Source organism: Rhagoletis pomonella, unplaced genomic scaffold, assembly GCF_013731165.1.
Source record: "Rhagoletis pomonella isolate Grant_MI unplaced genomic scaffold, Rhpom_1.0 Rhpom_scaffold_00002, whole genome shotgun sequence".
In the NCBI taxonomy this organism is placed as follows: Eukaryota; Metazoa; Arthropoda; class Insecta; order Diptera; family Tephritidae; genus Rhagoletis; species Rhagoletis pomonella.
In genome coordinates, this window is record NW_023458556.1 from 77,479,830 (window position 1) to 77,624,008 (window position 144,179).

Consider the following 144,179-nt stretch of genomic DNA (forward strand, 5'->3'; position numbering starts at 1 on the left):
TACAAAAATTCAGTTTTGTTACAACTTTGACGACATTTTCGCTTCTTACATATAGATGTTTTCAAAAGTTGCAAAATTTCTATAAAATAGTTGATCGATTTTAACAATATTACAATCAAAAGAAAGGTAATCGATTTACCTTTCGTTTAATATATATTAACAGTTGCAAATCATTTGTACTGGTTCACAAAAATTCAGATTTGTTACAACTTTGCAAAATTTGACGACTTTTTCATTTCTTGAATATAGATGTTTTCAAAAGTTGCAAAATTTCTATAAAATAGTTGATCGATTTTAACAATATTACAATCAAAAGAAAGGTAATCGATTTACCTTTCTTTTAATATATATTAACAGTTGCCAATCATTTGTACTGGTTCACAAAAACTCAATTTTTTTTACAACTTTGCAAAATTTTACCACTTTTTCATTTCTTACATATAGGTGTTTTCAAAAGTTGCAAAATTTCTATAAAAACGTTAAGCGATTTAAAAAAAATTATAATCAAAAGAAAGGTAATCGATTTACCTTGCTTTTGATATATATTAAAAGTTGCAAATCATTTACACCGGTTCACAACAATTAGTTTTGTTACAACTTTGCAAAATTTCACTTTTCCACTGCTTACTTATAGATGTTTGCCAAAGGTGCAAAATCTTTATAAAAACGTAAAGCGATTTCAGTGATTTTATAATCAAACAAAAGGTAATCGATTTACCTTTCTTTTTATATATATTAACAATTGCAAATCATTTACACCGCTTCACAACAATTAGTTTTGTTACTACTTTGCAAAATTTCACTTTTTCACTGCTTACTTATAGATGTTTGCGAAAGGTGCAAAATTTTTATAAAAGTGTAAAGCGATTTCAGCGATATTATAATCAAAAGAAAGGTAATCGATTTACCCTTCGTTTGATGTATAGTAACAGTTTTAAATCATTTACAAACTCAGTTTTCTGATGGTGCTCCTGGCGATGAAGCTGCTGGCGTTGAAGGTGCTGATGGTGAATGCCAAATCTGTAAACAAAAAAATATCAATTAAACTTTATAAACATATATAAAATCTCAATATATACGTTTAGATTGTAGCGAAGTCGCTGCTCAAGTAGCACAAAAGTCAAAAACACACAAAAATATTTTGTGTATTTTTTGCATCGGCGTGATATACATTTTCAATATAAACAAGTAAGAAAGTCTAAGTTCGGGCGGAGCCGAACATTAAATACCCGGCGCAAGTATTAAATATATGTTTTCCACCTTTCCGAAAGCTACCGCTACATGATAAGCCGGGGTGTATACATTTTAAGTAAATTAGCGTCCTTAAATTTCGAAATATTGAAATTTCAAGCATATCTGAAATTTACCGTTATATGAAAAGCGGCCTCAATTTTAGTCCGATTTCAACAATTTGCAAAGGTTTGCTTTTATGTGGCAAGCACAATAACCATACTGAGCTTGGTACAAATTGCTAGAACGGTTAGCGAGATACATATATGTGATCACAAGTGGGCGGTGCTACGCCCACTTTCCAAAATTTTGTCATAAACGTATTTCTTGGTAAAGAATTGTTGCAATCATCAATTTTGAATAAATTAGCTTCAATATTTACTGATTTATCGAAGATTTTGTATTTCTCGAAATTACCGTTATATGGGATGTGGGCGTGGTTATTGTCCGATTTTAGAAATTTTCGGCCAGTTGGTATGCTGTACCAGGACCAACAACTGTGCCAAGTTTGGAAGAAATTGGTGTAGCGGTTACCAAGATATACACATGTAACCATAAGTGGGCGTGGCTACGCCCATTTGCCAAAATTTTGTAATATTCTTATTTTTCGTCTAAAACTCATTGCAAATATCAATTTTGAGTGAATTATCTTCAGTAGTTACTAAAATATCGCAGTTTTCGTTTTTCTGAAAATTACCGTTATATGGGAGGTAGGCGTGGTTATTGTCCGATTTTTAAAATTTTCGGCCATTTGGTATGCTGTGCAAAGGCCAACAACTGTGCCAAGTTTAGAAGAAATTGGTGCAGCGGTTACCAAGATATACACATGTAACCATAAGTGGGCGTGGCTACGCCCATTTTCCAAAAATTTATAATATTCATGTTTTCCGTCTGAAACTCATTGTAAGTATCAATTTTGAGTGAATTATCTTCAGTAGCTACTAAAATATCGCAGTTTTCGTATTTCTTAAAATTACCGTTATATGGGAGGTAGGCGTGGTTATTATCCGATTTCGCCCATTTTCAATACCATCCGTCCCACGCCCAAAAGAAGTTCACGTACCAAGTTTCGTTAAGATATCTCAATTTTTACTCGAGTTATCGTGTGCACAGACGGACGGACGGACGGACGGACGGACAGACAGTCACCGCTTAATCGATTTCTCTTTTCATTCTGATCATTTATGTATACATTTGTCTATATCTATCTCGATTCGTTTTGCCTGTTACAAACAACCGTTATGTGAACAAAGTTATAATACCCTTGTGCACAAGTGCGCTCGGGTATAAAAATATGCCATTTCTAAGCGCAGGTTTTGAACAGTTTATTTCGATTCTGTGTAAAGGTTATACCGCTTTTTCGTGCATTATTTACACCTACCGTAATTTTTTTTTACTGATTTTCGGCATATATATTATGCCAGTGGTATACAAGTTTTCTTGTTCCTAGAACATAATTGGCTCAAATCATACACCATAATGGTAAAGAATTTACATCATATTCTAGCATAAATATATTTTCATGAGTGGGAAGAGTACAAAAGGATTCGAGGAATAAAATTTACTACTAATCAAATTTAAAATTAACTCAGTCATAAAATTTACACCGAAGCTCTTTTTTAATCTGCACGACTTGGAATTGGAATTGGCAAGAAAATCGCGAATGTATATGAATGTGAGTTCCTAATATAAAAACGAGGTACATTCTGTCGAATGAATTTCGGTACTACCCCTCTAAAACTCGAGCGCCTCAAAATTTATAAGGATTTAAAGATTTTTAAATAAATCTGGAAAAACTTATATTTTGAAAGCAATGATTTTTTCGCCATTATTAAATTTTTAAGAGATGCGCTGTTTAAAAAAGGGTCGAAAATATAAATAAAGTGGCATATTTGAGCCAATGTACATAATGAAATTGTTAAATTAGTTAAATAATAGTCATACAGCTTTAATATGGCGTCCAGCTCAGTTTCAGTATTAGGCTAAGTTTACAACCTAACGTATTAGCGTAGCGAGAATAAATAAAAATCGCTTCTAACCAACATTTACACAGTCTATCGTGTTTCTCGCTGTGCAAGCAAATAAAAGTTATGCGGTTTGTTAAAAAAAAGAAGATTTTTCTCATACTTAAAGCCCAAATAAATAAAAAATATGCATATGTACATATTTATATAATAAACTAAACATCTCTTCTACAGCTATTATATACAATACAATATGCTTAAAAATATATTACGGGAAATCCCTACATAGCAATGTATCACACGTTTTGTTGCTTTCCCAACAACAAAATATGTGCTAGATTGCTACGTAGCAACTTCAACTCTAAAATGCTACTCATCGTAAACTCCCCTATTATAAAAAATTAGTCGTGTATAATTTTGCTACAATTTAAACACTAGCTAATATTGTTGAACAGTCGAAGAGTGCGGACGTGTTTTTAAGTTCGCTCCGTAGTCATTAAATATTGTGCTAATTTAATAAAACAAAAAAAAACAAAAAATAATAATAATAATAAATAAATAAAATAAACAAACAAACCAAATGAAAACAGAAAGCGATGAGTCAAGCTGAAATCCGAGCTCAGAAGCAACGCGAGCAAAATGAGCGCCGGCTTTCAGTTCAACGCAAGAACGCATATTTCTCTATTCGGTCCCAGAGTGACAGCGAAAGCGCAAAGCCCAATCCATCGACCACCCTCAAACCCCCTCAAGATTCAGGTCAGCGGACTTGTCCTCCAAACTTACCATTGACGACTCCGATGCCTTGGAGTGAAGAGTGCGCTTCACCTGTGCCGTATCACATTTCACGCCCAACGCTTACATCAAATTCGGTAAGCGATCACATATCCCCAAATATAGCGGCAACAACAACTAGTACAGTGACATGTTTTACTACCTCTATCGCGCCAACAACAACAACAACAACAACAAACACACCGGTACCTGCCGACTGCACAGCGGTGTCAACAGCCCGGCCTATTCTTGCTGCACAAGCACAAATTAACTTGAGTGCAAGCACTGGCAACAAAGGTAAAGTGCAAGAAAGGTTGAAAAACGAAACAACTAAAAATGCGGCCATACAGACTGGAATGGACCGCTATGTTACAATAAAAAGAAAACTTAGTCCGCAAAATTCAACGGGCAGTAAGACAAAAATAAACCGCCTTACCTCAACTCAGCAAGTCAGTACGAATAGATTTGCACTGCTAAGTGACAATGCCGATGATGTGAATAGCCAAATTTCTGAAGGTGCTGCAAAAGCTACTAATGCCAAACCTCCGCCCATTTTTATAAGAGAAGAGAATCCAAGCGCTCTTGTAAAAAAATTCACACAGCTAATCGGTAGTAATAAGTTTCATATTATCCCACTATCTAAGGGAAATATTCGCGAAACTAAAGTACAAATTTATTCCGAACAGGATTTTCGAACAGTGTCCAAATACCTGAATGGCACAAACACAAAATTTTATACATACCAACTTAAAAGTGCAAAAGGTCTACAAATTGTAATTAAAGGTATCGAACCAAGCGTTGAAGCTGTGGAAGTTTTGGAAGCACTTAAAGAACAAGGTTTCAATCCAAAAGCTGCTGTGAATATTTTTAATAGGAACAAAATCCCTACCTATGTTTAAAGTTGAGCTCGAGCCTGAAAACAAACCTCTGGGCAAAAACGATGTGCATCCAATTTATAAATTACAATATCTGCTGCATCGTAGGATAACTGTGGAAGAACCGCATAAGAGAAATGGCCCTGTACAATGCACCAACTGCCAGGAGTATGGTCATACTAGGTCTTACTGCACGCTTCGCTCAGTGTGCGTAGCTTGTGGAGAGCTACATGTCTCTGCCACTTGCACATCAAACAAAGAAGACCCGCGTGCAAAAAAATGTGGTAACTGCGGTGGAAATCACACAGCAAACTACAGAGGCTGTCCAGTCTATAAGGAGTTAAAAAACCGGATCAACCAACGCGTGGCTTCCATACGTACTCATAATGTACCGAATGCCTTTGTACCCTCCCAAACGAATCCTGACGTCTTCTTCGCCAAAAGAGCAACGTCGCCAACAGTTCTATCAAACACCGTCAATGGCGTCTCGTTTGCAAGTGCCTTAAAATCAGGCTTAGAAAACCGTGCCCCTACAAAAACTGCACCTCAAGTTGCGCCGCAAGAACAGCATCCCCATGCACAATATGGTAAACAATCCAATATCGAAGCTATGATAGCGTCGATGCAACAAAGCATGATGAATTTCATGACTTTCATGCAAAACATAATGCAAGAACTCATGCGAAATCAAAATACGCTGCTCAACCTGCTTGCTACTCAGCAAACAAGATAATGACCTTACTTAAAATAGCCCTCTGGAATGCAAATGGCATTCCTCGCCACAAACTAGAGCTGTCAAAATTTCTTAAGGACAAGGAAATTGACATAATGCTCCTTGCTGAAACACACCTAACTAATAGATATAATTTTGACATTTCGGGATATACCTTTTATTGCACGAATCATCCAGATGGAAAGGCGCATGGCGGAACTCGTATTTTAGTCAGAAACCGGATTAAACACCATCATTTGACTGGAATTGCCGAGAATTATCTGCAAGCAACATCAATATGCGTACAAACAAAGCAAGGTGATATTACGCTGTCCGCGGTTTATTGTCCCCCACGTTTCACGATAACAGAAAAACAGTTTATGGATTTCTTCAGTTCGCTGGGAGATCGCTTCCTTGCTGCAGGTGATTATAATGCGAAGCACCCTCACTGGGGCTCACGCTTGTCCAACCCTAAAGGCAAGCAATTATATAACGCGCTTATATGTAGAAGAAACAAACTCGATTACGGTTCTCCTGGGAAGCCTACATATTGGCCGGCAGACCCGCAAAAGTTGCCAGATTTGATTGACTTTGCGGTGACAAGGAAAATTCCTCGCGGCCTTATTAGTACAGAATCAGTTGCAGATCTCTCATCAGACCACTCACCTGTACTTTTCACCTTGTGGCATCAGCCGCAAGAAAAGGAGTCACCCTATATGCTCTCGACAAGGGCTACAAATTGGTTAAAGTATAAAAAATATATCAGTGCGCATATAGACCTCGATCCAAATTTAGATACGCCGACCGATATTGAAAACTCCATATCCGCTCTTGAATCTACACTTAGAGCAGCCGCTAGCATTTCCACACCCCAGAAAGGTTATGTGCAAAATAAAAAATATAATTTAACCAATAGGAAAATTGAAATGCTTGTCTTGGAAAAACGACGCCTACGACGGATATGGCAGACTCATAGATCACCAGCATCAAAACAACTGCTCAAGGCGGCCACACATGCACTGACGAGAGCCCTCAATAACGAGGAACAGTACGCACAGTACCGGTACATCCAAAAGCTCTCACCGACTAGCACAAAGCACTCGTTATGGAAAGCACACCACAAGCTAAATGCGCCAATAGAGACTGAAACGCCAGTACGGGACCACAATGGCAAATGGGCTCGGAGTGACGCAGAAAAAAGCAAACACCTTTGCTTCTCATCTAAAAAATGTTTTTAGGCCAAACCCCGTAACTAATAATTTTCAACTTCCACCCGTACCCAATGTGTCAAAATTGGAGCCGCTGAAATTTGTACCTGAAGAAATTTCAAAAGTAATTAAGGATCAACTGCAACCAAATAAGGCCCCAGGGCACGACTTAATAACCCCAAAAATGATTATTGAGCTACCAAATTGTGCTGTACTTTGCATCTGTATGCTATTTAACGCAATCACTAAACATTGTCATTTCCCTCACCAATGGAAAAAGTCGACTATTGTGATGATACCAAAGCCCGGAAAGGACAAAACGCAGCCATCTTCATATAGGCCCATCAGCCTGCTACCGTGTATGTCGAAATTATTCGAAAAACTTCTTATGCTGCGCATCTCCCCACATCTGCAAGCCCGCAATATAATACCACTTCACCAATTTGGCTTCAGGGAAAAACATGGAACAATCGAGCAGGTAAATCGCATAACAACCGAAATCCGAACAGCGTTTGAAAAGAGGGAATATTGCGCTGCAATATTTCTTGACGTCGCCCAGGCATTTGACCGCGTCTGGCTAGATGGTCTTATGTATAAAATACAAATGCTACTCTCACAAAGCACACACAAACTGCTTAAGTCATACCTTTATAATCGAAAGTTTGCAGTTCGATGTAACACCACCATTTCTGAAGCCCATGCAATCGAAGCTGGAGTGCCACAAGGCAGTGTCCTTGGCCCGATGTTGTATGTCTTATACACCGCGGATATTCCTACAAACGACCGCCTGATAATGTCCACTTTTGCCGATGACACTGCCATAATCAGTCGCTCCAAGTGTCCTCTACAAGCAACTGTGCTCCTAGGCAATCATATGGAAGCTGTTGCCAATTGGCTCGCAAACTGGCGAATAAAGGTTAACGAGCAAAAATGTAAGCAAGTTACATTTAGACTGAATAAGAGTAACTGTCCGCCCTTGACTTTAAACAACGTACAAATACCACAAAGCAATCATGTCACTTACCTAGGGGTCCACCTGGACAGGCGACTTACTTGGCGAAACCACATAGTGGCTAAAAGGACTCACCTCAAGCTGAAGGCTAATTCTCTCCACTGGCTTATTAACTCTCGCTCACCCCTGAGTCTGGAGTATAAAGTGCTTATTTATAATACAGTTTTAAAACCGATATGGACCTATGGATGTGAGTTATGGGGAACCGCGAGCAGCAGCAACATCGAAATCCTTCGTCGTGCGCAATCTAAAATCCTTCGAACAATCACCGGAGCACCTTGGTATATGCGAAATGAGAACATTCACCGCGACTTGAGAATACCAGAAGTATGAACCGAAATAGAACAACGGAAGACGAAATATGTATCGAAGCTTTTAGCGCACCCAAATCATTTATCAAGATCTTTATTGCGTGTCAACAGGACCTCAAGACTGCGTAGGAATGACTTAACAGCCCAGTCGTAATCTTTTCTTAGGGCCAGTTAAGAAAATACTCATCCCAACTAGGGGATGTAAATTAAGTGAATAGATTAAGATTCGAAAACTTTTTGTTAGGCTCTTAGGCAGGGCAGATTCAATAAATAAAAAAATTAAAAAAAAAAAAAAAAAAACTTTTTAATCGCCAGTGATTATGCTGGCGAAGAAGTTTCTTTGGATTGAGCGATTTCCATTGCATTGCGTAACGCTATTACTCTAGGTTGTGAACTTAGCCTTACTTTTATAATAATTTGAAAATATGGTCGTCGTGGAAAACTTAAACTGATTCTTGAGTTTGGTACAAAAATATTTACCAAGCCAAGAACGGTGTATTTATTTTGCTAGACACAATTCAATTTGAGAATTTGGTATAAAAAATGTTTCTTGTCAAATGAACACAGTTGACAGAAGTCTAAAGGGCCATTTACATAAGACTTTCCTCGCTTTGCTTGACAGTTCAAACATTGATAACAAAGCGTGAAACGCAGAAGGTATGCTACAATAAACGCTTTGACAGCTTTTGCGTTCTCCTTGGCCTTCATATTTTTTATCTGTAAAATAGATAACAATATAATAATATGCATTAATAATAGCAATAAAAATTCCTATTTACGCTATTTTTGTCATTAAATGCAAATGCAAGCGCACGAGAAAAGATACATGTAGACAACTGATTGCCAAAGCGGGCAAAAGTTGAGAGTTGCCCAAGATTTTGTTTCGTTTTGCTTTGCCTTGCTTCAAACGTGTTTTATGTGAGCATACTCATACATATGCCTACATCGATCTTATATGTCAAAGCAAAGAATTATCAAGCAAAGCGAAGAAAGTTGTATGTGAATCAGCCTTAAGCGCCTACCACACGTCCAAACGCGAACGTATACATTTCCACATGTTTTGTTAACGTTCGCGTACGAAAAGAAGAAACAAATCAGCGTTCGCCTATGTCATGTAGAAAAAATTCTCGCTGTTGTTCGTGCTCGTATGTACTATGCAACTTATAGCTGCATTTGTGAAGGCACGATGTTGAATCATTAGTACCCAAATAAACTTTAAGCGTGTAGGGGTGCCTTATTGATGCATATTTCCAGTGTCGCCAACTTTTGATTTTCAGAAACACCAAAAACTTTGAAAAAAGCGTTTTTTTTAATCAAAAGACGATTTTTTCGTACAGTTTGTATTTAACAAAAGCAAAAAATTAACAATATTTACAAGAATACATACATAAATCAATACACAAAACGTTTTCGCTCATAACGATTGAATAAGTTATACACATGTTATGATGACTCGTGCTTACGACGTAATACCGAAGTACTATTAAAACCAGTATATCTCGAGAAAGAAAAATCGAATCGCAACAAACGAAAATAATGCCCTAAGTAGAAATGAGCAAAAAATTTGATCTTTTCATTATATAACCTGAAATATCGCAAAAAACCGTGTTTTTGGCAATCTGGGGGTAGGGTATCTAAAAATTCTAGTACTAGAGCAATTGTACTTCCAGATTTGGATTCAGCACCAAGAAATGATGTGTTTTACTCAGGTGGTAAAAAAATCAAAATTTGTATGAACAATTAGAAAAGACAAAAATAAATACCTAACTTACCTGCGTACTAGCATATTCAACGCGAATAGAATTCAACAAGGTGGGTTTGCAACTTCAGCTTTTTATCAATCATGGTTGTATTTTAGTGCATTTAAATTTGTATATTCTTGTAAATTCCGCATCTTCAGCTTATAATATTTCAAATTATTTCAAGCTGTAACTATCTCGGAGTAATATTAGTTCAAAAAAAGCACTAAAAAAGGCACTAGGCACTAAGAAATTTTTTTTTGCGTTTTAATTTTCAAAAAGCACTAAATCTAGTGCTTAAAGCACCAAGTTGGCAACTATGCATATTTCACCACTGGTGTATTAAACATACCAACCAGTGTTGGCACTGAACAATATTTTTAGGATAAAAAAATCCTACCAAATCATTTTCCAAACTACCAATTTTTTTTAATCGTCTGATATTGATATTGACTTTATGTAAAAGTATGAATCTTTGAGATTAATTCAATTTATATCAATTATTTTATGTCTAAAATGTAAAAAAATACAATCGATATAAACATTTTATATTTGGTAACAAAAAAAATGTATTACTGTGCTCGCGTAATTTTATATATATTTATTTGTTTTCATTTAACCATGATGCAATAAAATTACGAAATGTCAGCAACATAATCTTAATATTTCGGTACGAGTTTTAGGCCATTTTAGCACGCTTTCAGTACGCTTTTCTACTTTCACATCACCGCCATTCGACAAAATTTATTTAAAATTTTTACAAATGTTCTAATAAACGAATACTTGCAAAACATCTTTAAAATTTGGAATCGGGAATCCAAATCGATGAGAAATCAATTTCGAACGAAACCAGAACAGCCCTGAATTTTTTTGCCGAAGCAAAATGAAACCACCAATTTTTCAAAACGGCAACACTGATAGCAGCTCTACTTGTGGTATGTATAATCATGAACCAAAAATACAAGATCACGTAAGAACGCGACGTTGTATTTGTAACTGGTTTTCAGAAAAAAGTTTGCGAAAGCGGGTTCGTCAGCTGAGCGTTTGTTTACATCACAAGCACCACTATTTTACACTTTTATTTAAGTAAAGAAGAGTTAATTCAACATGACAACACATTTTCAAGCATTTTATTGCATCATTTTACCTAAATTGTGCGCTTAAAGTGGCTGACAATAATTTTGGCTAATTTTGGTATTCGTTGTTTTCTTTGCTTTGTTTACTTTTCGCTCGTTTTCCAGTGAAACAAGATGGCGTAGAACCCGCTAACAAAAATTGTCTTTTTTCACTCTCTTGTTCTTACGTGATCTTGTGTCTTTCGTTCATGTATGTATAATAAGCTCACAGGCAGTGTATTAGACCCATGAACCAAAGAGACAAGATCACGACAGCAGAAGAGTGGCCCGTTATAATCGCACTTATAAAAAAAGTAGGGCGATTTTGACATAAGCCGTTTGTTTACATTTGTTCGTTGTTTACAATTTGATGGTGGCTTTTTACTGCAATTTTCTTAATTTTCGCTTGTGACAACGTGTGCACACATAAGGTAAATAATAATTTAACACAACGACATGATTTATATAAGAATTTGCATAATAAAAATGATTATTCATGGGTTCAACAATTACGCGGTTTTTTTTTGTTCTCTTCGTTGTTTACTTCTTCCAACAAAGATGGCGTCGAGATTTCAACAGCTAGAAAATAACTTTTTTCTTTCTTTCGGGAAGGCGTGATCTTGTGTCTTTCGTTCATGTATTAGACCCCTTTTAGACACGTCAAGTCTTGCTTTCAAATCTGCTCGGTTCGTTTGCGAAAGAGGTGAGAAGAGAGAGGAAAAGTACATTCGTCTCACCTCCTTCGCCTACGACCGAGCAGACTCGAAATTAAGACTTGACGTGTCTGAAAGGGGTCTTATGTACACACACACCAGCTTTGTTTCTTTACTTTTCTAGATCATTATCAGGGAGAAGAATGGGAAGAATTACAGAATTACGCTCACAGCGAGTGAAATATAGAAAAAGTTAAGAAACGAAAACTAGCAAGTAAACACCTGACCGATGCTTTTGACAACTGAACATATGTATTTGCTGCGAATTTTTAATCACATTTTATGTTTAAAAATTGTTCACAAATACTCACGTTTTGCCACACTTTATCAAATTTAATAAATCGCTCATTTTTATTAAAAAATACCAAAATATGTAAAAGAAGCTAATCAAAGTAGCTGTACCTAACCTCTCTTATGTTGGGGCAACAGCTGAATTTTTCACCGCATAACGTGAAAATTATTTGTTTCTTGTAACTTGTTTTTTGTAATTTTTTACTTATATACGGCTAACACTACCTTGTGTAAATGCGCCTATCTGTAAAGAAACAAAGCTACTGCGTGGTGTATTCAATATTCATTTTTTGGTGAATTCTTTGGACCACTGTCAATTGCTCTCAGAATTTGTGATGTGCTGAGTCGCTACTTTTAAGTATTGATCGATACTCGGTACCGATTTAAAAAGTATCAAATACTTTCGATACTCGGTACCGAAATGTTGGAATTTCTAATAAAAGCGCACAACGGCCAAAAATATGAGTTATATGTACACATACATATAGTGTCAGCTATTAAAAATAAATAATATTGCCACCAGAACTATTGCAGTTGCGAAGACGATAAGTAAAAGAAGGCGAGAGTGTGTTTTGCGACATCAGTATCAGAATCTGAATTTTTCGCCGTGGAGGACATTACATCGAAATTACGTGTTTGTTGTAATTCATACTAATGACAGTATCAAGGCGAATTTATACAAGGTGGTGTTACTGGTGAATTTAGATTACAACAACGACAACCACATGTATTTTGTATTGAGGGTGTTACGTCAAATCTCAATTCGCTCCAAAGTTTACATGTATTTTGTTTTTGCTTTTGATGGGTGTGCTGTCAAATCAGTAAAAGCAAAAACAAAATATTTCATCTCTTGGGAAAGCACCGTCTTATTTGTACATTTTGGGTTTTTAGGCGATGTCTTATAAAATATCAATAATTTTTTTCCCTTAAAAGTAGCCTATGTCGAGATAGGTCCTTTTTCCTTTAAAGCAACATTTCATTGGATTCCCAAACAATATTTTAACGTTTAACTAGCCAAAGATGTAGTTCAAGATGACCCTATAATAGAATCTTATACTACGTTTATGCGTAGGCTAATTCACCAATTCATTTCATGAATTTGGGTTAAAATTGACTGCATAAATACCATTTCATGAATTCAATTATACACGAAAGTTAACCATGAATTCGGCATCATTTCATGAAATAGTGAAGTGCAAGTCCCGCAACGCCAGGTTCCACAAACAGCTGTTTACTAGGGTTATGATGTCTTAGGATTAAATAGCATGAGTGGCATAAACAAGATTTACAACACTGGAAAAGTTACGTGGAATTGTTCAAATATATAATAAATTCAAATAGATTACAATTAAAATATATTAAAACCAATTTAAATATAATATGATTAATTTTCTGGTACCAACAGGTTTTTCAAATTCAAAATGAGGCCAAAAAAGCCACAACCCTACTGTGCAGTTTCTCGCTGGTGCGTTGCCACTTTTTCGAAGATCTTTATTTCATGAATTCGTGAACTATGCATAAACGGGACCACTTTTGAAATCCTGAAATGAAGAATTCATGAATTCTGTCGAATAAACGTAGTATTAATAAAAATATAAAACAATTTCAAAGGAAACTGATTATTTTTTAATTCAAAGTCAAACCATCTCTAAATGTACATTTATCCATACAAAATTCGTCACCTAAATGCAACTCCATTTTGCATTAAGAATCTAAATGCTAAAAGCAACCCTGTGATATTTCAAAATTTCCACGATTCGAACATGGTTTAATGAGAAAAAGTGGCAACATTGCTTTTTCGCGTATACAGTGGCTAGCTGCGTTTCAGTGAGCGTCGATCGAGATTTCATTTATTATTTTACATTATTTGGAAAAGTTACGCAAATTCAACAACGATGTGATGCTGACAGAAATCTGGATCAATTTGTGATCAACTCTGTTTGTTTTGTTTCCTAATTAAGTGAGGAAACTTGAATTGAGAGCACCGACAAAAGAATATATGCATAAACAAATGTTCGGTTATGGTTAAAACAATTCAAGTTTTTGTATTGAATTTTTGGTTTGAAATTTATTTTTTCCTTCTCAGTAGGGTTTTTTGCACATTATCCTCTGCGTGAGAATTGATCGTAATAGATATGGATCTTAATAAGCGACTGGAACACGGCTGTTTGTCAAAAGCATACAATTTCGAACTCGCGTAAATGTACATTTGCTAAATGCGATAGCATGAACGCTCTTCGAAAACATATGTTCGAAAGTGCTAAATGTTGCATTTTAAATGCAGCAAAAACGCATTATTCGCTTATTCAGATCCGTATCTATTACGATCAATTCTCACGCAGAAGATAATGTGCAAAAACCCTACTGAAAAGGAAAAAAAAAATTTTAAGCCAAAACTTCAATACAAAAATTTGAATTGTTTTAACCATGACCGACCATTTGTTTATGCATATATTCATTTGTCGGTGCTGTCAATTAAAATTTCCTCACTTAATTGGGAAGCAAAACAAACAGAATTGATCACAAATTGATCCAGATTTCTATCAGCATCACATTGATATTGAATTTTCTTAACTTTATCCAAATAATGTAAAATAATAAATGAAATCTCGATCGGGATCACTGAAACGCAGCTAGCCACTGTATACTCGAAAATGCAATGTTGCCACTTTTTCCCATTAAACCATGTTCGAATCGTGGAAATTTTGGAAGATCACAGGGTTGCTTTTAGCATTTAGATTCTTAATGCAAAAATGGAGTTGCATTTAGTTGCATTTAGGTGACGAATTTTGTATGGATAAATGTACATTTAGAGTAGCATTTAGAGCTAAATGCGCTAAATGTGCTTTTACGCGTAAACAAAAACAGCCCATTAAGCTACTTTAATTGAACGGCACAGATATAATGACGAAAGTTTAGTGTGTCGAATCGGTATCGGTACCGAAAAGGAAGTATTGGCTACCGAAATTTTTGTTCAAGTATTGCGTACCGACAATTCAGCACATCACTACTCAGAATGTCGCCTGAATAATTTTAATGACATTTGTTAACGTGGAGCTATTTGTGAACCAAATGAAAAAAGTGGTGCATTTTAGGTGCTGGTGTAGTTTTCGTACTAATCTCAATGAATAAATAGTACCAAAACGTTAAAGGTAGAATTTTGATTTGAAAGAAATACTGGTGGAATAACAAATACACCAAAATTTTCTTATTTTATTCAATCGAATCAGATTTGTACCAAAATCCATAAATTTACACCAATTTATACACCAGTGTGCTACTTGAGTGGTGTTTTGCAATCTAAAAGAAAAATTACATAATAATCAAATAAAACTGTTAAATATGTAATCTTACCTTCAAAATTTTCGCAATGTGACATTTCTTCACAGTATGTATACTGCCATCAAAACTTCGATGTTTCTAACTAGCTCGCTCTAACGCATAGAATTCTTATTAGAGTACGAATTCTTATCGGGTACGCAGTTCTAACAAAGGGAAATTTTATTGACAGTTGAAACAAAAAATTTGTAACTGTGTAGGTGAGATGACTAAAAAGTTGTGAATGTGTTTGTAAATCGTTTGATTTTCAGGGGATAGTGGTGAGCCGTGGCTGGCAGGGCAAGATTGCGCCGTCTTGGCCGTTGACATTTGTGTACCACAAGTAAACAAAGAAAAGAGCGAAGAGAAGAACGAGTTGAAACTGCCAAAACAGTTCACTTTACAGCGAAAAACGTGTTTTAATTTAGCTAAATGCGAAAATATTGCTTTTTCACCTAATCTATTAGCGAATAGTGAACGTTCTAGTGCACTCCATTGCTTTGCAATCACAGTATAAACAGTAGCCAACCTTTTTGGGGTTGTTGTTGTAGTAATCGTTGTTGTTGTAGCTATATACACCCTTGAGGAAGGCACAGGGTTGTGTACTGCTATTTAATGGCCTTCCTCAGAATTTTTCTTAGATTTCAGGGTTGTGTGCTGTATTATTATTAGATAAATAAATCTAAGCATTTGAAAAATATTGATCTTGTTAAAAGAAAATTATAAATGGTGCAGTAATTAAACAAATTAATAAGATGAATCCAAAATGTGAATGCTAAAATTATGTACAGCAATATAAAATAAACATAATAAACTGCTTTACTGCGCCCTATATATACACACAAAATGGAGCGATTCGTCGCAGCGCTACACTTGCATCTACGCATCTTGCATCTTGACGGCTTTCGCATTTAACACACGGCACTTCATTTTATTAGTTTTTGCACAGTCTTCAACTCAAAAACCACACACAAATTGCAAATTAACACAATTTAAACTGATTTTTCACTTATAATTCAAATTTCTCTTTGCCGCTGATTTGTAAAAAAAGGTTTATTTACTAGTTACCACAACTGTCAAAATCGGCAAAATCAAAGTAGCGGTACCACTGACGGCGCCATGATTCAATAATTAAAGGTTTGCTCACTAGTGACAATTAGAGGTGGCGGATATTTGCGTACCTGCGACTTTGTCACGGTTTTTCAAAAGTCACGGGTAGCTGCTGTGACAACTTCCAAAAAGTCACCGTGACAGACTGTGACAAAGGAACAGTCGCAATGATGTTTTTATATAGGATTGCGCCTTCTACAGTAACAGTAAAAAGGCGTTCGCGCGAGGCGATTTTGCGTTCAACTTTTGCTTTCAACTCACGAACTTGCACGAAAAAAAAGTTGAATGGCTAAATGTTGGTTGGCGACCAACTTTGTTGAAAGGCCGTTCAACCAAAAGTAGAATGCAAAGATGAACAATGCAAACGCCTTTTTATGGCGAATATTTTGATATTTTTTTATATTTTGATATTATTGCAACCCTGCATGAGTTGAACGCAAAAGTTGCCTGAAAAATCGCCCCGTGCGAAAGCCCTATAACAGTCACAGTCGCTGCTAGGAACTGTGACTGTTACTATGTTTATACTCACGTATTATTTGCAAATAACAATTTGCAAAATGGTAAACTTTGCCGTATAAACGCTGAGTTAGTTTTTTATCACGCTAACAAGTATTGATTAATGGTACTATTTGCAAATAAGCGCAAGACGCCGCCATTTTTAGGTTTATTTTCTTTTTCAATGGTCATCTTCTTGCCTTTTTATAATCAAGACGTTGCCATTTTTAACTTTATTTTCTTTTTCGATGGTCATATTATTGCCTTTTTATAATCAGGCAATATTAAATAAGAATTTTTCACAGTGAGCCAGGTATTTGCAAATTATTTTTATTTGCAAATAGCTTACGTATAAACGTGGTATGTGATAAAGTAGAAGTCGCAATTACATATCGAGGAACTGCGACTAATGATATTAACCTTAAAGAAATTTCCTTATAATGGCAGGTTATCTCAGACTAAAATCTTTTGTTTGATATTAGAACTACACACCATTAAAAATAAAAAAATTATAGTTTAAAAAACTAAAACCTCCCTATTATAATTGCCATTCGTACTATCATCAGGTATGTAACTTGAGAATAGAAAACGCTGCATCTTTTAGGAGCATCAATATTACATAGTTACATCCCGAGCTATTAAAGGAAGTTAAAAACGAGTGTGAATGATCAAAACAAATGACAAAAATAGTCAGTGATGCCAAATAAATGAATCATGCCCTTAGTTCTTAGGTTTATTTTCTTTTTCGATGGTCATCTTATTGCCTTTTTATAATCAAGACGTTGCCATTTTTAACTTTATTTTCCTTTTCGATGGTCATATTATTGCCTTTTTATAATCAGGCAATATTAAAAAAGAATTTTTCACCATCGAATAAACAGGGAGTTAGGTATTTGCAAATTATTTTTATTTGCAAATAGCTTACGTATAAACATAGTATGTGACTGCAAAGTCACGGTCACAAATAACGTTGTTCCTCAAAAGTCACAAGATCGCCCATCTCAACTGACAATAGAGTTTGACACTCCCTTAACTCCCTTAAGCCTGATATACAGTTCAATGCGAGCGTGAGCGTGAGCTTTTTATTTTGACCAATATCTTAGTTATTACTCAACTTTTTGCTATAGTTGAGACATGAAAAGATAGAGAATTAAAATATATTTCAGATTTATAGATTAAAAACTAATTTAAAATGCATAATATGCCTTTTTTTTTAGCTCACACTCAGCTGTGTGCATACGCAAAGCATTCGCATGTGAACGGCAAGTTTTGACAGATGTGTGTGAGCGTCCTTAAGAATACAAATGGAATTCTTTGCCTTTGCGAACGTTCACGCTCACGCTCGCATTGAACTGTATATCAAGCATTACAAAAGCTTTGCACACACACACGAACCCACATACAGTGCCTTGCTAAGGGAGCCGATTTAGTCAAGAGGGAGCGAGAAAACTGTCCCACGCCACCTTTGTTCGCTACACCGTGTAATGTAATGTATTGCTATTGTCATGACAGTATTGTCCGGTGTAAACCCTAAGTAATACGATGGATTGGCGGCGAAAACGAAACGAGAAAAGAGAGTGTCAAACGAAAACGTGAAAAAAAGTGAAATATGTGGCTATACACAGTTGCAATTTCTTTAATATCCACACGGTTGCACGAGGCAATTACGCAATGTTTCAAACCCCTGATACAAAATGAGAGATTGTTATCACAATTTGTAATTTATAAATACAATTTTATCCACAATAGGAATGTTCTAATCAAAATGGTTTGCATATTGAATTCCGAGAGAAAATTCCCCCGAGAAATTAAAATTCCACCAAAATCGGGGCATTCTCTCCGGTTGGCATCACTGACAATAACCCAAAATAGGCATGTAAATTACGGTGAAACATCGATGTTTCGAAAAATTACATCGATGGCAGTTCCATGTATCGAATGAAAACATCGATGTTTTTACAGATTTTTCTAATTTTTATTCAACCTGTGTGCTGATTCAAAAAGTTGAACTAACGGTAAAGATTACTGTTACTTATTGTTAACATATTGATATAGGTGGTTTACAAAACAAATATAAAGTAAAAATTCAATCACATATCACCTGAAATGCAAAAAGGCGTAACAAACCTCGTCGCTGAAATTCAAAAAGTAATAACTAATACAAAATTCAAAATTCAGTTTTTGATTGATGGATTTCATCGAATTACAACTCCCACATCTTTTAATGAAAAAAATAAAGAAATTTAGTCACGACTTTTTCCATTTCAGTTACGATATTGTTACGTCTTTTCGCATTTCAGGTGACGATATACTTACATTTTTCTTTTCACAAATATTAAAAGAAAAGTTAAATAAAATTTCACTGAGCCCGCTACCAGTTTATCAAAAATCCTCCAGCACAAGCTTCGTTCGTTTATTACTCTAAAATATTAACATGAATTAGAATCACAGGCGTAATACATGTAACTTAACACATATATACACTACATACTGTGGCAAATCAAGCGGCAACGCGAAGCGAACGACGATAAATAGGCAGAATGTTCGAGGAATGACGTAGAATGTTCCACAAAGAGAAACGTCAAGTTGGATGAATACTGCGAACAGCGAGAGAAAGAGAATGAGCGATGAACTTCAGAACATCCTAGAGTTGCCATGAGCGCGAGCGCAGGTATATAAGAGCCACGACACAGCGGAGTTGGAGAGTTACAAGTCAGCAATCTACAAGTAAAGTGAGTTGCAAATAAGGAAGCTATAAGTTTAATTGTGGTAACAAGTTTTGTAAAGCGTTGTAATTGCTTTAACGAGTATTGTAAAGTGATTTTACTGTATTAGCGAGTATTGTAAAGTGTTTGTTGTACAATAAAGTTAATTGTACTACAATTTGGTCATCGTGAGCATTTATTTAACAATCCAACGATACGAGCCGGATGATATTTGGGAAATCCCAAAAGGTTTCAAGGATAATCGTAACAATTGGTGTTAGAAGTGGGATTGTTAAACAAATCCCGAAGGATAAACTACTGAAAATGGCGAAAATTCAAGACTTAGGGCCGGTTACTCAATGTCTGGTTAACACTAATCTCCGGTTAAACATAGTTATCATCGTTACCGACTCCCTGTTGTATGCATGGAGTCAAAGACGTCGATAACGATGTTTAACCGTAGATTAGTGTTAACCAGACATTGAGTAACCGGTCCTTAAAGATTGAGGAGCTGAAACAGGAGTTAAACAAGCGTGATTTGGCCACCTCCGGAAGAAAAGTGGAATTGTTATCCCGGTTGCGAGAGGCTATGGAAGCTGAAGGCATCGACGTGGACAAATACGACTTCCAGGATAAACCCGACGATGCATCCGCAAAGGACGAACAGAAGGATGAGGCTGCTTGTTCGTCGAAGGATGTGCAGCAGATATCCGGGAAGGTTGAAGAACAGCAAAAGGCTCTTAGTTCATCAACAGCTATGGATATGAACAGGTTATTGGCTGCCACGTCACAGATTTCATCACAGCTGTCATCTCAGATGCAAACGCAGTTGTCAGATATTTCGTCGCAGCTACAGGCACAGAAGACACACGTATCACAGTTGCTGGAAGTGCAGGATGCAAAGATTACACAACTGCAGGAGAATTTGGCTAGAGATAACGAACAAATCAAGGATAGACAGGATAAAGTCGAGGCTAAGGTAGAAGAGTTGGAAGGTCGTCTCCGAGATTTGCAGATGAATCGTCCAGCTACTTCGACAAGTGCTCCCAAGGTAAAGACTCCATCCTTTTACGGCACGATTCCTTTCCAAGTATTTAAGCTCCAGTTCGAGAAGACAGCTACAGCAAATCGTTGGAGCATGGAGGATAAATCCGCTGCTCTGTTCGTGGCATTAAAAGGACCTGCAGCGGAAATCTTGCAGACTATTCCTGACTGTGAAAGGAACAATTACGATGCATTGATGGGGGGGCCGTGGAAAGACGCTATGGTAGCGAGCACAGGCGACAGATCTACCAGATGGAGCTGGAGAATCGCTGCCAAAATCCCAATGAGACTCTACAGGAATTCGCTTCAGAGATCGAGAGGTTGGCTCACTTAGCTATTGGAGACGCATCTGGTGAACACCTTGAAAGGGTAAAGATCTACAGGTTCATCAACGGAATGCGGGGCGTGAATACCAAGCGAGAGACGTACGCGAATCCAAACCCAACATTTGCTGAAACCGTCTCGTATGCTCAGTCACGTGAAACGGCGGCGCTCCTAAGTAGACCAGCCTACAAAGCCCATCGAGTAGAAGTGGAGACACCTGACGTGATGAACGAAATCTTGAAGACACTCAAGTCGATGGCAGGGAAAAAGGATGGTGCTGGAAAATGCTTTAGTTGCGGTAAACCAGGCCACTTCGCACGCGAATGTAAGATGGGTTCCAACAAGTCTAACAGTTCAGCAGTACGTAAACGCAGGGCTGAGGAAGATGAGCCCATCTCCGATCAATCGTTAAACTAAAACGAGCCAGCAGCAATGGGCGCGCGCTGGCTCCCACAATTGAATGCCCCATAATCTCCGTCTCGCAAATCGGCAGAAAAGCGAGCAACGTTACTGTTGGTGGATATGTGGACGGACATGAGCGAGTACTAACTGTGGATACGGGCGCATCACATTCCATCATTCGATGTGATTTGGTCACTAAAGAGGTAAGGCCAATACCTGGAGCAAGGTTGAGGACAGCAACTGGTGAGGACATTATAGTCGTCCGGCTAACGACAATAACACCAGGGGAAGAGTGGAAGGAAGAACAGTTTCGAAAGTGTCAGCAGGAAGATTCAGATCTGGAGCTTTTGATGCATGGACTGGAGGTAGACAGAAGGCCAACTAAGGAACAAATGGCGGCAGAAAGCCCCATCGCAAAGGCGTACTGGGCACAATGGAACAGCTTAAAATTAATATCTGGCTATTTGCATAGGGCCTGGGAAAGCGAAGATGGCCAGTGCTCCCGCAACCTAATAGTAGTTCCAAGGGTAAGAATTCCGGATGTACTCAAGGAATTCCACAATGGTCCTAGTGGGACCTTGGGAATCCCGAAAACCCTGGAGAAGATCAAGCAGAGGTTCTATTGGGTTGGTTGTCGGCAATCGGTCGCAGAGTGGATTGCTAACTGCGCAGAGTGTATTACAGCTAAAGGGCCGAAATCCAGAAGTCATGGCCAGTTGAAGCAGTATAACTCAGGTGCACCATTCGAGCGGATTGCCATGGATGTAGCCCGTCCATTTCCTATGAGTGCACAGGGAAACAAATACGTCCTTGTGGTTACAGACTACTTTAGCAAATGGCCGGAGGTATACCCGATTCCAAACCAGGATGCTAAAACAGTAGCGGAGGTATTCACCTACAATTGGGTTGCGAGATACGGTGTACCTATAGAGCTGCACTCTGACCAGGGAAGAAATTTTGAATATGCGGTATTCCAAGAGATGTGCCAGATACTGGGTATCTGGAAAACTCGAACAACGGCTCTTCATCCCCAATCAGATAACATGGTGGAGCGGTTCACCCGAACCCTGGAAGAGCATTTGCGGAAGGTCGTGGACAAGAATCAGAAAGATTGGGATGTCCGCATACCCTTGTTCCTGATGGGATACCGGTCAGCAGTGCATGAAACAACGGGTAAAACTCCTGAAAGGGTAATCTTCGGCAGTGAGCTCCGTTTGCCTAGTGACCTGAAGTTTGGAGTAACTGGCGATGCAAGCAGAATTGGGAAAGAGACGTCCAACATCCTGGAAGAGGAGCTGAGGGAGATGCATGCTCTTGTGAGGCAGCGAACTCAAATTATGAGTTACTACGTATATACGTAAATAAAAAGAATTTGCAAATACCTAACTCACTGTTTATTCGATAGCGAAAAATTCTTTTTTAATATTACCTGATTATAAAAAGGCAATAATATGACAATCGAAAAAAAAAAAAAAAGTTAAAAATGGCAACGTCTTGATTATAAAAAGGCAATAAGATGACCATCGAAAAAGAAAATAAATCTTAGAATGTACCACTAATCAATACCTATTTGCGTGATTTAGCTATTTGCAAATAAAAAATTAACTCAGCGTTTATACGGCAAATTTTACCATTTTGCAAATTGTTATTTGCAAATAATACGTGCGTATAAACGTAGTAAGTGACAAGATGCATGCCAGGTATGGTAAGGCAATGAACTCCGAGGGTTTCCAAGAGGGAGACTTAGTGTTGCTGTACAATCCACAAAGGAAGAAAGGTTTGTCCCCAAAACTACAATGCAACTGGGAAGGTCCGTATAAGGCCGTCAAACGGCTGAATGACGTAGTGTATCGAATCCAGACCGTTGGGAGACCAAGAAACAAGATGAAGGTGGTCCACTTGGAAAGGCTTGCGCGTTTGGAACCGCAAGTGTGTCTGATCGGGACGATCAGACTTAGGTGGAGGGCAGTGTGGCGAATACTGCGGCAACGCGAAGCGAACAACGAGAAATAGGCAGAATGTTCGAGGAATGACGTAGAATGTTCCACAAAGAGAAACGTCAAGATGGATGAACACTGCGAACAGCGAGAGAAAGAGAATGAGCGATGAACTTCAGAACGTTCTAGAGTTGCCATGAGTGCGAGCGCAGGTATATAAGAGCCACGACACAGCGGAGTTGGAGAGTTACAAGTCAGCAAGCTACAAGTAAAGTGAGTTGCAAATAAGCAAGCTATAAGTTTAATTGTGGTAACAAGTTTTGTAATTGCTTTAACGAGTATTTTAAAGTGTTTTTACTGTATTAGCGAGTATTGTAAAGTGTTTGTTTTACAATAGAGTTAATTGCACTACAATTTGGTCATCGTGAGCATTTATTTAACAATCCAGCGATACGAGCCGGAAGATATTTGGGAAATCCCTAAAACTATGTTCACATTACCAACATAAAATACTTAGTTTCGTTTAATATACCTCACTAAATTAAGTGCGTTCATACACGCGATTCTTTATTTGTCTTGACAGCTTTGTAGCAACCCTGTGTTATTTGTTTATTTAACCAAAAGAGATCGCGAATGTGAGTAATTGCGTATATTTTTATATTCTGAGTTGTTTGTGGTAATTTTTTAGATTTTAGATGAGTGATCAAAAGAGAAAGCTTCTGGAAATATTTTACAAACTACCACGCGCGATTATTAAAAACAAAAACGTCCAAACACAATGACATATCAGTTATGGGACAATACCTTTTTCGATTATTATCGATAAAATTAGACCCGACACTTATTTGTTCGTGATTTGGTTCTTGGTTTAAGATAAACTACGTACTTTCAACTTAATTTACTGAGAGACTTTACAAGGCGAAATTACTTAGTTTGTACTTAATTTATGCGTAAATTAAGATTGACCTCTAAATTACGCCAATGGGAACATAGTTTAAAGGCTGATTCACATACAAATTTCTTCGCTTTGCTTCATAGTTCTTTGCTTTGACATATAAGATCGATGTAGGCATATGCATGAGTATGCTCACATAAAAAAAACCTTTGAAGCAAAGCAAAGCAAAACGAAGCAAAATCTTGGGCAACTCTCAACTTTTGAATGCTTTTGCAATCAGCTGTCTACATCTATCTTTTCTCGTGCGCTTGCATTTGCATTTAATGACAAAAATAGGGTAAATAGGAATTTTTATTGCTATTATTAATGCATATTATTATATTGCTATCTATTTACAGATAAAAAAAAAATATGGAGAAAAAGGAGAACGCAAAAGCTGTCAAAGCGTTTATTGTAGCATACCTTCTGCGTTTCACGCTTTGTTGTCAAAGTTTGAACTGTCAAGCAAAGCGAGGAAAGTTGTATGTGAATGGGCCTTAAAGGTTCCAAGGATAATCGAAACACCCGATTTACATGATTCAAGTACTTGAAAGCAATTCTTGCTCATTCTCTTTTGTGTTTTCTATTTGCTTTTACACGTTTCAATTCTGTTGAATTAAAGTTTTTGGTTCTTTAAATGGGAAGCAAGGAAAATGCCAAAAGCAAAGCAAGAAAGTTGAAACAACTTGACGGTACAGACGCATGTGTACTCGTCCCTTTTCTTCTCACCCCCTCTCTTCCACATGCGAGCAGAATTGAATTCAATACTTGAACTGTGTAAAAGCAGTCTAATACTTATAAACCAATTAAAGTATTTCTTACTTCAATACGTATACATATATGAACATCTATTAAATGTAATATGGAAATTTATTAAACAAACATACTTGGGCATGATTCCACGAAATTACTTATTAATCGCTATTAAACGCTGGCACAAAATTTTAAAGCGCGCATAAAATGAAATGGTGAAAAATTAGTCAAGAAACATCTTCGATGTTTTTCAAAACATCGATGGTTTGATTTAATATCGGATTCGTAAAAACTCGACGAACATCGATGTTTGAAGCCACGACCATCGATGTTGCTCGATACATCGATGTTTTTTTAAATCCCCAACCCAAAATCATTTTACAAATAACTGAACCGTACCCATAATCATGATAAAAACATAGCAATTTCTCTCAATTTGTCGGCCATGATTTTTTTTTGAAGTTTGCCAACATTTTAAAATCATATAAAAGCGAAAATAAAAAATTTAAAATGGTTCGAAATTGTTGTTGCTTGAGATTGAAAATGAAAATGTGTGTGTGAGTTTGTGAGTAAATTTAAAAATTAAATTGTTTGGAAACGTCAAGAATTTTAAAAGTGACTCTCAGCGGTTCTACCTTACTATATTTTTATCATGCCCATGATAAGAAGCATACTATTTTGTGCACAATTTTTATGTTTTTTGCTTGAAATCGATTCTGTGAATGCTAAAAAATGAATTTAGGGTAATTCTCTAGTTTAGGGTAACAACTGTATTAACAATCCTGGGCGGAAGGTTAATATTATAAACAATTTAAAAGTTATTAACAAAAAACTTTTGTTAAATCTCGTTGTTTTGTATGGGCAATTACCCCGACAAAAAAATCACTAAATCACCTCTTCTGACTTTTTAAACACTATTAAAATATATAGTTTAACTTAATTATTAAACAAACACATAGGCGCATATTCATAGCCATATTTAGGGCCGGTTACTCAATGTCTGGTTAACACTGATCTGCGGTTAAACATCTTTAACGACGTCTTCGACTCCATGCATACAACAGGGCGTCGGTAACGTCGATAACTATGTTTAACCGGAGATTAGTGTTAACCAGACATTGAGTAACCGGCCCTTAGTACTCAACTAAGTCGAAACTATTCTAAGGGCCGGTTACTCAATGTCTGGTTAAAACTAATCTGCGGTTAAATATCGTTATCAACGTCTTCGGCTCCATACATATAACTTTGTGTCGGTAACGTCGATAACGATGTTTAACCTGTAGTTAGTGTCAACCAGACATTGAGTAACCGGCCCTAAGTCACAACAAAAGCTATTCATAGTCGCCTTAGTTTCGACTTTTCTGGCTAAGTACCAACTTAAAATTTAGTTTCGGCTGCAGCTGCAACTAAAGAGCGAAATACACAACACAAGCGGCTTGACAAACCAAGCGAAATATCCCTTTGTTTCAATCCATTTGTGTTGTCTATGGGGGTGTTTGAAGGTTTGACAAACCGCTTGAGGGAAATTTGAGCAAAAATCAAAATTTTTTGATTTTCAGGCCGCCATGTTGACGTTTGATCAAACCGCTTGCGATGTGGATGGTAAAATCGCCTCATTTGTTGCTGAATTTTCACCAAGTGAGGACGTAAGGGAGAAAAATGGAAGAAAACCAACATTTTTAACATTGTGAACCGGAGGAGAACTAAAATTCTGTGCTTGAATGACTCATGTTTGCATGGTGTATGGCGAAATGGGAAAAGTAGGTTTGACAAGCCGCTTATGTGGTGTATTTCGCTCTTAAGTCGCAACTAGGAAGAAGTATTTTATCAAATTAAGGGAAAACAGACGAAATATGTAAAAATTAAGTTGGTAGAGGGTGATTTTGATAATATTGAATAATCTCCAATTAAAATTTACAAAGATCGATCCATTTTATTCGGAAGAAGAAATTAAATACGTATTACAATTCGAATAAAGCTAAATCACCAATTTATAATTGGAATAATTTAGATAAATTCTCAAATAATAAGTCAGTTTCACGCTAGTTCTTTTAAAGTAAATTTGTGCATAACATTTAGATATCTACTATTTGTATGTTTCACACCATGCTTTCGATAAGCATCGACTTCACATCATTGCGGTTGTTCTGGCTATTTCACACAATTAACAAGAAAATGATACCTTATTCTTTTGCATAATCATGCAATGAAAATAAAAATTACATAAACGGATGATCAAACTTGACATTATTTAATAAAAATGTAATTTTTCCAAAATATCGTAAAGAAAAATCGATACATTTTCACACTCGTTTTTCTATATCGTAAACTAGGTCCCCTTTCAGACACGTCAAGTCTTGCTTTCAAGTCTGCTCGTTCGTAGGCGAAGGAGGTGAGAAGAGAGGGGAAGAGTACAGATACCTCCGTACCGTCAATTCGTTTCAAGTTTTCTTGTCTCTTTTGATCTTTTCGTTGCTTCCCATTTAAAGAACCAAGGACTTGAATTCAATTAAAGTTGACGCGTGTGGAAGCAAATAGAAAACACAAAAGAGAATGCGAAAAAAATTGCTTTCAAGACTTGACGTGTCTGAAAGGGGACTAAGTCGAAACTACTTAGTAGAAGTCTGAAATGCGACTAGGTTTGTTCCACACGAGCCCGCGGGTACCCACGGGTGCCCAAAGCTGCCCAGAAAGCGTTCCTCACGCTAGAAAAATGAGTAATAGAGAGCGAATACGTTCCACTTTTGGATCGTAAATATCTTCTTCTTTGTGCACGAAACAGCCCGGACTTTTTTTCCGGGCACAAATGTGCAAAAGGGCAATTTGAAATAACTGCTGTTGTTGTTTAAATCGGAAAGCAAATTTTATAAAAACAAAAGTGGAAAAAATCACAGAATTTTCAGAAAATGTAGTTATTCGGCAATTTTATTAGCCATATAAGATAAATACACGTAAAATCATTGTTTAGAGCTGATATGTTGATTCCGGGCACGAAATGTGGTTTTTTGCGTTCCTCACGCTCTGGGCACTTTTGGCACGTGTTGGCACATTTTTGACACTTGTGAGAGAGTAACTTATTTTTATTCTCTAATTACCGGAGCAGCCCGGAAAGCGTGGGGAACGAAGCTAATATGAATAGAGGTAAATTTTAAGTTGGTACTTAAATTTAAGTTGCAACTTTGTTAGTTTCGACTTAGTTGCTGGACTATGAATACGCGCCATAGTTTTATCAACCTTAGATTATTTTGTTACTAAAAAGAAGTTGACTATCTTTCTGCCATACCTAAACAAAAGCGTTGGGCGGAACGGTTTCTGACGCCTAGCGTTAGCGCCGAAGTGCCATACCTAAACAAAAGCGTCAACGCTACATCAAATGCAGAAATAACACCAACAATAAGCATAGGTTTGTTTGTGTGTAACACAAAAATGACAGTTTCGCCGTTTTCTGCAGCCAACTTTAATACCTAACGCCCTGTCAAAATCGGAATTTCCAACCGCTCAGCGTTGACGCCGCGTTGTTTCGGTATGCTTCATACAAATTGTATGGGCATGAAAATTTTTTGACAGCCAGACAACGCTGACGCTTTTGTTTAGGTATGGCAGTTTGCGAACTGAAACGCGAGATTCCAAAATAGCTATAGTGCTGCCACTGTATTAGTATTTCGTAATAATTCATTTTTCCGTTTGTTTACTCTGTTTTATTAGTGAAATATATGAAATAGTAGTGAATAAATGATATTGTTTTAATAAAACAATAACGGGAGACGTTTTGGTAGTGGTAAAAAAGTGAGAAGAGGTGATTTAGTGAATTTTTCTCGGGGTAATTGCCCATACAAAACAACAAAATTTAACAAAAGTTTTTTGTTAATAACTTTTAAATGGTTAATAATATTAACCTTCCGCCACCCGGATTGTTAATACGGGGACCGAAACGCGTTGATTGATACCCCTCCCGACATTTCCGGACCTTTTTTAGCAGTTGTTACCCTAAACTAGAGAATTATCGAATTTAGTTTCCTACATATTTGCTTACATTAAAACATTTAAAAAATTACATTCAAATAAACAACACAAATTATCAAAAACGTTACTTTTACCTCACCGTTTTTATTCCGATAACAAAACCGACAAGCTCGGATTGTGCGACACCAAGACCGATGTGTATTAGTTGCGTTCCTTATCTCCCAGAAATAGTCAGAAAAAGTCCGAAGTAGTCAGATTTAGTACAAAAAGCGTTCCTTAACTCGAAAATGACGGCAAAAAAGAGAGAGCAACACTCATTCTCTTCAGTGCGAAGTAGTCAGATTTAGTCAGAAGAATTTTTGCTGGCCAAATCTTGAAAAGTGTCAAACTCAACAGAATTTAAATTAACGGAAATTAAAGAATACACAAAAAGTGAGAATAATCTAAAAAGTAGAAAAGCGAATTGAAAGTGGAAGGAGGCAAAAAATAGTTGATATAGTATGTGTTTATTGTGCTTGTGCTTGTGTGAATGTGTTTTGTACATACATTTCTATTCTTATTTGACGTAAGTTTTGTTGTTGCCATTCTTTGGACTAAAAATGTGGTTTTTGCGTTCCTTTACTTTTTCCTGTTATTCTCTTTTAGTGAGCGCATTTTGCTTAGCTCTTGCATTTTGCCACTTTTCAGATTTTAGTCCGAAAATATAAGGAATGGACCTATTTTCGAACATAAAAATCGATAATATCGGATTGCGCGACACCTAGTGAGAAAACTTGTCGGATTTAAATCCATCGGAACATCGGATTCTACGACATACGTTGTGTTTGTTTATAAATTATCCAGTAACTTGCCAGCAACTCTCCAGTAACTTTATTTCTAAGAATTCGCTCTCATAGAAAAAATTTTCAAAAGAGTACGCGAACGCTTTTCCAGTAATAATTTGCAAGTTTCATGAACAGCTGATAAATTGGTTGTTTATTCGCAGCAAATTCCTAATAAAACAATATATTTTATATGTAAATAGGTTTATTTTGTGAATTTCAACAATAAAAACCCACAAACAGTTTCCTTATTTGTTTAAATTTCATCCAGCAACATGCGATCAGCTGTTTTTCGTACTGGCAAATTCTTACAAGTAAAAATTTATCCAGTAAAAACTTGCAACTTCAACTGTCATTTTTCGTTCTCTCAATTTCCCCTACTTTGCTAGTTTTTGCGTACGAAAACGCCAAAACATGCAAATTCGTAAAAAATTTTTCTGGATTTTACTGGAAATGAGTAAAAAACGCAACTATGCTGCGAAGGCCCTATGTGCAAGCGCCAATCTATTATTATTATTGTTGTTATGAGACCCTGTGCTTACCCTTATTTGTAAGTTTAGATATTTTTCTTTAAAATGAGCTTTAAATTTTTACCGAAAGCAATGCGTCTACCGGGGTTGGTAGAGATTGGTAAAAAAATTAAAAAAAAAATTAAATATTTTATGATAACTTAGGGTTTACCCCGGACAATACTGTCATGACATTAGCAATACCTGAACACTTTTTCACTAATACATGCATACTTCTTCAGTTGTCTCAATCACTGTCTTGATTATTTTAAACACATTGGCCCGTAGTCATAGTCAAAATAAAGTCGACTTTAAAGTTAGTTGCAGCTTTTTGACATAATTTTCAATGGGATATCTGTCAAAAAAGCTGCAACTAACTGTAAAGTCGACTTTATTTTGACTATGACTACGGGCCAGTAAATCGGACAATGATTTGACGTATGCGGACAAAAACTTTGACGTCTTGTGCAAGAAAGAAGAGAAATTCATAACAAAAGAACTATAATAATTAAAGAGACGCTGGTGTGTATGTAATTTTGTCTCTTTTTTTTATTTTTTAGCTTAAATAGCTCGCGCGAAATGAGTATTTCTGCAACTTATAATTCAACGTTCACGTTCGACAGTTTGCTGAAAATGAATTGTCTTAACTATTATCAGGACGCCTACGCCACGGAGACAATTATCAGCGTTTTTGACAACTAATATGTATATCTTTATTGTCTTGACAGCGTTGTCCAATGTAAATGCGCCGTAAAGCTGAAATTAGTCAAGATCGTAAACCTACCGGTACGTAAACCCCGTGTCAGCTGACACGATCTGTCTTACCAAAGCGCCATGTAAATGAAAACTCAACACCGCAGAATTTTTCTGTAGTTGTATCCCGTAGCTCAGAAATCTGCGGAATTTAGATTTTTCCGTGTCAGCTGATTTCTCCTTATTTAGATGGTTGCCACTTCGTCAGTTTTGCAGATGGTAAAAAAGTTATAAGTTCCTATTCAAAATATTGTTACGATTATCCTCGAAACCTTGAGGGATTACCCAAATATACTCGGGCTCGTATCGCTGGATTGTTAAATAAATGCTAACGATGACCGAATTGTAGTACAATTAACTTTATTGTACAACAAACAATTTACAATACTTGCTAATACAGTAAAAACACTTTACAATACTTGTTAAAGCAATAACAACGCTTTACTACTTGTTAACACAATTAAACTTATAGCTTGCTTATTCGCAACTCGATTCTCCGCTAACTTTACTTGTAGCTTGCTGACTTGTAACTAACTCACCTCGTGGTGGCGGCGCCGTTATATACCTGCGCCGGCACTTATGGCAACTCTAGAACATTCTGAAGTTTATCGCTCATTCTCTTTCTCTCGCTGTTCGCAGTGTTCATCCAACTTGACGTTTCTCTTTGTGGAACATTCTACGTCATTCTTCGAACATTCTGCCTATTTCTCGTTGTTCGCTTTGTGTTGCCGCAGTATTCGCCACAATATGTTTAAAATATTTGAAATTTACTATTGAATTAGGTTTTTGTTGAAAACTAAGTAGTTCATATTTATCTACAATCTATTATAGCACGAAAAATTGTAGTTGAAAGGGTAAGTTTATGAAAAGGCATTGATGAGTGGCAACACTGTAGTAAGCAACACTGAGGGCTCCAGTAATCGACAAAATTCTGCGTATACTGACTGCGCTTAAGTATACGTTCTGCGTTCTCGACTAATTTCAGCTTTACTGGTAGGTGCATGATCCAACTACAGAAGATCTGACAAGATGAAGCAAAAGAAAAAAGTAATTTCCTCAAAAAATTTATTTGCTCAAAAAATTTATTGAAAATGGCTTAAAAATCACTGAAATAAACCACTGACAAAATACATAGTAAGTACACATAAAGAAATAAGCAAAACAGAAATAGCAAACTTCAAAATTACGAACATCACACACTTTTTTCTCAATTGCTATTACAAATGGCTGCTTCTCAACCGGTCAGATCTGTTCTAATTGGTTCATGGGTGCCACGTCCTTTTCCCAGATATATTTTTAGATATTTATGAGCTATTTTGGAACAAATTCCGTCATCCCTTGTCAAGTTTGGTTTGGAGACAAACCGGTTTCGGCGTTATGCCGGCTTTAGTGTCTACGTAGATTTAGATACGTTATTTGGTTTTTGTATTATTAAGAATTGGGTATTTACTTTAAGATGCAAACTAAATTCTTTAAATATCTTAATGGTGCATTTACATGGTATGGAGCCATATGAACTGTTGATATACTTAAATAGAGAGACTACATGTTCTAATGAGGAATTCAATGATATCGATTGGGATGAATATAATACATTTTTCATATGAAAAGTTATGGGGAGATACTGTAAACATACTGTTGTGATACTGTTAAGCATATGAAATTATAGCAAGTTGAATTTTCATACATCTTCCCATAAAAAGTTTAACAGATGCAGAGATACGAAGGAGGGTTTTTCCCATTTTGATGCCTTTTTAATATAAAAACCCACCGAAAAGGAGGAAAGCGGCAACTCCGCCATTCACATACATGTCAAAAGTATGAATTTTAAAAATTAAAAACAATAAACAAAGAAATTCTTTGTACTAGAACTTTTTGAATAGAAGCAACTCACGTATAGTGGACAATCAAAATATAAAGCACTATGATAACAAACTTAAAAACAAGACATTAATAATAATAATAATAGATTGGCGCTTACACATATGTTAGTGTTTGGCCGAGCTTCTCCTCCGATTTGTGGCGTGCGCCTTGATGTTGTAACACAAAGCGGAGGGACCTACAGTTTTACGCCGACTCCGAACGGCGATTGTATTTTTATGAGAAGCGGTTTTTCATGGCAGAAATACACTCGGAGGTTTGCCATTGCCTGCCGAGGGACGACCGCTGTTAAGAAAAAACCTTTTTCTATATTTTTTGCGATGTTGCTTTGACCAGGGCTTGAACCCAAGCGTTGCGGAGTGGAAGCGCGCACTGCTTACCACTACACCACAGCGGCCGACATTACAGAACATTTTAATGAGCTTTATATCACGTTTAAGTAAAAATAAGCCTATATTTTCCAAGCTGGCAAAGAAATGAAAATGTGTATTTTTGTTTTCTACACAAAGACTTGCCAAATATACATATGAGTCAAAATTATAGAAGGCATTTATACTTCTCCCTTTCATTTTTTCATACAGTTTATGCTTCTTTCTGACTTTTACAAAATGCAGGGATACCGCACTTATTTCGGTACAATATGATCGTAATGTATTTTCAATTCGAAATCAAAGAAAAACATCCCATGAAAATGTTTGCGATTTTAGAACAATTAGCGTATATTTGTACTACTGCAAAGAATGGAGTGTCATATCTTAAAAGGTTCAGAGAAATAACGAAGCAAACAAACATTTTATGGTCTTATATTTCTTTCACACCGCATTGCTATTTTTTCTAACTTTGCCTTTTGTTTAGCGCTGTAACCGCTTAAGTTATATCTTTTAATTTATACATGTGAATTATTTTCAATGAGCATTTTTTCATTTGCTCCTGAATTTTGGGTACATTTTCGTATAGTACCTCTCATTCTTTTTTATATTACATATAAACACTCCGATGTTCGGGATAGTATTTTGAATATACCAGCAATATATGTAAAAGTAGTGGCGGCTGTTGTAGAGCATTATGGTGCATTTACATGGTATGAATCTGTTCATAAGCCGTATGAATTTTCCTATAAAAGAAGCACCAACTCTATGAAGAAATGAATGAAAGCGATATATATTTAACAATTTTGACTTGTATACTAGACAATATTTTTTTTGTAAACAACAAATAAAAGAATTTTATTTTGTGCTAGCTTCGAAACTAGAAGCTTATTTTTTTGTTAAATGTGCTTTAAAAAGGACCTACTGCCAATAAAGCCTTGTGGATTGCTATTTTTCCATATTTGTAATGCTTCCATTTAAACATCTTTGTGTAAAAACAGTTTTTTGTTCAGAATTGCTTGTTTACGAAACGTTTGGCATAAGTTGAAATCATAGGGATGCCGTTTTCTTCCGTTTCTCAGTGGATTTTATACTTGAATGGGCACCAAAATATGTATGCAATACTTCTACATATCTTCGTTTAAAGCACAAAACCGCGCATAATAGGGCATTCGCACGAGGCGATTTTACAGGCAACAAAAGTTGAATACGTAGTTGAATGAGAAGTTGAAAGTGAAAAAGTTGCCATCCCTATTCAGACGAGGCGATTTTGGATTCAACACGAATCGTTATTTACATTATTGAAAATGAATTTAAATCGCAAAGTTTTATTAATTGGCGTAAATTTGGTAAGCCAAGCGTTGGTAGAAGTGCTTTTAGCGAAGCTGAAAGGTAAAATAAGAGTAAAAAAGTAAAAAAGAAAAAAAGTATGTATACAGAACAGTGTTGGCATTTTTGGTACAATTGTACTTGTTTGATACAATTTCATTTACAATATACTTTCCTACTACGCAGTACTTTTTAGTAAAATATTGTAATGAATACTAAAAATATATAGCTCTGAAAATTCACAGTTCGCCTGTTCGTATTTACCTTTGTAAGTTTTGAAAAATGGTTTAAACGAACCAGTATAACATAGCCTAGGCAAATTTTTAAAGAAACTTCGATACTAAGTTTTATTAAAACAAAATGTCAAAGTCAGCTTCATATAGAAACAAAGTCTTCGTTAGTTATAAGAAGAGATTTTCTTAAATATAATACCTTTACGGCACTCACATATTGACAAGGTTTTACTATTTATTTTATTATTCTTTAATTTTAATTATCTGTTTATAAACTATAATGTATTCTTTAAGAAAAACTGTATAAACCCAAGATTAAATCTTTGCGAAACATCCAAAAACCAACATACTGTCGTAAAAATTTCGAGCTTTATTAATATTCTTTAGTTTTTAGCCCATTCAATTTTAGTATAATAAAGTGCAAGTTTAAAGTAGCTGGGACTTACCGTTGAACTTGGCAATTTTGTTTTGTCGACGATGTCAGCCATTTTCTTCCATACGAAGTGTGTTCGACGATTTGTTTATATGGAGGAAATTAGCAACACCTTCATCAAAGAAATCTTAAAAAACTTAGTTATATTAAAATTTAATGGGCTAAAAAACCACACACTTAAAATAAATCTAGGAAATCGAATTAAATAGATCGAAATTTTTACGAAAGTGTGTTGGTTTTTTTAATGTTGCACAAAGTTTGAACCTTGGATTTGTACGGCTTTTCTTAAAATATAAAGCGTATTTTTACAAATAATAATTAAAATTGAATAATATTAAGATAAATGGTCAAATCTTCTCGTAAAGGTTTGATAAGCACTTGAAATTCTATTAAAATGTCAAATTTTAGTACTGAATCCAAAGAAAATGTCTCTTTTATCCATTAATAATAACTTAAATATGCTTTTTGTTAAGATGTATACCTGAAAATGTGTGCATACATATTTTGCGTCAAATGCAATACATGTGCACGTGGAATCAATTTGTAAAAGTGTAAAATACGTAAACGTATGTACATAAACAATAAAACTTTCTCATGAATACCATAAAATCATTGGTCTTGAAGGGAATGTACTAAGAAAATATATGAGCGAATTAAAAAGTGTATACAATTTATAGCCGAAAAGTACATTTTTTGTATAGATTTCGTACTGAAGGAACAATTTTATATCCCAACACTGATACAGAATGTAAACAAACACAGGGTTGCAAGGAAAAAAAGTTGAACGAGCTCAAAGTTGGCTGGCGACCAACTTTGTTGAAAGCGATTAGTTGAAAGGCCGTTCGGACGAGGCGATTTTTGCTTTCAACTAAAAGTTGCCTGAAAAATCGCCTCGTGCGAATGCCCTATAAACGACGAATATGTATATCGCTTGAACAATATGTAAGTGTTTGGCCTAGCTTCTCCTCCGATATGCGGCGTGCGTGATTTTGTCACACAAAGTTAAGCTGAAATTAGTCAAGAACGTAAACCTACCGGTACGTAAACCCGAGTCAGCTGACACGATCTGTCTTACCAAAGCGCCATGTAAATGAAAACTCAACACCGCAGAATTTTTCTGTAGTTGTAGCCCGTAGCGCAGAAATCTGCGGAATTTAGATTTTTCCGTGTCAGCTGATTTCTCCTTCTTTAGATGGTTGCCAGTTCGTCAGTTTTACAGATGGTAAAAAAGATATAAGTTCCTACTCCAAATATGTTTAAAATATTTGAAATTTACTATTGAATAAGTTTTTTGTTGAAAACTAAGTAGTTTATATTTAGCTAAAATCTATTATAGCACGAAAAATTGTAGTTGAAAGGGTAAGTTTATGAAAAGGCATTGATGAGTGGCAACAGTGTAGTAAGCAACACTGAGGGCTCCAGTAATCGACAAAATTCTGCGTATACAGACTGCGTTTAAGTATACGTTCTGCGTTCTCGACTAATTTCAGCTTAAAGGACAGTTTTACGCCGACTCCGAACGGCAATTGTATTTTAATGAGAAGTTGTTTCCATGACAGAATACACTCGGAGGTTTACTATTACCAGCAGAGGGGCAACCACTATTAGAAAAACTGGGCTTGAACTCAGGCTCTGCGTAATGCTCTACAGCAGCCGGCACTACTTTTACATATATTGCTGGTATATTCAAAATACTATCCCGAACTTAGGAGTGTATATATGTAATATAAAAAAGAATGAGAGGTACTATTAGAAAATGTACCCAAAATTCTGGAGCAAATGAAAAAATGCTCATTGAAAATAGCTCACATGTATAAATTAAAAGATATAACTTAATAGGTTACAGCGCTAAACAAAAGGAAAAGTTAGAAAAAATAACAATGCGGTTTGAAGGAAACATGAAGCCATAAAATGCTTGTTTGTTTCGTTAATACTCTGAACTTTGTAAGATATGGCACTGTATTATTTGCAGTAGTTTGCAAATATTCACTAATGGTTCTAAAATCGCAAACATTTTCGTGGGATGTTTTTGTTTGATTTCGAATTGAAAATATATTACGATCATATTGTACCGAAATAAGTGCGGTATCCCTGCATTTTTGTAAAAGCCAGAAAGAAGCATAAACTGTATGAAAAAATGAAAGGGAGAAGTATACATGCCTTCTATAATTTTGACTTATATGTATATTTGGCAAATCTTTGTGTAAACAACAAAAAAATACAATTTTCATTTCTTTGCCAGCTTGGAAAATATAGGCTTATTTTTACTTAAACGTGATATAAAGCTCATTAAAATGTTCTGTAATGTCTTGTTGTAAGTTTGTTATCATAGTTCTTCGTATTTTTATTGTCCACTAAACGTGAGTGGCTTCAATTTAAAAAGTTCTAGTACAAAGAATTTCTTTGTTTTGAATTTGTTTGTTTATTGTTTTTAATTTTTAAAATTCATACTTTTGACATGTATGTGAATGGCGGAGTTGCCGCTTTCCTCCTTTTCGGTGGGTTTTAATATTAAAAAGGCATCAAAATGGGAAAAACCCCCCCTTGGTATCTCTGCATCTGTTAAACTTTTTATGGGAAGATGTATGAAAATTCAACTTGCTATAATTTCATATGCTTAACAGTATCACAACAGTATGTTTACAGTATCTCCCCATAACTTTTCATATGAAAAAATTTATTATATGCATACCACTCCATATCATTGAATTCCTCATTAGAACATGTAGTCCCTCTATTTTAGCGTATCAACAGTTCATATGGCTTCATACCATGTAAATGCGCCATTACGCAGCGCCTGAGCTCAAGCCCAGTTTCCCACCAACATCAAAATATAAATAACAAAAAAGTTTTTTCTAATAGCGGTTGCCCCTCTGTTGGTAATAGTAAACCTCCGAGTATATTGTCATGGAAACGACTTCTCATAAAAATACAATTGCCGTTCGGAGTCGGCGTAAAACTGTCCTTTACTTTGTGTGACAAAATTACGCACGCCACATATCGTGGGAGAAGCTAGGCCAAACACTAACATATTGGCCCGTAGTCATAGTCAAAATAAAGTCGACTTTAAAGTTAGTTGCAGCTTTTTTGACAGATATCCCATTGAAAATTATGTCAAAAAGCTGCAACTAACTTTAAAGTCGACTTTATTTTGACTATGACTACGGGCCATTGTGTAAGCGCCAATATGTATATCGTCGTTTAAAGTACAAAAGCGCGTATCGTGGTTCTGCAAAACCTCGTAACTGACATTTGTGCCAAAAAAGATATTTGGTCACCGCAAGCTCCTGGCATCAAGCCCTCATAAACGAAAGACACAAGATCACGTAAGAACAAGAGAGTGAAAAAAGTCGATTTTTTTAGCGGGTTCTACGCCATCTTGTTTCACTGGAAAACGAGCGAAAAGTAAACAAAGCAAAGAAAACAACGAAAACCAAAATTAGCCAAAATTATTGTCAGCCACTTTAAACGCACAATTTAGGTAAAATGATGCAACAAAATGCTTTAAAATGTGTTGTCATGTTGAATTAACTCTTCTTTACTTGAATAAAAGTGTAAAATAGTGGTGCTTGTGATGTAAACAAACGCCCAGCTGACGAACCCGCTTTCGCAAACTTTTTTCTCAAAACCAGTTACAAATACAAAGTCGCGTTCTTACGTGATCTTGTATTTTTGGTTCATGTCAAGCCCTTAGCCATTTACAAAGAACGTAAAATACGTTTTGTGATTGGATGAAAAGAGAAAGCACGCTCCTGATGTTCACCCTCGCTACAATTATAACGTGTTGTCTCCTCTTATAGATTTACGCTCTTTGCCATTTATAATAAAATATCGATACTTAGACATAAGGAGAAGAGATAATTAAGTTTAAAAGAGAGAACCGTTTTTAATTAGGACATGTTTTACACTCTCCTATAAAATTTAGGCAACCTCACATACGAGGTTTTGAATTTTTTTGATGCGCGGTTTTGTACTTTAAACGACGATATGTAGAAGTATTGCATACATATTTTGGTGCCTTCTCAAATATAAAATCCATTGAGAAACGAAAGAAAACGGCATCCCTATGATTTCAACTTATGCCAAATGTTTCGTAAACAAGCAATTCTGAACAAAAAACTGTTTTTCCACAAAGATGTTTAAATGGAAGCATTACAAATAAGGAAAAATTGCAATCCACAAGGCTTTATTGGCAGTAGGTCCTTTTTAAAGCACATTTAACAAAAAAATAAGCTATTAGTTTCGAAGTTAGCACAAAATGAAATTTTTTTGTTTGTTGTTTACAAAAAAATACTTGCCAAGTATATAAATCAAAATTGTTACATATATATCGCTTTCATTCATTTCTTCATAGAGTTGGTGCTTCTTTTATAGGAAAATTCATACGGCTTATGAACAGATTCATACCATGTAAATGCACCATAATTTGTTCAAAAGTCAATAGGCCGCAAGGTGCGTCGTTTGCGGCAAAGCATTCAACGCGTGCACGTTAAACAGCCAGTTTTAGCGTGTATATTGTACTTAATGTGAGGACAAAATTGAATTGAATTTTTTATAAAAATTTGATATCAATATATTTGCTTAAGTATTTAATTGAGCCAATTATAGTTAGGAGTATCCAAAAATTTCTAATTAATAAAATAAAAATTAGCAAATTGTGCTGGCAATACCACAAAATTACTCGCCATTTTGTTTTGCGTTTTTCACCACTTGGGTGCATAAAAAATTTTAAGAAGGCGAGACAAGTTTGCTGCAAATTTCAAATTGGATTGAAAATTGCTCATAATATTGAAGAGAGTGAAATAAAAAGTTTTATGATTAAAAGAGTTATGTTTTAAGACATGATTTGTGATTGATCTTAAAGGCAAGGTAGGCTTATTTGCTAGACGGCCTAATTAACAGCAGAACATGGGTCGTCTTCGTATCCAGTGTGGTAGAAAAGGCGTTGATTTATTTTTTCAACTATTGTCGACGGACTACAACCAATATCTTTAAATTGAGTACGACCATGGTTTTTGTTAAAGAATGTATTTTTTTAATGAAAAGGAAGGGACACTTTTTTAGAAGTTGTGTATAAATGGTAAATGAATATGTATGTGTTACATAAAATTTAATTGAAGTTCTTTGAGCGATAAGAAATCACAAGTAAGGTATGCGATGAGTGACGAATGTGTGTATGTAAATGTAGGGCTGGTATAAAGTAGTAAGATGATATACTATTGTGTTAGGGTATATTATATCAATTGAGATAGAATAATTGTAGAAGTGTTTTATTTTTAATAATAAATTTCTTGGCTTATCTATTGCCATTTAGCTGCTAGTCTCAAAGTCGAAAAAACCTTGGTCTTGGATAATAGGCTGCGTGTAATCTCTTGCCTGTTTTTGTACAATGGGTGTTTCTTTAAAAGTCATGAATGGTTTTTTTCTAATAGGTATTTGAAGGCCACAGTTGTTTATATAGAATCGCTAAGTTTCATAATTTTTTGCGTAAGAAAAATTCAATGCAACGTCAATAAGAAAAAAAAAAAAAATATGTCGCCCCCTAAAGAAAACAAGAAGAAGAACAGGAAACAGCGATAAATGTTCAAAGCAAATACATTAGTCTTTTTTACTGAAATTTATAGAATAGCACAGTCGTAGACCATAACAAAAAAATTAGCATATATAATCAAAATTATGGTAGTTTATATACATATTTACATCAATTTACTTGAAGGATCCTGACGGTGCAGTGAAGCTATCAATACCAATAGAGTCAGCTTACGTCAGCACCTTCACGGGAGAAAATAACATGAATAACGATGCCACCTGCACGCCCTGGAAGTCTTAAAGATCCGGAAATAGCCGATCTTTTTAACAAACATGACCCTGAAAAAATATTTGAAGATCTGCGTGAGATTGGTCATGGATCATTTGGCGCTGTTTATTATGCGCGATGCAATCTTACCAAAGAAATCGTGGCCATCAAAAAGATGTCCTATTTGGGCAAACAGAGCCTTGAAAAATGGCAGGATATTCTTAAAGAAATCAGGTGAAGTGTTTCACTATGAGAGCAATCAGTTGATTGACTTACATATAATTTTAGATTTCTACGTCAATTGAATCATTCCAACACCATCGAGTATAAGGGCTGCTATTTACGTGAATCCACAGCGTGGCTAGTGATGGAATATTGTGTCGGTTCGGCTTCTGATATTATCGAAGTGCATAAGAAGCCGTTACATGAGAACGAAATAGCTGCGATTTGTGATGGCGTTTTGAACGGTCTAAGTTACTTACATAGCTTAGGGCGCATACATAGGGATATAAAGGCAGGGAATATCCTTCTCACGGATAATGGTATTGTCAAATTGGCTGATTTTGGCAGTGCTGCCATTAAGTGTCCAGCTAACAGTTTTGTCGGCACGCCGTACTGGATGGCGCCAGAGGTAATTCTGGCTATGGATGAAGGCCAGTATGACGGTAAGGTAGATGTGTGGTCATTGGGTATAACTTGCATTGAACTCGCTGAAAGAAAACCTCCATATTTTAATATGAATGCAATGTCTGCGCTTTATCACATTGCACAAAACGATTCTCCAACATTATCGGTAAGCCAGATTATTTTTCATAAAAGAGATATTAACAAAGATTATTTAACTTTCAGAAAAACGAATGGTCGGACACGTTTTGCAATTTTGTTGAGTTGTGTCTTAAAAAAATGCCAGCCGAGCGTCCGTCGTCTTCGAAACTTCTTAAGCATGCATTTTTGACGCAGCCACGTTCAGATATAGTTTTGTTGGAATTGATTGCACGGACAAAAGCGGCTGTGCGGGAATTGGATAATTTGAACTACCGTAAAATGAAGAAAATCCTTATGGTAGACACCTGCGAGACTGAGAGCGCCATCGGGGATACAGACGATACACAAGACGAACATGCCGGTGGCGATAGCAGCAAGAGTAATAGCATTACTTCCGAACACTCTATACAATCAGTGGGTGTGTCTGCGGCCAGTAGTCAAGTAGTACAGCTATCCCAACCTTACACACTGGTACAAAGGTGCACAACTAATTATTTATATTTTATAGAGCTCTTCGTCAAATTCTATTCCCACCGCCCAAAATCATATAATGACTCAACAGCAGCATATTGCTGTAAACTATCAACAACAAGCGGTTGCAGCAGCGGCTGCGAGTGGTGCGGCTGCTCGAAATTCATCACGTCAGCGTAATCTGCCACCATTACCTAACATAATGCACAATATGAATAATAATGTTACACCTACGAATTCGACTTCGGTCGTCCCAGCACCTATAATGCCTGCTTCGGTTACAGTTCATTCAGGAGGGGGATCCCCTGCTGCAACAGCGAATATGGGCACTGGCATGTTATCTCAGGCTATCGGTGTTGGTGTTGGTAGTGCTGGTGGCGCTGGAGATCGTATGCCACGCTATTTGTCATCACCCGCCGCTGCTGCAGCAGTATATGCCGCATCGTCCCAGCAAGCCATCTCAAATGTCGTAAATGAGCACGGACCGAATAATTTTGCAACTATTCGCACTACCAGCATTGTAACAAAGCAACAAAAAGAACACATGCAGGTAAATAATTCACGTTAATTTATGTATATCTGTATGATAAATTTGTGGCCAAGGAACGTTTGATATTAGGGCTGGGGCTATCTGTATATTCCAATGTCGAATATCCGTTTGTAATTCGGTTAATATCCCTTAATTTGGTTATACGGATATTCTGTTCCAGCGAATTGTAAAATAAATAAATAGTTTAGTTTAATTTAGTTTATTATTAGCCAATGAATACAAAAAAATTCGTATAGGCTAAGTGGATAACCCGTACCCGAACCCGTAATAAAAACAAGTGTGAAAATAACTACTTTAAAAAAGATTTAGGGAGTTAATGAAGTTTTTTTAACTGAAAAATCATTATCAACATGCTGAGAAATTCTGTTGAACTAAATCAGGGCCCTAGTAATTGAAGCATTTCGTGCATGCAGAGCCTTAAAAATGCCAATGTGGAAAAATTCGGGACACCGAAGTGGTCTGGCAGGTATGTTAAAGGAAATCCTCTCAAGGAGTTCGGGGCAGTCTACAACACCATAAACGATATCATGACGGAAGGACAGACAAGATTGTTCTCCTACTCTGCAGGGGTTTTAGATGTATCAGTAGACATCTCGATTCATGGGTGGGAATAAGCTACGAAGCGTAAAGCGTAAAAATACCTTCTATATACGTTCGATCCTTGTAATGTGGATCCTTGTAAAGGACGTGTATTCAAGCCTAGAACGAACAAATGCCCTATTTCAATGTATAGGGATCGGTGAATTCAGAGCTATGACGCCGAACGAAAGCATAATTAATGTGACTAGTGAATGTGACAAGGTCTTTTATTTCATGCACATGTTGGAGTGGTGATAAAGAGATGTGGTAGGAAGTCTCAATTACATGACTACATTTAGCAAAGGTAACATGAAGACATTTATTTATATTCAGCGAGAGTCGATTTATGTTACACCATCTGCTGACGCTATCAAAGTCGATCTGCATCAATTGAGAGTCACGAGGGTTACTAATAGAAGCATAGATCTTAAGATCACCAGCATAGAGTAGAAATTCAAGGAAGAGAAATATGTATTAATATCGTTGGTAAACAAGACAGACCCAGGATTCTACACTGTAGGACTCCTGAGCTTGCGACAAAAGGTAGGGACCTGACATTGTCAACGGCAACAATGCAGCGGCGATTCCGTAAATAAGAAGCAATACAAGTCAGGAAAACTGACTGAAACCCAATAGAAGCTAGCTTTTTTAATAGGGTAACGTGGGAAACCCTATCGAAGGCCTTAGCGGAGTCAGTATAAACAGTGTCAACCTGAACTCCAGATTGAAAAGCAGCTATACAAACGTCTGAAAATACTGCCAAATTGGATACAGTTGAGCGACAAGGAATGAAGCCATGCTGCTCTGTACATACTCAATTCTTAACGGCAGGTAAAAGTTTTCCTTGGATAATGCATTCAATTTAGAGATGGGTCTATTATTACTGACGTTGCTTTTATTAACGCTCTTGAAGAACGGAGTGATGAAATCTAATTTCCAATCGTTTTTAAAGACACCCGAAAATAAGAATTTTTTTTAAATTTTCAATAAAGTATAGATGTCTAAAGATTGTTGAATGTTGAAAGAAACATTCTCATCTACATATGTCCGAATCATTAACGTAATTTGATTGACAAAATTACGCAAACAAATTAGCAGCAGCTGTGGGTGTATTAACCGCTTTAACGCGTAGAAATAGTGTTGAGGGAATATTAGAACATTTTTTTTTTGTCCAAACATACGAATTTCTTAAAAAAATTGTAAAGGCTGAAGTAAACGTTATTATTGAGTTTTTTTTTGAACTTGCGAAGATACCTGTACTTTTCATGTCGGAGTTTCATCAGGTTTGCGTTGTGCCAGGGCACTTTATATTGCTTCTTTGTTAAGATTGGAGCAATACTTTTACAAATGCCGACATCACAGTGGTAAAACAAGCTATCCCAGTTGGTGTTCAAAAAAAGATTGTCCAATTTGGAGAAATGGCATAATTTAAAGTTGAAGGACAAATTAAAACTAGCGTCGCAAACTTTAGCATATTGATAAAATTCAAGTTTAACAACTAGGGGAACATGAAGAGTATGAGGCTTGGATATAGGAAAGTTACATTCATACACGGATAAATTTACAGTTTTACTTAGGAAACTTAAATCTAAAACCCGAGATCAGCACATTAATACGCCAACAATTGTTATTTAATTGTTACTTTTCAAAATATCCGGATATTTATATACTATCAGGATATCAACACACTATTGGCATTACTGTATAATTCGGATTTTGTTTAGGTATGCGAATATCCAGAATAAGCGGATAGTCAAAGTATCCTGAAAAAACTCCCAGACATACTTGGTATAAATTTTAAAGTTTTTTTTTTCCTAAAGTACACCATCTAGGGGAAAATTCAGTTTTATCAAATTATATTTTCACAATTCCAGTATGTAATATGTTCATAAAGTAATACATTTCTATGATTTATGAATACAAAGACTGGAACACTCTTTAGTGCATGATACTAGGATTGTTTGTACCCTAGATCATAAATTTAGGATTACGAACTTTTGTGATCGGAATCTTAAATAATTATTGCTTATATGAAGATGCATTTTGCAAATCTGAAATGGTTATCTTATTATCCTTGCTCGCTAAAATAGTGGATATTTCTCGCAAAGCAAGCATTAGTCGTCCCCTTCGAAACAGTGCGTTAGTTGAGTTTGACGAAAACAGTTAATAGACTAGTCGATTTAGGTGGGTCTTAGTAGTAGCGCTACAAAAATTTGAACCCAGCGAAGTTTAAGCGGCTATAAATGGAGTATTTTAAGTCATGTTATCATAAAAATTTTTTTTTTAACTTTGATTTTTCAGATGTGTATGTACATACGTATATTTATAAGGTTTTAGCTTTTCGATGTCAATTCTTTAAAGAATTTCAAAGAAAATTTGAATATCGTGGCTCATCTACTTCATTATAACATGCATAATGTTTATATTCCAATTTAATTTTTCTATACTGGCAACTAATTCAAAATTACTCTCGATAGGAACCGTACAAATACACCCTGTGCCCATCAAAATGCGCTGAAAGAGGCAATTGTATAATCTCTTAATTAATTGAGACGAAAAACGAAGAAAAGCGATATGTATTTAAAACATCTGATGGCCGAAGTAAAACAAAAAATCTCACGCACTCCATTTGAGAAACGACACTGCCTATTATCTAAATAATTTCGTTATTTTGATATGTGATACTTAACTACTCATGACTGTCCTATTTACTGGGCTTCATTGTGGCTGCTTCTGGGTTTTCAAAATTTTTAAATCGAAGTTATAAAGGATCTAGTTGTGCTACACATTTGGATTTTGGGTGTGAAGTAATATCTTATTAATTCCTTTGACCGTTCAGGATAAGCTTCTGCCAACTTGCTAAAGAAAACATCAATTGAAGGGGTTAGAATCAAAAGGATCTAAGTAGTTCTGAAATTTTTTTGAGATAATTAAGTTTAAAGTTGATTACTTATTGTAAATTCTGGGTAAATGCATTTGAAATGATTCCTGCCTAAATGAATGCAGGTTAATTAACTAATTTAAATGAATGTTACTCTTTGTCACCACATAAACACTATTAGGGTACTCACAGTTCTATATTATCTACTGTGTTAATTTTGCCACCTGGTAACTTTAAAACATTTTACCATGTGGTAACTTTGTTTGTTGTTGGTTCCCATACTAATTGGAGATAACACTTTTGGGCAAAATTACTAGACTTTGTCTCATGTTTATGTTCTGTGTTAAACTGGCATTTATCGCTGCTTGTACATACATACATGAATTTCGCTTTGGGCGCAGCGCTGCTTGTACATAAGTTTCTCTTTGCGCCTGCCTGGAGCTGGCAAAGGTTATTTTTTTTTTTTTTTTTTTGCGCTGTGCTAGCTGAGTATAAAAAAGAGAAGAGAGAATAGAGAGAAATATGTATGTGGTTTGTTGATGCTCTCTAAACACAAACGCGTGAAAGGCAAACGGTCTAGCAATGCGTGGTATTGTTGATCAACTTAATACTTTATTTAAACATAAGGGTTGCTCACAGTTCGAGTGTGTTATCTTGTTAAAGTTGCCACCTTTTAACTTTAGAAGTAAACTGTGAGTACCCTATATATTAACCTATACAAATATGGGTATAACTTATATTTTCAAAAAAATGGCAATTACAGCCGAAGGTTTCTGAACTTCATTAAATTAACTCTAACGGGCACTTAACTAATGATCGTTAAATCAGTTAATTAATAGGGGTATTCTCTGAGTCTTGCAAAGCCCTTGCACGGTGCACGGATTGCACGGTTTGCAAAGCTGTCCCATACGAAAACCGGTTTTAACCGTGCAATCCGGGCAATCTGTGCACCATGCAAGGGCTTTGCAAGACTCAGAGAATACCCCTAATGTTTCCACTCAGAGTTAAAAATTATGAAATGAAAAAATTTAACTATGGCCCCAGTTGCGGCCCCTTTTTTGTGGCATCACTCACTTGTTGTTGTTGTTGTAGCGGCACTACTAAGCCCCGCCTGTTTCGGGTCAACTTTTAATCATTATCGTCAAGCTCAACTAACGGTAGGCCCAGGAAACGAGCTGTTTCGATGGGGTCGGACCAAAGGGAGAGGGGTGTTAGTTGAGTCGGATTGAGCTGGCATGTGAAGAGGTGGTTGGTGTCGTGGGGGGAGTCTCCACATGCCGGGCACTCATTTGGGATGTTTGGGTCGAGTCTGGACAGGTAGCTGTTTAGGCGGCTACAATATCCAGACCGTAACTGAGCCAGGGTAACGCGGGTCTCTCTAGGTAACTGAAGCTCCGTCTCTTCCACAGGTGGTGATTGGGCTCCGATAACGACATTCCTAGGCCGGGAGTCGAGGTAGGTGGAGACAGACTCCCTATGAATGTCGTTGATCGCTCGTCTGTACGTCATTGGGTCCAGTGGTTGGTCTGTGTGGGTCTGGACTGCGTCCTTGTACATGAATAGGTGCCCCGTGACGTGCCTGGGCGGAGGCTCCTCCTCCAGCAGTGGTCTGTTGGGGTGTTCACTTCTGTGACACCCCACAAGAAACTGCTTACAGAGCATCTTGTTGTGTTCCCTTACGGGGAGCACTTGGGCCTCACTGTGTAGGTGATGCTCAGGCGTCATCAGAAGGCACCCAGTCGCTGTCCGGAGTGCGGCGTTCTGACAAGTCTGTAGCTTCATCCACTGCGTCCAACTAGTCCCCGGCGACCAAACTGGCGCAGCATAATTTAGAACCGGCCGGCCAATTGCCTTGTATGTTGCCAGCAACGTTTCTTTGTCTTTGCCCCAAGTGCTGCCGGCGAGCGACTTGAGGACCTTGTTGCGGCTCTGTACTTTGTTGACAACTGCGGTTGTGTGCGCGGAGAAAGAGAGCAGGCTATCAAAGGTAACCCCTAAAATTTTCGGGTTGTTCACCGTCGGTATGGGTGTGCCGTCGACGTGAATGCCTAATTCAAGCCTGACCTCCTTCGTCCAGGTGGTGAAGAGGGTCGCCGTTGATTTCGTTGGGGAGAGGGTTAGGCTCCTTGCAGTGAAGAAGCGAGAAAGGCTGGAGAGATAGCCGTTTACTTTTGAGCAGAGGTCATCAATTCCATTCCCAGACCACAAAATCGAACAATCATCAGCGTACGAGATCAGGGAAACTCCTTCAGGTGGCTGGGGGAGTTTCGAGATGTAGAAGTTAAAAAGTAACGGGGAGAGAACACCACCTTGTGGAACCCCTTGTTTTATTCTTCTTGGTTTCGAGGTTTGATCTCTGAAGATTACTGATGATTGTCGACCACTCATATAATTCGCCGACCATCGCTTCAGTCCTTGTGGGAGAGAGGAGGCCTCAATGTCTTCTAGCAGCGTGGAATGGCAGACGGTGTCAAACGCCTTTGACAAGTCCAGCGCTACTAGGACAGTTCTCTCACAGGGGCGGTTTCGATTTAGGCCACGAGTTATCTGGGTGTTTATGGCGTTAAGTGCTGTTGTTGTGCTGTGCACTTTACGGAAGCCGTGCTGATGTTTCGCTGGGGTTAGGTGGCGGGTGAAGTATGGGAGCAGCAGGGCCTCAAGTGTCTTCGCGACCGGGGAAAGGAGCGTTATCGGGCGATAAGAGTCTCCTCTGTTGGCGGGCTTCCCCGGTTTCAGCAGTGGGACCACTCTCCCTGATTTCCACACATCAGGAATGATGAGAGTGGTCATAGACAAATTGGGGACCTCCGTGAGGTATGCTACCCCCACAGGCCCCAAATGTTTCAACATCAGCATACAGATTCCGTCGGGTCCAATGGCTTTGGAGGCTTTCGCCTTCCCGATGGCCCCCTTCACTTCACCGCTGGTGAAAACAAGTGGTGCATTGTTTTTGGGCAGTTTGTGCAGCCTCCTGGTCACTCGACGTTTGGCCTTGTCTACCGAAGGATGCAGTGTGAATTGCCGACTGAAATAGTTCGCGCATTTCTTCGGGTCCGATGAGGCGTGACCTTCGAATGAGATTTCCACTCTGTCATCACGCTTCGTCGGGTTGGACAAGGACCTCACGGTTGACCAGAGCTTACTCACACCAGATGTGAAGTTACAGGCCTTCAAGTGCTCTTCCCACTTTGTCCGCTTGTGTTGATTTACCAGTTGCCGAATCTCCAAATTAAGTTCCCTCAAGCGAGGGTCCCCGGGGTCGACCTGGCGTAGGTGGTCACGCTCATTTGCTAGTACAGCTGCTTCAGCCGGGAAATTTGGGCGGACTTCCGCGATACGTCCGGACGGTATGATGCGAGCTGCTGCGGCTGTGACTACCCTGCGGAACTGGCGTTCGCCAGCATGTACGTCTGTGGGTGTGGGGATGGCGGGAAGCTGCTCTCGGTAACTTCCGCGAAGCCGTTCAAATCAGCTTTGTTGAAGTTGGTGTAGGTTCGGTGATCCGCGGGAGCAAAGTCGGTGGGCTTATTGATCGAGATGATTATGGGCAGATGGTCTGATGCTAACGTTAGCATAGGTCGCCATGATATGCTATTTATCAGACCAGCGCTAGCAATTGTTAGGTCTGGCGAGCTGCTGCAGCTGCCCACAATCCTGGTGGGGGCGTCGTCGTTCATGGTGCAGAATGTCGAATCGTCTATCTGCTCAGCCAAACTGTTTCCCCTCCGATCATTGGCCAGGCTTGAGTGCCAAAGATCGTGGTGCGCATTGAAGTCACCTACTACCAATCGGTTTTCGCCTCTGAGTAGCGCACCTATGTCAGGGAGATATCCTGCCGGGCAGCAGGTGACAGGGGGTATGTACACGTTAAATATTTCGAGCTCGACATCGCCTGACCGGACAGCTATGCCCTGACATTCTAGGGTAGTGTCCCTTGGGTCGATGTCTTCTTCGATTAGCCGATACTGCACTGTGTGGTGTAGAATGAACGCTAGTCCTCCACCATTGTCTCGCTCGCGATCTTTTCGGAGCACATTGTAGGCGGCGCAACCCAACAGAGTTGAGTTGCTGTGCAACTTCGTTTCTTGGACCGCAGCTATCAATATGCCGTGCCGACCCATGAAGACTGCTATCTCCTCAATCTTGCTCTGGAGTCCGTTGCAGTTGAGTTGGAGTACGATCATATGCCTTGGGAGGCTGGTCGCGATACGGGGGGTGAGGGAAGTGTGGGGCCTACCTTGGGCCTCTTGCGCCTGACGCAGTTGCTGTTGCAGCCTGATGGTAGGTGGCTGCGATATGGGCGTTGTTGTCTGCGCCGGCGGTGCACTACAGCAAGGGGCGCTGTAGTTTGTAGTCCACTCGCGAGTGGTGCGTAGACCAGAACATAGCCGGAAGTGGCACCAGCCAAGGCATGTGTTGCATTTGACTGATGTCACATTCCGGTATATTCTGTTCTGGCACACGGAGCAGATGGTGTGGGCAACCAGTAGCTGCTGGTTGGCTCGCGCTCGCGAGTGGGACCGGTCGGTAGGTTGTGTGGGTGGGGTGTGTTGGGAGGTTTGCTGTTGCTCAGGGGAGCTTCTAGGGGCCGTGCAGGCTCTTCGAGTGCTGGGTCGCACCCGTGCATTACGCGAGTGGGTAGCCGTGGAGGCTGATTGTGCCATTTGGCTTGAGCAACAGGGAGCCACAAAGTTTGTGGTCCACTCCCGGTGAGACCTAACGCCAGAGCAGGTTCTCAGGTCCACCCGTTGCAGGAGTTGCACCTAACCGAAGTGGAGTTCGGGTGGAGTCGATTCTGGCAAACACAGCAGAGGTAAATTTCAGGTCCGGGGTTGGGCTCTACGCCCGTCCGGAGAAGAAGGATGCGAAGCAATCCGGCTGCATGGTATTGCTCCATGGACGAATAATGATTGGTGGGTATCGCCGATCTAGACGGGGTTAGATCGCCGAAACAACAGCCTTTGGTCGGGTAAAACCCGAGTCATTCCGGTACGTAGAACCGGCTGTCGTGGGAATGTGGCATCACTCACTCTTTTCGTTCAGTTTGAAATCAATAAAATAAAATAAGTATTTATATCATTTGGGCCGCACTGCCTCAACAATCACAACGGCTGAGTGAACAGAGCACTGACGTGCAATTCGAGAGATCCGAGTTCGATCCTCGGCAACGGTTTTTTTTTTCTTTTTCTATTAAATTTTTTCTTTTCATGTTTACGTTTTATTGCTTAAAAAATAAATATTTTTGTATTTAATTTAATTTTTAGAAACTACTAAAAGACAAACAAAACCAAACAGGTTTCGCAGTCACATTCAGAAAGAAGCTGCGTGGAGTACCTGTCTGTCGAAATGTCTAGCCCCTCGTCCAAAATCCTATTGTCTTGTGTGTATAATCCCTATAAGTATTTCGGCCTATGTGACTTTTTTAATTTTCTGTCCACTGTTTCTGTAGATTATGACCATATAATTCTTTGTGGTGATTTTAATATGAACCTGTTACGTCCTATTGTTATGTTATGTTTAATAGATGACATCTCCTGTGTTGGGTTGTCTATGGTTAATTTGTCGGTGCCCACAAGATATGGTAGCAATTGCTGTCCCAGCTTATTAGATTACTTTGCTGTATCTGATCCTTCTATTGTTTTGAAATTTGACCAAATATCTTTTATATCTGATCATGACTTGATATTTTGTTCTTTTGACGTTAAGCTTGATCACCATGACAACAATACCTATGTATTTAACATCTTTGACTACCGTTCCTTAGATGTCAACAACCTTTTCAGTAGCCTCTTGCAGATCAATTGGTCCGATTGCTGGGGTCTCAGCACGGTCAATGAGAAGCTCCGTTTCCTGAACGAAAATATATTAAATTCGCTCCTCACTCATGTCCCTACCCGAACCTGTGACAGGTCTTCCTGCCGTTGGTTTAATGGTGCCGTCCGATCAGCGATTAAAAAACGCAATAAATATTATAACATATGAAAAAGGAACCCGACAGATGAGAGCTGGAGTGCTTTCAAAACAATAAGGAATGAAGCTACCTCGGTTATAAGACGTGAAAAGAAAAATTCTTTATGAATAAGCTGGATCCCTCACTGCCTAATAATGTTTTGTGGCGAAATCTGAGAACACTCCGCGTCCATGCCAGTGAGAAATCAGAATGCTCGTTGAGTCCTGAAACGCTTAGCGTTGCCTTTGCTTCTCCGCCTTCATCTTGTCCCCTTAAGACCAATTCTGTAGCCTCCTGTCCGGTCTCTTTTGCTGGCGAAAAGTTTGAGTTCATTGCTGTGAGCGAGATTGATGTGGTGAAATCTGTTTTTAACATCAGGTCCAACGCAATCGGCGAGGATGGCATTCCGATTAGATTTGTGAAGGTAATATAACCGATTATTTTGCCAACCTTGACACACATAATAAACCATAGTCTCACCACGTCCTGTTGTCCCGATGCCTGGAAGATTGCTACTGTGCTTCCTGTAGCCAAAAATAAATCCGCATCCAGCCCTAGTGATTTCCGACCCATCAGCATACTACCAGCCTTGTCTAAAGTTTTCGAATCTTTGTTATCTGAACAAATCTCTTCCCACATCGGTAAATTCAACCTTATATCCCCATTTCAATCCGGATTCAGACCCCATCACAGCTACTCTACTGCAATGGTAAAGATACTTGATGACATTAGAATACTGTTCGACAAGAACCACTTAACTCTACTATGCTTGCTGGACTTCTCTAAAGCCTTTGATTCAGTTAGCCATGAACTACTGTGCTTTAAATTAAAAAACTACTTTGGGTTTGGAGAGTCAGCAGTAAAACTGATGCGTAGCTATCTGAAAGAGAGGTCTCAGCGTGTCAAGGTTGGATCTCAAATATCTGAACAAAGGCCTTTTTTTCACGGGTGTCCCACAAGGCTCAATCTTAGGACCACTACTATTTAGTTTGTTCGTTAATGATATATTTCGGACTTCTATGCACGCCAACATTCATGCCTATGCGGACGATGTCCAGCTCTATATGTCAGGTCCTCTGGAGGACTCAGCTAATTTGTGCGCAAGCTTCAACAGAGAACTGATGTCTATAAGGTCCTGGGCACAGTTAAATGGTCTTCGTCTTAATTGTGACAAGTGTTTTGTTACCTATTTGTAAGAAACGTCTTAACATTGGTGGCAAACCAATTAAATTTGTGTCAAAAGTAACTAACCTTGGGTTTATTATCAACACTGGCCTTACCTGCATTGACCATGTGAATACAACTGTAGGCAAAGTCTATAATACTTTAAGAAATTTACGAATGTCTGCTCCATTTACACCGATAGAAATCAGACGTAAACTCGCAATCCAACTTATAATGCCAATTATCTGTTATTCTGAGGTAGTATACAGCAGGTTAGATTCCCAATCAGCTCACAAAATAGATGTAGTATTTAACCAGATCACGCGCTATGTGTTTGGGCTAGTAAAATATGAGCATATTTCCGCTTGGAGAACGCGCCTACTTGGCTGCGAAATTTCTGAATATCTTAAAGCTAGAAATTGTGTATTCCTTTTTCGTCTCATGACAGATAAGGCACCCAAATATCTATATGAAAAATTAACGTTCCCCAAATCCACTCGAGTAAAGGACTTGACTGTTCCTACCTACAATTATCTCAGCTCTGCACGGCTATTCTTTGTCAATGCTATCCGCATCTGGAACTCTATTCCATCCCATATTCGTAGTAGTTTAAACAAAAGCAACTCTAAAAATGTTCTGTATGAGTATTTCCGTTAGCTTCACTTCAGTCCCTGTGATGTGCTCTCTATGTACTTGTTTAATTAAGTCTTATTTTCAGTATATGTCCTGGAATTGTAGAACTCACTTAAAAATACTACTCTGTTAATTATATTATGTTACTTTTATTTAGTCTTAAGTAATTTTTGCTGCTTTAGTTATATGTATGTACTGTTATGAATTTTTGTTGCGCTATAAAAGATCATTCTTTTGATCTTATTATGCTAATGATTTTATTAATAAATGAAATGAAAACTCAAAAAAAAAAAAAAAAAAACACTAACTGGCCAATTCTGGCATCTGTCTTTCAACCCTCTACAGTCTTTCGAAAGACAAGTCTATATTCCGGCAACTATCTTTAAAGCTTTTTTCTGTATTTCGAATGACTAATTAAAAGATTTGCAAACGAGGAGGAAAGCGTTATTCTATTTGTCGTTTAGTAATAGGATAAAAACTAAACGAAATCAAAAAATATTTTTTAAACAACAAAAACTAAAAATTTGAGAAAACTAAGTAAAATAAGAAAAAAGATTAATCAATAAAGTTTCTAAACATTAAATAAAATAAAAAATATTTATTTTTAAGCAATAAAACGTAAAAATGAAAAGAAAAAATTTAATAAAAAGAAAAAAAAATCCGTTGCCGAGGATCGAACTCGGATCTCTCGAATGGCACAAAAGTGCTCTGTTCACTGGGCCATTGCCACTCTCACAGCAACGTTATCGAAATTGAAATTTATTGGAAACAAACAAAAAATTTCACAATCATTCGTTAAAAAGTTAAGTAAAGGTTTTTATTTACTTTACTTTAATCTTCATTAAATGCCGTTAACGAATCATTAACTGACTCTGAGAGGTAATCCTTTCAAATCTTTACTGAGGAACACCGTAAGTAATCATTAAATGACTCTGAGTGCGGCTGTTAGATCCTTATGATACTAACCCCTTCAATTGTAATTATTTCTAGTGTCATAAAACTCATTTAGTAGGTTTATTGCCATCCAAACTTAATTTTTCAATGTGCTTTTTATTTATTATATTTTGTTATATGTATGTATGTGGGTTTTTACGTTATCCGAAAACAAATTATTCTTTTTCATTCAAAAAATCCTAACTGTGTTTTTGGCTCTCAGAAAGATCCCCAAGCCATTGTTCAAATAAAATCTTAAAACGATCGATGTATCGACCCCTGATTGCGATTTTATCGTGAGCGAAAAAAAGGTAAAATTTACAGGAGAGGTTTTTTTAATTCTCCCTTAAACAGTGTAAAAATTTATACGGATTTAAATTGACAACAACATTATTGAATTCTAGCTTTCTAATAGGACTATTCATTATTTGCATACCCTATTCAGTGATCGCACTTTACCACATTGTGGTAGATCTGCCACTTTTTTGAGCATCTACCACATCTACCACAGGAGGTCTGATATCTACCACATATTCGCGTTTTTGAGTACCTAGTTTTATTTTTGCTCGACATAATTTTCTTAACACTAAACACTATATGGTAACAAGACTGATATGTAATACAAGATTCCGCATTCCCGGCGGCGATGAAATATCGCAAGTAAAAGTAAACAAAGCCGAATGGGAGGATAAAATAAACTGTAAAATAGTAAGTTTTCTCAATAATAAGTTTTTCGACAGGAGACGTGGTTACGTTAAATTTTAAAATATATGATTTATAAAAAAAATGAAGCGAAAATATAGCGAAAATTAAAAAAAACTGCGATTTTTGTGAAAGTATTAGCTAATATCAGTGCAGCTAAAGTTTCTGAGGCGTTGTTTACATTTACTTGAGAATTGTCAAAATCGGCAAATCACAAGTAGCGGTTTCTGTAACGTGCCACATTTATTCGCTACATCGTGATGTGATAGAATGAAACGCTGACAGCCCTCCGCAATGTTTCAAAAAAATGTATGTTCGAAAAATACTTTTATATGGAAGGAACCATGATAAAAACATTAGAAGGTAAAACCATTCTCTCAATTCGTCGGCCATGATTTTTTTCTGACGTTTGCAAACATTTTAAAATCATATAAAATTGAAAATAAACAAATGAAATTGTTCACAATTGTTGTTGTTTGAGATTAAAAATGAGAATGTGTGTGTGAGCTTGAGTTCGAATTTTAAAATTATTACCTTGTAATGTTTTTATCATGGAAGGAACCGCTTTACACCGTCAAGGAAAAAATTGCCAAAGCTCAATGTAATTTTTAACAGCTTCAATCTATCACTTCGTTATACTAAAATTAATTTTTTTTAGAGTCTAATTAAAAAGTTTGCAATGTAGGTGAAACCTTACAGAATTTCTCTAATTTTTGTACAAAGTTTGACCCAAAACCTGAGATCTACCACATTTTTTTTTAAATCTACCACATTTTTTTCCAGATTCTACCACACAGAATTTTTTTAAGTCCGATCACTGACCCTATTGTCTACAGGCAAAATGGTGCTTACGATATTTTTCCTGAACAGTCTGAGAGCTAAGTTATCAAAGAATTGCCGCTTGCGATAGTTTTAAGCATGATAAAAACATAACAAGGTAAAACCATTGAGAGGCAGTCTGACGTTTGCCAACAATATAATTTTAAAATCAAAACTCAAACTCACACATACATTCTCATTTTCAATCTCAAACAACAACAATTGTGAACAATTTAATTTTTTTATTTTCAATTTTATATGATTTTAAAATGTTGGCAAACGTCAGAACAAAATCATGGCCGACGAATTGAGAGAATGAATTTACCTTGTAATGTTTTTATCATGGTTTTAAGGATTGGTTGAAAAAAAATTAATTTTAACCCAATTAAATATAAACACTGCCAATCAGCAGAATAAGCTCAACATATTTTCAACTTTAACTGTTCATCTACTAGATTGCCCACAAGTTTTCTTCGTGGATACAGTGTTAAAGCTCAAGCAATTCTCTAAAAAACATCTAAACCGATACTATTTGCAATACAATAAAGTTACACACAGTGTCGCTTACGATAAAATTATAGGATCTCAAAAGTGTAAACAAAGCAAACGATAAAATTCATTTTGCTTTATTTCCGTAACGGTGAATATTCAAAGTTAGTGATTTTGTAAGACGTTGTAACTCGTATTTGTAACCTATTTGCAGCAAAAAAATTCTTTTCGATAATTGGTCGCTTACGATAAAATCGCAATTAGGGGTCGATATGTAGGTTCATTATTTTTTTTTTTACCGAAGATGTTGGCTTCGGACAAGTTTAAGAATAGTCTGTTCTGATGATAAGTATTATTATGTATTTGTTTTTGTGCGACTTAAATGGACTATGTACGGAATGTACAGTATTGTTCATATCATTCGCAACAAAACCCAAATTAAAATTTCTGCCACTGATGTTTATTTATTTTTAATAATTTTATTTAAAATATAGTTCAAGCATTATAAATAAAATTTAAAACTTTGTACAAAATTCATTCAAATTACACAAATTTCAAACAATCATAATCAAAATTTTCAAAATTTTAATCCGAATTTTTAGAAAATTTTCGTTTATGCAGTTTTATAGCCCACAAGATTTTAAATTGATAAAGTTTCAGTTTTCAGTTTTCAGTTTCAGTTGACTAAATAGCGGGGCAGACGTGTCAATATTTCCAACTTTTCCACGCAATTGGCTGTCAAATGTAGACATTTTATTCCCGCGTATAACAGCTGGAAAAACTTTTTTTGTCACTTTTCGGAAATCAGTTTCAGAAATAAAAGATGCAAGCTATGACTGCGAATGAAAGAGCAAAAATCGATTTAGAAAATATATTTAAGCTTGCTTACCAGTAGATAATTTCAGGAGCTAAAAGCCCTTCCAAACGGCCTTCTTAAGAGTCAAGAGGCCTTCCACTCTGCATTCCTTTCTCTTTTCTTTTTTGTATGGAGTGGCACAAATTGAAGCCCTTCTGCTTTCGCTACCCATAAAATGTCTTCTAGAAGGGCTTTGTAGGGCGTATTTCAGAAGGTCTTTTGGAAGAGTTCTTATAAAGCTGCTTCGTTAATTCATAAAAATCATACTTCCTTAATGTATTTATTTAAGGTTTATATCAAATACGTTTTATGGTGCATTTACACGATATGAAGCCATATAAACTGTTGATACGCTAAAATAGAGGGACTACATGTTCCAATGAGGAATTCAATGATTTCGAGTGGGATGCATATAATACATTTTTTCATATGAAAACGATGGGGAGATACTGTAGACATACTGTTGTGATACTGTTAAGCATACGAAATTATAGCAAGTTGGATTTTCATACATCTTCTCATGAGAAGTTTAACAGATGCAGAGATACCAAGGAGGTTTTTTTTTCATTTTGATGCGTTTTTAATATAAAAACCCACCGAAAAGGAGGAAAGCGGCAACACCGCAATTCACATACATGTCAAAAGTAGGAATTTTCAAAATTAAAAACAATAAACAAACAAATTCAAAGCAAATAAATTGTTTGTACCAGAACTTTTTAAATAGAAGCAACTTACGTACGGTGGACAATAAAAATACAAATCACTATGAGAACAAACCTAAAAACAAGACATTACACACCGTTTTAATGAGCTTTATGTCACATTTAAGTAAAAATAAGCCTGTATTTCCCAAGCTGGTAAAGAAATGAAAATGTTTATTTTTTGTTGTTCACAAAAAGACTTGCCAAATATATAAGTCAAAATTATAGAAGGCATGTATACTTCTCCCTTTCATTTTTTCATACAGTTGATGCTTCTTTCTGGCTTTTACAAAATGCAGGGGTATCGCACTTATTTCGGTACAATATGATCGTAATGTATTTTCAATTCCAAATAAAAGAAAAACATCTCACGAAAATTTTTGCGATTGTAGAACAATAAGTGTATATTTGCAAACTGATGCAAAGAATGGAGTGTCGTATCTTAAAATTTTAACGAAACAAACATTTTATGGTCTTATGTTTCCTTCAATCCGCATTGCTATTTTTTCTAACTCTTCCTTTTGTTTAGCGCTGTAACCGCTTAGTTATATTTTTTTATTTATACATGTGAGTTATTTTCAATGAGCATTTTTTCATTTGCTCGTGAATTTTGAGTACATTTTCTTATAGTACCTCTCATTCTTTTTTATATTACATATATACACTCCGATGTTCGCGGTCGCCCCTTGGTTGGTAATAGTAAACCTCCGAGTGCATTCTGTCATGAAAACAGCTTCTCATAAAAATACAACTGCCGATCTGAGTCGGCGTAAAACTGCCCTTCCCTTCTGTGTGACAAAATCAAGGCGCGCGCCCCATATCCGAGGAGAAGCTAGGCTAAACACTAATATATTGTGTAAGCGTCAATGTGTATATCGTCGTTTAAAGTACAAAAGCGTGGTTCTGCAAAACCTCGTAACTGACATTTGTGCCAAAAAAAATATTTGCTCACCGGAAGCTCCTATCATCAAGCCCTTAATCATTTATACTAAAATATCGATACTTAGACATAAGAAGAAGAGCTAGTTAAGTTTAAAAGAGAGAACCGTTTTGAATAATGACAAGTTTTACTCCCACCTATAAAAATTAGGCAACCTCATATACGAGGTTTTGCATTTTCTTGATACGCGGTATTGTACTTTAAACGACGATATGTAGAAGTATTGCATACATATTTTGGTGCCTTTTCAAGTATAAAATCCATTGAGAAACGAAAGAAACCTTATGATTTTGATTTATGCCAAACGTTTTTAATATGAAAGACGAAAAACGTAAACAAGCCATTTCTGAACAAAAAACTGTTTATCCACAAAGATGTTTGAATGGAAGCATTACACATTTGAAAAAATAGCAATCCACAAGGCTTTATTGGCAGTAGGTCCTTTTTAAAGCACATTAAAAAAAATCTCGTTTCGAAGTTAGCACAAAATGAAATTTTTTTGTTTGTTGTTTACAAAAAAATACTTGCCAAGTATATAAGTCAAAATTGTTAAATATATATCGCTTTCATTCATTTCTTCATAGAGTTGGTGCTTCTTTTATAGGAAAATTCATACGGCTTATGACCAGATTCATACCATGTAAATGCACCATTATGGTGCATACGCTAAAATAGAGGGACTACATGTTCCAATGAGGAATTCAATGATATCGAGTGGGATGCCTATAATAAATTTTTTCATATGAAAAATTATGGGGGGATACTGTAAACATACTGTTGTTATACTGTTAAGCATATGAAATTATAGCAAGTTGGATTTTCATACATCTTCCCATAAAAAGTTTAACAGATGCAGAGATACCAAGGAGGTTTTTTCCCATTTTGATGCCTTTTTTTAATATAAAACCCACCGAAAGGAGGAAAGCGGCAACTCCGCCATTCACATACATGTCAAATGTAGGAATTAAAAATTAAATTTTAAAAATTAAAAACAATGAACAAACGATTTCAAAACAACAAAAAATCTTTGTACTAGATCTTTTTCAAAAGAAACAATTCACGTATGGTGGACAATAAAAATACAAAGCACTATGATAAAAAGACATTACACAACATTTTAATGAGCTTTACATCACATTTAAGTAAAAATAAGCCTATATTTTCCAAGCTGAAAAAGAAATGAAAATGTGTGTTTTTTGTTGTTTACACAAAGACTTGCCAAATATACATAAAGTCAAAATTATAGATGGCATGTATACTTCTCCCTTTCATTTTTTCATACAGTTTATCATGATAAAAACATAGCAAGGTAGAACCGTTCTCTCATTTTGTCGGCCATGATTTTTTTTTTGAAGTTTGCCAGCATTTTAAAATCATATAAAATTGAAAATAAAAAATTGAAATTGTTCGAAATTGTTGTTGCTTGAGATTGAAAATAAAAATGTGTGTGTGAGTTTGTGAGTAAATTTAAAAATTAAAATGTTTAGAAACGTCAAGAATTTTAAAAGTAACTCTCAGCGGCTCTACCTTACTATATTTGTATCATGCAGTTTATGCTTCTTTCTGGCTTTTACAAAATGCAGGGATACCGCACTTATTTCGGTACAATATTTTCGTAATGTATTTTCAATTCGAAATCAAAGAAAAACATCCCATGAAAACGTTTGCGATTTTAGAACAATTAGTGCATATTTGCAAACTACTGCAAAGAATGGAGTGTCATATCTGAAAACGTTCAGAGAATTAACGAAACAAACAAACGTTTTATGGTCTCATGTTTCCTTCAAACCGCATTACTATTATTTCTAACTTTTCCTTTTGTTTTGCGCTGTAACCGCTTAAGTGAACGTTTAGAACGTTCCTGATATGTTAACGTAGAGGGTGATTTTTTTGAGGTTAGGATTTTCATGCATTAGTATTTGACAGATCACGTGGGATTTCAGACATGGTGTCAAAGAGAAAGATGCTCAGTATGCTTTGACATTTCATCATGAATAGACTTACTAACGAGCAACGCTTGCAAATCATTGAATTTTATTACCAAAATCAGTGTTCGGTTCGAAATGTGTTTCGCGCGTCCGATTTATGGTCTACATAATCGACCAAGTGAGCAAACAATTAATGCGATTGTGACCAAGTTTCGCACTCAGTTTACTTTATTGGACATTAAACCAACCACACGAATGCGTACAGTGCGTACAGAAGAGAATATTGCGTCTGTTTCTGAGAGTGTTGCTGAAGACCGTGAAATGTCGATTCGTCGCCGTTCGCAGCAATTGGGTTTGTGTTATTCGACCACATGGAAGATTTTACGCAAAGATCTTGGTGTAAAACCGTATAAAATACAGCTCGTGCAAGAACTGAAGCCGAACGATCTGCCACAACGTCGAATTTTCAGTGAATGGGCCCTAGAAAAGTTGGCAGAAAATCCGCTTTTTTATCGACAAATTTTGTTCAGCGATGAGGCTCATTTCTGGTTGAATGGCTTCGTAAATAAGCAAAATTGCCGCATTTGGAGTGAAGAGCAACCAGAAGCCGTTCAAGAACTGCCCATGCATCCCGAAAAAATGCACTGTTTGGTGTGGTTTGTACGCTGGTGGAATCATTGGACCGTATTTTTTCAAAGATGCTGTTGGACGCAACGTTACGGTGAATGGCGATCGCTATCGTTCGATGCTAACAAACTTTTTGTTGCCAAAAAATGGAAGAACTGAACTTGGTTGACATGTGGTTTCAACAAGATGGCGCTACATGCCACACAGCTCGCGATTCTATGGCCATTTTGAGGGAAAACTTCGGAGAACAATTCATCTCAAGAAATGGACCGGTAAGTTGGCCACCAAGATCATGCGATTTGACGCCTTTAGACTATTTTTTGTGGGGCTACGTCAAGTCTAAAGTCTACAGAAATAAGCCAGCAACTATTCCAGCTTTGGAAGACAACATTTCCGAAGAAATTCGGGCTATTCCGGCCGAAATGCTCGAAAAAAGTTGCCCAAAATTGGACTTTCCGAATGGACCACCTAAGACGCAGCCGCGGTCAACATTTAAATGAAATTATCTTCAAAAAGTAAATGTCATGGACCAATCTAACGTTTCAAATAAAGAACCGATGAGATTTTGCAAATTTTATGCGTTTTTTTTAAAAAAAAAGTTATCAAGCTCTTAAAAAATCACCCGTTATATTTCTAAGGCATTCTGTTTATTCCGGCTGTGAAATGGGATTATCCGGAATGCATAGAGAAACGCAGCCATTTTGGTGCTTTTCAAGTATAAAATCCATTGAGAAACGGAAGAAAATGGCATCCCTATGATTTCAACTTACGCCAAACGTTTCGTAAACAAGCAATTCTGAACAAATAACCGTTTTTCTACAAAGATGTTTAAATGGAAGCATTACAAATATGGAAAGATAGCAATCTACAAGGCTTTATTGGCAGTAGGTCCTTTTTAAAGCACAAGCACGAAGCACGAAGCTAGCACAAAATAAAATTTTTGATTTGTTGTTTACAAAAAATTATTGCCAAGTATATAAGTCAAAATTGTTAAATATATATCGCTTTCATTCATGTCTTCATAGAGTTGGTGCATCTTTTATAGGAAAATTCATACGGCTTATGAACAGATTCATACCATGTAAATGCACCATTATTGTAATCTAAAATGCATATTTAAATTTATTTGAAATGTTAAATAATATAAGCTTACACTTAGAGAAGCCATACAGGGAAGCACTTTTTTCAGCATAGAATAGCTTCACTTAAGAAGGCCTCCCTAAATTATCTTCTTTATTGTTCTGCACTAGCAATTTTTATTTTTGCTGCAAGTGCTGTCAAACCATTCGAGTGTTGCTGAGGGACCTTAATTTTTACTCGAGTTAACAGAGAAGTTAATGAAGTTTGAACGAAAAGGCCAGATAGATCCAACAATATCCTCACTATCCGCTAGACCCCATGCTTTCGCTTACGGACTTTTCTCATCTTTCAGAACAGGAATTTCACACAGCCGTTTCTCGAGGAAATGCTGATGAAAAAATTCTGAGTGGCGATATTTCCTTGGAAATTATTTGTCAGATCGACTGCACTAGACATCGGGGACAATTAACAGTGATACTTACACATACATTATTATTATTATTATTATTGCAACATATTTTACAAATGAATTTGTAAAATACTACATGGTGCGGGCGACGAGACCATTATGCACCGGTGTTAGTTTAAGTAGTTATGTTTCGTCTAACAAGTTGTGGCTGTATAGCATTTTTTTGATTACGGCGATGTTGTCTTTTTTGGAGCAGTCTAATAACTCCCGTAATTGTTGGTGACTCTTAGAGATGGGACAGTGCAACACGATGTGTTCAACAGTCAACGTTGTCAGGCAGGATGAGCAGGAAAGTGGTTTGCGTTTAGTTTACAGGTGTTTGGTTGAGAGGAGTGTTGTCCCCAGTCTGATTCTGGAGAGCGTTATGCAGTCCTGCCGGGAGAGGTCTCTTTCGTAGTTTGGTCTTCTGGGCAGATTGTTGTGCTTTTGGAGAAACGAGTTTGAGCTACGCCAGGCATTTAAATTGTTTTCTAAAGCTGCAGCTGAATAGCAAGTAGTTATTATTGAGTGTAAACATGGGCATTCATATACTAGTGGGAGAGTCAGCGCTTCCTTTGCTGCTTGGTCGGCGGCTACATTGCCTGGTATTCCCGTGTGTCCTGGTACCCAAAGGGTTTTTGTTGGGTTTTTTTAGTTGACTCAAATTCAGCATATTGTACTTGCTAGCTAGAGCTTTGGTTGCACCAAGGCTATCTGAACATATAAGTGTTTTACGATTTTGCTTTGCTGCGTATTCGATGGCCCACTGGATGGCACTCAGTTCTGCGTGAAATATTCCGGCGTGTGGTGGCAGTATACTTTGTTTCACAACGGAGAAGTTGTTTCTCCCCGTTTTTTTGACCACTGCATAGGATGTTGCTCCGTCTTGAAAGGAACCATCTTCATATAATATAATTTCGGGTGAAAATGTTGCACTTATTCGACAAAGTAGATGCAAATATTCTGCAGCACAGGTGTTGTTTTTGGTGTGACTGCTGAGTTGGGTGTCAATTTGTAACCATTGGCTGTAATCACTTTGCGGTTGTTGTGGCTTTTCCGGAATAGGCAGTTTCAAGTCGAGCAATATAGTGTTTTTAATGGTACACAAGTTACAGCTAGAAATTTAATTTTTAGATACATTTATGTGTTTCCAAAAAAGCTCATGTAGGCTTGCTTGTGTTGATGTAATTGCTTTGGCCGCCAGTTTCACGGCGCTTTTATTATATTTTTTTTTTTTTATATTATTATTTATTTTATTGGAAGTCTTGATAACGTGCTTCAACTCTAAGGTCATCCAAGGGAGTTGGAGGAAGGGCGCCAATAGCTGACCTGAAGCATTTGTTGAGGGCGGTGTTGATTTTCCATGTACATACGTACATACATATACATATCATAACAGGTCTTAAATTCCACTCTGCACTTCCATTAGTTGCGATCCCGTACGAGTCTGGCCTAGTCAGAAAAAGTCAGAATTTGTCAGATTTTACTGGAAATCGATCCCATACTCGGTTCTCTGACTATTGAGAGGACAAAAAAAGAGAGTAAATAAGGTTCTCTCTCTATCAGTTTTAGTCCGAGGATTTTTTTGCTGGTAAATTCTGGTAAATGTGTCAAGCGATCAGATGTGGTGTGTTTGCCAACGAAATTGTAAACAAAAGAAAAGGGCGCTCTGCTAATTCAAGTTGAAAAGTATTTCATTACTTGTTTAAGTGGATTATAATTAAAGGCCTGCAAATGCTGAACTATAAAACATAGCGACATGTGTCACATCATGCAAGTGCCAGTTCATATTATGTCGCTCATACATGTTTCACAATAACATATGAAGACACTGTCGAATAATTGAAATCAAATCATGCATCAAATCTATGCATGTCAACACAAGCAACACATGCGACATAGTCAGCATTATTAATTACATTTTATATACGGGAGGAGATTTTGTAAATTTTTTAAGCACCTAAGTATTATAGTAAAATTCATTAAAGAATTGTTTAACTTAAACCTGTATATATTTTCATCCAAGGCAGGATCGAACAGTATTAAAAATATGCTACACAAGCACAACAGCGAACAACAGCTTAGCTAAGTAGCAACGACATACTAAAACAGTATGTTTGAGATGGAATGACATGGCACAACACCTTGTTTGAGTTGACATGACATAGCATGCATGAAATTTTTGAAAGACATTTTTACAGAAAATGTTGAATTTCGCAGTTCTTTAATTCTAATGAATTTGAAAGTATTTTTGGTTATTTACGTGTGTGTGCTGAGTGTGTTTACATTCAAAATAAGCAAAAATTTACAACCAAAATTTGGAGGTTATGTTGACGTGGTCAGAAATTACAATTTTTTACTAGAAAGCGATCCCGTACTTTTCAGTGTTACGCTCTCGCTCTGAGCGAATTTTTATTTTTTGACACTTTTACTAGTTTTAGTCCGAGGAATACGGGATTGGACCTAATATTTATTTATTTATTTCTGTCAAAACAGCGATAAAAAACTTTAAACTTCGTGTTTATATTTTGCGAAGCGGAGCTACGAATTCGTAACTACCCAAACACGGATTCCAGCATAAGAGTAAATTGTTATGCAGAAATACTCTGAGAGCATCTAGGAGATCGTGAAAAAATTATCGATATACAAGCGTTCGTCTGTTTGGGCCCTGACCAAAAAAACTTCGCCAATCGCCTCTCGCCTTTAGATAGATAGTTAGGTGTAGCACTGCGACCGGTAGGTCTATTGTGCCCTTAGCTTATCAAAACACCTCTATCAGCCCCTGAGACTCTAAAAATTTCATAATAGATCCCGGGGATAGTGAGTGTATGTGCTCCTCTCTTGGCCACAGGTGCCCTATGCTCCTGTTCCTCCTGTGTGCAACGGCCTCACACTCCATAAGAAGATGTAATGGAGTCTCCTTGGCCGCATCGCAAAAGCGACACAGGTCACTGCACCAGATTCCTTGTTTATATAGGTTCCCTCTAAGCCTGCAATGGCCCGTCAAAAACCCTGTTATTATTCTTACTTGGGGAGATCCATGAGTAACCTATATCTTGTCAGATTATATCCTTCTAGTATGCTTTTTGCCTGACGTAGACCCAGGGTGTTACGCCAGTGCAGTTCCCTCAATTTGGTATTTTCCTTTCTGAGTGTTTCTCTTATAGTGTTGGGCCGTACTGCAAGAAAGGGCTCAGGTCCTATCGGGGTCGAGGCAGCGGCCAGATGATCAGCTTCCTCATTACATGTGACCACCCTGTGCCCTGGTACCCACATCAGTTGAATCTCATTGACCTCTGCCAGAGCATTAAGCCTGTCGACACACTCCAGGACCAATGAGGACTTGATCTCGAATGATGAGAGGACCATAAGTGCCGCCTGACTATCGCTTAATATAAGTTTCCCCTCGTTCCTATACTTTCTACGAATGTTAACCTCAGCGCACAAACTAATGGAGTAGACCTCCGCTTGAAAGATGCTAGGGAAGGTTCCCAAAGGCACCGAAAGCTTCAGTCGGGGCCGCACACACCAGCTCCAATTCCTCCAGGTGTTTTAGAGCCATCAGTGTACCACCGTAGTGTGCTCGCCTGTATGTGACTTTCCATAATAGAGGTACACCAGATCGCCTTGTTGTAAGAGTAGGTCTTGAAGTTTTTTTTGAAAACCACCTCTCTGTTAAAATCATCCCTGGGGAACAAAGTTAGGGGGAGCTAGGTGCCTATCTTGTCCCTGTTCCTAGATGATAGCACCTTTCCTTTACCGAATCCCTCTCTCGCAAAGTTGAAAAGGAAAATTATAGAGAAGTTACACCAACAATAACTTAACCCTCAAAATATCGTTCAAAATGTCACTTTTTTTGTTTGAAATTTTGGATTTTGGCTCCCATTTCACTAGAAAACACTATATTTAATTAAATGCCGACACTAATTTTCGCAATCTGAAAAGTATTTAACGGTATATTTTTAAGTAATACAATACTTAATATATTTAAACAAAAGTTGAAGTACATACCCACGGACTTTGATTAAAATCTGTGTGTTATCCAAATTATATTATTGTGTCCTCCTTATGCTTCTATAAGAAATATTTTCTGTTTTGTTTTTTTTCTATGATAAGTCTTTCCGAAAACAAAAAAATTTCTTTTGAGCGAGGTGCGTATTGCTCTCCTATCAATCAAAAAGAATACTCTTGGATTTCTCGCTCAGGAGACATCACTTTTTGTTCCTAAGCGAGTAATAACGGAGTACAAAACCGACAAATCTCCCTTATTGCTTCCAAATCATGCCCCAGGGAGCATTCTTTAATTGCTCGCTTAGGAGATCTTTCATTACGCTCCTAAGCGAGCAATACGGGAGTACAAAACCGACAAATCTCGTTTACTGCTCCCAAATCATGCCTCAGGGAGCATTATTTCGTCGCTCGCTTAGGAGATCTCCTATTTGACTACTAAACGAGTAATAAAGGAGTACAAAACCGACAAATCTCTCTTATTGCTCAGAATTCAGGTTAACGGGAGTACTATTTTATTCCTCACATAGGAAGATCTCCCTTCAAGTTCTAGTGGGATACGTCAAACTCGCCTGAATGTATTCGTCACATATGGGTGTTTCCTGCGTTACGGACGTTCCGTTTGGAGACACATTTTTTATTATAAAAACTATAGTAGACTCTGAGTGAACACACATTTTTTGTCATGAGTAGTCACCATCAATACCTATCTTAAATCAATAAAAATATTTTCCACAAATGTTATGTGGTAAGTGTATAGTTATTAAAAGTTCTCGTTCGGACGTTCCCAAAATGGAACTCGTATCGAAGATGACAGATGATGTTTGCTAAATTCTGCGAATCTGTTAACGGTACAAAAAAAACGATGTATGAATGGTTGTTAGAATAATAAGCAGCCATAACAATTGCGTCAACTTAAACTTCCTAACGATGTTTAGTAGCTGCTAAAAACTATTCAAAGTTGTTCGGACGTTCCCGTTCGGACGTTCCGATTTTTTCCAATGGATAACATTTTTTGTTTAAGAATTTAAACACACTCATTTTTTTTAATGCAAATATAGGGTTTTATTGTAAATAAATCTACATCTATATTAAGGCCTTTATTAACGTTCATTGAAGTCATTTCTTCGTACAAGCAGACGTACATATCGACGCCTCCAAACCATACTATGCTAAGTCTGACTAACCCTGGGATTCAGTAATTCAGTCTCATCTCAAGTCACTAAATTTGAGATCAGCAATTAGTGACTATTTTTGTGACTTGAGATTATTTGGCTATTCTGTAGGAGAGTCACAAAAAGTTCACCAAAAATGTGTGGTGAAAACAAACACAGACATTCAACTGATAGCGTTTACGTATGCCTTTTGCCGCGCCGCCCGAAGAGTCGCAATGGCCGAGTGGTCAAAGCATTAGACTGCCAGTCGAGAGGGTCCGGGTTCGAGTACTCCTCGGGTAGAGGATTTTTTATTTTTTTTTATTTAGTATTTTTTTCTTTTTTGTTATTAGTTTTATTTTTTTAATAACCTTTAGATTTTAATGTTAAAAAAAATTAATATTTTTTTCAAAGGATTTGTATATTAAAGCATTTTGGTTTATTTCCTAACGAAATTCTTATTCGTTTTTTTTTTTAATAAAATGGAAAGCAATTAACTTTTTCTCCATATTTTTATTTTTGAGACCTGCTCTTAGCCAGCTGACAAATTAATAATAATAATAATAATAATAATAGATTGGCGCTTACACATATGTTAGTGTTTGTCCGAGCTGACAAATTAGTGACTTTTTTTTGAGACTAGGGACGTGAGACAGCGTACTGAATACCAAATAGTCTCAAAATCCAAGTTCACCACCAAAAGTCACTATTAGTGACTAGAAACCGCGTACTGAATGCCAGGGTTAGTCTAAGCTGACATAGCATAGTATGGTTTGGAGGCGTCGATATGTACTATATCTATGTATATACTGTTACTCATAAAATTGAGAATACGGTTTTTGTTTGTTAATATTCGCAATGTTTTAGATACTAAATTTTTTTTTATTTTATTTTATATGTTATTTATATATAATATATATATTTTATATATTATTTATATATATTTTATATATGTGAGCGCTCCACTCGCCAGCGTTCCAAGTGAGCAATTGTTCAGTGCAGTCGGCCTTATATACGAGCCTCGAAGAAATCGCCTCTTGGGAGAAAGGGCAGCAAAATTACTTTTTTTTTTTAAATATAATACGCCCCTTTTGAACTCTGACTACTAGATTAAAACACTGTATAGGTTAAGCTCTCGTTCAATGTTCTAATAATCATATATTTAATACTTCTATATTGGCAGAAAACTATCTGCGCAATGTGTTTGGATTCAGCAATCAAAGGGAGATAGTTTGGAGCCAAATGTACGTTTTGCGTATGCGCAAGTTTTTCATGTATTAGTATCTGTGAATAAACATATAGGTATTTCCTGAAAAGTGTCAACTAAGACCAAAAAAATAGAATTCAGACTGAACAAAGTATATAGATGTCAATTGATAACTACATATTTTGTCTTTCATCCACCAAAATATTCGACTAATTGGTCCATTCCATTTCAAGATATTTGCGGCTTTCCAACTACACTTTCAATTTTTCTTTTTTTCGGAGAAACCATACCTTCTAGAAATCCTTCATAATTGTGGCACAGAATTAAAATGAATTGGAAATTTATACACAAATTTAGTACAGCTTATGTTCTGAAAGCCTTACAACAAAAACAACGTAAAAATATATTAGGAACGGTTTAAAGTTAAATTACAAATTGTGCTTTTTCTCAAGTCCATTCAGTTTTAGTACAATAATGTGCAAATTTCAAATGTATAAACAATTATCAAAAATCATCGCAAAATTTTAGACATAAAATTGCACATTATTATACTAAAACTACATACCTGATTTTTTAGAAATTCTTGTTAAAAAGTTTGCAATTTTGTTGAAACTTTGCAGATTTTTCATAATTTTCGTACACAGTTTCATACTTGGATTTAAATGGGGTTTGCTAAAATATAAGCCATATTTTAATACCAAATTAACAAACAAATTTTGCAAAAAACCGTATACTCAATTTTGTGAGTAACAGTACCTACATAGAACAATATGAACAAAAGTTATTTAAAGCGTTCGGACGTTCCGATTTTCAATATACTTACAATCGATAATCCTATAGCTTTCCGAAAAAAATTTTATGCGACTGGCAAGAGTAACTAAAATTAGCTTTGGTATTAAAATTTTGATAAATAAAGTAAACGTTAGACCGTTCCTAATACATTTGTACGTTGTTTTTGTTGTAAGGCTTACAGAACATAAGCTGTACTAAATTTTTGTATAAATTTCCAATAAATAAAGCGTCACACAATGCTGAACTGCTCCTTCGGCTAATGATCGGCATATTGCGAGGGCTGTATCTGCGTGCTATCCTTTTTTCTTTGTGCATACTATTTTGAGGAGATTTTGAACTTTGCTAAGTTTGCTGACAACGTTTCTAACTTGATCATTCCATAGGGCGTTTCTGGGGAAGGTGACCCCTAAAGCTCGCATATTTGTTTTTAACACTATGTTGGTGTTCCTAACTGTTAAATTGTTAGCTTGACAATTTCTTTTCCTGCATACATGCAGTGCTTCTATCTTGTTAGACGGAATCACTGCTCCAGTCATTTTTGTCCAGTTGTTTATTTTTCTGTCCAGATCATTTAGACTTTGCTGTACTTCTGCTTCGGTTCCTGAAGCTAGTGCGAATATATTGTCTGCATATATTCCTATGAAGTTTATGCCTGGCGTGTTATGTAGTAACCTGGAAAGTGTGTTTGTGTATACGTTGAAAAGAAAAACTGATAGCGGTGACCCTTGTGGGATTCCATTATCGAGCGTAAAGGTGCGTGAAAGGTGTCCATCTAAATACTTTGACGGTGATCCTTCTGTGCGACAGGAATGAAAATATGAGCTTTAATAGCATTTTAGGTACACCCCAAAGTTGTAATTCTTTAATGATGTGCGTTGATATGACCCTGTCGAAGGCCTTCTCTATGTCTTCCGAAATTACTACATTGTGCTTCCGATTTCCCAAGTTTGTTTTCATATTTGTTTCTAGGAGATGGCAGATAGTGTGCACTCCATGACCTGCTTTGTACGCGTGTTGTGATGCTTCCATGTTATGCCCATAAACTTTCCACAGCCTTTGCGTTATTATTTTATCCAAGATTTTTGCTAATACTGATATCAAGGAAATTGGGCGATACCCTTCAGTCGAGTTTTGATTTTTCCCCACCTTAGCTATTGGTGTAAGTGTCGCATGTTTCCAATCATGTGGATATGTTCCTGTTCTGAGGATTTCGCTGTACAGCTCGCAAAGGCGGTTTTTGATTATGCTCGATGCGTTTTTGATCATGGAATAAGTGATTTTATCCTTTCCTGGTGTTGTTCCTTTAACGCGTTGAAGAGTAAGGTTTAACTCCATCACTGTTACTTCGTCCAAGATTCCACATTGGTTGCTGCTGTCAGACATACTGCTAAAGTTAATTTTTGATTTGTCGCGGATTATACGAGGGTTGAAATTGTCGTTCGATGCTATCGACCTCCATAAATTTGCAAAATTGTCTGCTATTTGTTTTGGGTGAGATAGAATGGCATCATTCACAAAGATGGGAGGGAAGTCTGGAGCCTTCGGCGATTTTATCTTTTTGACCTTGTTCCAAATGGTTCTCGTGTCTAGCGTTGGGTTAAGCGAGTTGAAAAAACGATTCCATGTTTCTCTTTTGGCCTGCTTGCATGCTCTTCTAACTTGTGCTGAAATCTTTCTATAGTTTAAACTGTTTGTTAATGTTTTCTTAAATTTAAATTTTTTCCAAGCTTTGTTTTTAAGACTGACAAGTTTGCTTATCTCTGAGTTAAACCAGATTGGCGTTTCTTCTTGTATAGGGGGTTGGTTAACCGGCATGGATTCGTTGGAAGATTTCCGTATAATTTTTTTAATCTGTGCCGCTTCTTTATTGACGTTACTTGTCTTTATGAAATGGTTGTGTAGGATTTCGTTTTTCTCCTTGAACAATTCCCAGTTTGCTTTGTGTTCTTGAAATCGCTTGTCGAATTTTTTTGTATATTTTGGTGCTGCATTATTTATGAATATGGGAAAGTGGTCCCCCTGCAATTGGTTGTGATGGACAGTTCCAATTTAATGTTGCTGCCAGCTCTGCGTTTGCCATCGATACGTCAACTGAAGTGAACGTGTGAATATTTGTTAAAAAGTTTGCTTTGCAGATTTGTCATAATTTTCGTACACAGCTTCATATTTGGATTTAATTGGGGTTTGCTAAATTATAAGCCATATTTTAATACCAAATTAACAAAAAAAAATTTGCAAAAAAACGGTATACTCAAGTTTGTGAGTAACAGTACCTACATAGAACAATATGAACAAAAGTTATTTGAAGCGTTCGGACGTTCTGATTTTCAATATACTTACAATCGATAATCCTATAGCTTTCCGAAAAAAATTTTATGCGACGGGCAAGAGTAACTAAAACTAGCTTTTGTATTAAAATTTTGATAAATAAAGTAAACGTTACGACTATTTTTTTTACATGTAAAGTATATTTTGCGTCCGAACGCTTGAGAAAAAGCACAATTTGTAATTTAACTTTAGACCGTTCCTAATATATTTTTACGTTGTTTTTGTTGTAAGGCTTACAGAACATAAGCTGTACTAAATTTATGTATAAATTTCCAATTCATTTTAATCCTGTGCCACAATTATGAAGGATTTCTGGAAGGTATGGTTTCTCCGAAAAAAAGAAAAATTTAAAGTGTAGTTGGAAAGCCGCAAATATCTTGAAATGGAATGGACCAATTAATCCAATATTTTGGTGGATGAAAGACAAAATATGTAGTTATCAATTGACATCTATATACTTTGTTCAGTCTAAATTAAATTTTTTTGGTCTTGGTTGACACTTTTCAGGAAATACCCATATGTATATTCACAGATACTAATACATGAAAAACCTGCGCATACGCAAAACGTACATTTGGCTCAAAACTATCTCCCTTTGATTGCTGAATCCAAACACATTGCGCAGATAGTTTTCTGCCAATATAGAAGTATTCAATATATGATTATTAGAACATTGAACGAGAGCTTAACCTGTACAGTGTTTTAATCTAGTAGTCAGAGTTCAAAAGGGGCATATTATATTAAAAAAAAAACGTAATTTTGCTGCCTTTTCTCCCAAGAGGCGATTTCTTCGAGGCTCGTATATAAGGCCGACTGCACTGAACAATTGCTCACTTGGAACGCTGGCGGGTGGAGCGCTCAAATATTTGCGGGCCAGATCTGTTAATTTGTCGTATTTTAGTTTAGTTTTCCACCAATCGAGAGGATTTTCACCGAGATAAGCTCGTTTTTCTTTAAGATAGGTCTTTAATTGCGCTTTAGTTTCACATTTTTTAATATCTCCAGATTCTACATCGAACGCTCTCGCTGGAGGAATGTAAAATTATTTCTAGGTTGCTTATAAGACTTCTTGAAGGCCCATCAATTTGCTTGATATACTACTTAACCGTTTAGCGCCTGAAGCTAAAAGCCGGTTATTGTCCGCACCCTGGTTAGACAGATTTAGAGCCATTTCAACAATATTAGGCTGCACTTGATAGCAGTATGTTGAATAAGGAAAATGAATTAGCACGCAAGGGTGTGCATAGCTCAGTGGTTAACGCTTCTGACTTTGCACATCGATGACGCGGGTTCGATCCCTGCTGAATGTCTAGAAAAAAGAAGTCTGATGAGGAGATGTGGTGATTTCCGGAATAGCTGCTATAACTTCTACCACTTAGACTTTGTAGTTTTTTCCATTTTTACTAATAAAATAATCGTGGTACAACTCAAATAGAATATTAAAATTAAATATTAGAGTGGACTCTCTGCTCATGTACATATTCGCATTCGCAAAACATTCGTATCATTTTATGCAAATGCGAATGTTTAAAATGATGCGAATCATTCGTATAACGAATGCGAATGCAAACATTCGCAACATCCCTAGTATGCACATACATATCTGCATGTGAACATACAATCCTTTACTCGAAATTCTTAGTTGATGCAATTTTTATCCCATACAGTTTTTCTGGCCAAACAATCCGTTTGCCTGTCTAATCTGCTTGCCTCATTCGCCTCGCTTGTCTGCTGCTGCAAATGAGTGCCTCGCTCGCAACGATGCAGTGTGTTCTGTTTTGGGGAAAAATGGACAAAATCAAATATCTCCCGATCCAGATAGAGACATAAACTAAACGGCATTATAAAGCCCAAATATTGATGAATACGGGAAAATTATTCAGATTCTTCAAAAACAGTTTCTCGACCTTGAATTCCAAGGTCAAAGTTCGACAAAAAAAATAAATTTATATATAAAAGCAAATGTCTAGCGATCGAAAATTAATAGAGACCTAAATAAAATAGTATTTTAAACTCCAAATATTGCTCAAAAGAGCCAAACTGTTTCGATTCGTCAAAAATAAATTAGCTATCGTGAATTCCGAGGTCAATGGTCAACTAAAAAAAAGAAAAATTTTCTGACTTAAACATAGCTAAATGTTTTTTTAAATCGTTTTATGCGATATACATACATATAAATGCACATATATATGGGTGGTGGGTCATGCCTATACATTTTTAATTACACAATAGGAGTGTTCGCTATGCAACTGCCAGTAAGAATTAGCCAGTAATAAAATTCAGAGAATAAGGTACCTTACTCTCCCAAAGAGAGAAACTTACTAAGTTTTGCGCGAACAGGAATTAGCAAACATTTGCAAGCTTCACTGCCAGCTGGCGTTGCACGGTTGCATTTCGAGCATAATAAATTTTTTAAATTATTTCAGGTGGAATTGAAAACAGGACCTATACGTATATTTCTTCTTATTCTGACTTTCTTCAACATACGCTTCAATTTCTTTGTGGAAGTCACTGTCGGATTTCCTATATCGAAAGCGGTGTCGAGTGCGTTCCGATTACGAATACTTTTTCAGCCGGGTACCTTTCAAACGTTTGGAATTAATTAAATTAATTCAATAAACAAATATTTCATACTTCTTTCATTAGTCAATCGCAACAAGATTGTTCATTTTTAAATTTAACGAACTTGTTGATTCAAATTAATGTTGACAAAAATGCAACCGTGTGCCACAATCCTGCTTGCAAATTCTTACTGGCAAAAATTTTCCCAGCACGAATTTGCAACTTCCCCTCCAAATGAAATGTCAAAATTGTGCTCTCTCCTTGCAAGTTTTACTGGGTTTTTGGCTAAACGAACACGATTTGGTAACAATTGGTACCAACTTGTACAAATTTTTTGCATAGCGAACACTCCTAATATCACATCTATAAACATATAATAAAAATTCGTCCTTTATGTATGTATGTATATGTCAGAGCTGTGTAAGTGTGAAATCATTTTCAATTTTAAATCAACAATTTTTTTCTATTCAGTTTTCATTACTTATTCCTCGCTTCAGGTTGAGGCTTATAATTTTTAAATGTTCCATTCACTCAAAGCAGTTATGAATTCACACATCAACATATTCATAGCAAGATTGAAAACACCAACTTTTTGCCTCTTTCTGATTGGCTGAAGGATAAAATTTCTGATGCTGAATGGCAATGCCTCTTGTTCAATATACAAGCCAAGATAGCTTTTCATAAGCCAATATAATTATGTTGGGTAAGTCCTCCATACAAAATAAGCTAATAGCTTAAATTTCTGGACAAATAAAACACGGCTAATGCCAAATCAAAAAAAGGTTTAACACTGAATGAGTATTGAAAAGGCTGCAATCTTTTATGTGTGTGCATTCTTTAATTCAGTACCAATTATTAGTTCAAAGACACCCTGGTAAACAACTTTTTCATAAAAAGGCAGATATTTGACAACTGCTCAATTGTAAAAATTCGAAGCGGTGTTACCCAATTTCAGTTTTTTGGTAGAGGGGATTTTATATCATAAATTTCGGATTATATATAAAACAGTTGTATTAACATTTAGCTTTTAAAAATAGTTAATATCTTATATTAAAAATGTTTAAATTTTACATTAAATTCGATAAACACTTCGCAAAAACTTTACATTTAGGTTAATCAAATTTTATTGAACATATTTTAAAAATATTTAGTGTCTTTATGCCATCTGATTATTTCACAATGTAACTAGCCAGGACTATTACAGTTTTCAATATCGGGTGCGATTGTTTCTGATATAATTCGAAGACTAAAATTACAAATTTTGATGTGTAATTTAATGCATATTTAGGGGATTCACAATTCGTGTTAGACGTCGTAATGTCTTAAAGGCTTAAATTTGTTCAATATAAAGTAACGGTTAAAAGCGATTTGAAAGATTCGTTGGGTATAATTAGAGCCAATAATATATTTCCTACTAGTTTAAAAGCATTTTGGTTATGTTACAAAAGGCCTAAAGAGGTATTAAGCGTTATTTTACGTTTAAAAATTTTTAGGCTTTAACACATTACGACACTTAACACCTCTTGTGAATCCTCCATATGTGCTTGACCATTAAACTATATCGTTGTTTATTTGGGTAAAATTAAAATATATTACACTGTTCTATATTGGAGTTGGTGTGAAGTATGCAAATGAGAACAACAATTATCAACTTATTGATCATTAGCCTCATTTATTTAAAAAACAAAAGACATTTTGCTTGGTAAAATTTCCATTCTAAGAATAAAATGTTTTTAAACAAACGAAAAATTAATAATAAAATTTGAAGGATTTTAGATACTGCGTATGGTAGCATGAAATTTTACAATATGCTTAATTGTCAGGTGGTTTTTTGTATCATGGAAATACATAGCAACTGATTTCACACTTACAGTGGGATAAACTTAAAACTTCTAATATAAATTAGTTAAGATTTTTTATCAATTTTAAGTTTTCGTTTGGAATAATTTTCATGAACTAATCTATTTAGAGATCTTTTTAGAAAATTGCCGTACATCCGATATCTATTAAAATTTTGACATCCTCACTTTTTGGAAAAAGAAGTTCAGGATACAAGTTTATGTGCAAAAAATAAATTAAACAATAAAAGTCTCCTAATATTTATGGATCATATAATAGAAAAATTTTAATTTCATTACCCAGACTTTATGAATAGCCTACTCTATAAGTAATAGTAGAAATTCCGAATTAGTAAGTTCAGTCAAGACGTCATTCAAAAGTTTTGAGGAAAATCACTTTTCTCTTTTGTGACAATTTGCGAGTATTGTCGACAAAATGTTAGTCTATGAATGATTAAAAATTAACGAATAAATGGTTAATCGCGATTAATGATTAAAATTAAGTAAGCGATCGCTGTGGTGTAGTGGTTAGAAGTGCGCACTACCATTCCGCAGGGTGAGGGTTCGAGCCCAATTCCGGCCAACATAAAAACGAAAATGTTTTTTGTAATAGTAGGTGGCCCCCGGCAGGAGTCGGCGTAAAACTGTAGGTCCGTCCCCTTTTTGCGACAACATCAAGGCGCATGCCACCAATCGGAGACCAAACACTAACGTATGTCGATGGTCCTCTGCAATAACGGCACAATTCAAAATTTTAGGTTTAGAAAAAGACATAATTTGAAAGATTACAGAGTGACTGCAAATAATCCAGAATTCCAACGTTCCAAGACATAATAATAATATAATAGATTGGCGCTTACACATATGTTAGTGTTTGGCCAAGCTTCTCCTCCGATTTGTGGCGTGCGCCTTGATGTTGTCACACAAAGCGGAGGGACCTACAGTTTTACGCCGACTCCGAACGGCGATTGTATTTTTACGAGAAGCTGTTTTTCATGGCAGAAATACACTCGTAGGTTTGCCATTGCCTGCCGAGGGACGACCGCTGTTAAGAAAAAACATTTTTTCTATATTTTTTGCGATGTTGCTTTGACCAGGGCTTGAACCCAGGCGTTGCGGAGTGGAAGCACGCACTGCTTACAATAACACCGCAGCGGCCGACAAGACATATTATTGCTAAATTACGAAACAAAATATCTTTAATTGGCTCTACTGGAATATATGAAATTTTGAGTTTTGTCGTTATTGCAGATGACCATCGATATGTAAGCGCCTTTCTATTATTATTAGTAATCATCAATACAATTTCAAATTACATAAACCCAGTCACAGCCCTTTTTTGTATTCGACGCGTCCAGAAATCACATAATACATAAAATAAATAAAACCTGTTTTGATTATTTGTATAGAGATTTTAGAACCCATTTAGTTCCTAAAATGTCTGTTTGCAACACATAACAATAAAAATGCACAACAGCTAAGAATGATGAAGGAAATCGATTCAGACTGGCCGTGCGTACTCAAAACAAGCACATGTTAATTAAGGGGCTATTCAAGTATTATGTAACCACCAGTGGGTAGCGGGGGTCTTGGTTTTCTTATTTTTAATTACGAGGGGCAACATTTCTTCAAATAAGTAAAACATTAATTACACACGCACAAATTTTGCCTGCAATTTCGAGCACAATTGAACACTGCACTTCACTCTCGTTTCGAATTTTTGAAAGCGTTTTTTAAGCTATTTAGTGGTTTAACACTTCTTGGAGGCGCTTGGTATTGTAAAAACAAGTAATTTTTAGCAAAAAAAAAACCGACTTAAAAAAAAATATATATATCTATATATTTCATGATCAATTATATTTCATGATGAATTATTGAAATCGGTTGACGTGGTGCAAAGTTATGCGGTAACATACATAAAAAAAAAAAAAAAATATTCCGACGAACTGATAACCTCCTCCTTTTTTGGAAGTCGGTTAAAAATATGCGCAATTCGATCCCTAACTATATTTTTTTGGTAAAGAACGCCCGTTTGCTTTAAATTTGTAAAATTACAATTATTTTTTTATTTTGTTTACATCTGTCATTTGTTACAAATAAAGAAAAGTCTAAGAGTTACCAAATATAAACATTTTTATTTCTATTTGTTATAATAATAATTTACAATAATAATTATTTAATTGATACTTTACTAAAACACAAATTTGAAGTCCTAATACATTTGTAAAACTATTTATCACAAAATGTTATTAATTGTTTGCAAGCGTACTATAGTTTTCATGCATTTTGAGAACAAATAAGGGAATAATGTAAACATACATGTGCGTACTTCCACTCCACAGAACCATGGTTAGATCCCTAGTCAGATCATAACCCAAAATAGCAGTAGTCCTTCGGCACGCAATGACAAACCTTCGAGTATACTTCTGCCTTGGAAACTCTTCTTATAAAATCATTTGGCGTTCGGAATCAGCCTTAAATATGTAGGTGTCTCCACAACAACAGAACTCATGCCTCAAGTTTGAGGAGAAGCTCGGCCAAACACTTAGAAAAATATTTTAACAGCAAATATTTATTTGTTTACTTATTTTAAGGTAGATGGCAATCTTCTGGTTTCACATTTTGAGTACAAAAAACTCAATCCTGATACAAAAAATAGTATTAGTACTGAATGATAATGACAGATTGTATTCCCATAAACGTACAATCATACATAATTGAGTTTTTTGTTTGTATTCACATTCTCTATGTGAATGGGTGTCAACTATTCCATAACACACTACATATTTTGTGTTTACAATTTGTAACCAATCTCAAGAGTGGTTGTTAAATTTTTTAAATCAAACAATCACATTTTTGAAACGAAAAAAATGAGAATGCACACTCAATTGATTCAATCATTACACAGCTCTGGTATATGTTCATACCCAGTAGAAATTGTATGCCTACGACATCGCTGTTGGTGGCATGAGCTGGCTGCTGTGTATACATGCAGGCCAGTACAAATGAACCTTCAATTCCATTTAACACGTGTGGTTTCTCAGAGCATATGTGTACTCTCACCATACACTTGTACTACTGCTGTATGCATATGGCTGTATTATTGTTTCAAACATACAAAAATGCATTAATGGAACAGTATTAAAAGATTCTTACAAGATACGTATCCCCATATGTAAATGCTACTTTTCTGATACATTTTAATGTATGGTACATACGGGTACACACAAAAAAGTAGCATTTACATATGCAAATGCATATCTTGTAAAAGCCCTTTAGTGCTGAAAATATCGCACAACACGTCCGTTCACTAAAATTTTTGTACAAGATAGAGCTGGGATACTATCGATAGTATCGATAGTTGAAAACTGTCGCCACTATCGATAGTTTTTGAAAGCTATCGATGTCGGTTTTAGCGAAACTTCTCTCTTTACATCTCTTAACATTACATAAATTTTTTTTTTCAAGAAAATCACATTACAGTCGGCGAAAAAAAAATTTGTAGTTATTAGAATTTTTAGCAACTATAACCCTGCAAAAATCGTTGGACCATGTAGTCTATTTGTGGTAAATTGGAGTACTTACAAAAGTGTTCCTCTGTCATGCTGTAGCGGACCAACTCGTGTCTCTGCGCCAGCTTATTGTTTGTTATCCGATCACTGCTCGTGTTTTAACGAAATGTGATTGAAGTGGAGCATTTGAAAGCACATTTGTATGTCTGGCTGTAGCTGAACGTGTAGAGATGCTCGCTGTTAGTTCTTAGCTCCCAGCATGTTCGGGTTCGAATGCCGTCAGAGGCAACATGTAATTTTTAATTTTTGTCTTGGTTTTTATTAATTTTGAAAAAGCATTTGAGAAGTGAAGAACAAAAGCGTGTACAAACGAAAAAATATAACAACAATGCCATTGTTAATATGCTGGAGTAGTTTTGTGCTACTCTGATGTAATGCAGGGATGGAGTATATGGCCCTGCCCTTGGACACCGCAATGTTAATTGGACCATATTTGTTATATGAATTGTGGTTAATTTTGGAGTACTCCTTGGTCCTTAGGGAGTACTCTTTACACGCATGCATGGAGTAGTCGCGATTTTTGCAGGGAAGCTTACACTGAGTTATAGTAAAATTTAATAAGCTATAAAACCGCTTACATAAAATTTTTATAGAAATTCGAATTAAAAAGCTTGAATTTTTAATGATTTTGTAGTTTTTTATGCTTTGTACAACTTTTATAAAAAATTAGTAGACACTTGTAGGGTTTGTATTTGTGTTATTGTCTTTAATTGTCTGTTGCGACGCGTTTTAGTTGAAACCGCTGCTGCGGCTGTTGCTGCTATTGTGGTTGTTGTTATAGTTGGCGCCGTACTCGCAATTGTGGTGCTGTCGTCGTGCCTCCGTCAATGCAGAGAGCGATTAACTATTAACGGATTCGGCTATAGACTACGCTTAACCGTTCTTTCGATCACACTAAACATGTCGTCGCAACTCTTGTGTCCTTTCGTGTTATAGCCAATTTAATTCTGTTACACTGTTTCTTAGTAGAACTATATTCACAACATGGAAAATGGTTGCTGACCGAAAATGTCGTGAGCTCTTAAAACTTTTTTTTTTGTTTTGCTTCCAACTACAGCTATTTCCTCTCCTGGCAGGATCGCCAAATGTAGTAGTGGTATATCAAGGATTTTAAGAAATTCAATTTAATATTGTATAAAATTCGGTTGTTAGCAGTTGCAAGAAAAATGTTTGAATAATAAAATTTTCTCTTTGATGTTTGAACTACAAAATCACTTAAATATAAAATTTCTAAAATTACAAAGTTGAAATTAACACAGTACAATAAAAGACAGTAACACAAATACAAACCCTACAACACTAAACAAACAAAAAATAGTCAAAACTGCTAAAATGTTGTGGTGCTATTATTTTGACCAGTACTTTATTCGTTTTCTTATAATATGGTAAAATGTTAATAATTTCCTTTGTCCGGATTTTGATATGCGCCTCCGCATTTGATCTCAGTTGAACTTTTATAAGTATGCGCTGTCAATTTAAAGGAATATCTTTTGTTTTGTTTCGTTTTGTAGTATTAGAAATGTATTATTATAGCCAATTTCACTTCTTTGCACTTCAAAAGGGACAAACATATGTATATATAATGCAGACGCATAAATTAATAATTTATTTTATTATTATTACTAGTTCTTTTGATGCACTCAAACTTAAACAAATTTAAATAATATCTTTAATTACAAATTTTATAAATTTCATTAATTATTAAATTTTCAAGCAATTTAGCATTTCAATTCAATACCTCTCACGACGATAGTACTATCGATACTGTTACTGCAATTTATTTGTAACATGTGTTGAATATACAAAGTTAATAAAAAAGTAAAATAGCTGTATTGCAAAAAAGGTGCTAGATTGTTCAGTGCTCTTTGTTTCTCCTCGTTCGTCGTTCGCCTTTTGGTCGTCGTTGTCGTCGTCGTCGTTTCCAAATTGTGTTGTTCTGTCGTTGGATGTTGTGTCAAAACTCTGCCTCTCCCATCGCTATCGCTGTCCTTTATACAAGGCAGATGACGGGGTTGCCCATATGTTTAGATTTCGATTTGAAATGAAATGGACAGGGTGCCATTACACCCCGCCCCACCGTGAATCACGTAGGGATTCACCTTTAATTCGCAGGATGGCAAGCCTTGTTGCAGGGCGACGTAGTACTCCTCCAGCGGTCCTGACCTCGACGAGACGGATCTGCCCGTCCTTGGCTGGAAATACTTTGGTGACTCGGCCTTTCTTCCATTGGCTCCGCAGTTGAAGATCGTCGCAGACGAGAACCAAGTCGTCGATCTCAATCGCCTCAACTTTGTCGTGCCACTTGTGGCGCAAGAGTAATTGCGGCAAATAATGCCGTATCCACTGCTTCCAAATGCGGTCCTTCAGATTTTGTGCGATACGCCACTGTTTCCTGAGGCATATTTTTTGGTCAACTGGCTGTGGTGTTTGCGTTGAATTGGGACAACCAACCAGAAAATGGTTCGGAGTTATGGGATCGTCTTCCTCTGATGACATAGGCACCTCAGTCAGCGGCCTCGCGTTCAAAATATTTTCGGTTTCAATTAGTACGCTTCGCAGTGTGTCTTCTCTCGGTGCTTCTTCGCGCAGTGTATTCTGCAGCAATCTCTTAACGACGCGAATGAGGCGCTCCCAACAACCTCCTGAACTCGGATTGGAAGGGCAATTAAACTTCCAGTCTATGTTCCGCCTGGTGACCTCATCGGATATTCGCTCAAAATCCAAAATTCGCTCTGACTCTTTCAGCTCTCGTTGGGCGCCAACAAAATTCGTCCCGTTGTCGCTTCGTATTCTAATCGGTGTGCCACGGCGGTTAATAAAATTTCGCAGGCATAGCAAAAACGCATCAGTCGACAAATCATTTGCGAGCTCCAAATGAGCCGCTCTTGTAGTAAGGCACGTGAAAATTACTGCCCATCGCTTCTCACGTTGACGACCTATAGTCACGTTAAATGGGCCAAACAGATCTACGCCCGTGTACGTGAACGGTCTGACATAAGGGGTGACTCGATCCTCCGGTAACTGACCCATCGGCGGCGGTGTCGGTTTAGCTCTGTCGATGCGGCACTTTACGCAAGTACGTTGTACAGTTTTTAACAATGATCTGGCGTGCGTAAACCAAAACTTTTGGCGGGCTTCGTACAACGTTACTGAGAAATTCTGGTGGTGTTGCTTTTCGTGATACTGGCGCATTATGAGCTCGGAGACGATGTGTTTGGACGGCATCAAAATCGGTCTCCTTGTCTCTATGGGCAAAACCATGGCTTCGTCTAAGCGCCCTTGAATCCTCATTACACGATCGCTGTCAAGATACGGCGTTAGCGTCCTAATACTGCTTTGTTTGTGAAGTTTTTCGCCCCTGCTTAGTGCTGCTACCTCTTCTTTGTAGACTTCATGCTGGACTGCTTTGACGATGTATTTCTCTGCTTTGTCAAGTTCAAATGCGGTTAATGCTGAACTTTGGCTGGCCTCATCGTCATTTTTGTAGTTACGCTGTAATCGTTGAAACTTGTCGGCAGCTCGCAGGACCCAGGCTGTCACCCGTTTCATCTTGAAGTATGAAGAAAAGCGGTTAAATTTTATCAAGCAATTATTTACCTCGGTTTGTATGTAAAGTTAAGGCTTGATTTCTTCCTCTAGCAGATCTGGCATATGTGTACAAGTTGTGGCTGGCCAACTGTCAAGCGGAAATCGCAAAAACTCTGGACCACTCAACCATGGACTAGGCAGTTCGATCTTGGGTGGCCACGTCGGACGCGTAGCGACATCCGTTGTATTTTTGTCGGTGGGTATCCAACGCCATTGTGGAGGCTTGGTTGATGACAATATCTCAGCGATGCGGTGACCAACGTACGGCTTAAATTTTCGCTCTTTCGAATTGACCCACTGTATCAGCGTTTGTGAGTCTGACCAGAAGAATATTTGGCTGGCTTGAATACTGTGGCCTTGGCAGACTAGATTCGCGAGTCGGACGCCTAAAACTGCGGCTTGCAGTTCAAGCCTCGGCACCGATAACAGCTTCTGCGGTGCGCCTCTGGTTTTTCCTGCCGCCAAGGGGACATCACAACCTTCGGCGCTGGCGACACGAAAATAAGCAGCAGCGGCGAATGCTGCTTGACTGGCGTCTACTACTACGTGTAGTTGAATTGACACTGCAGCTTGAAGCTGAGGCGAATACCAACGCCTGACTTGCACATTACTAACGTGTCTGAGCTCACTCCACCAGGCAAACCATTTGTGATGCAAACTATTCGGGATCACTTCGTCCCACTCGATGGAACTCTTCCACACCTCTTGAACTAATATCTTGGCAAACAGTAGAAAGTCGGCGAGTATGCCAAACGGATCGAACACTGACATGAGTATGCTGAGAAGTTCGCGCTTAGTTGGTGGACGAACTCCTTCTAATACGGCTTTGGAAACCCGGTGAAAATTGAGCTGAAACTCAAACGAATCTGTCACCGTGTTCCAACGCATTCCTAATACCTTCTCGTAGTTCGCACGGCTTTCTAAGTTGACAGACTGTGACGTTGTTGGCTCTTTATTCAGGCTATCTTGCAGCTGTTTGATGTTTGAGACAAATGATCGCAGTTGGAACCCCCCCTTCCGAATGAATATACACGACCTCCCTGCAAATGCGTTCGGCATATCGCTCGTTCTTAAAACTAGCGACAAAATCGTCGACATAGTGACTTTCGACTATGGCTGTAACGGCTTCAGGATACTGTTGACGAAAATCTTCGGCGTTTTTATTTTTCACAAATTCTGCTATGCACGGCGAGCATATGGCTCCGAAGACCATTGACTGCATTACGTAGTGTTCCACTGGACGATCACTGTTTCCATCACGCCATAGGAATCTTTGGGCATGTTGATCTCGCTCTTTTACAACAACTTGAGAAAACATCTCACGAATATCTGCTGCGACTGCAACAGCGCCTTCGCGAAACTTAAATAAAATGTTCAATAATGGCTTGGCGTGCTCAGGTCCCTTGAGCAAAGCGGAGTTCAATGCTACGCCATTGACTTGGGCGGCTGCATCGAACACGATCCTCATCTTCTCAGGCTTGTGCGGGTTATGAACTGCAAAATGCGGTAAATACCATTTAAAATCTGTTTTTATTCATACTTATTCGTCGGATAGCTTTCTGGCATAACCATTGCGCAGATATTTAGTGATTTCCTCCTTATACTTGGCGGCAAAACTGGAATCGACTCTCATTTTACGTTCTATTCCTAACAGTCGCTTGTAGGCCATGTCGTAACTGTTAGGAAGTGCTGGTGGAATGCTTCTCCACAAAAGTACGCTCTCAAAACGCTTACCCACGCGGCGAGTGTTGTATTCCAGCATCTGGCGGGCCATCTGATCCTCCTCAGACTCAATCTGCTTGAGCGACTCACCTACTCCAAAGTTGTCGGCGGCAAAATATTCGGTGACAAGTTCGTTTAGTGTGGCTGGGCGCTTTCGCTCGCGGACATGTAGTACGACTGGTGTTTGTGGCGACAAACTTGTTGGGCCGTAAGCTATCCAACCAAGTTTGGTACAAATGGCTACTGGGCTTTGACTGTTGGCTTGTACAGTCGTAGACGGCCCGCTTAACGACGTATTATCAAGGCCCAACAGCAACGACGGCTTGACTTGACTGTAGTCCTCTATCGGCAAAAACTCAAAGTGGGCATAATCGGCTTTTGTAAACGACTGCGCTGGCAAATCAAGGCTACGTAGTTTTCATACGTTGCGCAGACTGTATGTTGATGGCGAACCTTTGCCTCTTATCTCAAGGCTGACTTTCGATGACTCCTCGGTTGTGCACTTCTGGCCATACCATTGAAGCGTTAGTGGCTGTCTCCTACCTTTGAGACCCAAGCGGCTTGCTACGTTATCTTCGATCAATGATATGGCAGAACCTTCGTCTACCATGGCGAAAACATCTGCTCGACCATTCGGTCCGAACAGTGAAACTGGAACGTATTTAAAAAACTGACCTTTTCTACACTCGGCGTCTCTGCAGTAGAGCACGGGTTGCGATTCGATTCGACTACGTGTAGCATTTGTATTTTGCGTCGAGCTAGAACTTTCATGCAGGCTACGATGATGATACCGGCGGCAACCATCAACGTCACAAACTCTTCTTGAACGGCAATTCGATGTATTGTGCCCTTTATGTAAGCACGAAAAGCAAAGTTGAATGGCTTTAACCTTTTCCCAACGATTTCGTATGGTCATGTCTTTGAAGGCTTGGCAATTGGAGATAGAGTGAGCACCTTCACACACGTAACACTTGATACCTTCAAGGCGTTCTGGTTGCTGCTCTTTTCGAACATGCCTCATACGTCGTGGTGGCTGCTGTTGAGATGTTGGCTGATAGCTTCTCGTGGTTGCGGTTGGCGGCGGAATGAGACACACTACTCTTGCAAGATCGCTTAACCAGGTGGAAAATTATTTTATTGTTGCGTATGGCTTGATACTGACTGCGTGGCGGGTCCACTCGTATTGCTTACTGGGTGGCAATTTCGTGACTAGCTGCTCCAAAAGCGTCGTATTGATGATGTTCGCACTTAGCTGATGTTAAAAACGCGTCTATATTTCTCGTCTTTGTGGGGAACGATATAATTTGCTCCGCCTTATTCTCTCCAATATTTGGAAATTGTTGAATTTTGCTGAGTTGGTTTCTCACTAAAAGGTCTGGCCGACCAAAGTGAAATTCTAATTCGGCTATGGCATTTGGAACATTTTCCGGAAATATTAGCATTGAAGCTACAGTCTCCTTAGCACGACCCACTAGGCATTTATGCAAACGCATTAAATTCTGACGATTGCTGTAGCGAAACGCCTGTGTTGTGTCTTTAAAATTTGACAAGAAAAGGGGCCATTCGTCAGCATTTCCAGAAAAAATTGGCAGGTCATATAATTTAGTGACTGATTCGCTGGCTGCTAATGCGGTACTCTGCCCAGGCCCTTCTGGATAAGACACTGACAAACTCTGATGCGTAGCTTCGATGAGATTTGGCTGTGTTGCCTGCTGCACGTCAATCTGAATATTATCTCAGGCGCTCAATATCCCGCTGGCTTTCCTCAGTTACTGTTTTTAGCTGTGCGACTGCATTTGTAAGTGCATTAAGGCTGGCTACAATCGTGGCTAGCTGGGCCTGTTGCACTCCTTCTGCATTCTCCTCGGAATCTTGCTGTTCGCTTTGATCCCTTTCAAGGCTTCGCAAGTTATACATGCTACCTGGCATGCCACACACGTTCACTTCTTCGAGCACTTAAGGTCAATCTCCAATCTTTACTTTTGCAATTTTGGCGCAAAAACTATTCAACTTCCCGCTCAAAGAATACCACACGAATCGAAATCTTTACCAACAGCCAACAACACTTAATTCGGAGAACGGTTAATTTGGAAAAATATGTTACTGCAATTTATTTGTAACATGTGTTGAATATACAAAGTTAATAAAAAAGTAAAATAGCTGTATTGCAAAAAAGATTCTAGATTGTTCAGTGCTCTTTGTTTCTCCTCGTTCATCGTTCGCCTTTTGGTCGTCGTTGTCGTCGTCGTTGTTTCCAAATTGTGTTGTTCTGTCGTTGGCTGTTGTGTCAAAACTCTGCCTCTCCCATCGCTATCGCTGTCCTTTATACAAGGCAGATGACGGGGTTGCCCATATGTTTAGATTTCGATTTGAAATGAAATGGACAGGGTGCCATTACAGATACTATCGATGTTTTCAACTATCGCTTCGAAAACTATCCGGGTGGCGGTACTATCGATAGTATCCCAGCTCTAGTACAAGACTAAAAATATTACAAAAATTACACTGCTTATAGTAGTCAAATTTATCAAGAAATGTACTTAAAACAACAACAACGTACGTTCGCTTGCAGTTCGCTAGAATTTGAATTTATTTGTGGAAATTCATGACTACGCATGGATTGTTCACACTTATTCACTCATACAGCATGCATACTTCATGAATGCATACAACCGATTTCTACTGGGTATACACATTTGTGTGTGCGTGTGTATTTTTGTGTGTAAGTATGTTTTTTTATTTTTTTTGTAGAGGTGGCACAAAGCAAAGTGTGGGACTTGCCTTTCGGCTCACCGCACTAAAAACCCACCCCTGCTCCCTTTCCCTCCCACCGTGGAACTACCGTAAGGTATTACTTCGCGGAGGGGGAGCGGCCTATTGCCAATCTATGAAATTCTGCAGAGTTGTTCCGCTCGACGCATTTTAGATAAAATTGTGCTTGCCAAATTGCAAACAACGGCCCAATTATCTTCTGACTCAAGCATAGTATCCACAAGGTTATGAACCGTAAGTGGCCTCCCCACCTTCCTGCTCGAGTCATCCCTTTCGATTGCAAACCTCGGACAGACGAAAAAGCAGTGTTCAGCGTCTGCAATAATATCCTGTGTGTAAGTATGTGTGTGTGCATAGTAAACCAGTAGAAATCGGTTGATACCTTATTCTCTGAATTTTGTTACTGGCTAATTCTTACTGGCATTTGCATAGCGAACAGAACTACTGACTTAAAAAAGAACAACGCAGCATATTGTCCTTGGACGAGGATACGTGTACAGATAATCGAATGGTAGTTAGATTTGAATTGTTTATACTTCGGATTTTTTTATTATCGCATTACAAAGCAACCAGTCCAAGCCTTGTTCTGTCCGATACTGTCTCTGAACTAGTAACTTTATTTCATGGGAACACTTGCGCACTGCATACAAAGAGTTGCTGTGTTTGAATGCGACGGGCAACATCAAAAGAGAAATCCCTGATAGTAACCCAGTAGATAATTTCAGAAATTAAAAGCCCTTCCGAAGGGCCTTCCTGACAGTCAAGAGGACTTCCACTCTACATTCCTTTTTCCTTTCTTTTTTGTATGGAGTGGCACAAATTGAAGGGCTTCTTCTTTCGCTACCCATGGAAGGCCTTCCAAAAGGGCTTTTATAGGACATACTTCAGAAAGCCTTTGGAGGAGTTCTTTTGAAGTTGCTTCTTTAATGTATAAAAATCATACATCTTTGAAGTATTTGTTAAGGTTTATATCAAATATGTGTTATTGCAACTTAAAATGTTTTTGAAACTCATTTGTAATGCATTCGCGCAAATTGTAAATGGATAAGCTCTTCTAGAAGGCATGCATGGAAGCACTTTTTTCAGGCCTTCTTGGGTACGCTTCTTAGAATAGCTTTACTTTTGAAGGCCTATCTAAATTATCTTCTGGGAAGCAACTCGCGTTGCCGTGTCTGAACGCAGACTTAACAAAGACAAAAATGGCCGCCACTGCTCAAAGCCTTCTCATCTTTAGTCGACATCGTCCACGTTTTTACTCCATATAAAAGAACGGGCATGATCAGAGACTTAAGACTGGTTTTCACTATGTCATATTTTGACACCAAAATTTGGCGACATATTTTGACACAACTTTATCTCCTTTATCCATACCTTGGCCGATGATATTATAGGCCAAAAACAGACATATAGCCGATTTAGCAGCGTATGTACACGACTAAAGACCTATCCTGATCCAAATCAATCGATAAACCCCTTTTTGTGATCATTTGAGAATGTGTTTTCACTTATTTGACGACAAATGCCACTGAATTTGACATAGTGAAAACCAGCCTTTATAGAGCATCGTTTTTGTTCATCGACAGAAGGCTCCTATAAATTCCTATAAATTTGAAGATTTTAGAATTTTGAAGCACCAGCAACTAAGACCTTGAGTGTAAATAAGCTGAAGAATATAGCAACTAAGTTGCCAGTTGCTATCTGTAATACTAGTTGGATTTATGAAACGTCGCAAAGTTATTGTATCGTATTTGTTTAAAAATTTGCCACCTTGCACAGCTGTTTACTTTAGTATGAAAACGTTCTGAGATAAAATTGTGACACCTGGAGAACACGGATGAAATATTCGTCAGTTTGCTGGCCGGCTAAATATTTTAAAATTATTGTTTAAATAACATCATGAACCAAAAAGGAACGAAAATCAAAATCATTTTGGTAGGCTTGGGCTGCGGTTTTGGTAAGAGCGAATTTTATTTGCGACGCTTATAACATATTTGCGTACATTGGTTACGTGGCTTACCGAAACCACAACATACCAAATATAGGATTTCACTGTCAAACCGATGTCGAGTGAATAAAAATCGGTCTTGCCAAAACCTCAGCCGTACGCACCTCTAGCCCCACTCGCCTACAGCGGACGCTTTAAGTAAATGTATTACGGATGACAACCGAACTTCAGTTGGGTTGCCATTGGTTGAAATGGTATTACAGATGGCAACTGGCAACTGAAAGCTGTCAACTTAGTTTATGTTTTGGCAACTGCATTTTTGGGGCTGCTGCAGAAATTGATTAAGATAATTTATTTCTCTTTTAAAATGTGTCTTCAGCTTATTTAGACTCAAGTCTTAGTTGCTGGAACATCAAAATTCTATTATCTTCAGCTTTATTGCTCTTAACTGTAGTTTCTATTCATAATACACATTTCCATTTCAGTGGCGTTGCCCATCGGTAACCAAAACGAGGTTGCGTTGCAATCCATAATCGAGCCATAAGTTCTAAGTATATCGAAATAGCGCTCCCAAAAATAGAGCACGAAAAAAGCCGAAAGGTCTCGAAAGTATCCAATCAGGTGCTTTAAGTACAAAACTATATAATTGAAGTTTTATAAGTATGTCTTCCATCAACTTCTTAAAGTATCATAGAAATTTATCCAAACTTAAGGGCTTTAAAATTTTACAATATTTTCATTTATCTTGGTTTTTTGTTTAAGGTGGTCTCAAACAGATGCGATACTACCGATGCGACACAAAAATTTACGATATGCGATCAATACAAACCACTACGGTATATGTGAGTGCTCAACCAGATGCGGTATACCGGTGCGATACGATGCCTTCAAAAATTGTATCGCAGCAAGCACAATTGATCGCACGATATGAGTGACTTGTTCATTGTAGAGTTCTGAAATGGAATTAATAATTCAGCTCGTCAATTGGTACCCCATATTATACGATTTGAAGTATTCGGAGTATAAATATTGCCATAAGAAAGATGAAGCACGGAGTGTATCGTATCGCACCTGTTGAGAGCCTTTGCTTTTTATCGTTATCGCGTCAAATACGGACGGGTAGTATCGCATCTGTTTGAGGCCACATTTATTTGTCTTTAATGTATGCTCATATTCATAGCATTGTTTACCACAATTGAAGGGGTTTTCAACTGAGTGGTAACAAATAGCCATTTCATTTATGCTTGTAAAGTAATGTAGTAATAAAAAAATACTATCACTTCAAGAACATTTATAGAGATACTTCATTTCGTGTGGTTTTCAATATAATTTCATAATATCGTTTTTTAGTCAGCCTTGTGATTCGCATAATATTTGTAATTTCCTTGAAACAAAGCTATGAGACGAATAATATTCCACTTTTGTACAGGAGGAAATGCACGAGCAAATGTCCGGCTATAAACGCATGCGTCGAGAGCATCAGGCTGCGTTGGTGAAGCTTGAAGAGAAGTGTAAATTAGAAATGGAAGCTCACAAGGGCGCATTAGACAAGGAATACGATAACCTACTACACAACTTTACAAGGGAACTGGAACGACTAGAGGTGCATTGTTAAGTTATACTTTTCGTGTTTCTTGTGTTAATTGTGTAATTTATGAGTTTTAGGCAAAACATCAGCAGGATTTGGAACGTCGGCAAAAGCAAACAGCTGCAGCTGAGAAGAAACTATTTAAAGAAATCTCGCTAAAACAGGAAAGTGACCGTAAAGCCTTCGATTTGAATCGCAAAAAAGAATACAAAGCGAACAAGGAGCGTTGGAAACGTGAACTTTCCATGGATGAATCGACACCTAAGCGACAGCGTGATTTGACGTTGCAATCGCAGAAAGACAACCTGAAGCAAGCCGAAGCGCAGGAAGAACAGCGTTTGCTCAGAGTGCAAAAGCAGTATATTGAATTGGAGATGAGAAAGTTCAAGAGAAGGCGTTTAATATCTCTCCACGAACTAGAAGATCAGCTGCTGCGCGATGTGAGTGATAAAAAGCCATGCAAAATTGCTTACTGTTTTATGAGTTCTTCTATATATTTAGGAATTGAGCAAAAAGCAGCACCAACTAGAACAAGCTCATGCTATGCTGCTGAAGCATCATGAAAAAAACACAGGAACTCGAGTATCGCCAGCAAAAAAGCGTACATCAACTTCGTGAGGAGCAGGTATAGATATTTACTTTTTTGCTCGTATTTAAATTTAATCTCAAAAACAAATAATTTGCTAATGACAATGCAAAATAGTCATGAAATTTACTAAAATTAGTATACCTATTTGTTTATTTCTCGCAGATAAATACTCAGCACGACACGGAATTGAAGAACCAAAAAGATTATATGGAGCGAGTAAAGAAGGACCTTTTGCGAAAGCACGCGCTTGAAATCAGACAACATCCCAAAAGCTTAAAGGTATGTTATCGTTTGAGAAATAAGCAGCACAGAAAATCGTCACGAATTTTAACCTTGTTAAGTTTGAATAAAAATCGTTCGCTTTACGAAAATCAATATTCAATATCGTACTGACATAAGTGGAAAAAGATTTTAAGACCGCCGTTGGCCGTTAAGATATTTCATCGTTGTTGTTTACAGTTGACACATCTGAAGTTCATAATAGGTCAAACGATTACTTTTGCTATTTTAACTTTGCTGACCTTCACACTTTCTTTGTATATACTTTTTATCATTTAGCAAAAAGAATTGCAAATACGTAAGCAATTCCGCGAAACGTGTAAAACGCAAACAAAACAATACAAACGCTATAAGGCACAAATTCTCCAGACCACACCAAAGGAGCAACAAAAGGAAGTTATAAAACAGTTGAAGGAAGAGAAGCATAGAAAATTAACACTTCTCGGCGAACAGGTATTATAATGTCACATAATTTTTGTTTAACGTCGTTTTACATGGATATACATGTTATATTATAGTATGAACAAAGTATTGCTGACATGTTTCAAAGTCAGAGTTACAAATTGGATGAAACCCAAGTAATTGAGTGCCATCGCACCAACGAACAGTTGGAGTACGAGCTTGAAGTGCTCACTGCCTATCAAAATAAAAACAAGAAACAAGCCCAGGAGCAACGTGACCGTGAGCGCAAAGAGTTGGAAAACCGCGTAAACGTGCGAAGAGGTTTGCTGGAGAGCAAGGTGAAACGATGTTACTTTAATATTATCTCTGAAACATAATTTGTATTCTGCGTTTTGTTTAGATGAATGCTGAGTTGCAGCAATTCAATCAAGAACGTGCTGAACGTTTGCGTATCAAACAAGAAAAGCATTCTAGAGAGCTGGAAGCTTTCGATCACGAATCCCTTGGATTAGGTTTCAGGTAAGACTTTTAAAAATAGCTTTTATAGAAGAAGCATGTTAAAGTGCAATATTTAGGTATATACACTGCTTTTATCTACAATATGTTCCCATTATGTTTGATTGGCTTTGAATGCATCTATTTAAGGCTACTCGGCTTACGAGGGGCAACTTTTTTTATTTTCTTACAGACAGTCCTGACCCATTTTAAAGAAATATTTAAGTCATATAATATGAATGATATGAGAATATACTCGAATCTAAGTAGAATTATTGTTCCAGTTAACGGAAGACCCTGCTGCTAGCTGTGGTAACTGTATCAATCAAGAGTTTGGAAACAAGATAACAGTGGTAAATATGTACATATCGCACCCTAAATCAAAAACAGCCACAACTTCAAATTAAAAAAAAAATTGCGATATGTACATTTTCATTCAAATGAAAGTCGGTTCTCCGCACAAGAATGACTGGGGGTTGCGGTTTTGTCCGATCAAGGGCCGTTGTTTCGGCGATTTAACCTTCTTTAGATATGTGGAACCTTTCAATCATTCTTCGTCCTTGGAGCACCACCTCGCACCATTGAATCCAATTCCAAACCAGAAATCTATTTCTGCACCACTTATCCTTCACGAATCGCGACCATCCTGCCAAGGCACACGAGGATACTACAACTCGACTGCAAAGTACTGCAGAGTAAGATCGAGGAGATAACTGTCTTGATGGGTCGGCATGGAATATTGCGGCATGCGTTTCAAGAGAAGAATCCCCAGAGCAACTCAACTTTATTGAGTTGTAACGGATACAACGGATGCATCGTCGAGATCGCGAGCGCGTGCAGTATCATACCATCGAAGCAGACATCAACCTCCCGTAATGTATGGGTATTGCTATATAAATATTTAACGTTTGCATACCCCCTGACGTACATATATGCATATGTAGGTGCGCTACTTAGAGGTGAAAACAATATGGTAGTAAGTGACTTTACCGCGCACCACGATCTTCGGCATTGAAGCCTGTCAAACGGCCTTAAGGAAATTCAACTGACAGAGCAGATAGACAATTCGACATTCTGCACCATGAAAACGTACGCCTCACCTGGAATATTATATTATAGATTGATGTAGAGGTATGTACAGCGACCAAGAGGTCTATTGTGCCCCCAACCTGGATAGTTGCAACAGTTCGTCTATCTAACGTGGTGACTTATGGCTATTGCGTGCATCAGACCATTTTCCCATAATCATCTCGATCAATAAACCCACCAAATTTGCTTTGGCAGACCACCAAAATATAAAATTGGAACGCGATATTTTAGCAAGTTTCGGCTATTTTTATAAGTTTATTTGTTGTTCGTTATTTTTTTTATGAAAGTATAGCTCATTACCGAACAAAAACCATATAAATTCAAAATTTCAGACTTTGTGCAAAAGCTGTAAATTCTGCAAAGTTTCACCTGAACTTAAACATTTTTCGTCATTGTATTGTGGCATTTTAATATTTACGTTAACAGTGCTATTGAGCTTTGTACTACGATTTTTTTGTACGAAAAATGGAAAAAGGACAACACTTAAACTTTTTAATCAGAAATTTTGGTCTGTAGTTTTGTAGCCCATTGGATTTAATATAATAAAGTGCAAGTTTGAAAGGCATGGGTGGTCAAAATTCAATTTCTAAAAAATGGTTTTTTGGAAAAATAAAAACGCGGGTTTATTTCCCAATTAATTCTACATTTGGGGTAAGCTTTCAGCTTTCTATTGATTTTCGGCTGGGAGATATGCGTGTTCAAACTTGACAAATTTGAACAAAAAACTTTTTTCACAACTGAGAAATTCAAATTGTTACTGTATGATATTTCGTTTATATTTCGTTTATAGTTTATTTGTTGTTAATTATTATTTTTTTGTGAAAGCATAGCTCATTGCCGAACAAAATCCATATAAATTCAAATTTCAGACTTTTTGCAAGAACTGAAAATTCTGCAAAATTTCACCTAAACTTAAATATTTTTCGTCATTGTTATTTTTTTATTTTTTTTTTTGTGATGTTGATTTGGCCAGGGCTTGAACCCAAGCTTACCACTACACCACAGCAGCGCCATTTCGAACTTAAACAGTTTATTATTTTGAGGTTGCTCAATGAATAAAAAGCGGATTTAGTTCTAACAAGGACTTTAAAATCTTTAGTGAGAAGCGGATTTAATTCCAACAAGGACTTTTAGAGAGATCTATAGTAGGAAAGCGAGTCGCGCTGACAACTTAGGAGACGTTTTTAATAGATTGCTATTTTCATTAGACCATCTTACTAGCTCGCACTTGTTGCCAGTGGTCACCAACCGGAGATCTTGCTTTGCTGAAGCAATGGAGTTACATAGTAGAACCGGAAGCGAATTATATTAGTTTAACGGGGCTTGGATGGGATTTAGATTCCGACTATGAGTCACAGTTTTCATTATATAGTGCTTATCATAACTATAAGACACCAACATATTGACAACTTTTGAAAATTTTTTTATTATTTAATTTTAATAATTTTTTTTTCATAAACATATAGTTTATTTCTTAACAAAAATCGAATAAATCCAAGTTTCAAACTTCGTAAAAATATCGATGTTTTTAATTAGGTTTTTAAAAAGGATTTTGAGTGCAAGTTTGAAGTAGCTAGGACATACCGTTGATTTTTGGCAAGTTTTTTGATGAAGGTGTCGCTAATTTTCTCCATATAAAAAAATCGTCGAACATACTTCGTTTTTTTGACACATTTTTCTAAAAAAAAGTGTTCAGAGAGCTGAGATTATTTTTACATTCAACTTTGTTTTGACCATGCATCTAATTATGTTTTCCATTGAAACGTAAATTTTTGTATCTAGTACTTCCTATCTCTTACTATCTAACTGATCTCTGTATAAATGACTTCACCTGTTTCATGCTCTTTCATAGTGATTACAAACAAATACACACACTGTTACTGTTATTACATTTTATCGCTTTTAACTTCTAAGTATTGCGAATTCATTGATAAAGCTATCCTCTAATCGAAAGGACTTGTTCTTCCTGATTATATTGTACCCTAAACTTGCCTATTTTTAATAAAATTAGCTGGGGTAAGCCTATAAAAAAATGGCCGCTAATAGGTTAAGACGTCAAAAATTTACTCTTAAAAACTAGTTGAACTAGTCTAATGGAATGAAAATGATTTCAGAATTTTGAGCACTCGCTTATATGGGGCGGTCCCAGTGTGCGTCGAGAGAGGACTTTACTTCTCAATTGCCTACTCAGTCCAAAGTAGCACTTGTCGGTTAGAGTGATTCTCCGTTGTACTTATTTCAAGGCTGACATTGTTATAGCCCTGCAAACCATTTTTTCAGAGTATTCTGAATTGTAGAGAAATCTTAAAGAATTCGTAAAGATCCATCCGATTTTTTGCCGAATTTTCCAAAATGAAATAAACTGTGCACACTTCGATTCTTTTACGAAATTTTGGAAGAAAATCGGTAAAGCAATGAAAATAATGCTGCCATGTGAAGATTTCTTGCACAATTTTTTTCAGAATTTTCTTTATTTTTCGTACAAAAATTTCGTTACGAGTTCGTGTCAACCACTTCATATAATTTTCTTTGAAGATTCGTAAAAAAATCGCTAAAGAAATGAGATACTCCTAAAGATTACGTTTAGATTTCGGGAACTTTGGTTTGCAGGGAGGTTCCTAAATAAACTAAAGGCGCTGGCCCAATGCAGGCTTGCTTTGCACGCCTTGCTTACTTTAATTTGCTTTGATTTACTTCAAAAACTCGTTTGGCCAAATGGCGGCTTGGAACGCTGTCAATTTTGCCATCAAATTCCAGAAAATTAAAAAAAAAAGAAATACAAAACAATCTTTTCAGATTTATTTTTAAATGAATGTGAATTAATTTTTGCATTTCAAAGGAATGATAATAATTATACATACATATATAACTATATGTACATTTATTAGAAACAAAAAACTCAAAAAAATCGATTTTTCAAGAGACGACTTACCAGTAGTTTGACATAATAAATATCGCTAGCTTTGTGTGAAAAGTTGATAAGTCTGCATTTTATGAAGCCTCAAATTTTGGCATAGAAAGTAAGTGAAATTGAGGACTAAGGTAGATACTTGTTTTATTTTTCCTCGTTTATATTCAATATGCAATATGGCCAAAATAATACGAATTTTTTAACAGAGATCGAATCCTTCTGATTTGTATGGAGTTTTGCTTTGCTTTAAACACGCAAAATGTTGTATTCAGAGTTCCTGTAAAATTTGTAAAATTGGACTTACCAACTTTTCACTTTAAGCCAGCGACATGTTGAATATAAATATGGAAACATACATTACTTTTTATTACACTTTGAATTACTAATATTATACATATATTTTTTTAAATTACGTAAAACAATTTTAGTATCTACATAAAAGTCTGCAGCAGTTTGTTTGAATTGATTTAGAACGGGAACATATCTTTTTGTCAAAAGCCTACGAAACGCTTTCAAATAAAACATTTGCCTATTTGAAGCTTTGAGGCGCTTAAAGCAAGTGAAGCAAAGCTGCCATTTGGCCACCCTTCATACGTTTTAGTATATTCCAAATAACTTTTGACAGTTTTCAAAGCTAAGCAAGCAAAGCAGGCCTGCATTGGGCTAGCGCCTTAAGTCGTATACTTTTTTAAATGTGTAACGTCAACGGTGTCGTGAGTGCGAAGGCGCTTATGTTCTTACTGTCTGATGAGAAAATATACTTCGTTTTGTCCTCGTTCGCTACCAGACGCACACGCTTTGCTTCAGTTCTGCGGCTCTTATTTTCTCTAAAATCAGATTAAAGAAATCGCATAAAGGGAGTCACCTTGTCTGAAACCTCGTCGCTACCATGTCAAACTATCGAATGTGAAATGGGTACTTTTCAGGAGAGCAAAAAAACTGTTGTCAAAAATGTTGTTGTTATTAGGAAAAAGTGTGGGATTCGACACTTTGTTAAAGCCAGCATCCGCTGCTTCTCAGAAGACTAGAAATTTGGCGATTTGCAAACTTGCGTATAATTCAAAACACATTTGCAAGGTATCTTAATTGATAAAGCATTTTTGCACATTCGATAGTTTGACATGGTAGCGACGATATAGACAACTTCTTTACCATTCCCACGACAGCCGGTTCTACGTACCGGAATGACTCGGGTTTCACCCGACCAAGGGCTGTTGTTTCGGCGATCTAACCCCGTTTAGGTCGGCGAAGTATCTCAGAAGTTGTCCGTCCATAGGGCAACATTCACTACGCATTCTCCTACTCAGGGCTGGCATCGAGTCAAACCCTGGGCCAGAAATATACACCTGCTGTGTATGCCGAAGACGTTTACACCACAACTCCACCTCAGTCAAGTGTAATGCCTGCGAGGGGTGGAGTCACCTCAGGGTCTGCTCGGGACTACGGACACACAGACAGTGGACCACGTCGTACGTGGCCCCCTGTTGCTCAAATAGAGCAGCCTCCACGGCAACCCATAGTCCGCCCGTGCAGCCCCACACACTCACACAGCAACCACACACAGTCGCCACAACACAACAACATACCACAGCCACCACAGACCACATAACACACACAACCGCACCACCACCCACACGCCGCCGCCAACAACTCTTGGTTCCCCCTACAATCTGCACGGTATGTCAGACCAGAATATTCCGTAATGTGACATCAGTCAAGTGCAACACCTGCCTTGGCTGGTGCCACTTTGGGGCATGTTCAGGTCTGCGCACCACGCGAGATTGGACGGGGAACTTCGAGGGCCCGTGTTGCGCTGCTCGGTCGCTGACATCAATTGCGACGCCCCCCCACTACCACCACAGGGAGGCAATCACCCCAGCAGCACACACAGCCAACGGCGGCAAGAACATACACCTCACTCACACCCCACATCACAACACGTCTCCCGAACCACATGAAGCTCCTCCAATTCAACTGTAACGGGCTACAGAGCAAGATTGAGGAGATAACCGCCTATATGTGTCGGCATGGTATATTAATAGCTGCGGTCCAAGAGACGAAGTTGCACAGCAATTCAACTTTGTTGAATTGTGCCGGGTACAACGTGCACCGTCGAGATCGCGAGCGAGATAATGGTGGTGGCTTAGCGTTCATCACGCACCACACCGTGCAGTATCGTCTTATCGAAGCAGACATCGACCGCAGGGATACCACCCTAGAATGTCAGGGCATCGCTATCCGGTCAGGCGATGTCGAGCTCGAAATATTTAATATATACATACCCCCTGTCACCTGCTGCCCGGCAGGATATCACCCTGATATAGGTGCGCTCCTCAGAGGTGAAAACCGTATGGTAGTAGGTGACTTTAATGCGCACCACGATCTTTGGCACTCAAGCCTGTCAAACGATCGTAGGGGAACAGACTTGGCTGAGCAGATAGACGATTCGACATTCTGCACAATGAACTGCAGTAACTGCAGTAGCTCGCCAGACATCACAATAGTCAGCGCTGGTCTGATAAACAGCATAACGTGGCGACCTATGCTGACTCTAGCATCAGACCATCTACCCATAGTCATCTCGATTGATAAACCAACCGACTTTGCCTCCGCCAAACACCGGACCTATGTCAACTTTTCTAAAGCTGACTGGAAAGGTTACGCGGAGTTTACTGAAAACACCTTCACATCGCTCCCCACACCAACCGACGTCCATCTCGGTGAACGTAAGTTCCGCAGGGCTATCACTGCTGCTGCAGCCCGCTTCATACCGGCAGGGTGCATATCGGACCCACGTCCAAACTTCCCTGCCGAAGCGGCTGTTTTAGCAAATGAGCGTGATAGCCTTCGTCAGGCCGATCCCGGAGATCCCCGTATCAGGGATCTCAACGCGGAGATTCGGCAACTTGTAAACGTACATAAGCGGAAGAAGTGGGAGGAGCATCTGAAGACTTGCAACTTCACCTCTGGTGTGAGCAAGCTTTGGTCAACCGTGAGGTCATTGTCTAATCCGACGAAGCACGACGACAGAGTCGAAATTTCCTTCGGCGACCATGCTTCGTCGGACCCGGAGCGATGCGCGAGCTATTTTAGCCGGCAGTTCATACTGCATCCTCCGGTGGACAAAGCCAAGCGTCGAGTGACCAGAAGGCTGCACAAACTGCCAACAAATTGTGCCCCCCTTGCTTTCACTTGCGGTGAAGTTCAGGTGGCCATCGGGAAGGCGAAAGCCTCCAAAGCCATGGGTCCCGACGGTATATGCATGCTGATGCTGAAAAATTTGGGTCCTGCGGGGGTAGCGTACCTAACGGAGGTCCTCAATTTGTCAATGGCCACTCTCATCATCCCAGACATCTGGAAGGTGGGGAGAGTGGTCCCACTGCTCAAACCGGGGAAACCTGCAAACAAAGGAGATTCGTATCGCCCGATTACACTCCTTTCCCCGGTAGCGAAGACACTCGAGGCCTTGCTACTCCCGTACTTCACAAATCACCTGACCCCAGCGAAGCATCAGCATGGTTTCCGTAAAGTGCACAGCACAACAACAGCACTTAACGCCATAAACACTCAGATAACTCGTGGCCTTAACCGTAACCGTCCCTGTGAGAGAACGATTCTAGTAGCGTTGGACTTGTCAAAGGCGTTTGACACCGTCTGCCATTCCACGCTACTAGAAGATATAGAGGCCTCCTCTCTCCCACAGAGGCTCAAACAGTGGTCGGCAAATTATCTAAGTGGTCGACATTCGTCGGTAATGTTCAGAGACAAAACGAGTAAGCAGCGAAAAATAAAACAGGGGGTTCCTCAGGGTGGTGTCCTTTCCCCGCTACTGTTTAACTTTTATATTTCAAAGCTCCCTCAACCACCAGAGGGAGTCTCGATTGTCTCCTATGCCGACGATTGCTCGATTATGGCGACTGGGAATGGAATTGATGACCTGTGTTCGAAAGTAAACGGCTATCTCTCCGAACTTTCTCGCTCCTTCACTGCAAAGTGTCTAGCCCTCTCCCCTACGAAATCCTCCGCGACCCTGTTCACAACCTGGACGAAGGAGGTCAGGCTACCGCTGGGGATTCACGTCGATGACACACCAATTCCGACGGTGAATAACCCCAAAATACTCGGAGTAACTTTCGACAGCCTGCTCTCCTTCTCTGCGCACTCAACCGCTATTGTCAATAAAGTACAGAGCCGCAACAAGGTCCTCAAGTCGCTAGCCGGCAGTACCTGGGGCAAAGACAAAGAAACGTTGCTGGCAACATACAAGGCAATAGGCCGGCCGGTTTTGAACTACGCAGCGCCAGTGTGGTCGCCTGGGACTAGTAGGACGCAGTGGACGAAGCTACAGACCGCACAAAACACCGCACTGAGGACAGCGACGGGATGCCTCTTGATGACGCCTGAACACCACCTGCACGGCGAGGCGCAAATGCTTCCGGTAAAGGAGCACAATATAATGCTCTGCAAGCAGTTCCTGATCGGGACCCACAGAAGTGGCCACCCGTGCAGACAGCTGCTTGCAGAGGAGCCCTCGCCTAGGCACGTCAGGAGGCATCTATATGAACTAACGGACGAAGTCCAGAGGTTCATTAAGCAACCTCTGGACCCGACAGCCTACAGACAGGCCTTGAACGGCATTCACAGGGACTCAGTCTCGAGTTATGTAGACTCTAGACCTGTGAATGCCGTTCTAGGCACACCACCCCCGGACATTGACGAGACGGAGCTTCATCTGCCTCGGGAGACGCGCACCACACTTGCACAACTTCGCTCCGGCTACTGCAGCAGGTTAAACTCCTACCTGAGTAGGCTGAATGAGGATGTGCCTAATGAATGTCCGGCATGCGGAGAGACCCCACATGACTCGAAACATCTCTTCGCATGCCCGGCAAACCCGACATCCCTAACGACCTTGTCCTTATGGGCAAACCCCGCAGAAGCTGCACGCTTCCTAGGGTTACCGTTAGTGGAACTTGACGACAACGACTGAGATACCAACCGATCTGGGCGGGGTTGTTGTAGCCGCTACAACAACAACAACAACAACTTCTTTACCAACTGTCGAAAGGGGCTTTGAAATCGACGAATTGGTGGTGTGTGTCTATCCTATTCTCGCGAGTCTTCTCCAATATTTGATATATGGTGGATTTGCTAGGTTTAAAGCCATACTGATAAGGCCTTATCAATTTGTTGACGTTGGGCTTCAGTGTGTCATACAGTACCTCGATAAGACTGTGTAACCTATGCTTAGAAGGCTGTTCCAGAGGTAATTGGCCAGTATGGCCGGTTCACCTTTATTGTGGATTGAGCAGAACACACTTAAATATCAGTCGTCGGGCATGCGTTCATCTGACCTTATTCTGTATAAGAGTTGATGCATTCGCCTTGTTAGGTTCTCGCCGCTGTACTAGAATAGGTCGGACGGCAGGTCGTCGACTCCAGCAAATTTGTTGTTTTTCAACCGCGTAATTGCTATTAGTACCTCGTCACAGTTACTGGGATATCGACTTCATCATCATCGACTGGAGGCTCGGCAATCAATAGGGTAGGAAAGTGTCCCCTCCATAATTCAAGAACGTTCTTACAGAAGTTCGCCCTGGTATTGAAACCTTCCGTAAGGCGCCTAACTGTCAGGTAAAATTTTCGGGCGTTTTTCACATCGGCCAATATTTCAAGTTCTTCACTAACCCCGTATAGGAGACATCTTTTTCTCTGCTGTTTCGAGACATTTCTCCTTGTACCAGTTGTTCTTACGGGCACTCTGAAGTCCGACTACTTCGGCGGCGGTACTTGATGAACGGGGAATGTTGTTCTGCTACTCGCATCAGTGTTGCCAGAGAAAACTTTCGTTTGGAGCTAAAACAGCCGAAGAAAGAGCTAAAAAGAGCTAAATAATACTAATAGTAGCTAAAATGAAGACCTAGATTTTTTTTGAAGTTGAGCCTTTATTGACGTAAGGTTGTTTTTACATTTTGCGCAATTTTAATAAAAATAACGAATTTTATAAGTTTAAGTGCTGAAAAAAACCTTTAAAACCAAAATAATGTGCATATATTTCGAATTCATTGATACGGCACTTATAAAACTCATGTGTATGTATATATTTATATAAACTAGGCAATGAACTAAAATACTTTACAAACAGTTAAAATCTGCAATTTCAGATATTTTAATTGACTTTAATATTTAAAACCTCGGGTTAGGAATAATATTTTCGCAATTTTTTTCTGAAAATTTTTATTTAAGGTATAATTAGTAAGGTAAAAACAAAACCCCGCGTTCAGAAAAACGATTTTCTTCTAATTAATGTTAGAAATCCATTAACCTACATCCATGAGTTTATGGTGCAGGCTGTATTTTCCCCGTGGATACAAATGTATATTTTTCCACTGAATTTCGAAATTTGTAACTTTATCAATGCTTAAGTTTTGGCTTACCTTTTCTACCGTGGCCGTCTGGGCTTATCGGAACTCGAATTACTGTCCGGTATAGTTTGTGTGCTCCTGCGCACGTTGCATAAACTAATTGACTTACTTGCCCATTTTCCATTTGCTTGCGCGCCATTTGCATTAAGAATTGAAGTTTTCTAAGTATTAATCGAAATGGAATAGTATCGAAAATAGCCTGAGATCGCCAAGCCAAATAAATTTTTGTCAACACTTTTACGATGAACTTACAGATGTGTAATTTTAATATATTTTCAAACACAACTAAAACTTTCTGGAGCTAAAAAAGTGCTAGATAATTTTGAAAAGAGCTAGGAGCTAAAGCCAAATTTTCGGAGCTAAATAGAAAAATAAAGAGCTCCAAAGGCAGGCACCAAATGTGCTCTCTGAGTGCAGGTGTGAGAGACGAGTGGCGAATAAATTGACCGTCTGTCGTGATTGCTCGTCGTTGAGCTTTCCTTGCATTGTTGGACGCACATTTTTTTTGCTGCAGTGTACCTACGTCTAAAATGAGCGATATGTTGAAGAACCTCGCTTTGATGCGGATTGTGGCTAGATGCTCATTCGGCAGGGTGAAGAGAGTACTCGGCGACGGAGTCTCTCTCCCAGCACAAACCCAACGCTGAATTTGTGCCCCTTTACATAGCAGCTGTAGTAGACGTCGCAAGGTCCCAGGCATTTTTAGCCTTGCCCTGTCCAACGCATTTCTTGGATGGCGGTGATGTCAGCTTTTGTCCTTACGTGGATATCAAACCAGTCGGGCAGAGGCATGTTCCCCATTAAGGGTCCGGACATTCCAGGTGCATGGCCTGAGATCGTAGTCCTTTAAACGTCTGCCGTGGTCCTTATAAAAAAACGGGGTAGACGTTTATATGTATAGCGGGGCGCTCACTCAAAGACATGTCCGCTTGCGGTTGCACCTACTTGTGAGCAGACGTTGCAGACTTATGTGAGCCCTTAAACCGAATAATTTAAAATGGCCCACTGAAGGTCCCTGTCTTTTTGCCGTGACCCAAGGCTCAACTCAGACTGGTTATCGTATCTCGCGCATGGGTTGCTCAGTTTGCCCAAAATACATGAACGAGGACAATTTTTTTAAATGAAAGAAAATGAGCAAAAAAATTGCCAAAAATCAACGGTAAGTGATAGCTGCTTCAAACTTGCACTTTACAACACTACTAATGGGCTACAAAACTGCGTACCAAAATTTGTTCAAAGCTTCTGATTAAAAAGTTTAAAATTTTAGGGAAATTTTGCAGAATCAGTCTTAAATATGGATTTATATGGTCTTTGTTAGGTAATGACCTATTCTTTCATAAAAAAAATAATAAACATTAAATAAACAAAAGAAAAAACAGCTAAAATGTCTGGTCCCAATTTATACATCATATTTACCCGCATCCATTGGAAATTTTTTGTAACACAAAGTACGTTGTGCATCAATTTGATACACATTGAAAAAGACCCTAGTATTCTATGAAATGTTGGGTTTTTTTCATTTTTTATTAATGACCAACGTTTATTAATTTTCTGATAATAAGAATAAAAATGCTTGAAAGATCTATTTATACGCATTTGTCACAAAAAACCAATTGAAAACAGTAACTATTTTTCTTAATATTTTAATATTTTTTTTCGAAATTTGCATCAATTTGATACAAACGATGGATGCGGGTTTAACAAAACTGGTTAAATAAACAATTGGGTATTATTATATGGGACTATCCTGAAGGGAAACAGAGTTTTCCGATCGAAAAATATTGATTCTCAAGAATTCTATACCATCGATTTGTCGATTCGTCTTAATGCCGCGATGTCTGAATTTGGTATCCCCGCGAAACTAATACAGCTGTGTAAAATGACGTTGAGCAATACCGCCAGCTCCGTCAGAATTAAGAAGGACCTCTCCGATCCGTTTGATAATAAACTAGGTTTCAGACAAGGTGACTTCCTTTCGTCTGATTTCTTTAATCTGATGTTGGAGAAGATAATAAGAGCCGTAAAACTAAATCGCTCCGGCACAATACTTTACAAGAGCGTACATCTGATCTGCCTTCTCGGGATTAGATAGGAAGCAAAGCGAATGGGTCTGGTGGTGAACGAGGACAAAACGAGGTATCTCCTGTCATCGTAAAAACAGTCAGAGCATACGCGTCGTGGCACCCGCGTCACTGTTCATAGTTACAAGTTTGAAAAAGTAGACGACTTCGTTTATTGGGAACCAACATTAACACCAATAATATTGTCAGCCTTGAATTTCAACGGAGAGTCACTCTTGCCAACAAGTGATACTTTGGACTGAGCAGGCAATTGAGAAGTAAAGTCCTCTCGTACAAAAATTACAATCTATAAGTCACTCCTGCCTGCGCTGGTGTATGGCGCGGAGGAAAGACAATGAAAACATCTGATGAGACAGCTCTTGGAGTTTTCGAGAGAAAGATTTTGCGGAAGATTTACGGGCCTTTACGCGTTGGTGATGGCGAATATCGCAGACGATTTTACGATGAGCTGTATGAGCTTTACAACGATATAGACGTAGTGCAGCGAATTAAAATTCAGCGGCTCCGCTTGCTTGGCCATGTCGCCCAAGAAATGGGCTGTTTCGACGGGGTTCGACCAAAGGGAGAGGGGTGCTAGTTGGTAGCTTCGTTCACTGCGTCCAACTAGTCCCCTGCGACCAAACCGGCGCACATAAGGACAAAGTGACTAATTACGACGACAAAAATAGAAAAACAAAAGTCTTTAATAAATCTTATCACACATACCTTTCTAATACTCCTTATAAACCAGTCCACAATGTAACACACAAATTCTGACTTTTAACGCAACGCAGCAGCTTTAGCAGAAGCGCATAGTTGGGTTTTCTCTCGTGCGTCGAATTAAATAATTTTTTGTTTGTTTTGTTAGGGAGATGGTCTCCTTACAGTGAATAAGCGAGAAAGTTCGAAGAGATAGCCGATTACTTTTAAACATGGGTCATCAATTGCATTTCCAGACGCCAATATGGAGCAGTCATCTGCGTATAAGATCAGAGAAATTCCCTGCGGTGGCTGGGGGAGCTTCGAAATGTAGAAGTTAAACAATAAGGGGGAGAGGACACCACCCTGTGGAACCCCGTGTTTAAGTCTTCTAGATTTTAAGGTTAGATCTCGGAAGATTACTGACGACTGTCGACCATTCATATAATTCGTGGACCTCCGTTTGAGTCTCTGTTTAAGAGGATGCCTCAATGTCTTCTAGTAGCATGTAATGACAAAAAGCGGTGGCGTATTAATAACGCCTTTTGGCGGATGAGCTTTAGGCCTCGAGTTATCTGGGTGTTTATGGCGTTAAGTGCTGTTGTTGTGCTGTGCACCCTACGGAAACCATCCTGATACTTCGCAGGGGTCAGGTAATATGTAAAGCGCGGGAGTGGCAGGGCCTCTCGACCGGGGAGAGGAGCGTTATCGGGCGATACGATTATTCTTTGTTTCCCGGTTTCAGCAGTGAGACCACTCCGATTTCCACACATCGGGAATAATGAGATTAGCCAGAGGACCTCGGTGAGATATGCTACTCCCGCAGGCCCCGAAAGTTCAGAATCAGCGGCCAATGGCTTTGGAGGCTTTCGCCTTCCCGATGGCCACCTTGACTTCACCGCTAGTGAAAGTTCGGCAGTTTGTGGGCCTACTGGTCACTCGACGCTTGGCTTTATCTACCGAAGGATGCCATGTGAATTGACGGCTAAAGTAGCTCGCGCATTTCTTCAGGTATGACGAGGCACGACCTTCAGGGACCTCGCGGTTGACCAGAGCTTAGTCACGCCAGAGGAGAAGCTGCATGTCTATAAGTGTTCCTCCCACTTTCCCTGCTTATGCTGATTTATCAGTTGCCGAATCTCCCAATTAAGGTCCTTTAAGCGAGGATTCCCGGGATCGACATGGCGTAGGTGGTCGCTCTCGTTCGGATGATGCGAGCCTCTGCGACAGTGCCACCTTGCGGAACTGGCGCATATTTGTGGGTGTGAGGGGAGGGACCTACAGTTTTACGCCGACTCCGAACGGCGATTGTATTTTTATGAGAAGCTGTTTTTCATGGCAGAAATACACTCGGAGATTTGCCATTTCCTGCCGAGGGACGACCGCTGTTAAGAAAAGACCTTTTTCTATATTTTTGCGATGTTGCTTTGATCAGGGATGGAACCCAGGCCCTGCGGAGTGTAAGCGTGCACTGCTTACCACTACACCACAGCGGTCGCCGTATATACTTACCCGTATAATAAATTTATTAGCCACAAAATTTTCACCGCTTGGAAAATGGCTCAAAACTAAGAGTGGTAATTTTTCGATAGTATCGATAGTGTTAAAAACTATCGATAGTAGACCGAAACCCAAAACCATCGATACTATCGATAGTTTGACAGCTCTAGCCGCTACAACATCGACAACAGCAACATGCGTTTTTAGCTAATAAAGATGTCCATAAAAACCGAGTACTCAACATACCTCAGATGACTTGAAATTTTGATGGACTCTTATTTTCAGCCCACGTTGAAAGTGCATTGTTGCAAGTATCAAGTCAACATACTTCAGATGGGCCGTCCTTTTAACAGCACATTAGTAATATTATAAATAGATGAAATATCTACAGCCAGCGTATTCTGATGGTCACATTATATGAAAAATGTCAAAAGCGTTATTTCCAGTGTTGCCGCGAATAATTTTTAGTGGTAGCCAAATTCCTTTAAAAAAAGGGCTAAATAAGAGCTAAAAAAAATTCGTTGTGGCTAAAAATGGTAGCTAAAATCTTTTACTTACATATACATATAATACGGCTTTCCCTCTCATTCGTAGTTCGCACTCCAATTACCCTTCGAATTACGTAATTCGCCATACAAAATTTTGAGAGCGAATTACCTCATTTGTTGGTAATTCAGATCCAATTACCACGCGAATTACGAACAAATCGCTGCAGTCTCTAATTTTTATCGGAAATTTATCGGAACCAGCTGAGAAATCAAAACAAAAAACAAAAAATCTGTCAAAACAAATAAAAGAAAAGAGTAAACAAATAAGTTACAGCAAACCAACAGCAAACAGTATATTTTTTAAATTAGATGTAAAAAAGGAAATTAAAAAAAAAATTATTATGTCGAGGAGATTATTGGAACAGCGTGAATTTGTGTAACGAGACGGGATGGTGCTCCGAAGAAATTTTACTTCTTCAAAATAACTATCTGCAAGTTTTAAAACAGTTGCAAACTTTTTATACTGTGAAAATATCGCTTACATCAGAAAGATTGACTTGGAAACATGTAAGTCCTTATTAAAAAAAAACAGATAGTAAGCCGGGCCGTACATGCTCACCCTTGCACTCGTTTACGATGCCGTGCTGATGTGTACATCAGTGAAAATCGATGGGAACCAAGCAAGATGGAAACAATTGAATTAAGTTCTGAATCCGACACTGATAACGAATTTGTATATGGAATATACATACTTGGTTAATATAGAAAGTATCTGGCAAAAAATACTGGAAGACCTCATTTATGCTTCCTCCATGCTTAGGGACACTCGCGACACTGCCATTAGAAAAACGGTTCTCAGCTAGCTGGGGCCACTAGCACGAACACTCGCGCGAAAAGAGCATGCGCGGCGGGTATAATGCCCTACAAATAACTTTTCATAAGCATAATAAGAAAGAGCACCGCAGCCATTTCCTGAAGTATATGGCTATTTTTTCTACAGCCACGCAACTCGCTCATCTTCTCACCCCATATTTCCAATAAAGCCCGCTCGCCTGCCTGGTTCCACTTGCTGGCACTTTTTCTGTGTACTAAAAATATAGTAAATAAATACATCAACAATTTATAAATTTTTAACAATAACTTACATTTTGCATTCATTTTGTAGCGAAGAAAAACAAAAATAACACAACAGAGAACTGTCAAATCGAATTAAGAATGCGCCGTGGGAATGGGGTAATTCACGATAGTAATTGGGAGAGCGAACAAAGTAATTCAGGATGGCGTGGGAAAATGGTATAAAAGTATACACGCAAACATTTTCAATAAGTAATGGTATAGAAAAACAATGAACTCTGGAAAAAAAGCTAATATTTTATCCAACCAAAAACCTTTTTGTATAAAAGGGGGAAAATACGACACCAGCTTGCTGGCTCCATCAAGTGATTGTACCATCAGGCTCGAAGCATATAACTTACCAGCATGCTGGCACAATATTTATTTCTTTACAAATGAGGTCGAGGAAAGATCGAAATGATTAGAGCCGAAATTTCATAATTTTTCTACCATTTTTTTTAAAATTGTTCTTTTTTTTTAATTCGCAACTGCAATATCGTGAACTTAATCTTCCACAAACACAGCTTTGACTCATATAGTGCAAGAAATTTCCTCCAAAATATTTTTTACTTAGAAACTTGAGCTGATTTCACCACTCACGACACCAGCATCATCATACAATCATAAAATTTTCAAATAGTTTTTGAAGTCACACTAGCAGCTGGTACAATCACACCACAAGAACATACACGGTCAATCGACTTGATGGGCCATTTAACAAATTAAGCATATTAAGGGCCGTGAACTTATCTATTTTAAACTATAGTTAATAGTTTATATATGTATATAGTTAGTAAGGAAAATAAAATACATATATGTATATGTATCATTCTTTGTTAGTTTAAATTAAGCAAATATACAACTTTTTCATGCCAAGTATGAATTAATTCTCCAAAGGGCTAAAAAAAGGGCTAGGGGCAATTTTAAATTTATGTGGCCAAGAAAAGCATGTGGTAGCTAAATCTAACCACCAAAGGGCTAAAACGGCAACACTGGTTATTTCCGTGAGTGCGGACGAACTAAACTCACAAAAAATTTTAATCAATGATGGGTTTTTTGATTATGAGTTCTTGGTCTATAAGCTGTCATATTTCGAATGAAGCTTGTTTGACATTTGGTGATTAGTAAACTACTATGTATGTATGTACATCGCTCTAATATAATCACATAACAAAACTAGCGATTTAAATGTAACAATATTTCAACATAAACATGCGCAGGAATATTGCATGTCGACAAAAAGGATGGACCTTCATTTTTATACCTACTGCTTTGTCCGATTGTTGGTTGGGTTAAATTTTATGTTTTTTTTTGTCATTTGGAAACAGCTTTATGCGTTTAAAGTGTATATACTCTGGTCGTTTTGTTGTCAAAATCAATATAAAACCAACCAGAAAATTTCGCGAGTTTGCGGAAGTCAAGTTTGTCCGATTATTCGCTGGAACCATTGTATATTATCATTAATTTCAGGGACCAAAAATAACTGTTCTCTCGAATTTACAAATTGAAAACGTTGCCCGAATTCTGAAATATGAGGAAAACGTTGTTTCATAACAGTTATTAGATGAGAAATATTTTTTCCGTTGCCGATAAGAGTTATTTCCCAACGTTTATTTTTTACGTTGCCAATAACAGTTATTGCCCAACGTTTATTTTTTACGTTGCCTGATAACAGTTATTAACCAACGTTTATTTTTTCCGTTGCCGATTAATGTTATTTCCCAACGTTTATTTTTTACGTTGCCTGATAACAGTTATTAACCAACGTTTATTTTTTCCGTTGCCGATTAATGTTTTTTTCCCAACGTTTATTTTTTACGTTGCCTGATAACAGTTATTGCCCAACGTTTTTTTACGTTGCCTGATAACTATTATGCAGGAGATATAGTATCATTTCCGTTGCCAGTCTATATAAATATATAATTTGAATGCCTTCAAATCTGCACCGTTTGTTTGATTTTCAAAATTGAGGAGTCGAATTAAAGAGGTTGTCACCTGTTAAAAATCTAGCTTTAAATTATTTTATAAGTTAAATGAATTATTTCATCATTTATAAACCGAAATTGTTTTGACAGGGGTTTTCGAAACTGCCTGAAGGAGGGTTGCCTATTTACATTGAAAAGTTACATTGAAATTTAATTTGGGGAATGAAAGATATATAAGGAGCTTGTAGGTATACAATGTTAGAAAGAGAGCTGCCACCTGTTTGAAAACTCGAATTTAATCCAAATATATATACCTAGACTAGTTAAACGGTATTTTAAAATGTGAAGAGTTTTAAAAAACAATATTTTTGAGGCGTTTGAAGAGAGTTGCCACCTTTTTGAAGTGAAACTTTTTTAGTGGCGGTTGGTTGGTTGGGAGTAAATTGGCGAATTCAAAGGAAATTGCAAACGGAAATGTTTGGGACGGAAACAAGTGCTTCTTAAATGTATGCACATGGTATTAATTTAATAAAAACGTGCTAATAAAAGGTTAAAAAATAAGACTTGGATAAAGACCAACACAAGAATGAAAGTAAAGGTGAGTACGTACATAGATGACGAAAAGGATAAAGGCAAAGGTAAAAATAAAAACAAAAACAATGATGCGTAAAGTTAAAGGCAAAAAAGGAAAATCAAGGTAAATTTAAACACTTTATACGGTTAACCAACGGGCACGCTTATTTGCATAAACAGCCATTATTTGCTTTAACTCATGAATTTTCGTCTTTAAAATGCGCATCAGCAGCCGAACAAATGCACCAAATATTTGGGAATCAACTCGGATCCGGGGAATTTTCGATGACAACACTGGTAAAAACGGCCAGCTGTTGTCTTTTGTACAAGTAAGCAAACAAAGCAGGCGAGTTTGGCGTCCGCGGTAGCCGACTGGTGAGACTCGCGTGCAACAAGCCTGTAGCTGCCAGGTTCGATCCTCTGTTGGAGCGATTGGGAAAACATTTTTTTGTTTTTATTATTTTTTTTATATTTTATTTGATTCATATATTTAATTTTACTTTATTTTATTTTCATTTGCTTTATTTTATATAAATTTTTTTATTTTACTATTAGCTAATTTAATTTTTAGAGTTGAATTCTATTAAAAAGTCAACAACTGAAAGCAACCTTGAAAAAATACAGAGCTTATAAAAAAAAGAATGAAAACGAAATAAATGAAAACTTGACTGGCCGTGGGACTCGAACCCACGACCTTGCGGCTCGTTTATCCGCATTACTGCCGTCTGTAAGGGTAAAATTATTCAGCCCTATTCTGCATTTCGATTACGTTCCCGCATTCCGCTCCGCACAATCGAATCGAAAGAGGAAGAGGAAGGCAGAAAACATCTTTCGAAATCAGCTGTTTGCCTAGGAATGTGTGAATTGTTGTTTGTAAGTATTTTAAAATAACTAAATATATCTAGCATCAGTGTAATTTAAAAATAAAATTTCGTTTGCTCTTAATTTAGTGGAAACAATTATAAGAATGAAATCCATAGCCGCGGCGTTATTGCTTGAAGAGGAGAACGAGTCCCAGATTGCTGATGCGGAAGTTGAAAGGCGGTTTAGGGACATGTTTGATCTTTTTCAGATGAGTGAAGAGTCATAAACTCATCATGAACTGTTAAAAACGTTGTTTGAGCACTCCACAACATTTGCATTTACTACAAAGTGGAAGATTTGGACGCAAATGAATTCCATTTTGATATCCGTCAGGAGGAGGGGAAGAACAATGCTTAGCCTTCCATAGCAAAACGAATTCGAGACAACATACGCACCTCTTTTTAAAAAGTTAGTAAAAACGAGTGCAATAATAAAAGCATCTTTTTTATGTAACTTCACATTTTATGTATGTATGTATGTATTTTTTATACAAAGAATAAATTGTATTCAGTGCATTTCACAGTCTTATTTATAGATAATGAAAACAGAAACGCCTTTGCTTCCTCTTTGAAACCCTCGCGCAATATCCCTTTTGGTTGCCATTATTTGAGCCAATTTTTCGTATTGCCCGTGCTCGCGAAAACACAGAAATCGAGAAAATTCATTTATGATGACATTTACAATCATGCACAGTATATTTTACTTAATTTTTTTATAAAATTTTATTATTTAAACCCACGAAAATAACAATCGAAACGTTATCCGTCAACAAATTTCCAACTTAGAAAAACGGAACTACGATCGAAATGTAGAATAGATATATTATAGATTATGCGCATATGTGTGCCAGAATATGTGCCGTCTGTCACAGCTTGAAAGAGGAAGAAAGATAAAGAAAAGGATATAGATATAGACACAGAGGCTCAATCTGGGAAATTTTTAGGGATTTTAGAGATTTTCGGGATTCTTGGAACTTATCAATATAATAACTGATATCTTTATCGATTTTAATATCGATATTTTTGTCGATTTTGTTATCGATATTTTTGTCGATTTTGTTATCGATATTTTTTATCGATTTTGTTATCGATATTTTTATCGGTTTTGCTGTCGATATTTTTTTTATTGATTTTGTTACCTTCAATTAAATGCAACAGTAAAACGTTGATTAAGTATGAAATAGTTAAATTGGTAGATGACGCTTGTATTTTTAATGCAGGTATAATATTAGATATTTTATAAACAGAAAACCCACCGCAAATCCCGAAAATTTTCAGCCTTTGTAACTTGCGTGGCATACTGTGCCATGTTTATGTTAAAAAGTTGATTGATTCAACCATATTGAAAAAATTTGTTGACAACAATTACCATCCAGCAAAGAATTAATCAATGCTTTACTTTTCGTAAACATTTTAAAATTTGTATTTCAACTTTATTTACTCCCTAAGTATAAAAATTAATACCAGTGTCAACCGTTTTGAAAAATATCTGAATCAAAGAGCTTGTAAATTTTATTTGCATTCTGTTTAATATTTCGTATGGTACTCATCTCGTAATATTTAATTTTAAGTATTTAATCTTAACATTTAAAAATGGTGATAACGCAAACGAAAAATGTTTTTAAGCCGAAGATTTCTTAGATACCTTTCGTATGATACCAAAAGTGTAATATGTAATAAATGTTATCAATTTAATTGAATAAAAATTTTCAAACAGGTGGCAACCCTCTTTAAAAATATTTTACCAACTAAGCTTTCTTAAACCATTTATTTTGACACCCTTATTGATGGCAACACTCTTAAAAAAATTTAAAATTTAGCTTTCTTAACCCGCTTTAGTTTGATACCCATATTGTAATAATATGTTATTTATCTTATAAATTTAATCGAATTAAAATTTTTAAACATCTGGTAACCGTCTTCAAAAATGTTTTCCATGAGGCTTCCTTAAACCGCATATCCAAATTGTAACGTGATATCCGATATGTAATACATATTTCATAAATCATCCCTAGTTAATAGCGAAAGGATCAGAAAAATAATTGTTTCATTAGTTATTATTTTTCTTATATATGAAACTTTTACTTGTTGTCTTTTCTTATATTAAGACCTTCTCTTTGTGGTTTTTTGTTACATGTGGAAGTTGTATTTGCTTCTGTTTTTTTCTTATATGGGATATTATATGGGTAAAAAATAATGTTCACATTTTTTACCATAACTCTGGATCTATTTATCGGATAACAAAAAAACATAACTTAGACATGCTCCAAACAGGTAAGTAAATGTGTTAAACCACTTTTGAAACTTTACTTTATGTATAAGATTTAACTAAGTTTGGCTTTTCAAACAGGGGGCAACCCTCTTTCAAACATTGTAAACCTACAACCTTCTTATACATCTTTCATTTGACAATCATTGTGAGACTTGTTTCCATTTCCTAATTCCCCAAATTAAATTTCAATGTAACTTTTCAATGTAACTAGGCAACCCTCCTTCAGGCAGTTTCTAAAACCCCTGTCAAAACAATTTCGGTTTATACCCATGATAAAATAATTCATTTAACTTATAAAATAATTTACAGCTAGATTTGTAACAGTTGGCAACCCCTTTAATTTGACATTCCACTTTTGAAAACTGAACGAATGGTGCAGATCTGATGGCATTCCAATTATATATTTATATAGACTGGCAACGGAAAAAATATATTCTGCATAATAGTTATCAGGCTACGTAAAAAATAAACGTCGGGAAATAACTTTTATATGCAACGTAATAAATAAACGTTGGGAAACAACTCTTATCGGCAACGTAAAAAATAAACGTTGGGCAGTAACTGTTATGAGGCAACGTAAAAACTTAACGTTGAGAAATAACTCTTATCGGCAACGGAAAAATATTTCTCATCTAATAACTGTTATAGAACAACGTTTTTGCGATAAAACTTATAACTGTTATGTGCCTGATTAATTTATGTAACACGGTGTCCTTGAGCCAGATACCCGAGTTAGAATACGTAAAGTTCAAAATTGTGGCAAGTGCCGATTTCAATAACGGTAACTTTTTCGATTTTCAGGTAGGTTTTCGATAAGGTTCTAGATGAATGATTATATATATTACATATATACAAGTCGATTGTATACTTATTTATACATATATGTACAGGCCCGACTATACGGTGGGGGTGTTTTCCCCGGGGCCGGATTTTTCCTTAAATTTAGTTGGAAGAAAAAATTATTAAATTTTTTAAGTAGATAAATTTGATTATTTAATATTCACATAGCTTTTATAATATCCAATAAATGCAAAAGCGCATGTCTAGATACACATACAAGTGTACTAAGGTAATTTCCGTGCTAGTCAAAACATCCGCCAATCTGGCCTAATGTGAAACATAGAAAGGTTCCGAAGTCAACACGTGTTGTCTAAATGTTGTGATCGTAATGATTTTTCCATAGTTCATGAAATTTTTAGAGCTCGAAATTTTAGAGTGACCTTCAAAGATATTCGAGGTTATTTACAACAGGGAAAATCAGAAATCAATAGAAGACGAGTTTCTTGCATACAGCCTATCTGAGCTTAAATCAGTGATTCCCAAAGTGGTCCAGTTGGACCCCCAGGGACCCGCAGGAGACTCGACAGGGGTCTACGTTGGGGGTCAACAAAAATGTATCTGGTTTCGATAGTAAAGAACCGAAATGGTTGCTTGTTAGCCTATTTATTTAACTTTAATTTTTTTGAGTGGTGTATAGTGCTCTTGACGCTGATGAACTCACCGTCACTTTGTGTCATCATGCGTGGGGAAGCCTTAAAGGCCACCTGCAGACTAAAAAGAAACGGATGTTGGTATAACACTTGAGGCGATGCGGAAATTGCCGGCGGCAGAGATCTGAGCTATTTTTTCTTTTCAGTGCTACAGGATAGTACGCCACCATTACTTAGATTCTAGAGAGAGAGAGTTCCCTGAGGGAGAATGCTGGTTTAATTCCAGCACTGAGCCCGCACACGTACATTGTCGAATCTTCACTGATGGCTCCAAAACTGACTCAGGGTCAGGACCTGGAGTATTTTTTCGAAGTTAATGGGGATAAGCTTCACTTTTTCTTTTTTTAGGAATATGCGTCGGTCTTCCAGTCTGAGGTATTTGCAATCCCCAAATCCATAGACTACGTGGTGAAAAATAGGTGGAGGGGAAGGCCAAGCTGCCGTTAAGGTATTGGCCAGCCCTCTATCTAAGTACTTACAAACTAGTTCGGCAATGCAAGTCTCGACTAAATTTTGTTGGTAAAGATTAAGAGCTGCTTTACTCTGGGTGCTGGGAAACTCGGGAGTGCCTGGAAATGAGACATCTGACCCTTTGGCCACAGTTGGCTTAGACCAGGCATTCCTCGATCCGCAACCAGTTATAGCACTCCCCACTTCGGCCATCGAAGCCACCATCAGAAACTGGGTGGATACTTCGCTCAGCAATGACTGGGAGCCATCGAGTGGATGCATGTGGGCAAAAATCATGATGCCTTCAATCTCAGAAGGTCTATCTAGTTTTTTTCCTCTCACTGAAAAGACTGGACTGCTGACTGGTCACTTTACGTGGCACAAACACCTGACAGTGATAGGCGTAAATGACAACTCCATTTGCCCATACTGCTTTGAAGAGGTGGAACACTTCTTGAACTTCTTGCTTCCTTGTTTGTTTATCATCGATTTATCTAGATTCGGTCTTTTCTTTTTTGTCAGTTTCAGAATTTGAATTTGCGTTAAAAGCTTTGCAGTTTTGTTGTTTCAAGTTTTGTGTTTTAAAAATGCGACTGACGAATATTTTTCGCATCACTTTAAAACTCGGAGCATGATGCCATCAACACAAAAAACTATTTGACAAATACATCACATGCATATTCATGAGTGAGCCGAACATGTGGGAGTTTATTTAGTGCTCTTAAAAAATATAACTCCGCAGAGCGAAATAGTTCTTTCATGGCTTTACGAGCTCTCTTTTCTAAACCTTGTAAGTGTGTAATCACATTATTTTAATAAATAGAACGCAAGAAAATATTTTGTTTATATTTTTGCCACTCCGAATTTAGTTTTGTAACTCACCCGTGATGCAAAATTAAATCGTTAGATTTAATTTTCACATTTTTTGATGAGCTTTGGGAATAGAAATGAGCATCAGGGGGTCCACCGAAACCAGTAAAGTTTTGAAAGGGGTCTACGAGAAAAATAAGTTTGGGAACCTCTGGCTTAAATGAACGCATTTGACTAAAACAATAAAAACTATTTTACGCATTCAATTGATCTGCACAAACAGTATAGCAAAACAAATTCTCCCTTTAGACGAAGTTTTTTATAACAAAAAAGACATTCTCCACATACTACGAAAATATTTGGAATTTTTCAAAAGAACTGAATAAGTATGTAGTGATAACGTTGGAAATTCGTTTACATGTTTATTAAAAAATTCTAGGTTTAGAGGGGGGCCGGCCCATATTTAGTACCGGCCCCGGACGATAATACAAGTTTATATTATTAAATGAAAACAGCTAACTAATAAAAAAATACTTATAGAGTAATAAGTGTTTATAGTTAATTTGTTTGAAACCAGATAAAAGTTGGCCGTTATAAGTGGACCCAAAGTTGGCTATTGTATTAGACGACTACGAAATATGTACATGTATAAACATATCGAGCCCTAGCCGCCAAAATAACGTAAGCGACATTTTTTCAAAATTCTCGTTTTGATGCAGAAATGCATCTAGATGCTCTAGGAATATTTCTGTATCAAAAAGAAAAGTTTGAAAAAAATAAAGGCTTACGTAATTTTGGCGGTTAAGACTCGATATTTAAAAAGTTATTCATATAAAGTCTTATTTATACTATACTTCAATGTGAAAATATCAACTGAAAATCGAAAAAGTTACAGTTTTTGAAATCGGCACTTGCTACGATAACTGTTTAAACATATTTGTGAAAACGGGCCTTGGGCATAAAATTTTACCGGTTCGCAATTCGATGGTCAGGTATTATATGAATGTATTTAAATATATATATGTATGTATGAATGCACTATGTATGTATATTATAGCCCATAATATAAATATACTTATTCTGGTGTTATTTTTCTGTTCTTTATCTTCTAGCGCTTTATCACTCAGCGAAGTGTCGCGCGAAACATACCCTGATGAGGAGGGTAGCTTATCAGGGTCAATGATAAGTTTAGCGCATAGTAATAGCTCTACAAGTTTTCCGGCTGGCTCCCTATAGCATAGAAACATAAATAAGTGTAATAATGGCAATTTTAATAACACTAACGAAATTTCAATAACAAAGAAAAGATTTCGCAATTCTAGTGATGATGGTAAAAACCAATTAAAAGACGACATTGAAGTAAATCGATTAAATCAGATGTCGTTCTCTTCAATGTAAAAAATAATATAAAACTGAAAAACTCAAAATTAAAATCATTATTACATTAAGGAAGACGCGAGTATGCAAAATACGCATGTGAGTAAAAATTAAAAAAAAATTATAATAATAATAATGATTAACAAAAGTAAACAAAGATGGAAGTCACTGGAGGTAAACAATAACATTAATGCCTATTACGGTATCCGACGGATGCCATTCGCACGAATCTAATGCTTCGCTCTCGCTTGTTATGACAGTGCGAATCGGACTAGATCCGTACGGATGGCATCCGTCGTATACCGTAATAGGCATGATTAACTCAATAATAATATTAGTATGGCGGGGAGTTATACTAATAATTAAGTAAACTAATTAAAATAAAGCTACAATCGAAAAGTAATAACAGCGACAGTAAAATAAACGCATACATAAAATAAAATAATCGAAAGTAGGGCGTTAATTTTTTATACAATGCAGTAAATAGCGCATGAAAACGACGTACATATACATACATATGTATGTATGCAGATCAACTTAAAAAATATAACAAAATTTTATCATGTGGTCGCATTAATGTTTCTCCACATACGTACATACATACATACACATCAATTGTATGTACATGCAGCTGGCGTTGAAAATACATTCTTTTCCACCCATTTTGCCAGTTCAACTAGCTTTTGAAAAGATTTTATTATTAAGCCAATTTTAAATTAATTGATGGTACGAAAGACGCAGTTTAAACTTTTCCCTGTGATCATAAAGGAAAATCCGGCATCTCGCTATGAATTTAGAAAAAATTAAAATGTATGTATATATGTATATATCTACACCCCATGTCATAATTATAAGCGCACCACGTATTGACAAGTTTAAACAATTTAGCTTTTTGTTATTGTTATTTTAGTTATTTTTTTATAAAATAGTTTATTCTTTAACAAAAAACCGAGTAAGTCCAAGTTTCAAAATTTGTGCAATATTAAAAAAAAAATATCAACAAACGTTCGTAAAAATTTCGAGCATTTTAATTAGATTTTTTAGATAGACTTTGATTATGCAGTTCACTAAATTTTAGTATAATAAAGTTCAAATTTAAAGTAGCTAGGACTTACCGTTGATTTTTGAAAATTTTTTGTTGACAGCCATTTTTGACCTTAAACAAAAAAAAAAAAATGCCAAATTCAACGGTAAGTCCTAGCTGCTTTAAACTTGCACTTTATTATACAAAAATTGAGTGGGCATTCTCAAAGTCTTTCTAAGAAATCTTATTAAATTGCTAAAAAATTTGGCGAAAGTTTGTTGATTTTTTTTAATATTGCATAAAGTTTGAAACTGTTATTTTTTCGGTCTTTGTTAAAGAGTAAACTGTCGTTTTATAAAAATATAACTAAAATTAAATAACGAAAACAAAGTTTGTTAAAACTTGTCAATATGTGGTGCGCTTCTAAATATGACACGGGGTGTATGTATATGCATTATAAAACAAGCACCAATTCATGGGCATGGCAAATTCGATAAAATAGCCCATTTGGGTCAACAAAATTCCTTATAAGTTCAACATTTTTTGTTCCATTTCAAACATAAGGTATCATTGAGAAGTTAATAAATCAACCAAACCAGTAGAGAAACGTACGTATTACATATACAAAACAATAATGCACGGTTTCGCCAATCAATTTTAAAATTCATCGGCCTGTTAAAATTTAAAATGACAAATTTTCCGAACAAAATTGTGTAATTTTAAATTTTAACAGGTTGATAAATTTAAAACATAAAAAAGGCATGAGCCTTTGAAAATATGTATGCGTATTCCGCCAGCAACTGAGTATGAGCTATTTGTTAGCTTTCAGTAGGTCCCAGGATTGAGGCCCATCCGACGCATTTATTCAAATTTAAATAATTGCTGAATCTATTATTATGAAAAAGCATCCGTGAAGTTCAAAATGAAAACGTTTTCAACGAATCATTTCAGAAAAAGGGGCGAAAACGCATCCGTTTCACAACCATTTTCGGTACTTTTCTGGACATACATATGTACATACGTTGCAGATGCACTCTTTAGTGGAAGAACGTATCCGAAAAACGACTGAAAATAGAAATTGTCTCCATTTTCGAATACGTTTAGGATATTTTGCTGGCTCGGAAAGGTATCTCTTTGCTCTCATAATTTTTCACATGAAATGTTTTGAAATTACTTTGATTTTTATTTTCATATTACGATCCATATTGGTTTCCTTTTTATCACGTTTTTTTAATGACATCTTTTCCGAGATGGAGTCTCGAAAGGGTTTGGAAGCTATAAATTAAAGCTTTTTAAACAAACTAAAAAATTTTGCGTTTTGCTGATATCAATTGACTTTAAGACTCATTAGCAATATTTGAGCAAATTGATCAACTATTGAAAAAAAAATTCTTAAAGAAAATACTGTATTAATTAAAAAAAATTGCTAATTTTTTCCACTTTTGAACATACCTTGGCAAATTAAAACAGATATGAAGAAAAGTTTTTACCATTCGTTCATAAAAATAACCGTTTATTTTCTTTTGTGCGCTCAATATATTTTGCATCAACGATGCAATAAAAAGCGTAATTGGATTTAATTTTCGGAATGCGATTTCACGGAAGCTTTGTAAGGTAAACTTCTTGTAAAGAGTATCTGGAGTTTCGAAGGGGTCAATTAAAATGGATACTGTCTTTAGATAAGAAGGTGTCACAAATCCCATTGTAGGGTAATAAAGTTTTAATAAAGGAGTTTACGAAAAATTCATTAAAATGTTTGTTTAACCGTTCCGAAGAATCTTACATACTTATTCATTTTATGAAATTTCGGCTTTATACGTTGATTAGTTTACAAAAGCCTCATTTGTGAAACATCCTTTCTTTTATGTTTCACAGCTCGTTAGAGCTGCTACCTTTAATCGTTAATGGTCCAGGCACCCTTAATGGTGTTTGTCGTCCAAAAAGAGGACTCGTCTGAGAAAACTACATGTCCATGGGATGTTTTTTGTTTTTTTTTTTGTTGGTTTCACCGCTGTTTCTCGAAACTGGAACTGGAACTCCTTAAGAGGGTTATTGTGTTCAGAGACACATTTGAATGATATATATAGCTATCTTGCGCTAGCTCTTCAAATAGCGCAATTTGGCAAGTCGTCTACAGTTTTGTGTACCAAAAATCTAGAGTTCCTATACTGGGCAAACGCCTTCAACTTTGGATGAGAGCAAAGAAAGACTGCCTCAAAACGTTTCGCCTATACGGGACTTACACTGGTGGAAAATATAATAGAAACAAGGAATTTTTTTACGATTTCTTTTCATTGCTTATTTTTTTTTTTAATATTTACAGTTGTCCACAAAATAATAGGAGTACGATATTTTTACCAGTTTTGGCTATTTGTCTTTTGTTTATTTAATGTTTATTATTTTTTTTATAAAAGTCTAGATCTTTTTGGTTGAAGGTGTTTCACGTTTTTTTCATACAAAGTATGTTCGAAAACTTTCTTTTATATGGAGGACACTGCCAGCAAAAAAATTGCCAAAAATAATAATAATATAATAGATTGGCGCTTACACATATGTTAGTGTTTGGCCGAGCTTCTCCTCCGATTTGTGGCGTGCGCCTTGATGTTGTCACACAAAGCGGAGGGACCTACAGTTTTACGCCGACTTCGAACGGCAATTGTATTTTTATGAGAAGCTGTTTTTCATGGCAGAAATGCACTCGAAGGTTTGTCATTGCCTGCCGAGGGACGACCGCTGTTAAGAAAAGACCTTTTTTCTATATTTTTTTGCTATGTTGCTTTGACCATGGCTTGAACACAGGTGCTGCAGAGTGGAAGCGCGCACTGCTTACCACTACACCACAGCGGCCGAGTGGAGTGGCCTTCACAGTCACGAGACCTTAACCCTGTAGAACATCTATGGGGCATACTAAGAAGAAAGATTGGGGATATAGAGCGCGACTCATCCATGCCTTAACAACCGCTGATGAATGTTTGGGGTGCATTATCTTGCATAAACTCCCACTTTATAGGCATCTCCTCTCTAGCAAATGGAAGCATGGATGTATTTAAAATATTTATTTAGTCCGTGGCGCCTACCTACACCGAATGCAGAAAAGCAGCCCCATAACATTATTGATTCACCACCATGTTGGACTCTTTTTTTTTTTGGTGAACTTAGGATCAGACCCGAACATATTTACCTTGGTTTCATCCGACCAGAGGATATGTAACCAGTGTTCGCGATGCAAATGTCATTCCGCAAAAGAAAGTCTCTGGTTGATATTCTTTTTTGAAAGTAATGGCACTTTTCTTCGACTTTTTGCTGGTAATCTTGCCTCTTTTAGCCTATATCTGATTGTTCGGCTTCTCACTTCCACCTGCATGTTTCTTTTTATATCCCCTGAAGTGCTGAATGGATCCTTTTTGATTTGTCGTACGATCAATTTGTCCTGGAGGGCTACTCTGTAATGCGAGGCGAAAGAGAAATGCGATGCGATAGGCAAATTCGTCGTAAGTAATACACTCTGGCGATTGCCTATCGCAGCGCATTTCTCTTTCGCATCGCATTACAGAGTAGCCCCCCAGATAAGCTGTAGTTTTTCGCTTTATGCCCCTGGTTTTTTTTTTTACATGTGCGTGGACAGTTGTGAACACCTTTTTCTTTGAGCATTTCATAATTCCGGCAATTTGGTCCATGGTTTTCCGGCATTCCATAAGCATTTTATCAATTTCTGCTCCGATTCAGTTGAATGTTTTATGTATTTGCTATTGTTAGTATAAAGTTTTACTAAAACAGCGAGATAATTTGTATTTTTTAAGTTGAAATGCAAAATGAATGGCTTACTTACATCGCAAATGAAACTTGATTTGTTTCCATGTTTTTTTTCACAAAACTACGCGTAGGTCTCACTTCAATGTTCAAAAAGCACTGAGAAACTGAACAGACAACGCAAGCAATTTGTCAAGAAATGTAGCGTTAGACAACGGTACTTTACAGCAAAGCCGACTCCGATTAAACGCTCCGTTAAACAATTTGTACACTTAAAAGTTACGAATCGCTTGTTTCTATTATTTTTTCCACCAGTGTATGTACACGGTCTAAAATTTGGGTTTAATCTTTAAACCTAGCTGGGACTGCTGCCTTTTTTAATCTTTTATAGTCTACATTTTAAACCAGTCAATAGTTTTAAGCAACTTTTAATATATTCTGGTTTAAATTTTAGTCCAAGAAGCCGAGAAAATGATGTTTTGCTATGAGTGGTTTAAAATTAAAACCAAAAAGTTCGTGGTTTCAAATATAGGCCCTATTTGTTTAAAAATCAAACCAAAAAGTTTTAATTCTAGTTTCTAGGTTTCAAATATAGAAAATTTTGTTTAAAATCTAAACCAAAATAAAAAATGTTTGCCTCAATATACCAATTGGCATAAGGGCGTCTCTCAGAGAGAGAGAGCAAATCTTATGAACTGACGGCATCAACACAGCGAAATGTGGTGTTGATTCAAAATCAACATTTGAAAGCACACTTACATCCATGGCTGTAGCTGAGTATGCAAAGATGCTTGATACAATTGGTTGCTACCAAGGCTGTCCGGGTTCAATACCCATCAGACGGAACATGAAATTTAAGATTATTTTTTTTTATTCTTAATTATGGAAAAGCTTTCGTGAAGTGTAACGTGAAGCAAACGAAAGAGAAAATGTTTGGGTTTAAAATTTAAACCGAACTGTTTAAATTCTAAACCCAACATATGTGCTCTCTTTCTTTTAAACTTGGAAAGTTTGTATTTGAAACTAAATTTAGTTTGGTCATATATGTAGTCCAAAAAGTTTAAAATGAAAACCGAAATTTTTAACCGTGTATCTAAAATATGGTTTTTCGTCGACAGCGTGTAACTGATTGTTTTTACAATTATATTGCACAATAGGCAATGAAATGATTTTTTTTAATTAAGGCCTACTTGATATACAAAAAAGACCCTATTTGGATAATTTGAGATTTGACATGGGAAGCAAATTTTTTAAAAATAATTTTTCTTTTGCCGTGGTCTTACAATAATTTAGATTTTGTATTTGTATCTACATAAGTATATATGTGTACATATGTATGCTAGTCCTGTCATATATAGTAATATACAGTCCCATCCCGCAGAATAGGTTCAACATCATTTTCTCATTATAATTTTATGGTGCATTTACCAGATTGTCTGCAACTGGTTTTGGTAAATGCAGTTTCAATCCACAATCAAACGACACCAAAAACAACCTCATTGGCACTACCACTGGTTATATTTTGACGTTTTTTAAGGATGAGAAAAAAGGAAAATTGAATCTATGTATTTTGGGAAAAATTTTCGTCATCCTTTAAATCATTTTTAAACCCTGTCGGAAAAATCAACATATCGAGGGCTTATATTCAATACCCTCTATCTGCACTTTTGATATTCTGATATAAAAATCTACCTAATACTTAACTGTCATCGGTGATGTTACTGCTGACCTTTTATAACGCTTGACATACGAATTTACTATTACATTGCAAAGTCAGAACTAACATCAGTGATGACATGTGCGTCCCAGACAGAGCTGGGTCGTAATGATTCCTTTAGGAATTAAATTACTCCCAATTACAGATTACAAGGAATTGTAATTAGGAATCAATTCCTTCAGTCCACAGCAAAGGAATCGATTACTTTTTCAATTCCTTGAAGTAATTTCAAATGTAATTGGGTTTTTCTTTAATTCCATTACAAGGAATTTCATATTGTAATTGGAATAAATTACGTGCTAGTAATGTAATTTTTTTTTTCCAATTCCTTTGAAAGGAATTGAAAATGTAATTGATTTTTTTTTAATTCCATTACCTGGAATTGCAAGAGTACTTTAGTTTTTCCAATTACTCAAAGGAATTGTAAAAGTAATCGAGAAACTGAAAGTTCATTCACGAATATACAATGTGGAATTTTTGTTGTGGTCAAAGATTAAAATCGAAAGCACACATTGGCCATCTTCTATGTATATCTATATATATATAAAAATGTTGTGTTCGTATGTCACGGTCATCAAAACCCGAGAACGGCTGAACCGATTTGAAAAAGTTTTTTTTTATTATTCGGTATAATACCAGAACCAATGATATCGCAAAAATTTGGTGGGTTGCCACCTATTTTAAAATTTAATTAATATAAAATCAATGAATTATTACAATATGGGTATTAAGTTAAAGAGGTTTAAGAAAGATAACTGCTGGAAGTATTTTTGAGGGGGCTGCCACCTATTTGGAAATTGTAACTCAGTTAAATTGATAAAGTAAATGCAATGTTGGCATGTGGGTCAAACTAAAGAGTTTTAAAAAGGCTTACAGTCTACCATGAACACTTCCAGAAATATGCAATATGAAAAGTTCGGTTTATATGGGAGGTGCCACACGCCATTCTCCAACCATGCAAATTTTTCTCCATGAGTATGGAATTGGTCTTATATATGTATATAGATATCACCATACCCAGTTCTAGTCCTCTACCACACATATATGCAGTTTGAAAATTCGGTTTGTATGGGAGGTGCCACGCCCCCTTTCTATATCGAAACTTTTTTTTAGCTATAACCATCCTTGGAAAGTCTGCAGTAGATTCCGAAATTTCAAAAAAATCGGTACGGCCTTTCTCGAGCTTTGCGAACATAAAAAAACGCCTTTCAAAATATATATTAGTATAAACTAGCCAAACTCTGCTTGTTTTGCGGGTTAAAACACTACTACCGATGAAAATCGATGGATAAATAAACAAGTTTGCAAGGGTTAAGTGAAAGTGCAATAATTTTTTGTATGAAATACTAGCAGGAAATTTAACAAAGCTATTGCAATTCAACAGTAAAAATGTTTTTTTTATACATTTTTCGATTACTTTTTAAATTACTTTGAGGAATGGAATTGGAAAAAAAATCAATTACATTTTCAATTCCTTTCAAAGGAATTGGAAAAAAAATTACATTTTCAATTCCTTTCAAAGGAATTGAAATAAAAGAAATTACATTACTAGCACGTAATTTATTCCAATTACAATATGAAATTCCTTGTAATGGAATAAAAGAAAAAAACAATTCCATTTGAAATTACTTCAAGGAATTGAAAAAGTAATCGATTCCTTTGCAGTTAACTAAAGGAATTGAATCCTAATTACAATTACTGAGGAATGTAATTGTAATTGTAATGTAATTGCATTTACCCAGCTCTGGTCCCAGATGGGTTCTAACATCACAAAGTAATTTTTATGAAAATTGCAGATAGAGGGTATTGAATATAAGCCCTCGATATAAAATTTAATCGTTCATCAAAATAGGTTCGAAAGCAAGTTTAATATTTCTCAACAAATCGACTATTTTAAACCTAATTATTGTAAAAATTTACTGAAACAAATTTTGTAATCCAGGGTTCAAAAGCAAAAATTTCATTTTTTTAAAAAGAAGGCATGGTAAGAAAATGTGTCAAAATTAAAATCTTATAGTTATTTAGAAGGTGATGAAAGACGAATTGAAAAAAATTTCGAAAGAGTGCATCCATACACTGAGGGAAATAACGCACAGTAAAAATGAATATTTTTTATTTGATTATCGTTTAAAATTGTTCGTATTTAAAAATAATACTTTCATACCAAAAATTTAGCACGCACGGTGTTTGAGTATACAATTGTGGTAACACATACATACATATGTACATACACTGAGGAGCATAACTACCCTGCAAACCTATGTTCCCGAAATCTTAACGAAATCTTTAGGATTATTTCATTTCTGTAACGACTTTTTTGAGAATCTTCAAAGAAAATTATATGAAGTGGTTGACACGAACTCGTAAAGAAATTTCTGTACGAAAAATAAAGAAAATTCTGAAAAATTTCTGCAAGAAATTCTTCACATATCAGCATTATTTTCATTGCTTTACCGATTTTTTTCCGAAATTTCGTAAAAGAACCCGGGTGTGCACAGTTTACTCCATTTTAGAAATGCGGCAAAAAATCGGATGACATCTTTACGAATTCCTTAAAATTTCTCTCCAATTCAGAATACTCTGAAAAATGGTTTGCTGGGTATAGACGCATTTATTTTTCCGAGTTTGCGGCGCATTAAAGAAATTTAGCAAAAAATCGGCAATGCCAGGTTTACGACCTTTGACATTCATTAACTCAGAGGACCACATCAATCAAAAATGTTATTTTTATACCCGAGCGCACTTGTGCAGAAGGGTATTATAACTTTGTTCACATAACGGTTGTTTGTAACAGGCAAAACGAATCGAGATAGATATAGACAAATGTATACATAAATGATCAGAATGAAAAGAGAAATCGATTAAGCGGTGACTGTCCGTCCGTCCGTCCGTCTGTGCACACGATAACTCGAGTAAACATTAAGATATCTTAACGAAACTTGGTACGTATACTTATTTCGGCCGTAGGACGGATGGTATTGAAAATGGGCAAAATCGGACAATAACCACGCCTACCTCCCTTATAACGGTAATTTTCAGAAATACGAAATACTGAAGATTATTCACTCAAAATTGGTATTTACAATAACTTTTAGACGAAAAATAAGAATACTATAAATTTTTGGAAAATGGGCGTAGCCACGCCCACTTATGGATACATGTGTATATCTTGGTAACCGCTTCACCAATTTCTTCCAAACTTGGCACAGTTGTTAGTCTTGCTACAGCATACCAAATGGCCGAAAATTTTTAAAATCGGACTATAACCACGCCTACCACCCATATAACGGTAATTTGGAGAAATACGAAATCTTCGATAAATCAATAAATATTAAAGCTAATTTATTCAAAATTAATGCTTGCAACAATTCTCTACCAAGAAATACGTTTATGATAAAATTTTGGAAAATGGACGTGGCACCGCCCACTTATGATCACATATATGTATGTATATCGGTAACCGTTCTACTAATTTGTACCAAACTCGGTATGATTATTGTGCTTGCCGCATAGAAGCAAACCGTTGAAAATTATTGGAATCAGATTAAAATTACGACCACTTATATAACTGCAAATTTCAGAAATGCTTGAAACTTCAATATTTCGAAATTTAAGGACGCTAATTTACTCAAAATTGATACGGCTTACCATCTAGCGGTAGGTTTCGGAAAGGTGAAAAAACATATATTTAATACTTGCGCCGGGTATTTAATGTTCGGCTCCGCCCGAACTTAGACTTTCTTACTTGTTTATTATTGCATAAATATAGACGCAGCTTAACTGCTTTATTAAATAATGCTAAATGTCTAAAACCATCAACAAATAACAACTTAAATGCATTGATCTGTGAACAGAACCTCATTCTAATTAGTTGAAAAATTCTTACTCTTGCTCCCTGCACTAGGTTTAAACCAGGGACCGTAACAGTCACAACTTTTATTAAAAAAATCACTATTTAACAATTATTTTTTGACTTTTATTTAATTACTCTTTATATAACCGTTATTTCTGACTTTTATTTTATAAATCGAAAATAACAATTATTTTTGATTTTTATTTAAATAATCTGCAAATAACAGTTATTTTTGATTTTTAAATTATATGTCTTAAATAACAGTTATCGAAGACTTTTATTTAAATAAAAATCAGTCACTGATCTTTATTTTTTCAATCATACTTATAAAAGTCATTTGAATAAGTCGTAGTAAACTTTTGTTTTCCAACACCTTCTTAACTGCAAAAAATGTTAATGACTTTTATACGGTTGATTTAAAAAATAAAAGTCGGTCACTGATTTATATTAATGACTTTTAAAAGTAAAAGTCACTGACTGATTTTTATTGATGACTTTTCTAAATAAAACTCTTCAATAACTGTTATCTAAGCCGTGTAATATAAAAATCAAAAATAATTGTTATTTTGGATTTATAATATAAAAATCAAATATAATTGTTATTTTTTTAAATTTTACATAAAAATTGCAAATAAAAATTTATTTTCAAATTTGAGTCTCGGTACAAAACGAAATCGATTGGTATGTTTCACTTAGTTGTAGAGCATTTCCTTCATAGTGAATTTTTCCATGACAGTTTTCATCAATAACTATTATGTTCGGTCCCTGGTTTAAACACACGGGACTTTCCCATCCTCAATTATTCTTGTTTTTACTGCAAAAATTGGCTTGCTCTGGTAAGTTTTCTGGCCCAGAGTACAAGGAGCTGATGCTACTGCAACTATTACAATGTGTCGCTAGCTTTATGCACCGCAGCCTAATCCTGTTGAAAAATACAGTATACTCGTCGATGGCGATTAAAAATGGTAGGGGATAGGTTTTAAATACTGCGGCATCCTGTGCTGGTTTAATTGGGTACTTGACAACTGCAGTATTCCATTTGATTCTTTATCTGCTGAAGCACCACCACTGAAATTTCACTGTCAAAAATACCGTTGGTTATTACGTAAATTCTTACAGTGAGCTTAAAATCCATCGATCTCTTCTAAGTTGGATCCTTGACCGTGAAAATATTATCTGGACAGTTGCCTTATGTTCAGAAACTGTGATAAATACAAACTTCAAAAATGCATATTTTCGTATCTACCGAAATGGTCTTAAAAAATAGATTCGGACATTTGATATAATAAATGTAAAGGGCCGTTAACCTGGCATTACCAATTTTTTCTTAAATATCTATAAAGCGTCTATAGTTATGCTCAGCAGTGTAGTACATGCTTATCTGTACAAATGCACTAATCGCGTGCTGTGGTGTTGATTCAAACTCAACATTTGAAAGCCCGTTTACATGTATGGCTGTAGCTGAGTGCGCAAAGATGCTTGCCACAATTTGTTGATTTCCAGAGGGTTAGGGTTCGAATTCCATTGCAGGCAACATGCAAATTAATTTTTTTTTGTTTAATGTGCAAAAGGCCATCCGTGCGAATGCTTCATATAGGCGTATTGCATTGACGTTTTTAGTAGGGTCAAAGACGTTTTTGTTTGATTTTACTATTTTTTCCCCTCAGTGTACAGGCAATTTAGCTGGTGGTTAAGCTGGTGTAAATTCAGTTGCAATTTCGCCTGTACCAGTGCAAAAAATCTATAAGCCCACGTTGGATTCTGATTTCAAAGCGTTTAATTTCTGATTTTCAAATAACATGGCTGTCAATATCCTTACGCTATGTTAAGCGCCTTCAAAATTCGTTTTAGGGCTAAATTTTAGTCAATAAAACTATTAAAGTAGGATGCTTATGCCGTTAATTAGTTAAAAATATCTTAAAATTAATTGAACTGAACATATTTTAATGAACGATTAAAGTTTACTTTTGAAAAAACGTGAAAAATAATCAATGATGTTGCAAATTTGGTTTTTGGTGTTGTTTGTTTTTGAATTGAACCGCCTTTGATACTGCATTTACAAAACCAATGAAAATCATGTTGAAAGTATTCTGCCCAGTGTCACTGTACAATAAGTTTTCATTGCAAATAATCTTTGAATCATATAAATGCAGCAACGAGAAAAAATAGTTGAAGTGTGATTTTTTAATAATGTCTTTCAACGTACTTTTTTTATTACTTTTTATACTGCCTGGTTATCAGGTTATGTGGTTATATTTTTTTATTCAGTTTGCAACAATCAAATACACTACACAATAATAATTTTAAACCAGATAACCTGATAACCAGGCCAGTGTGAACATCCTCATTGCTTATTCTATAACCACAAACATCATGAACATAAATATTGAAAACTTGCAAGACCGTTCACAAAAAAAAAAATCCAAAGAATCAAATTCGTTGATCACACTGTGGAACAAAAATGGACTTTTAAAAAAACCTAGAGTGCGCATATATCAGTTTTGATAGCTGTTGGCCATACGAACAATGCCTCATACTCAGTTTTACTAAGTCAATTTGTGTTCTCGAGAAAAAAATTTTCTTGATCAAAAAATCGGAGTGTAGCAGCCAAATTTTTCCCCCAAATTTTGAAAATTCATCGTTTTTTTGTCTATTTATATAAATTTTTAAAATTTGGAGAACAACAATTTGGCGCTATGCTCATATTTTTGGATCAAGAAAACTTTTTTTCTTGAGAACACGAATTGATCTAGGAAATCTGAGTATGAAGTTTTGTTTGTATGGTCAACAGTTATCAAACCTGTAGCTCGTTTCTGTAACAATTCTCTACCAAGACGAATTGAGATATGAATTCGCCGCCCTGTTCTCTACTGCTAATCAGTAGTAGAGAATGACGTATATTCTCTACCAGTAGAGAAATAATCGGTAGAGAAGAGTTACAGAAACGAGCTACTGATATACATATGCGTACTCTAGGATTTTTTGTGTTCCACTTATCTACCAAATCTAATCCAATGTTACATGTCAAAAGAAATACATAATAAGAATGTAAGTACTTCTTTAAATATGCCGGAGATTTTTGCGAATCTATGTGCATTACGAATTGATACATTTCATATAATAGTTTGGTGTAGCCCGTTGTAGTATTATACCATGTTAAGTAATAGTAGCAATAGTAGCAAGATGGAGGATTTGATACATAAGACGAATATTACTTTCTACGTTCTATTTAATGGAATCAGACGGGCCTGATCTGCTTGCTGGAAAGCATTTACCTAGAACAATAACATATTTTCCACAATTCGCTTTTCTACACATTTGTTGGTGTTGGTTGATTCTTCCGAAAAGGTGAAGAGATGATATAATTTTTAACGAGTTCCCATCATCAGTTCCAAACTGCATGTATGTACATATGTATGTAAGTATGTATCTGAGAACGAACTAACGGGAATATTCAATGAACCACCTTTCTTTCGGGGCTTTGAGTAATAATACCAAACTGTTGCTTAACTCAAATGAAATAGCTAGGGGCTCATGGAAATCCACACGTTCCTTTAATTAAAAATGGCTGGATGCTAGAGGGCTACTGAGCAGTAGTTGATATTGGCCATTGCATGCATATCGATCGTGACTGCATTTGTTTCAGATTGCGCTTTTTAACTACTAGCTATTGTATTTTGAGCTGCTTGTATTTTTTTATAATGAAATGATAATGAAATTGCATGAAAACAAGGTGTATATCAGAAATTCGTGAATTAACTACAAATTGGAAAGGGAATTAGTATATTTAAAATTAAAATAATTTTTAAAATTTTACGATTAGTCAAAATGTTGTGTTAATATAATATAATTTTAGTAAACAACTTAATATTGTAAATTTGTTCATGTTTTAAACTTTTTTGTTGTTGAATTGTGCAAGCGAGAAAAGGTTTGTTGCTGCCGCTTTATATGCTAATGGAACGATTCAGTTATGATCAGATGTTAAGAAAATGTATAATTACGCATACATAAGTACTACAATTTTATAACCACAAAATAAAAATTAAAGAAATCAAGACTTTTCACGCCGTACTCCTTGCAATGCCAAACCCGATGCATATGTATCAGGAAAGCAGAGCAAATCTGTTTCAATTTAAATGTCATGAGCACGGCGTGAAAATTCTCAAAAAAAGCTTATATAATGTACAGTACTTTAATACAAATTATATATGTACATACATACGTGCATACGTAATATTTATGTTATATGAATGGAGGAAAGGACAAGTGTTGCGAAAAAATTAAATTAAATTTGTAACAACTTTTAATTTGTAAAACTTTCCCACGTTTTATTCGCATTCGCAAAAGATAGTTCAATTCCTTTACACATTGCTTTTGCCAATTTTTACCATTTTATTTAACTCGACTTGATGAAAAAGAACAGCAGATTTTAAATTAATGTTTGTTAAATGTTATTCCTTTCCTCCACTTCATTAAATATTAATTTTAATTAAGAGTTACGAATGCAATGCTACAGAGAACGCCACATGCATATAAAAATGCGTAGAATAAATAGTTTCCACGCCAGAAAAAAGAAACCAATCATACATGTTAAAATAAAATAAACAAAACAGATCCAAACCACAATTTTAGTAGTTTAGTTTTGTAGTAACTTAAAATTTGTAACAATACACACATATACATGCATATATTTACATACATACATACTTATATAAAAAATAATAACTTACAAACGTATTAAAAATCATAAGGAAAACTTTAAAAACCATTTTATGTTTAAAATAATGAAATCAAATTTATTTTATTTTTATGCTAGATATTATAATGAAAAACATGAAATAACAAAATTAATACGTCTATAAGCAATAAAGACGACGAAAATTACATAATTTAATTGTTTTGATTTCTTAGTTCTTCATTGGATTGCATTTGTTTTTACATGGCGGGTCTCAAGTCTAGCGTAAAACCCATCTGCTAGGATGAATGGAAATAAATTATTCCATCTTTTGTTGATTCCAATTTTATTTTTGTAACTGTAACTTTTGGTTTTCCAAATGGGAGTTTCTTCTTTTTTCAATGCTTTTATGATGTTTTTCCGTGATGTTCACTGCTTGACGACACGAGCAAAATGAGCAATAGTGCGCACACAATGCCATACACGACAAGCTTGTGTGCAGGGTTCGGATTTTATACGCGAACGTGTACATTTCAATATTTTCTAATTCGTTCTCGTTCGCCAACGGTACTTGCTGTCTCCACAGGCAAAAGTTTTTATCTTGATAATGTTATCAGGCAAAATTTTGCCAAAGGAGACCGCATTTTGCTTTTGGCAAGCAATAATTTTCAGAGCTTTTATCTTGATAAATATTAGGTTTGTATGGTGACCAATAGTCAGTACTAATTTGTACTGGAACCTGCAAATTTTTACTGGAAAAGTGTATGATAACCCAAAAAAATTGCAAGAGAGCACTGAATTGAGAGCGTAATAACACGGGAGAGCTGCAAATTCTTGATAGTGAAATTTTTACTAGCAGAAGAAGAAGAAGCATAAATGTCAAAAGCCGCCATTTGTTGAATTGGTTAAGCATAAAAGTAAAATGAGTAGAAATCAAAATATTAATGGTGTACTGGACTGTGTAAATGCTTGTGTGTAAAGCAAAGAATTTAAAACTGATTTATAAAAACTAAAATGTTTACAGCAGAATGTCAAAACGGTGCAACAACTATTCACTTGCAAGTTTTGTGTTCAATAACTTTTTCTGCTAGTTTTCTCTTCTTCTCAATGTTACGCTCTATTTTGCTTTTACGCTCTCGCTGCAATTTTTTACTGGAGAAGTTACTATACAAACCTATTGCCAGCAATTTGGTACTTTGACAGCTACATTTTCATTTGCGCGATTTCATGGTGGCAACAGTACTGATATTTTAGTATAAAAGCAAAAAGTGAGCTGTTTTCTATTAAAATATTTGGTATTATGTACTTGGATGTGAAATAGCATATTTTTTAAATATTTTAAGGGCCAGTTTTTCAGTGCAGGGCCGTAGTTTAAACTCAGTTTAAACGCCCGATATGGCTGGTTTAAACTAAGATCAGCCAATCAAATGTCAGCCAGTTGTTCGATTTAAACTGAGTTTACTTAATCTAAGTTTAAACTGGCACTGAAAAACCTGGCCCTAAGTGATTAAATTCGGCAAAAATAGCCATCTTACAAATGCTTTTATCAAGATAAAAAATGTCCATGCACAAATATTACCTCTGATTAAATTTATGTCAAGCAATAAAAATGACAGTTGGTAGGCAAAAACTTTTGCCTGTGGAGACGGGCCGTTATGTAGAAAAAATTTCCGCTGTTGTTCGTACGCGCATGCATTGGCGGACCAAACAGCGTGCGTTCATGTATGTAGCTATAAGTTGCGCCAATACGTTCGCGAACGTTCACTTCTGTAGTTCGCATTCATAAGTCAATGTAAGTGCAGCGTCAAACATTCGCGGATAGTTGGTGTGGCTAGCTATACTACACTCAGTTGCATAATTTTAAGACCGCCACATATTAACAAGTTTTCACTATTAATTTTCATATTATTTAATTTCAATTATTTCCTTTTAAAAATATAGGTCATTCTATAACAAACACCATACAAATCCACATTTGAAACTTTGTGCAAAGATTATAAACATTCAACGAATTTTCACCAAAAATTTACTTTTTTTTAAGAATTTTCATAGCCCTTGCAATTTTAGTATAACAAAGTGTGAGTTTCATATGGCTACAAAATACCGTTGATTTTTGGCAATTTTGTTTTGTTGACGGTGTCACTCATTTTCTTCCATGCAAAGTATGTTCCAAATTTTTTTTATATGGAAGAAAATTAACTGCACCGTCAACAAAAAGATTGGCAAAAATCAACGGTATTTTGTAGCCACATATGTGCAATAAGCGTTTATTGCTTGAATAGGGTTGCCACCTTGCCACATATCATCGTTTAAAGTACAAAACCGCGTATCGTCATTCTGCAAAACCGCGTAACTGACATTTGATGCCAAAAATTGGGTTTACTCACACAAGCATCGTACAGTTCCATAAGTGAAGTAACTCTTCTTCTTACCGTTTGCCTGGCAGGCTATAGGTGTGTGTTTGGCGGGCTGTAGGTGTATTTTTGGTTAGTGTATTGGTGTTTTTGGTTCAGTGTGTTAGTGTATTTTGAATATATTGTAATAGAAATAAAAGAAATTGTAATAGAAATGAAAGAAATTGTAAAAGACAAGAGCACATGCCAAAAAACAGGTGATCTCGCTGTAGGCATTTTTTGGCAATCAGCTGATAGTGTTTTTACTTATGAAACTGTACGATGCACACAAGTCTTAGCTCAATCCTTATCAAATAGTCTGGAAATATACTAGCCAGAACCATTTTAAAATATGAGTGTTTTAAATCTCTAAAAAATAATTTATGCAAATTCACATAGGCGGTTTTGCATTATATCAATACGGGGTTTTGCATTTTGTTGATACGCGGTTTTGTACTTTAAACGACGATGTATATCAGTGATGGGCAGCGCAGGCAGAACTCCATAACGCTGCGTTTACATAAGACAATTTGAGACAATACAATTGAGAATATGTATTAGTTTTGAAATAGTTGTGTAAATTAGGCGTCCAGACAATTAAAAAGACAATACATTTTTCAGCAACCGCCGTTGGTGTAGTTTGGCGTGAATTTCATATTATTTCCTAAAATATCCAAACACAAACCACTTTTTTATAAATCTGCGATTTTTTGCGATTTTGACTTGCCTTTCTTTCTCAAATTAACCAAAACGTGACCAAATTGTCCAATTCACCGTCTTCGAAAAATCAAAGACAGTGACGAAGACAATGACAGAAGTGTGAATATATTAGTAGAAAGTTTGAATGTATTGCTATTGTCTTCGCAAAATTTGCATATGTAAACCCCAAGTAAGCAAGTGCAACATTTTTGCACATGCTATGGAGTTCTGCCAACGCTGCCCATGCCTAATATATATTATAAAATCTTCACCGTTCGTTGGATAAAAAAATTATAATTAGGTGTCAAATGAGGGGGCGGGGCCTGTAGATGTACAATAAGGTTTTATTCTTTTAACCTCATATTAGAGGAATGCATATGTATTTATTTTCAAAAATACATCTGTGTATTGGTACATATCTGTGGTGGTTGCCAATTAAAGTTCTTGAGTTTAATCATTTAACAATAATTCGTCTTGGAACGTAATTATTGTGGATTATTTGTAGTCATTCTTTGTGGAAAATTTGTAAGCTTTCAAATTAGATTAGAGTAAAAAAGACGAAATAAGTAACTATTATTAAGTAGTTAAAGAAAATTTGTCCACTGGTATTACTGCATAACGGCACAATACGAATAATGTAGTTATTTCCTGTAAAAGCACCACTAGATAACCGATCGACAGTTCTTGACTCATGCCAATATTCACGAAGAATGTGAGACACGTTTCACTGTTCAGTAGTCAGGGTTGCGTACTTAGGCAGAAGCAATATTTTGATATGAAACAAAATTGTTTTGAAAGCTAATTTCATTCCCTTTCACGGAAAAATACTGCCAGTGACCCACAATTACTTGTTGACCTTAAAAACATTGGTCAAAAATTAGTGTTCTTCGAAAAAAACTTGCAAAATCCACCGGATTTATTCCAAAAAAACATTTTTTGTATGTTTTATTACACTATTATTATAGATAGGTCAAAAATTGTGTTCTTCGAAAAAAAAACATGCAAAATCCACCGGATTTGTTCCAAAAAAAAAATTTCGTATGTTTTATTACACTAATATTATAGATTTTGAGACGAGAAACACGATTCCACTGTTTAAAAATCGAAAAAAATTTTAACACCTCAATTTAAGAAATTAATTTTTTTTATTTGCATGCAGCTGTGCATCCTTCTCACAATTTTATATCACTCAAATAACAAGTACGCTGTAGTGCTATTCAAAATCTTTAATTTGAACCTAGGTAGAAGTCACTAGGCCCGTTAAGAACCAAATTATAGCGATTCTGAAGTTAAACTTAGAAATTTCATCCGACTTTTTTGTATATTTATACCTTTCATGAGCATGAAATGGTATTATAACTTTGGTCCGATGTTTGTAAGTACCAGAACAAAAAGAGATAGACCCATTAAAATGTATACTTATTTGATCAGAACGTCGAGCTGAGTTGATTTATCCATGTCCGTCTGTCCGTCTGTCCGTCTGTCTGTCTGTTTGTATGCAATCTAGTCTCTCAGTTTTCGAGATATCCGGATCAAATTTGGTAAGTGGGTGTATTTTTATAATGTATTAATCATTTGTCGGAACCGGAAGAATCGGACCACTATAACATATAGCTCCCATACAACTGATTGTTCAGATATGAGATTTTTCGTTATAACTTCTCCATTTATGCAGCTAGGAACATGAAATTTTGCAGTCAGTACTTGCACCTATTATCAACAGAATACTTACAGTGGAAATTACAAAGATCGGGTCACTATAACCTATAGCTCCCATACAACTGATTGTTCAGATATGAGATTTTTCGTTATAACTTCTACATTTATGCAGCTACGAACATGAAATTTTGCAGCACTTGCACCCATTATTAACAGAATGCTTACAGTGAAAATTACAAAGATCGGTTCACTATAACCTATAGCTCCCATACAACTGATTGTTCAGATATAAAATTTTTCGTTATAACTCCTCCATTTATATAGCTGGGAACAGGAAATTCCGCACTGTTTTCAATAATTATCAACAGAAAACTTACAGTGAAAATTAAAAAGATCGGATAACTATAACCTATAGCTCCCATACAACTGATTGTTCAGATATGAGATTTTTCGTTATAATTCATGCATTTATGCAGCTAGGAACATGAAATTTCGCACCATTTTTACTCATTATTAACAGAATACTTACAGTGAAAATAACAAGGATCGGGTGACTACAACATATATCTTCCATACATCTGATTGTTCAGATATGGGATTTTACTGTAAAACTCCTTTATTTGAACAGCTAAAACCGATAAATTTCGTAAGATATTTTATAAATAATAATACAAAGTCTACTGAGAAAATCGTCAAAATCTATGCTGTATAAGCTTTATCTCCTATAGCACTGATTGTTCAGATACCAGTTTTTGCGATATATCTCCTTTATGTAGGAAACTAAACCCAATAAATTGTGTCGGTTTACATACCGATCACATAGCAGTGAAAATCACTTAGATTGGTGCTAATATAAGGTATATCTTCCATACCTCTGTTTGTTCAGATGCGATTTTTTATATAGGTATGTAACTCCTCTATCGATGTATGCAGATGTACTCAAAAGCAGTAATCTGTCAAAGTAAAATTTGCAGATGTTCATGAAAGGTATGAAGCCTTCGGCATAGCCGAAGACAGCGCTGCTCTTACTTGTTTTCTTCTAATTTCAGAGTAAAAACTCGTACAGCAGATTCGAAGTTTGGTTTAAAATTGTTATAACTTGGCTCTTAGAGGGCCTAAAGATTTCCACCGAGTGAAATAAAATTGTGAGAAGGATGCACAACTGCATGCAAATAAAAAAAAATTCATTTCTTAAATTGAGATGTTAAAATTTTTTTCGATTTTTAAACAGTGGAATCGTGTTTCTCGTCTCAAAATCTATAATATTAGTACAATAAAACATACGAAAATTTTTTTTGGAACAAATCCGGTGGATTTTGCATGTTTTTTTCGAAGAACACAATTTTTTACCAATTGTTTTAAGGTCAAGGAGTAGTTGTGGGTCAATGGCAGTATTTTTCCGTGAAAGAGAATAACATTAGCTTTCAAAACTACTTTCTTTCATATCAAAATATCGCTTCTGTCGAAAGCGCTACGATTAATTCGCATTGAGTGTTCAAACAGCACACTGTGCGCCCCCTGTCGGATTGGTAACAAGTAAAGTAAGTATGTCGAGGTGCCACAGAAAAATATGGTTATTTATTAACCTGATCCGGTGCAAATGTTGTCAAAATGTCTAAATTCGTAGAAATGCAACAGGACAACATTCAAAACATTATCCATTTGCAAATTGCTGCTGTTTTCTCTGTTATTCGTTGTGTCACGTATACAACAACAAATAACTCTAGCAGCCTAATGGCCTTATTCATAATAGACGTATGGCTGAATCCATTCAAAACGACAAATGAATCATTCGTATTCTAATTCAATGAATGCGATTGGCTTTGAATTTTATTGAATAGGTGTAATGATATGAGTATCGACATAGCATAGCATAGTTGTAAAACAAATTGTTACCTTGGCTGATCCGCACGATCTCACATAGACAATTAGTTTAGTGTTACCAAGAAAATGGAAACCTATAGTGATGATTCATATTTTAACGAGTTTTAACAAATTCGTTGTGCTTTGATGTGCCAATTATTTCAGTTAATAAAAGTAAAAGAACCTAGTTGCTCAGTCGTGATCTTCCGAAATCTGCCATGCATTCTTCACTCTGTGTAAGTCCTATCTTGAACGCTTGAGATGATGTGAGACAGCGTCCCGTATGAACCCCAACTAGTATTTTGTAATCCGGCCATAGAAAAGGTGATCAAAACGGAGCATGGTTTTGGCTGTCAATAGTACATATTTCTCTTAATTATTTTACTAGTATAACTTACAACCAGAGGCACAACTATAGGGTGGCATGGCTGGTAAAATGCCACGGGCGCCCGATCCAGAGGGCCCCGGCCCAAGAGACCGTGAGCTCAGAATTATCCTAACATTTTTAACAAAACTGAGCACTTAAAAGTTATAAATTTTTTAGTCCTTAAAATCAATTAACCCGTCGTCAATGAAAATGGGTGTGAAACACGCTAGCCGTTTTTAAATGCGTACTGTTTGGCTATTTGGCGCTATGATGTCGCAAAATTCTTTGTAGCTGCAGCTTACAGGTAGAGTTGTCGATCGCGAGTATTTAGTCTTTGATTGGTCGCGAGCAAGTGCGTGTGTATAGTCGAAAACTTTCGCTCGAGTGTCGCACACCCATGTTCATTGACGACGTAAGAATTTTTATAAGTGTGAATTTTCAAAATAATCAGTATTATCGAATAAAAAAACTTATTTAAGTATGTAAATATTTTTGAATACTTGAATTTATAAATGCTTAGTCACAATTTTTGAAGTTTTTACACTACGTCTTATTTAAAACATAATCACCCTCATTGCAAGAGTCGTATCGAATGTAAGTCGTTTTTCGAGAGTCGAATCGTATCGAAAGTTTCACGTCATGGCCTAAACTTTCCACTCGACTAGTGTATTAAAACGGAAAAACTTGGCAGCACTGCGAAGTTTTCGACGATTTTCGACGTTTACTTATTTCAGCACGACAGTATGCAATGCCAATGTTGTCGGGTCGTACAATTTAGCCTAATTTACGTCTTGCGCAATGAGGCTGATTATAACTGAAAGCACTTAATTTTGTATTAATTTTTTAATATAAAAAAAAACCCAAAAATATGTATGTAAAATTAGCTGAATACGCTTTTTTATTTTTTATTTTTCAACACATATTGTCAACACAACAAACAACATACAAAAATTCATTCAACTGTAGTTCTTTTTTTATATACACATATATTTTTCCCCGGGTGTTACACACCTAGCTCATTCACGGTATGACAAAAAATATGTTCATTGACGGTGGGTTAAAGACAGACACAACTAAAGACCATATGAGCGTTTCCACAGAATGGTCAATTAGGGCCGAGAACTAAAATGAACAATCAGTTGAATGGGAACTATAAGTTATAGTGGACCGATTTTGACGGTTCCGACAAATGATTAATATATTATAAAATTACACTCGCTTACCAAATTTCAGTCGCATATCTCGAAAACTGAGGGACTAAATTGCGTTCAAACAGACAGATAGCTGGACTTGGATTTATCGACTCAGCTCGATGTTCTGATCATTTTGGCAAACATTTATGTGGGTCTATATCTCCTTCTTCTGGTACTTACAAACATTGGACCAAATCAATGATACCATTTCATGTTCATGAAATGTATACAAAATGACGGAAAAATCGTACGTTCGCGACCCCTATGTTCGCGACCGGTACTTAAGCTTATGAATAAAAAACTAATAAGAGATATTTCAACGCGCAATTAGTTAGGAGAAAGTGCTTTTATTCCACTTTAGTTTAAAATTAATCGCTTTAGAATATTCTGTTCCATTTCACAGTTTCTTGCATTTTTCAATTTGCAGCCAAAAGCGACTTACATTATTATTCGTACGTTCGCGACCGCATGTTTGTTGCTAACATATTAAAAAATAAAAATCCAAAGAACATCCCTTTTACACCAAAGATATAC

The 144,179-nt window shown here is 36.8% G+C and overlaps 1 protein-coding gene across 1 annotated transcript; it reads left to right on the plus strand.

Moving 5' to 3' along the window:
* Positions 1-39,946: 39,946 nt before the first annotated feature.
* On the plus strand, positions 39,947-121,393 carry LOC118734094 (serine/threonine-protein kinase Tao). The gene is given in 14 exon segments (XM_036463799.1): positions 39,947-40,122; positions 40,970-41,284; positions 41,339-41,843; positions 41,900-42,256; positions 42,324-42,836; positions 92,484-92,657; positions 92,720-93,082; positions 93,144-93,206; positions 93,208-93,267; positions 93,394-93,510; positions 93,790-93,963; positions 94,029-94,250; positions 94,313-94,431; positions 120,188-121,393. Coding segments are annotated over 13 exon segments (3,021 nt in total). The 5' UTR covers positions 39,947-40,122; positions 40,970-41,054; the 3' UTR covers positions 120,312-121,393.
* Positions 121,394-144,179: the final 22,786 nt, after the last annotated feature.